The sequence below is a fragment of the Artemia sp. Qi Xiang Cuo genome, chromosome 2 (genome assembly GCF_049724085.1).
Source record: "Artemia sp. Qi Xiang Cuo chromosome 2, ASM4972408v1, whole genome shotgun sequence".
NCBI classification, from domain to species: domain Eukaryota; kingdom Metazoa; phylum Arthropoda; class Branchiopoda; order Anostraca; family Artemiidae; genus Artemia; species Artemia sp. Qi Xiang Cuo.
The window spans coordinates 7939658-8074844 of NC_142795.1; the positions used below are offsets into that span (position 1 = coordinate 7939658).

At 36.1% G+C, this 135187-nt stretch overlaps 1 protein-coding gene and 1 pseudogene across 1 annotated transcript; one reads left to right on the forward strand and one right to left on the reverse strand.

Annotated features, from left to right (window-relative positions):
* The first annotated feature begins 34701 nt into the window (after positions 1-34701).
* Positions 34702-103415, forward strand: LOC148954864 (cytochrome b5 reductase 4). Its single transcript, XM_089098964.1, has 8 exons — positions 34702-34804; positions 65156-65326; positions 72084-72184; positions 79595-79730; positions 85754-86522; positions 89858-89944; positions 93461-93616; positions 100304-103415. The coding sequence occupies exons 1-8, from the start codon at positions 34774-34776 to the stop codon at positions 100356-100358; spliced, it is 1506 nt and encodes a 501-aa protein (XP_088955090.1). The 5' UTR covers positions 34702-34773; the 3' UTR covers positions 100359-103415.
* A 5794-nt stretch (positions 103416-109209) lies between these two features.
* LOC148954865 (phosphatidate cytidylyltransferase, photoreceptor-specific pseudogene) lies at positions 109210-110384 on the reverse strand (annotated as a pseudogene).
* Positions 110385-135187: the final 24803 nt, after the last annotated feature.

The following is a 135187-nucleotide window of genomic DNA, read 5'->3' on the forward strand; positions in this document are numbered from 1 at the left end:
AACACATCCAATCAAAAATTTGAGATAGCTATGTTGTTCAGCGTAGTTGATTTCCAGATAGAAAATATGTTTTTGAGGAGGACACTCGCCCACAACCCTCGGGGCAAGGGTTTTAGGTTATCCCCTGGGGGCAAATAAGGTTTATATAGAAGGTGTTGTCGTAGAAACTTCAAAAGGGGTTCTTTGGATTAGATATACAAAGAGCTATTGCTCTTTTTAACAGTCGAAAGTGATTGGAGGGTAACTAGCCCCCCTCTCCACGCCCATCATTCCCCCGAACACAACCAAACAAAAATGTGAGATAGCCATTTTGTTCAGCGTTGTTGATTTCCAGATTGACAATATGTTTTTGAGGAGGATGCTCCCCCACAACCCTCAGGGCAAGGGTTTTAAGTTATGCCATGGAGACATATAAGGTTTTTATAGTTGGTGTTGTCGTAGAAACTTCAAAACAGGCTCAGTCGATTGAAAATTCAAAAGGCCAGTGCTCTTTTTAATAGTCGAAAGTGACTGGAGCGCACCTAGCCTCCCCCCACGCCCATCATTCTAAACACATCCAATCTAAATTTTGAGATATCCATTTTGTTCAGCGTAGGCTAGTTGATTTCCAGATAGAAAAATATGTTTTTGAGGAGGACACTCCCCCACAACCCTCGGGGTAAGGGTTTTAAGTTATGCCCTAGGGGCATATAAGGTATTTATAGAAGGCGTTGTCGTAGAAACTTCAAACAGGCTCAATCGATAGGAAATTCAAAGCGCTAGTGCCCTTTTTAATAGTCGAAAGTGATTGGAGGGCAACTAGCCCCCCCACACGCCCATCATTCCCCCAAACATATCCGATCAAAATTTTGAGATAGCCATTTTGTTCAGCGTAGTTGATTACCAGATAGAAATATGTTTTTGAGGAGGACACTCCTCCACAACCCTCGGGGTAAGGGTTTTAAGTTATTGCCTAGGGGCATATTAGGTATTCATAGAAGGAGTTGTCGTAGAAACTTCAAACTCTATCGATTGGAAATTCAAAGCGATAGTGCCGTTTTTAATAGTTAAAGGTGATTGGAGGGCAACTAGCCCCCCCACACGCCCATCATTCCCCCAAAAGTATCCGATCAAAATTTTGAGATAGCCATTTTGTTCAGCGTAGTTGATTACCAGATAGAAATATATTTTTGAGGAGGACACTCCTCCACAACCCTCGGGGTTAGGGTTTTAAGTTATGCCCTGGGGGCATATAAGGTTTTTATAGAAGGTGTTGTCGTAGAAACTTCAAAACAGGCTCTTTCGATTGGAAATTCAAAGGCCTAGTGCCCTTTTTAACAGTCGAAAGTGATTGGAGGGCAACTAGCCTCCCCCCCCCCACGCCCATCAGTCCCCCAAGCTCATTCAATTAAAATTTTGAGATAGCCATTTTGTTCAGCGTAGTTGATTTCCATATAGAGAATATGTTTTCGAGGAGGACACTCCCCCACAACCCTCAGGGCAAGGGTTTTAAGTTATGCCCTGGGGGCATAGGAGGTTTTTATAGAAGCCATGGTCGTAGAAACTTCAAAAAGGCTCATTCGATTAGAAATTCAAAGTTCTAGTGCTCTTTTTAATAGTCGAAAATGATTGGAGGGCAACTAGCCCCCCCCCCAAGCCCATCATTCCCCCAAACACATCCAATCAAAATTTTGAGATAGCCTTTTTGTTCAGCGCTGTAGATTTCCAGATAGAAAATATGTTTTTGAGGAGGACACTCCCCCACAACCCTCAGGGCAAGGGTTTTAAGTTATGCCCTGAGGACATATAAGGTTTTTATAGAAGGTGTTGTCGTAGAAACTTCAAAACAGGCTCATTCGATTGGAAATTCAAAGGGCTAGTGCCCTTTTTAATAGTCGAAAATAATTGGAGGACAACTAGGCCCCCCCCACGCCGATCATTCCCCCAAACACATCCAATCAAAATTTTGAGATAGCCATTTTGTTCAGCGGTGTTGATTACCAGATAGAAATATATTTTTGAGGAGGAAAATCCCCCACAAACCTCAAGGCAAGGGTTTTAAGTTATGCCCTGGGGGCATATAAGGTTTTTATAGAAGGTGTTGTCGTTGAAACTTCAAAACAGGATCTTTGGATTGGAAATTCAAAGGGCTAGTGCCCTTTTTAATAGTCGAAAGTGATTGGAGGACAACTAGCCCCCCCCCACGCCCATCATTCCCCCAAACCCATCCAATTAAAATTTTGAGATAACCATTTTGTTCACCGTAGGCTAATTGATTTCCAGATAGAAAATATGTTTTTGAGGAGGACACGCCCCAACAACCCTCAGGGCAAGGGTTTTAAGTTATGACCTTGGGGCATATAAGGTTTTTAAAGAAGGCGTTGTCGTAGAAACTTCAAAACAGGCTCATTCGATTGGAAATTCAAAGGGCTAGTGCCCTTTTTTATAGTCGAAAGTGATTGGAACTGTGATCGAAAGTGATTGGTGCCTCAACAAAGTTAAAAAAAAAATGGGAGAAGTATCCAGGCTACTTCTGGTAGGGCAGGCACTCTTGGGATGTGACACGACCTCACGAGTTTTCGGACATGGAAAGCAAGCTGTGCTACCTCTTTTGAAGAAGAGCGAAGTGTTCAGAAAAAAAACGAAGTGTTTCTGGATGAATCATCGTCTAAAGCTGAAATTGTGAAAGCGGGTGAATATCTTCTCCTCAGCTTGTATAAAGCACGACCAAACGAAGATCTCACTAAGCTGCGACATCGAATTTTCTTGGAAAAAGTTTCTTCGTCAAATACTACGGCGTTTGTTAAGCCTGAAAGGCTTCCGCCAACCGAATTTGCAGCTTCATTCCACTCCCAGTGAGTGCGCCTCCAGGTATCGATACCTTTTTAATAGTCCTTTAATGACCTTTTTAATAGTCGAAAGTGATTGGAGGGCAACTAGCCCCCCACGCCCATCATTCCCCCAAACACATCCAATCAAAATTTTGAGCTAACCAGTTCGTTAAGCGTAGTTGATTTCCCGATAGAAAATATGTTTTTGAGGAGGACACTCCCTCAAAACCCTCAGGGCAAAGGTTTTAAGTTATGCTCTGGGGGTATATAAGGTTTTTATAGAAGGTGTTGTCGCAGAAACTGCAAAAGCGGCTCATTTGATTGGAAATTCAAATAGCTAGTGCCCTTTTTAATAGTCAAAAGTGATGGGAGGGCAACCAGCCCCCCCCCGGGGCCCATATTCCCCCAAACACATCCAATAAAAATTTTGAGATACCCATTTTGTTCAGCGTAGTTGATTTCCAAATAGAAAATCGGTTTGTGAGGAGGACACTCCCCCAAAACCCTCAAGGTGAGGGTTATAAGTTATGCCCTGGGGGCATATAAGGTTTTTAATGAAATCTTTGTCGTAGAAACTGGAAAAAGGGCTCATTTGGTTTGAAATTTGTGTGTTGTTGTTGTTGTTTAGACCAGGGCACTTCGTAACGAAGGAGTTGTTGGGGGAACTTCAAAAGGGGCTCATTCGATTGAAAATAGAAAAAGCTGATGCCCTTTTTAATAGTCAAAAGTGATTGAAGGGCAACTAATCCCCCTTTCACTCCCACCCTCCCACGCCCACCCTCCCATTTGCCCATTATATTTGAAAACTAAACGTTGCCTTAAGATTAATCAAAATGCACTGTGATATTGCTAATTCCAAATAAGGCATCTCAACAGTATCCCAAGAACGACTCAGGGTATTATATTCAAACTTTCGGGGCTACTTCTGCTCTTGAAATTTAACCCAATCAAAATAGCGTAAGTGTATCCAAGCTATCAAAGAAAGTAAACAGATTTTTTGGCGGATGGTATCATGTTTTCCATTTCAGGTCAACTAGAGGAGGTATGAAACTAAGTTAAACAGTACTATTTGTGTCCAGATATTTAAAATGGTGTATGTTCTTAAAAATTGCTGAAAATTTTTCTTCAGCATACAAATAGCAGGCCTAACTATAAAGTCTTTAAAACGAAAAGATTTAAAGTGTTATTTTCTTTTTCCCTGAAAAGACTATGTCAATAAAAACGAACAGAAATTAATTAAAAAGCTTTTTCCACAAAATAAGTTTTTCAAAGAAAAGTAAAGAACTCCATTAAACAAAAAATGAGCAAAAATAAAATCAAATAATCTACCAAGCGTGAAAATACCACAAATCGGCATCGATAAATAAATGAAACCCAAAACGAACGGAAATTACAATAAATAACCGAGTCAAACTCAAAACAAGCAGAAATTAACATAAGTTGGGCGCAAGACCCCTATACCTTCCCAAGGTCTGAATAAAATTTGCACTTTACTGAAAAAATACAAATGAATGTGCATTGTCAGTTTAATATACATATACTGATATTTAGTAATCAAAATGTTAATAATATTTGATTTATAAAATCTATAAAAGTAAAAACATTTATATTTTTTCAGTAAAGTGCCAATTTTGTTCTGGCCTTGGGAAGGCATAGGGGTTTTGCGCCCAACTTATGTTAATTTCTGCTCGTTTTGCGTTTGACTCGGTTAATTATTGTAATTTCTGTTCGTCTTGGGTTTCATTTATTAACCGATGCTGATTTGTGTTAGTTTCACGCTTGGTAGATTATTTGATTTTATTTTTGCTCATTTTTTGTTTAATGGAATTCTTTACTTTTATTTGAAAAACTTATTTTGTGGAAAAAGTTTTTTAAATTAATCTTAATTAGGTTTTAATCAGGCTTAGTGTAGAAAAGAAACTCTCATTACTGGCCGTTGTAATAGACAGAGTAATAAAGATTTGTATAGTTTTCAAAATTTCGGAATACGCTATTGACATTGCTTTCAGACAATCTCGAAGTTCAAAGAAATCTTTTGGCGTATTAGCTAATAAGTGTACATCTTCTCACAAGATCCATTTGCGAGACCAACAGAGTTGTGTCAATGTAAGCTTCTTTGTATTGCACTGCTATACTAGCTAGTCGGCTAGTATTGGTATAGTGCGGGGAGAATTTACAAAGCGACTTTTAAATGTGGAGCACAATCTGTCTGTCACAAGAAAATGATCCCTTATGAAGGCATTTTTAGTTGATTCTTTCACTTCAGCAAAGATTGCTTTTTCCCAAGTTGACATGGTTACAAAATTACATAAGCAGGAATTTACTTGCTTTGCACGCTTTTGTATTTTACATAAAGAACCAGAACTTTGAGAAATTTGCAAAAAGTTTTCAGTGAGACTGCACTCACAAGCAAATTATTTTGCTTTATGAAAGGTTTCATCGAAACAATCGTCAGCTCACATGTCTATAATTTTATCTCGCGTAGGCTACCTACAATAAGACTAGTAGCTACTAGAGAAAACTAGGTCTAACTCCTGCAGCTGCTCAGACAGAGTTCGTGGCGCAAATTTTTTTCCGCTGTGTGGAGTGTAACTATAATTTCAAGTGTCTGACGCATGGTTGCGAGTCCTTGGGCCTGAGCTGCAGATTCCCCGTCACTAGATATTTTGGTAATTGATAAAATGGCCTAAATTCAGTGGTATCTATTCAGTACTTTGTTCACCGATCAATTCCTGTATGTCCATCTTGTAGTAGATGATTTGTCCAGCTGAAGACCAGTTATGCCTGTGGCCTTCTGAACTTTAACAAACAGTTGGAAGGTTGTACTACTATTCGCAATTAAACAGTGCTGCTCTTGAAGAGAAAAAGAAGCCATTCATCTCAAGCTCTGAATACAATCACCCAACACAAGGTTGAGTCTATGAGGAAGGCAGTTAATGTAAATTGCATGCGCTGCAATTCATATAATACGGGCTTGCCCACCTGAAAATTGATCGGTCATGACACTGCCCTGATATTTTAAAGAAAAATATAAAAAAACAACAAATTTTCACCTCCCTCTGGATATTGAACAGTAAATTCCCCTCCACCCACCATAGATTTTTTGAAATGAAACGAATTGATAGGTCTGAGTTTTTCTTTTAATGTTCAGATTGTTCTTGTATAGCTCTTATTTGTTAAACTTGTCATTTTTTCTCACTTTTTTTTTATAAATTGCTTCCAACTAAGCCCCGCCCCCGCTGATAAAGCCTTTTGTTTGTGAAGTATAAATATTTGGTCTTTGATTGTTTTCTTTTTTCATATTCTCGTTTTAATATGATCTTTGGTGTGTGAGATTAAGTATCGTTCTTCAAAATTTTTATCGATTCGTTAAACTGTCCTTATATATACTATCTTTATATAGTAAACCTGAAATGTAAAAAAAATTACTGGTCGGAAATTCCCACTTTGATTTTTTGAAAAATCTAGAAGCTACATTTCAAGACAATTCCAGAAACAAAATTCATAAAACAATCATTTTGAATCAAATCAAATCTTCAAATTTAACATGTTGACTGTAGGCAAAGAAGAAACAGCAAAAGGAAATTGTACAATCCCATACGGCCTGGCTTCTATTAATAATTAATTAAAAAAAACTTTTTGCAAAAAATAAGTTTTTCAAAAAAGCAAAGAACTCTATTAAACCAAAAATGAACAAAAATAGAATCAAACAATCTACCAAGCATACAACTATCACAAATCAGTATCAATAAATAAATGAAACCCAAAAGAAACAGAAATTAAAATAATTAGCAGAGTCAAAGTCAAAACAAGTAGAAATTAATATGAGTAGGATCTAAACCCCCTTTAGTTTCTAAAACCAGAATATAATTTGTACTTTACTGAAAAAATTCAAATGAATTTACGAAAAAAAATGTTTATTGTCAGTTTAATATATATATGCTCATATTTATTCCTTAAAATGTTTATTAATTTTTGATTTCTTAAAGTTATATAAATGAAAAAATTTAAAAGATTTTTTCAGTAAAGTAAAAATTATACTCTGGCTTTTAGAAAGCATAGGGATTTAGAACCCGACTCATATTAATTTCTGCTTGTTTTAAGTTTGACTCTTTTATTTATTTTAATTTATTTAAATTTTAATTTTATTTAATTGTTTTGGGTTTCGTTTATTTATTGATACTGATTTTTGGTATTTGTATGCTTGGTAGATTATTTGATTCTATTTTTGTTAATTTTGGCTTAATGGAGTTCTTTACTTTTTTTGAAAAACTTATTTTGTGGGGAAAGTGTTTTAATTAATTTATGTTTGTTTTATATTGACAGTCTTTTTCAGGGAAAAAGAGTGAGCCTCTTTTAAAGTTAAACGACCATCTTTTCCACCAGAACCTTAAATATCCCCTGGACATAAATTTCAACCCTTTCCCCTAATCTCTGGGGTTTGTTTTAATCCCAAAAGCTTTTTTATATGATATTTAAACTATTTTGAATAGAATGGCTATCTCAAAAATTCTATTTGATGTTTTAGGGACAATACGCCGTGTAGTAGTGTGTGTGGGGGGGGGGGGTAGCTGCCCTCTAATCACTTTGACTCATAGAAAGAGTACTAGAGCGTCTGAATACCGATCCAATGAGCACCCTCCGAAGTTTACATGACCATGCTTTCTATAAAAACCTTATATGCCCACAGGGCATAACTTAAAACCATTACCCTGAGGGCTGTGGGGGGGGGGGCTCATCCTCAAAGACCTAAATTCCAGAAATTTCAACTACGTTGAACTAAACCTATCTCAAAAGTTTGATTCGATGTGTCTGGGGAAATGGTTGGCGTGAGAGGGGGCTTAGTTGCCCTCCAATCCCTTTCGACGAAAGGACGCTAGCCCTTTTAATTTCCAGTTGAAATAGTCCTTTTTGAAGTTACTATGACAACACTATCTATGATAACCTTACATGTCACCAGGGCATAACTTACAACCCTTGCCCTGAGGGGTGTGGGGGATTGATCATCCTCATAGAAATCGTTTCCAGAACTTTCAACTGCATTGAACAAATGACTATCTAAAACTTTTGATAGGATGTGTTTGGTGGAATGGCTGGCGTGAGACGGGGGTTACTTATTCTCGAGTCACTTCGACTATTAAAAAGGGCACTAGCCCTTTCAATTTTCAATCAAACGAGCCCTTTTTGAAGTTTCCACGACAATACTTTCTATAAGAACCTTATATGCCCCCATTTCATAACTTACAACAGTTGCCCTGAGGGCTCTGAAGGGGTTATCATCCTCAATGGCCTAATTTTGCAGGACTTTTAACTACGTTGAACAAAATGGATATTTCACAATTTTTATTGCATGTTTGGGGAAATAGTGGGCGTGAGAGGGGGGTTAACTTACAGCCCTTATCCTGATGGTTGTGGGAGGGGGTTGTCATCCTCAAAGACCTAATGTACAGAACTTTCAACAACGTTGAACATACTGTGTATCTCAAAATTTTGATTGGATATGTTTTGGGAAATGGTGGGCATGAAAGGGGGGTTAGTTGCCCTCCAATCACATTCGACTATTACAAAGGGCATTCTCAGCCCTTTGAATTTCCATTCAAATGAGCCCTTTTTGAAGTTTCTACGAAATCACCTTCCATAAAATCTTATATGCCCCCAGGGAATAACTTACAACCTTTGCTCTGAGGGCTATGGGGGGAGTGTGCTGCTCAAAGACATAATTTCCAGATCTTTCAACTACTTTTAACAAAATGGCTATCTCAAAATTTTGATTGGATATGTTTGGAGAAATTGTGGGCGTGGAAAGGGTGTTAGTTGCCTCCCAATCACTTTCGGATATTAAAAAGGGCACAAACCCTTCCGATTTCCAATCCAATGAGCCCTTTTTGAAGGGTCTACGACAACTCCTTCGATACAAAGAGCCCTGTTCTAAAAGAAACAAACCAAAAAATAAATAAAGAATGCATTGTGCCAACATCGTTCTTTACTTAGGCAGCGCTATTGCGCTGCTTATAATAATACGTCTATGGCTACTAGGAACGCAAAAAGTCTGCCGTTGTACAAAATAGTGTTTTATTTATCAAGTCCAGAAACAGAGAAGAACTGAATAACATACGACTCAAAAAAGAGTCAGAAAAGATTCATAAACGGTCCTAAAGTAATATAGAGTACATAATACGTATATATGGAGGGGATCACTGCTCCATAGTAATTATAATTTATAATTTTATTACGGATCCTGGGTCAATTACTTTATTGCAATGAAAGTTGGTCACCGTGGCTGTAACAACAATGCAATAAAAATATGTTGTGATATATGAAAAAGGAATATTAAATAAATGTGTTTGGGAATGAAGCCCATAATTAATTGTGTTGAAGTACAGCTATAATAGAAACGTTTTGTTTTAATTGAGAACACTTTTTTACGCAATTTATTTTCACAATTCAATTCAAATCGACAGAAATTGTGACAATTGATCTGGGCCCCTCTTAAAATTAGGGTGTTTACTATTGCTACTATCTCTCCTACTTCCACCACTACTAATTTGATACTAGTATTATTAAGGCTGAGACTATGGAAATGGAAATCTGAGAAAACTTTGAAGGGAAACTTGGACTACATCAAAAGATACTTTATCAATATTTCCCAAAATTTTCCCCTTAGTACCCTTATTTTTAGAAGCAGCAGCATTAGTAGTAGCAGTAGAATTAATAGTAGTAGCCTTAGCTGTAGTGACAGCAGTAGTAGTGGAAGTAGTAATAAAAGTACCAGTAGTAGTAGTATGAGTAGAAGCAGTAGCAACAGGATGCAAATATTTTTTTTTTGGTTAGTTCAACATCCCCCACAACAAGCCCTGTTAATTTTAACGTCGCATACCAAACGGTTCTTACATACTAAGACGCCCTTTTTACAACCTGCCTACAGACGACATGTTGTGAAGAAGTTCACATCTAACCACCTAGTAGCAGCAGCAGTAGTAACGTATTTCCCTTACAAGGAGTTACAATAGAAGTAGTATTTGAAGTAGTATCAGTAGAAGTAAATGTAGCAGTGATGGAAGTATTAGTAGTACCGTGCACATATTGCCTTTTGGTCAGATGATTTTCCCCTTTTAGAATTCTCTGAAAGTTCAAACTTAATAACCAAATCAGTTCTTGAGATACACTATTTTGACAATGTGCATGTACAGAGCGTCCTTTGATTTAGTTCAAATTTTCCCTCATCATTGTAAATGAAGTAGTGTGGTAGCAGTATTAGTAGTGGTAGTTGTAGTAGTAGTAGTAGTAGCATGCAAATATTCCCTTTTGGAATATTTCCTTATCATTTCCTAAGAGTTCCAAACTAATAGGCCCAATTATTCTTGAGTTACGCCCTCTTGAAAGTCCTTATACACATAACGTGTTCTGATTTAGCTCGGCACTCCCCTCAACATTCTTTAAACGGTTGACCTGAATTACTTTCATATTTATGGAAAATAAAGTTCAAACATACACACTATTCTCAATAAGATATGTTGTACGTAAAGAATGAACGAATTGCCTAACTTAGAGTACTTAACCTGAGGACTGTGGGGAGCTTGACATCCCCAAGGATATTATTACACGACCTTTCAATAATGCTGAACAAAAAAGTTTTCTCTTAGAATTTTAATAGAATTTATTTTGGGGAATCATGGGCCTCTTGGGGAAAAGCTGATTGCCCTCCATTCACATTTGACTCTTAAAAAAGGCACTAGATGTTCCGACTTCCAATCAAATGAGCCCGATTCGATCCGAAGTTTATACGACCATCCTTTCCAAAACTTATAACTTATAACTCTTGCCCCTGAGCTCTGGAGGTTTGTGTCCATCCTGAAGGCATCGTTATACGTTTTTTGGACTATTGTGAATAAATGGTTATCTCACAATTTTGATCGGATGCGTTTGAGGAATGAAGGTGTCAGGGAGGGGGTGCTGGTCGCCCATCATAACTTTTGACTCAGAAAATGGAATTATAACTTGAAATTTCAAGTCAAATAAGCCTCCTTGAAAGTTCACACAACCACCCCTATCATTAAAAGCTTTTTTTTCAGTAAAGTGAAAATTATGCTCTCGTCTTAAATAGTTACAAATCTGTTGAGTTCCCAGTGTCTCAGTGTCCGAACTGTCCCGAATCAAGGGGATCCCGGTATTATTTATTAACTGAGCAAACTTAGTTTGAAGATATGAAGTAGATTTACCTGCCAGTTACTCCAAAGAAGTCAATTGCACGACATTCATCGATAAAAACCATAGCCTTGTATTTTTTTTTCTGCACAATCACTTATTTGCGGTAAAGGTGCCACATTACGCTCCATAGCCTACTAAATACTTTATCAGTAATAATTTGCCTCTGCCTTGCACCATCACATTTTTTTAGTTTTTAGTCTAAATCCATTAATAAAATTAAAATAATAAAAGATATAAAACCGGAAAGACTAACCATGACAAAAAACTAAAAAACAAAACAAAATGGCATAGCTTTGGAGGGATCTCATCTGATGGAAATTGAAAATTCTAGCATCCTTATTAAGAATCAAGTGTGTTTTGCCGGCATTATTTGAGAAACGATCAGAAATGAAATGAAAAAAAAGTTCTTTCAACTGAAAGCAAGGAGCAACATTAAAGCTTATAACAAAGAGTAATAATTCTGTATATGAGATGGTTACCCCCTCCTCAATACCTTGCTCTTTATGCTAAATTTTTACTGTTTGTCTCAAATTTCTTAAGAACGACTTCTGACATACAAGGGTCAATTAATTAGAATAAGAAGCTTTTTTGAAAATCGTGGAAAAAACTTTAGCTGAAAGGGCTAGGTATTGAGGAGGGGATCAACCCTATAATATGCGGAATAATATCTGTTCTCTTTAAGTTTTAATGTTGCCCCTTACTTTAGTTGAAAAAACTTTTTTTTCTTATTTCATGTCGCAAAGATCCCATAGCACTCGTTAACGTCGTTAAAAAAAACAAAAATTTGAATTTAAGTACATAGTCGGATAAAGATTTTTATTTTAAACTAAATCTATTGAGTATTTCTTTTCAAAATCACTCGTTCTTTGGCATTTTTTTTTCTTTGGGATCTTTGGTAAATTTTTGAAGCCTCATTATATTTAGTAGGTAGCCTTAGACTTAATGAATTTTCCATATTTAGAATTATTATGAAAAACAACTTTTTTACATACATTAATCCAAAAAAAAATTTCGAAAAAAAATTTTCAAAGAAAAGTAAGATCACAGAAGTAAGATTAAACTTAAGATCACAAGAAATAAAAATCTATGATAGCTCAAACTCAAAACGACAAGAAATTACTATTAAAGAATAAATGCAACCCAAAATTAACAGAAGTAAAATTGGAGTTTATTATTCAATTAAAGTTTGACTCGTTTTAAGATTTATTCATTCATTTAAATTAGTACCTGCTGTGTATGTTTGTTTGCTGTGATTAATTACTTAATTTCTGTTCATTTTGGGTTTCGTTTGTACTTCAATATGTAAAAATGTGGGAAAGCCATCATAACCTGAATAAATTGTAAAGATAGCAAAGTGTGACTTTTGCAGTACCGAAGTATTAGATTTCTTTGCGTAAGGATTTTGAACAATTGTACCCCTGACTCAACATGGACCATGAAATGCAAATACAAATAGCGGACTGCCGTTTCAAACTCAAGGAGTCAACGACAAGTATATTACGCGATTTGAATCACATGACTAAAAAACAGGGTTTTTTAATAGAGAAAGTGGAAACCAATCTTTGAACAAAGAAGTATCATTAGGATGACATAAAACTGGTCTCTGACCAATGACAGGAAAGAAAAAAAAAATAGATAGAACTTAAAATAGAGATTGAGGAACGGAAACGAGGTAGTCTTTGTATGGAAATCGAACAAAGAGTAAGTGTTTACTTTGTAATAACGATAAGCTACCACTGTCTGTCTGAAATTCTCCTTGGGTATAAAATTTTGAAGATAAAGGTTAAAATAAGAAAGAAAACCTCAAAAAGGCTTTCTGTCACTTGGAGATTATTTTTAATACGTATATAAGAGAAATTGATGATCTTAGGACTTATAGTTTCATTTCGTATTTTCACCTAAACAAGGCTTGAACCATCTGGACAAAACAGCATTTTTTAAGGTTAGAATAAGCCAAAGTAAATTTCTTCCCAGAAATTTAAGCTTTGAATAACTGAGAGTTTAAAGAAGGAAGGAAACCTCAACCAAGAAGAAAAGAAAGCTAGTAGCCATTTGGGCTCTCCCTTTTTTTCAGCCTAGAGTCCCTTGAGGTTTAGCTTGACTTTATAAAGACCTTATATCCAAAATTGGAAGTATCGGACAATAACATAAATTAACACACCCCCCTCCTTTTGTGCAACCCTTAGACGTTTATATGAAGAGGAACACCGTTGCCTTTTAATCTCTCTTTCATTTCGTTAACCCGTACTGCTTGTTTATACAAAAGTAACCTTAATGTTTATACAGGAAAGGTCAGGGGAAAAAGGGGAACAATATTACCAGCTTAAGAATTTCTAAACCTTTATTTCCGGATATTTTCAATTAAGTTTCCCTGCTAAAATTAAAGCTTAATAAAGGTCAAAGGAATACACAATCCTATCAAGAAATAATAAAAGAATCTCTTGGTTTAGGTTAATGAAAATTGGAATTAAAAGCAAGTACGGTTATTCTTAGCTTAGCTCAAAAATAGCTTGAACTAAAGGATTTTATAACCCAGAACTCAAGCCTTGACTAGCTGTTCAAGTGCAACCCTTTTAAGTTGAAATATTTTTTAGCTTAGGATTAACTTAATCTTTTTCTTTTCGGTATACATCGGTGGATGTGAACAAGTAGATCTTTTGACCTTAGAAGAGGTTTGGAAATAGCCAACATAGATAGAATTAGAATATTTTTCATTTTATCTTATTTTATAATAAAATCAGTTGTCACTGAATTCTGAGTACCGATTCTTATCCAACGCCTCAGTCTATATCACGCTAACAAATTTATTAGCCCTGTTAAGTAGGGGCAAGCTTCAACTGGTCGCTGCGGTACTCGGGTTCGGGACAACTGGTCGCAGCGGTACTCAAGTTCGGTGCAACTTTCGTGTAGGTGGGGGAGGATTAAGTGTATTAATAAAATTTGATAAAATTGAGTCCTCGGTTCCTCACAAGAAGGTTTGTATTCAGTTTTCCAAACCTATCCAAGACAGAAAAATTTGAAAAAGTGTCCATTAAAGGAAATTTTAACCTAATGGGGAAGCTCAGAAAGACTTTTATCTTTTATCCTCCTAAGATTCTTTTTTTCTTCTCCTTTTCTTTCTTTTTGCTACAAGTCTAGTGGCTGTATCATCTGTAGCTTGCTTAAATCCTTTTTAACGCTAGGTTTAAAGTTTAATAATCTTCAAAAGTGTAATTACAATATTAGCCTTGAGGGTTAATTTAAATCAAGATATTGAGCTAATTCTTACGCAATTTATAAACTAGCTCATTTTAGTAGTTTAAAACAATTTAAAGGTTCAAAACGTTTCTTGAATTAAGCCTTTATGCTAATAGAACAATCTTGAGCTCAAATGAAAACAAAATTAAAGAGTTAGAAATTGCGCTACAACAAGCGAAGTCTAGAATAAATGCTTAAGAAGGCCAACATGGAGATGCCAAAGTCACAAGTAGGCTTCAAAGCCAATTTGTGGAGCAAGCACCTCCCATCTCGTTACAAACATATCCAAATTAAACCAATACTTGGATTACCACCCTTAAAAAAATACAGCGTAGTTTAGAAAAACACGACAGTGCTAGGACTAATCAAGCTATTTGTTATGCAAGGGGAGAAATACAAGGATTCGCAACGAGCTTAGACATTCCTAAAAAGAAAGATATGTCAAGACCAAATAGGGATAATTATTCCAGGTATAAATTTAGTAAAAAAAATGCTTGCATAAAATGCTGGACTTGCGAGGGTCCACATAGACAATCGGAATGTGAAAAACCTCCAAATTGTATCCGCTGTGGTGAAACAGGCCACAAAGCAAAATATTGTTTAGCTCCAACACTTATACACCAACCCCAAGAAAAATTTTAAGGCAATATTGCCGAAAGTACTGCGGCCTCCGAGCAATGGTTAGGGAACCACCGGTAGGCACAGTCCCAGATTCCGTAGTTTTGTAGATATAGGTTAACCGTTAGTAGTAGATATAGTATGACCAGGAGGCTAGTGGGAACAGAAACAGGCTAGTGGGAACATAAACAGGCTAGTGGGAACAGAAAAAGGCTAGTGGGAACAGAAACAGGCTAGTGGGAACAGAAACAGGCTAGTAGGACTATGAAACAGGAGTCACTAGCACGAACAAGACTAGGACTATGAAGGTCACTAGCACGGAAAGACTAGGACTATGAAACAGGAGTCACTAGCACGGACAAGACTAGGACTATGAAGGTCACTAGTACGGAAAGACTAGGACTATGAAACAGGATTCACTAGCACGGATGATTGATAGGAGTTTCTTTCTAAATATGAATGAATATCTAATCTCGTTCAAGAGGTATTTGTCAGCCGACAAATATGTATAAAAAAAAAGAAAAAAAAAAAAAGTCATTCAATAAAGTTCATCAGAAAATTATTCTTATAGGAGACCCTATCTAGTGTTACCGGAATTATATGAAAACGTCTTTTTGTTGCACCAGTTGAAAACTTCTAAACGACGGTTAGTAAATATAAGAAAACTTAAAAAGATAAACAAGGAAGTGACAAAAAGTTCAATTCAAATAAAAAGGTTAGTAAAGAAACCAGAAACAGTAATCCTTTCTGTTCTTCAAGCAGAAAATAAAAGTTTCCTATTCATTGTCACAGATCCGGCAGACATACTTAGGACAATTTTCGAAATTGAAAATTCACTACCAATAGGTTATAGAATATCGGTTAATTATAGACGTTACGGCTTACTGGAACTTTATAAATCGACTAGCTGCAATGTGGCGACACAACAATTAAAATTGTTGGTTATTTGTGATTTTTCTATATCAAATAAACTAGATGGGTTCAGAATGTTTCGAAATGTTCAACATTCCGTTCCCAGTGTCAAACACTTCGTATTTCTTTCAAATAGAAAATGAGTTCAAATTTTTTGGGATGAGTAAAGATCAAACAAGATATTTTTTAGAAGATGACAATATAGAAAAAAGATGTAATTTAAAAAGTATACCACTATTGTGCAACCACCAATTTATTATTAGAAGCACACAAATGAACTCCTGCAGTTTAGCAAACTATATGGAAAATAATGTATTAATTAATAAAGAGTGTCAAACCAAGATTATAAAGGAAAATAAAATCTTAATCCAAAGAATTGGAAGGGAAAATATATGATCACATCTCCTTTCAAGGAAGAAATAAGAATACATTTCGAATGTAAAACAGAGAAAAAAAGTAAGTTCAAATAAATAAAAGGCAGGTCAATAGTAAAATTGCCAGAGGAATGTTCTCTTACTGCAGAAATGTTAAAGATAAACAGTATGTATAGGGGGCAAATTACAAAGGAAATGGCACCTTTAAATGTATCGATAATTAGCCTAGAAGGAAACCTCTCCATAGCCGGTATAAAAAACGAAGAGAGCGAAGAATTTGAAGATTTAATCTCTATATATTTCCAGAACAACACAAAGACGCAGATTGGCATAGCTGAGCTAAGAAAAATGCACATTTCCTTAAAGGACGAAAAAGGAAGGAAAAAGGCTAGCTATTGGACATTTTTTTTCAATACCCTTAATCTATTTCTATTTTTATTAGGACTAATCTCTATTGGAATTATATTCAAAACATTGAGAAAACTATGGTTAGACTATAGGAAACAAAAGTCTCAAGGATTTCAGGTAAATGTAGAGCAGGAGGAGATTAAACTAAATCAATTTTTAGCAATTTATAGTTTAATTAAGAAAAAATATATTTACTAAGAGTTTTAAGTGTGGGAGGTTTTAAAAATGTGGGAAAGCCATGATAACATCACTCAATTTTGAACATAGCGAAGTGTGACTTTTACAGTACCGAAGTATTAGATTTCTTTGCGTAAGGATTTTGGACAATTGTACCCTTGACTCAACAAGGACCATGAAATGCAAATACAAATAGCAGACTGCCGTTTCAAACTCAAGGGGTCAACGACAAGTATATTACGCGATTTGAATACCATGACTAAAAAACAGGGTTTTTTAATAGAGAAAGTGGAAACCAATCTTTGAACAAAGAAGTATCATTAGGATGACATCAAACTGGTCTCTGACCAATGACAGGAAAGAAGAACAAAATAGACAGAACTTAAAATATAGAGGTTGGCAAAAAATTTGAAAATTGAAAAGACGTGGGTATCAGATCAGAATTGGAAGAAAAGATTAACTGTAGGATATAAAATCTTTTGCTTCAAGTTTTCAATGTTTCTGTGAGGCAGGTGACTAGAATGACATTTCATAAGTTTTGAAGGATAAATTTTGAAAATCGATTTTATGCTCTAGAAGAAATGAACATTCAACCTGGGCCCCAAGGTGGTCATGGTGCAGGTGGAAGTGGTACAGGTCAAGGACAATCATTTTTGCAAATGACCCCACAGTTTTATGGAGCTAATAATATTGCAAGTCAGAACCAAATGATAGTTCCATGGTCCCATGACGTGCCTGTAAGCTTGTAACCAAATTCATTTAACTCAAATGCATTGTATGGTCAGCAACAAATTGTCAAGTAGGTACAAAGAGCGCCAATTCAGTTAGTGTGAAGTGGTTTTTATCCAACAAATTATAATGTGCCATGGATACAGCCCATGCCTTTAGCTAATAAGTACTCTTGTTTTAAGTGAAGAAGGAAGTTAACCCCCATTACTATCTAAGAGTGATGAATATATGAGACCTGTCAACCCTTGTGTAGTAGAAGGGTTGATACAAGAAGACCTGCAAATGCCAAACCTGGGACTGAACCCCAGCCTAGGACGTAAAAGGAGAGACATTTCTCCAAATAGCGAAATTGCCCCACAACAAGCTAAAAGGCAAAATGCAAACCTAAACAACTCAATACCATCTCAGTAAGTGTACATTAAAAATAAATCCATTGATATTCCAAAGACCGAATTATTATCTTCAATGAATGGTGCTACAGTAAGGGATGAGAATAAACAACTGCCTGATGACTACCAAATAGTGAAATCTCTGAAAGAAGTACTGAAATCTATAAAATTTGAATTTGAAGTAAACAGAGAAAAAAACAAAATGACAGTATACCTCATGGATGAAGAATCATCAAAAATTGTCCAACAAATGAACATTGTTGCAGGAGTGAATGTTACTGGAAGTGTTAAGCAGAGATTAAGCCGAGGGATCATAAAAGGAGTCCAACTAAGCATGACAGATGAAGAGATTTTAGAGTGTATGGAGTCACCTATTAAAATAAAAGAAGTTCACCGGCAAAAATGGTACAACAAAGAAACAAAAAACCTATCTGACAGTTACGCAATAATGGTGGTTTTTGAAGGTAATTGTCTTCCCCCAAGTGTGTTGTTTTGTGGAAGAAAAGAGAAGTCCAGGTGTATAACAGGAGATTATTACAGTGCCATAAGTGTCAAAAATATGGCCATAAACAGGAATTTTTGTAGAGCTCAAGCTCATACATGCCTAAGATGCTCAGGAAATCATTCATCTGATATGTGCCATCTCAAAAACACTGATAGTACCTCAAGGCCCAAATCATATATATGTGCTGATTGCAAAGGCAATCATTCTTCTACATCATTTGCTTGTCCTGTTAGAATCCAGAATAGAGAAATCCTACAAGTGGCAGAGAAAAATCACATGGGTTTTAAGAGAGTCCAAGTAACATATAGAAGCTATGCAGATGTGGCAAACAAAAAACTTACTGTGAGTACCCCTTATTTCAATCAACTTCATAATGAAATTACAATAAATATGAATCAAGAAATTGAACAGAAGGCAGCAAAATCCCTAATAATTGGATTACTTCTAAGACCAGAAATGCTTAAATTGAGTGAACTATCATTAATAGAACGTATAAGTAAATTATGTACCCTTGTGCATGAATTGCAGCTTGGACAGCTAAACAAAGATGAAATTAGAAGTGTTTGTTTAATTAATGAGACAGCAGCACAACAATATGGACCTTAAAATATTATCATGGAACTCACAATCAGTGAGGAATGAGAAGAAAGATCTTTTTATTGAATTTTGCCATAAAAATTGTATTGATGTCTTATGTCTCCAAGAAACCTGGCTAAAACCCTATATAAATATGAGTTTCCAGGGATACAATATTTTGAGGAAAGACAGAATTGAAACAGGAAAAGGCGGGGTGTTGATAGGTATTAGCACAAAATACCACTACACCGAAGTGCATATTGAATTAGGTGACAATTATGAAGAGTATGTTGAAATAGTTAGATGCAAGCTCTATTTATGAAATGATAAAATCCTAAGTGTTATAAATGTTAACAACTCGAATGGGAATAATAAAGATATTGGTGGCATTATAAATGAACTACTTGATAAAATACAAAATCCAGAACGGGTGGTTTTAGTAGGGGATTTTAATGCCCATAACAAAGTCTGGTGTAACTGTGATTTTATTAATGCTTCAGGTAAAAGCCTTGAAGATATGTTACTGGAAAATAATATATGCTTAATGACACCAAAAGGGCTTCCAACCCAAAAAAATCCTATCACAGGAGTTTGCACCACTATAGACTTGACTTTCACTAGTCCAGATCTATTGGCATAAGCAACTGTGTCAACTTTAGTAAATACATTTTTATTTAGCGACCATGCCCCAATTTTATTAAATGTTTGCGATGGCCGGTTTGAGATTTCTGACAAATTTGAGACAAACAAGATTACTAAGTTTCAAATCAAGAAGGCAGATTGGAGAAAGTTTAAAAAACTTCTTGAACAAAAAGACATTTTGGCTGTAGTAAAAAGGGAGCAACATGTTGATGAGAAAGTGATGGTTTTCCAGGACAGCATAATTGAAGCAGCAACAAAATCTGTTCCACTGAAGGCCAAATATAAGGGACAAAGGAATTCATGTATATGGTGGAACAAAGATTGTGATGCAGCTAAAAAGAAATATCTAAGAAGAAAAAATGAGTGTGAACAAGCAACAACAATATACAACTATATTGAGGTGAAAAGAGCGTATGCAGCATTTAAGAGAGCGATTTCACAAGCCAAGAAAAAGAGCTGGGAAGAGTTTATTTAAAATTTGGATTTCCGGAAACCAGTAAGTAAGGTCTATGCTTTCATCAAACAAATGCAAAACAACGCCCCACCCAGAAAATCCAACCCCCTGTAGTGTACAATAATCAGTTACTAGTGACAGATCAAGATAAGGCGAATGCAAGTGCTAATTATCTAAATAAGACAATAGGAAATACTGATCCAAATGCTACAGAAGTGGCCAGAATGACAACTAAAGTTAAAAAAATGGCAAATCATGATTTTCAGTGCCCCTATAAACACCCACTTTCTAATGCTGAAACTGACAGCGTGATACTAACTCTTCCTATTACCTCACCAGAGGACGATATGATTCTTCTACAGTTTGTTCAAGCTTTGCCAAACCAGTTGATTATGGCATTGCTTGCCATTATTAATTTCGCTTGGACTGATGGATATTTTCCAGATGCATGGAAAAGGGGCCAAGCAATTATGATCCCAAAACCAGTATAGGACAATTCAAAACTGGAAGACCAGTGGTTCATAACTTTGCTCCCAGTTTTAGGGGAAGTATATGAAAGACTTGTTAAGTAAAGACTTAACTATGAAGTAGAAAAAAGGGGCGGCCTTAAAGATATACAACGCGGCTTCAGGAAAAACAAAAGTACCATAGAAGATTTGCTTTGCTTTAAACAGGATGTTTTATATGCTCTCCAGAATGGACTTGTAATGATTGCAGTTTTCCTTGACTTCGAGGGCGCGTTTGATAACATTGTACATAGACAAATATTGTCAGGAATAATTGAGGTTGGAATTAGAGGTAGAATGTTGCTGTTAAGTAAAAATTATCTTGAAGACTGAGTAGTTATAGTGAAAGTAGGAAATACAATATCAACAGTCCTAGTAAGAGGAAGAAATGGAGTACCTCAAGGGTTAGCCTAGGACCTGATTTTTATAATATGGGACAAAGTAATATCCCTATTAGAGAAGGGGATTGAAATGCGGGAATGTTCGCTGATGATAACACTTTGTGGGTTATGGCAAAGACATTAGAAGAGGGAATCAAAGCTATTTCAGAAGTATTAGTGCAAGTTGAAAACTGGACAACTGATATTGATCTCAAATTTTCAACACATAAAACAAAAGCCATGGTAATAACTTGGAAGACAACGAAAGTTACCCCAATATTTAGATTTTATGGCCAGCAGATTGAGTTTGTGAGTGAAGCAAAGTTCCTGAATTTAAATGTAGAACCAAATTTGAATTGAAAACCACATATTGAAATTACCAAGGCTGCTTGCTTTAAAAGGCTGAATCTTATGAAGATGTTTACAACTGTTAGATGACGAAAAAAACCAAGTTTTATGATGGAGTTTTATATAAAATATATTAGGTCTAAGATAGAATATGCTTCCGTGATTTATTCCTCAGGCAGTGACACAACCCAAGCAAAGTTGAATTCCGTACAGAATGCAGCTATACGCATTGCCTTTGCAGCTAGAAAGACTACCCCTATTGTGTTTTTAATGTCAGAGTCAGGACTTGAAAGCCTGGAAACCAGGAGAAAGGTAAATGTCCTGAAATATATAAAAAAATTGTGGAAAGCAGATAGTACAAACCCAATTAGATCAAGAATATTTAAACCAGGAAAAATTGTTGTAACAAATAAGTTTAAAAAGAGAAACCAGGAAAATATCTTTGAAATGTTTTGCCGTATCAGTGAACAGTTTGGAGTGACACTAAAAATGACAGATATGTTAAAAGTTCCAGAAATTGCATTACCTGCTCCTTGGGAGACAATTAAGCTACATTGCAATCTTAAGTTTAAAACGAATGGATACCATGATTCCAGGATAAACTTTAAATTAATGATGGCAGAGAAATACAGGGGATTCCTTGATATTTATACAGACGGATCTAAGAAAAGTAACCCAATTTCTGCAGTAGGGGCTGCCTTTGTCATTCCATTGATACAAGTGTCAAAGTCATTTAAACTGCATTCCGAGGCAACAATCTTCCAGGCTGAAGTAATAGCCATAAAGGAAGCAATTGTATTTGCCAAAGAAAATCTTAGCAACCAAAGAAACATTGTATTGTTGTCAGATTCAAAAAGTGCATTGGAGGCACTCGCCAATTTCGATCATAATAGGAAAATTTCAAGAGAAGTTGTATTGTGCTACACGGAAATAGTATCATTTATGTCAACAGCAGACTTGGGTCTTCAGTAGATCCCAGCCCATATTGAGATTTTGGGGACTGAGAGTGCCGACACAGCTGCTAAAATTTCCTGTAACACAATAAATGTATTTACTAGTGGCTCAACTCCTAGATCTGCAATACAAATAGATCAGTTAATACAATAAGTAAGAACGTATGATTTTGAGGATAGCAGAAATCAATCCGGAAATTGGTTTGTTACCCGAAAAGTAGCAAGAAAGTTTGAGAGGCATGTGTACCAAGGATTAAGTAGGAAAGAGGGAAGATTAGCATTTCGTCTTAGATCAGGCCATGCAGATACAAAATTATACAGGGCAAAGTTTTATGCAGAGTCAAGTAACTGTGAGTTTTGTGACAAAGAAGAAACTCTGGTACATCTTCTTATAGATTGTGATAAGTACACTCTTCAAAGACAGCATATCAACGCCTTTTTTCATGAAAGAAGAAAACAGTTGACTGGAAATTTGATTTTGGGAGGATTAGCAAATGATAGTGACAATATACAAATCCTAAAGCTGGTTGTACAGTTTATAACTGCCATTGGGAGAGATAGGACAATGTGATGGGAAGAATAATTATGATTAATTAATGTGACAGAGCAGATTATTGATGATTGACTAACTAAAGTGGGATCCAGATTTATTGAAAGAAGATCCAAGTGACCGAGCAGTCAAGAGGGGTCTTTAATTCGTTCATCATCATCATCATCACTCTTAAAATAGAGATTGAGGAACGGAAACAGGGTAGTCTTTGTATGGAAATCGAACGAAGAGTAAGTGTTTACTTTGTAATAGTGATAAGCTACCACTGTCGGTCTGAAATTCTCCTTGGGTATAAAAGTTTTAATATAAAGATTAAAATAAGAAAGAAAACCTCAAAAAGGCTTTCTGTCACTTGGAGATAATTTTAATACGTATATAAGAGAAATTGATGATCTTAGGACTTATAGTTTCATTTCGTATTTTCACCTAAACAAGGCTTGAACCATCTGGACAAAACAGCATTTTTTAAGGTTAGAATAAGCCAAAGTAAATTTCTTCCCAGAAATTTAAGCTTTGAATAACTGAGAGTTTAAAGAAGGAAGGAAACCTCAACCAAGAAGAAAAGAAAGCTAGTAGCCATTTGGGCTCTCCCTTTTTCAGCCTAGAGTCCCTTGAGGTTTAGCTTGACTTTATAAAGACCTTATATCCAAAATTAGAATAATCGGACAATAACATAAATTAACACCCCCCCCTTTTGTGCAACCCTCAGACGTTTATACGAAGAGGAAGACAGTTCCCTTTTTATCACTCATTCATTTCGTTAACCCGTACTGCTTGTTTATACAAAAGTAAAAATAGCTTGAACTAAAGGATTTTATAACCCAGAACTCAAGCCTTGACTAGCTGTTCAAGTTCAACCCTTTTAATTTGAAACATTTGTTAGCTTAGGATTAACTCAATCTTTTTCTTTTCGGTATGGATCGGTGGATGTGAACAAGTAGATCTTTTGACCTTAGAAGAGGTTTGGAAATAGCCAACATAGATAGAATTAGAATATTTTTCATTTTTATCTTATTTTATAATAAAATCAGCTGTCACTGAATTCTGAGTACCGATTCTTATCCAACGCCTCAGTCTATATCACGCTACCAAATTTATTAGCCCTGTTAAGTAGGGGCAACCTTACAAATAGCAAAAGATTTTTGTTTTGTTTTAAACTTGATTTGCGTATTCAATTTAAGTTTTACTTGTTTTAAAATTTATTTATTCATTTGTATTAGCTCCTGCTGTTTTTTTGCTATGATTGTTTATTTGATTTCCATTCTTTTTGGGTTTCATTTATTATTTATGTTCGTTTTGAGTTTGAGCTATTGTAGGTTATTGTTTCTTCTTATCTATGGTTTAAATTAGTCAGTGGAGGTAGGGACCTCCCAGCTGTAAGTTATGTAAGTGTTGGACTAAATCCAAACACGTTATGTGTATACGAATTGTCAATAGGGCATAACTCAGGAATGAATCAGTATATTAATTTACAGCTTTCAGAAAATCATAAGGGAGATGATCAAAAAGACAATATTTGCATGTTTCCACTACCACTACTACAACTACCACTGCTAACACCACTACTACCAAACTACTCCATTTACAGTATTGAGGGGTAAATCAAACTAAATCAAAAGACGCTATGTGCATGTACATTGCCAAAAGAGGGTAGCTTGAGAATTGATTTGGGTATTACGTTGGGTTGCTTAATCACCGCTACATTTACAACTACTACTACCAATACTACTACTTCTATTGCAACTTCTTCTGAGGCTAAGAGCACTTAGATGGAAAGTTCAAGAAGTATATGAACATATAGGTTATCAAAAGGACATATTAGCATGCAATGTCATAGCAAAGGCTAATTGTATTAAGTTGAAACTTCCAGGGCTTGATGAGAGGGATGTTCTACTGAGCAAAAGGCTATATATAAATCCTACTTCTGCTAATAGGACCACTGCTATTGCTATGAATTCTACAACTAATAATACTAATATTATACTAGTAATACAAGTAATGTTAGTACTACTAGTAATACAAGAGTAATACCAGTATCTCAAGAATTGATCTGGGTATTAAGTTGGAACTTTCAAAGAATGATTAAAGGCTTAGAATGCTTAATCACTGCTATATTTACTACTACCACTACTAATTCTATTGCAGCTTCTTGTGAGGCTAAGAGCTCTGAGATGAAAATTTCATGAAGTTATATGACCATACAGGTTATCAAAAGGACATATAAGCAAGCAATTCCATAGTAATGGCTAATTGCGTTAAGTTGAAACTTCCAGGACTTGATGAGAAGGATGTTCAACTGACCAAAAGGTGATATTTTAATACTACTTCTGCTAATAGGACTACTGCTATTGCTATTAATACTACTACTTGTAATACCAATACTACTACTCTGACTGCTATTACAACTACGCCTAATGGTATAAAGGTGACATTTTCAAGGATTTTTGAGGAGGAAGGTAAACTGAATCACAACACGCCATCTGTATGCAGGTTTTAGAAGGGTGTAACAGCAATATCTTCGGAACAGTTTGGTGTGTGAAGTTGAAACTAACAGGGCTTGTTGTTGGAGTTGTAGAACAACCCAAAAGGAAATATCTGCATCCTAATGCTACTGCTTCTGCTCAAAAATAAAGTGAATTTACTGAACAAAACGTGCATTGTCAGGTTAATATACATCTTCTGATATTTTTTCATTAAAATATTAATTACTTTTTGTTTTCTTAAAGTTATAAAAGTGATAAGATTTAAAAGAAGTTTTTTCAGTAAAGTGCAAATTACATTCTGGCCTTTAGAAACCATAGGGCTTAGAACCCTACTCAGACTAATCTCTGCTCGTTTTGAGTTTGACTTATTTTAATTTCTGTTTGTTTTGGGTCTCATTTATTTATTGATACTGATTTGTGGGAGTTGTATGCTTGGTAGATTATTTGATTCTATTTTTGTTCATTTTTGGTTTGATGGAGTTCTCTACTTTGTTTTTAAAAAACTTATTTCAGGCAAAATTTTTTTTTTTAATTAACATCTATTCGTTTTATATTGACATAGTCTTTTTCAGGGAGAAAGGCTAAGCCTCTTCTGAAGTTAAATAACCATCCCTTCCATAAAAACCTTTAATACGTCCTGGGCATGATTTACAACCCTTGCCCCTAATCTCTGGGGTTTGTTTCAATCCCAAAAGACTTGTTATATGATAATTAGACTATTTTAAATAGAATGGCTATCTCAAGATTTCTATTAGACGCATTTCAGGACAATATGACGTGAGTGTAGGGCGGAGAGGGTACCTGCCCTCTGATCACTTTGACTCTTAAAAAGAGAACTAGAGCATCTTATTACCAATCCAGCCCCCTTTGAAGTTAATATGACCACACTTTCTATAAAAAAAAAACTCTACATGTCCCCAGGGCATAGCTTAAAACCCTTGCCATGAGGGCTGGGGAGATTTGTTATCCTCAAAGACATAATTTCCAGTCCTTTCTGATATGCTTAACAAAATGGCTAAGTCAAAATTTTGACTGGAAGTGTTTGGAGACATTTGCCCTCTGATCACTTTCGACTAATAAAAAAGGCACTAGTCCTCTCAATTTCCAATCGAATGAGCCCTATTTGAAGCTTCTACGACAAAACTCTATAAAAACGTTATATGCCCCAAGGGCATAACTTACGACCCTTGTCATGAAGGCTATGGGGGGAGGTTGTCATCCTCAAAGACATAATTTTCAGAACTTTCAACTACGTTGAACAAAAATGGCCATATCAAAATGTTGATCGAATAACGTTTTGGGAAATGATGGGCCTGCGGGGGGGAATTCTCCCTATGATTACTTTCGACTAATAAAAAGGGTAATAGCCCTCTCAATTTCCGATCGAAAGAGCCCTTTTTGAAGCTTCTACGACAAAACTTTCTAAATGGCTTTATATACCCCCAGGGCATAACTGACAACCTTAGCCCTGAGGACTGTTGGGGATTGTCATACAACAAACATAATTTCCGGACCCTTCAAAAGCGATTCGCCCTCCGATCGCTTTTGACTATTAATAAGGGCACTAACCCTCTCAATTAACAGTTGAATGAGTCCTTTTTGAAGTTTCTACGACAAGACTGGCAAAGACCTAATTTCCAGAACCTTCAACTATGTTGAACAAATGTCTACCTCAAAATTTTGATTGGGTGTGTTTGGGGAATGGTAGGAGTAAGAGGGGCAATAGTTGCCCTCCAATCACTTTTGACTATTAAATAGGGCACTAGCGCTGTCAATTTCCAATCCAATGAGCCCTTTTTAAAGTTTCTACGACAACACTTTCTATAAAACCTTGTATGCCCCTAGGGCGCGACTTACAACCCTTGTTCTGAGGGCTATGGAAGGAGTGTCTACCTCAAAGACATAATTTCCAGACTTTTCAACTACGTTGAACACAATGGCTATCTTAAAATTTTTATTGGATATTTTTGGGGAAATGGCGGGCGTGGGAGAGGTGTTAGTTTTCCTCCAATCACTTTGGACCGTTAAAAAGGGCACTAGCCCTTCGAAGTTTCAAAGTTTATATTAAAACGCTCTTTAAAAACCTTATATGCCCCCAGGGCATAACTTACAACCCTTACCCTGAGGGATGTGTCTGGGGGGGGGTATCATCCTCAAAGACACAATATCCAGAACTTTCAACTACGTTGAAAAAGATGGCTATATCAAAATTTTGATTGGATTTGTTTGAGGAAATGGTGGGCGTGAGAGGGGGTTAGTTGCCCTCCAATCAGTTTCGACTAGCCTACTAAAAAGGGCACTAGTCCTTTCAATTTCCAAACCTGAACGAGCCTTTTTTGAAGTTTCTATGACAACATTTTCTTGAGAAAACCTTATATGACCCCAGGGCATAACCTACAACCTTAGCCCTGAGAGCTCTGTCCTCAAAGGCCTAATATCCAGAACTACCATCTACGTTGAACAAAATGGCTCTCTCAAAATTGTGATTGAATGTGTTTGGGGAAATGATGAGCGTGAGAGGGGGCTAGTGGCCCTCCAATCACTTTTGACTATTAAAAAGGGCACTAGCTCTTTCAGTTTCCAATCAAATGACCCCTCTTTGAAGTCTCTACGAAAACACTTTCTATAATAACCTTTCATGCCCCCCAGGGCATAGCTCACAACCCTTCATCCTCAAAATCATAATTTCCAAATCCTTCAAATGCTTAGAACAAAATTGCTATCTCAAAATTATTAAATGTGTTTGGGGAAATGGCGGGCGTAAGAGGGCGGTTAGTTGCTCTCCATTCACTTTCGACTTAAAAAGGGCACTAGCCCTTTCAATTTCCAGTCAAATGATTTATTTTTGAAGTTTCTACAACAACACTTTCTGTAAAAACCTTATATGCCCCCCAGGGTATAATTTACAACCCTTGCCCTGAGGGCTCTGAGGGGGTTATCATCCTAAAAGACCTAATTTCCAGAGGTTTTAACTACATTGAAAAAAAATGAATATTTCAAAATTTTGATTGGATTTTTTTGGAGAAATCGTGGGTGTGAGAGGGGGGTTAGTTGTGCTCCAATTACTTTCAATTATTAAAAAGGGTACTAGCCCTTTCAATTTCCAATAAAATAAGCCCTTTTTGAAGTTTTATGACAACGCTTTCTATAAAACCTTATATGCCCCCAGGGCATAACTTACAACCCTTGCCCTGAGGGGTGTGTTTGGGGGGCGGAGGTATCATTCTCAATGACATAATATCCAGAACTTTCAACTACATTGAAATAGAGGGCTATCTCAAAATCTTGATTGGATGTGTTTGAGGAAATGGTGGGCGTGAGAGGGGTTAGTTGCCCTCCAATCAGTTTCGACTAGCCTATTAAAAAGGGCACTTGTCCATTCAATTTCCAAACTGAATGAGCCTTTTTTGAAGTTTCTACGACAAAATTTTCTAAAAAAAAATCTTATATGCCCCTAGGGCATAACTTACAACCTTAGCTCTGAGGGCTCTGGGAGGAGTGTCATCCTCAAAGGCCTAATTTTTAGAACTATCATCTACGTTGAACAAAATGGCTATCTCAAAATTATGATTGGATGTGTTTAGGGAAAGGATGAGCGTAGAGGGGGCTAGTTGCCCTCCAATCACTTTTGACTATTAAAAAGGGCTCTAGCCCTTTCAACTTCCAATTGAATGAGCCCTCTTTGAAGTCTCAACGAAAATGCTTTCTATAATAACCTTACATGCCCCAAGGGTATAGCTCAACGACCTTGCCCTGAGGGGTTTGTGGGGTTTGTCACCCTCAAATTCATAATTTCCAGAACTTTCAACTACGTTGAACAAAATTGTTATCTCAAAATTATTGAATGTGTTTGGGAAAATGGCGGGCGTAAGAGGGCGGTGGTTGCACTCCATTCACTTTTCACTTAAAAAGGACACTAGCCCTTTCAATTTCCAATCAAATGAGCCCTTCTGGAAGTTTCTACGACAACACTTTCTATAATAAAATAATATACCCCCAGGGTATAAATTACAACCCTTGCCCTGAGGGCTCTGAGGGGTTTGTCATCCTAAAAGACCTAATTTCCAGAACTTTTAACTATCTTGAACAAAATTAATATTTCAAAATTTTGATTGGATGTGTTTGGGGAAAGGGTGGGCGTGAGACTGGGGTTGGTTTCTATCCAATTACTTTCCACTTTTAAAAAGGGCACTAGCCCTTTCAATTTCCAATCGAATGAGCCCTTTTTGAAGTTTTACCGACAACGCTTTCTATAAAACCTCATATGCCCCCAGGGCATAACTTAAAGCCCTTGCGCTGAGGGTTGTGGGGGGAGTATCATCTTTAAATACATAATTTCCGGACTTTTTAACTATATTGAACAAAATGTCTACTCAAAATTTTTATTGGATATTTTTGGGGAAATAGTGGGCGTGAGAGGGGTGTTAGTTTTCCTCCAATCACGTTTGACTATTAAAAAGGGCACTAACCCCTCGAAGTTTTCGAAGTTTCTATTACAACGGTCAATAAAAACTTTATATGCCCCAGGGCATAACTAACAACCCTTGCCCTGAGGGGTGTGTTTGGGGGGGGGGGATTATCATTCTCAAAGACATAATATCCAGAAATTTCAACTACGTTGAAATAGATGGCTATCTCAAAATTTTGATTCGATGTGTTTGAGGAAATGGTGGGCATGAGAAGGGGGTTAGTTGCCCACCAATCCGTTTCGACTAGCCTATTAAAAAGGGCACTAGTCCTTTCAACCAAACCTGAATGAGCCTTTTTTGAAGTTTCTAGACAATATTTTCTAAAAAAAAAACTTATATGCCCCCAGGCCATAAATTACAACCTTAGCCCTGAGGGCTCTGAGAGGAGTGTGATCCTCAAATGGCCTAATTTCCAGAACTATCAACTATGTTGATCAAAATGACCATCTCAAAATTTTTATAGGATATGTTTTGGGAAATAGTGGGCTTGAGACGGGGGTTAGTTACCCTTCAATCACTTTCGACTATTAAAAAGGACTCTATGTCTTTCAATTTCCAGTCGAATGAGCCCTCTTTGAAGTCTCTACGAAAATGCTTTCTATAATAGCCTTACATGCCCCCATGGCATAGCTCACAACCCATGCCCTGAGGGGTTTGGGGGGTTTGTCATCCTCAAATTCATAATTTCCAGAACTTTCAACTATGTTGAACAAAATTGCTATCTCAAAATATTGAATGTGTTTGGGGAAATAGCGGGCGTAAGAGGGCGGTGGGCGTGAGAGGGAGGTTAGTTGCCCTCCAGTCCGTTTCGACTAGCCTGTTAAAAAGGGTACTATCCCTTTCAATTTCTAATTGAATGAGCCTTTTTTGAATTTTCTACGACAACATTTTCTATAAGAAAACATATGCCCCCAGGGCATAACTTACATACTTAGCCCTAAGAGCTCTGGGGGGCGTGTCATCCCCGAAAACCTAATTTCCAGAGTTTTAATCTACGTTGAACAAAATGGCCATACCGAAATTTTTCTTAGATTTGTTTGGGGAAATTGTGAGTGTCAGAGGAGGGCTAGTTGCCCTCCATTCACTTTCGACTACTAAAAATATGCATTAGCCCTTTCAATTTCCAAGCGCATGGGCCCTTTTTGAAGCTTTACGACAACGATTTCTGTAAAAACCTTTTATGTCCCCAGGGCATAACTTACAACCCTTGCCCTGAGGGGTGTGGTGGGTTTTCATCCTAAAAGACCTAATTTCCAGAACTTTTAACAACGTTGAACAAAATGGCTATCTCAAAATTTTGATTGGATGTGTTTGAAGAAATGCTGGGCGAGGAAGGGGTATTAGTTTCCTTCCAATCACTTTCGAATATTAAAAAGGGCACTAGCCATTTCAATTTCCAGTCAAATTAGATGAGCCCTTCTTGATCTACGACAACGTGTTTTAGGAAAACCTTATATGTCCCCAGGGCATAACTTACAACCCTTGCCTTGAAGGCTGTGGGGGGGGGGGTCATCCTTAAAGACCTAGTTTCCAGTACTTTCAACTACGTGAAAAAAATAACTATCTCAAAAATTTTATTGGATGTGTTTGGGGAAAAGGTGGGCGTGAGAGGGGGGTTAGTTGCCCTGCAATCACTTTCGACTATTAAAAAGGGCACTAGCCCCTTGAATTTTAAATCGAATGAGCTTTTTTGAAGTTTCTACGTCAACGCCTTCTATAAAAATCTTGTATACCCCCAGGGCATATCTTACAACCCCTGCCCTGAGGGCCGTGGGGGAGTTTCCTCCTCAAAAACATAATTTATATCTGGAAATCTACTACGCTGAACAATATGGCTATCTCAAAAATTTGATTGGATGTGTTTTGGAAAATGGTGGGCGTGGAAGGGATGTTAGTTGCCTTCCAATCCCTTTCGACTATTAAAAAGGGCACTAGCCATTCCAATTTCCAATCGAATGAGTCCTTTTCCAAGTTTCTACGACAATTCCTTCGACACAAAGTGCCCTGGTAGGGAAAAAAAATAATACATTGTGTCAACATTGTTCTTTACTTAGGCAGCACGATTGCGCTGCCTATGATATTTAGGAGGATGTTTGACTAATCAAAACAAACTATGAGCATGGAGATTTTCTAAAAGATGACAAAGCTATATCGCAAGAACAGCTTACATTATAAAGTTAGACCTTTGAGGGTAATTTATCACGGATTTTGAACTAGCTAGAAGGTGCTATGTGTATACTATTAATGCTACCACTATAGTTACTACAACTCATGATGTAAAGACTATTAGGCTTTATGGTTTAGGGGAGGTTTCAATTAAATCAGAACACTATGTGCATGCAGGTTTTCAAAAGAACATATAAGCAATGTCATAGGCAGCGCCGCTCTATAATATCTAGAAATATCATTGAAACTTTTAAAGAAGCTAATTGGATTCAAAATTAAAAGTTCTATTGCCCCTTTTAAGAGTAAAAAGAGATTGGAGGCCAAGCGGTCCTGCTCCCAAGCGCATTCATTTTCCAAGCACATCTCGTCAAAATTTTGAGACAATGATTATTTTCAGCATAGTCGGAAGATCAAGCAAATATGTCTTTAGAGATATTGGGTATCTCAATCACCCACAACTATGCAATTGACCCGGTATTTTTTAAAACAAAATGTTGCTTTAAAACTAAATAAAAAACGGTTTGTGTATGGTTGTAAATAAGGCACCTCAGCAATGCCTCTAGGATGACTGGGGGTATTAAATTGAAGTTTTCGGAGCTACTACTATTACTACTTCTGCTCTTACAATTTAAATAAATCAAAATAGTGCAGGTGTATCCAGGTTGTCAAATAGAAAGATAGAATATTTTGGGAACGATATTACGTTTTATTCTTAAGTCAACTTGAGGAGGTATAAAACTAAGTTAAACAATAATATTTGTGATTTTGTGATCACTGGTTTCATTTAGTGCAAAGACAGGTATCACAAAAATATAAACACTGATTGAAGCAAATGCGATTGTTTATTGAATAACAAGAGACTAAAATGTCGGAAAAAGACTCTTGATCCTATAGATTTTTGAGTGTTGTTGCTTATATTGCCTTTTCCTTGAATTGATTTAAAAATGTCTTCCATAAAACAAGTTTTCAAAGAAAAGTAAAGACCTACGTTAAGCCAAAATGAGTAGAAATAATATCAAATAATCTTCCAAGCGCAAAACGTCCAGAAATCACTATGAATAAATAAATGAAACCCTCAACGAACATAAATTACAGCAAAAAACCAAGTCAAACTAAACACGAAAAAAATTAACATAAGCAGGGCTGAGAGCCCCCATCCCTTCTCAAGACCAAATCATAATTTGCCCTTTAGTGAAAACAAAATGCATTTTAAATGTTTTCACTTGTTTTACTTTAATAAATCAAAATTATAATAACTTCAGGGAATAAATTTCAATATATGTATATTAAACTAACGATCCACGGTCATTTGTTTTTTTTCAGTAAAGTGCAAATTATGTTCTGGTCTGAGAAGGTATGGGAGTTCCCGGCCCTACTTATTGTAATCACAGGGTCATACCATCAACTTAGTGTGTGTCATTATAGTAGATCAGCTTTAGATTTTCGTGTGCAGCAGAACACAGAAAAAGCTAAGAACTCGATCGGGGAAGAGGATAAAAACCTTAAAACAATAATGTCTTGCAAATACTACAACTACTACTACTACTACTACTAACAGGTCACTGCAACATCATGTCATCAGAGGCCAACATAGCTAAACGTACTCCTCCTCCATCCCAATTTATTCAAAGCCTCTCCCTTTAAACCCTTCCATGAAGCCCTCAGTTCCTTTAAACCTTTTTTGCGACATCCTCCCAGCCCATTCTGGGACAATCTGCTTTTTGCTTCGCACTAGATGGTTGGCCGACAAAGACGGTCTTTAGAAATATATGATCATTCATCCACAGAGCGCATCCTAGCATGGGCGTAGGCAGCATATTGTCTAGGGGGGGGGCAGATATTGTCTAGGGGGGGCAGTCGTTAGTGTGATGGAGTTTTATCAACTGCTTTTTCCAAACTATCGGCTTTTTCAGCTATATCTAATGTAAATTTGAAGGTCTAGGGGGGCAGCTGCCCCCCTCCCTACGCCCATGCATCCTAGTCATCTCAATCTTTCTTTCGTTGTAGCCCTAGAAAGCTGAATTGAACTACATTTTTCGTACGGCTTACTTTTTGAGATACAGTTAGCCAGTCGGGTACCCAAAACAATTCGTAGGCAATTTCTCTGGAAAATATCTAGCAAATCATCCTCTTCTGTTTTTCAGAGCACACACGCTTCTGGACAATATTTTATTTCTTATATTTCGATATTATATTGATCTCCATAGCTTCCAATTTTCTAATCTTGGTTCGCAAAATTGTCTTCCTATTCTTCAAAACTTATTTTCAACTGTGAAAAAACACCCTTGGCTATTCTACTTTTAATATTTCCACTGCACTCACCATCTTTGCTAATAATGATCTATAATAGGTGTTGATCTTCTTGTTACCCAATATTACCTCTTTCTTTTCACTTATTCCTAGTCTCGTTTCTCGTCTTAATATTAATTTTCACACCTATTCTTGCACTGTGAATTCGCAAAAGCTCTAAGAACTCATTTATTTTTCTAAAAGTTTCATCTAGGATGCTTAAATCATCAGAATAAGATAAATCTAGGAAAGTTTTACTTGCAAATACCTTGAAGTATTTAAATTGAACACAGTTTAGAGGCCTAATTAGGACCGATTTTGAACATTGGAAGCCGTAATTCATATTAAAGCAAGTGGATGCATTCCACTTTAAATATATCATTTTTGCTTCTTGTAATGACAAATTTTAACCAACTGTTCAGATGGTGAAAATTAATCTCTTGTGATGCGATTTCTTGGGATGGTGTATTTTGTTTCACAATAATAACAACGCTATAAAACATGACCTAATCAAAAAGTTGGCGATTATTTCAAATATTTGGAACATTGTACAGTTTGGTATAATAGGCTTGACTTTTTCCTGCAACAAGATGTTAACAATTTCAACTGCTTCTGCTACAGGTAAACTATTGAAGTGCTACGGTAAAATTTTAGACAAGCTACTCTTTGTTGTCTTGGAAAGTGGTTAGGTTAGGAAAACAAAACTTTTTGGGATGGATCTAGGCTACAGACTAAAATATGTCCTGGGAAGGTGTTTTGAAGTATCTACATTCTCCCTCTCGAGTGAACTGGCTTTCGATCACCTTTGAAAATTGCTTTATACAAGGGAAAATTTGCAAAATAGTTCTTTTGTGTAAATGAAGTAGGGTACAAAAAAGGATCTTGAGCTTCACAGCTTTTCCAATCCACATTTATGAGGTTTCAAAGATCTGAAAATAGGGTAAAAGGCCTCTTTTTGGAAAAGACTACTTTTCTTTGGTAGGCTATTCCAAAAAAAACAGAGACATTTTTTTAGGCCACTCCTATTTTACTACACCATGATGTAGCCTAATCTAAGGGTAGTAATAAGCGCCTTACCTTCTTGGTGAAATTTTTACTAATAATTTGTCATCATAAATTAAAATTGTGGTCTCTGTTTTGACTACTATAAATTTCTTCTCTTTGGCAGAGTGTGACTGTGTGTTAGGTAGGAGACCAACTGGTGTGTCTGCTGGCATTGAGTACTTAGAACCTGATTCTTCAGATGACTGTTCCCTGGTTGTGCCAGTATCCCTTCCTCTGACACTCTGACCAGCAGGCACCATTAGCCTTTTTTTCTGCATTGGCCTGCTTTGTTATTGTTTCCATCTGCCAAACCCAAGGGCTCCTCAGGACCAAACCTGATTTCTCTGAGATAAGAAACAAGACTGGGTAAAGTTCTACCAAATCATATTATTGAGTTAGGAATAAAGTGAATACACCATTTGATGCCTTTTTTTAGGCTGATTACAAATATAATAATAATTTCTATCAGAAATGAATTTCAGCCCCCCCCCCCTATATATGCCAATTTAGGGTATATATTTCTACAACCTAGCCCTGAATTGGCATATATAGGGGGGGCTTAAATTCATTTTAGATATAAATGCTTATTATATTCATAATCAGCATAAAAAAAGGCATCAAATATTTTATTCAATTTAGTCCTAAATCAATAATATGATTTGGTAGAACTTTACCCAAGACTGTCTTGAAGTTCACCACAGTTTTTGTCAGTCAAATCACCAGGTGGCAGACAAGCAAGCACTATTTCTGGCTTAAACAGACAGATCCCACACTTTTCAAAACCAGCTCTTAGGTTTGCTGGAGCATTTGCTTCAATTGACCTGAGAAGAGTGTTCAGCAGTTTTGGAAACTGAGTTTTTTCAATGGCACTTAAATTTCTTCCTGGTCCCATCTTCCACTTGTCTAGAATTTCTCTCCACTTCTGTTTGAAAGGAGCAAAAAATGCAATGTCAAGTGGCTGTAGAAGATGAGTTGCATTTGTTAACAGGAACTTGAAAAGAATGTCGTTTTCCTCACATAATCTGACTACTTCTGGGGACAGGGGGAATAAGAGATTGTCACCAATCAGTACTTTTTTCCTAGATAGCCAACAACAGTAGGGCAAAATAATCTTTTTGAAGTAATCTTCAAAAGTGACACCATCAAACCAACCAGACTTTGTTCTGTTGTACCTTGCACTAGTTGGGCTGCTGATGGTCCAGGCATCATACAAATGGATTGCCCTATAGCACACATAGGGAGGCAGCACTATACCACTTGCTGTACCTGTCATCAGTAGTGAAACACTTGCTTTTGAGGAGTTCATAATCTTTTCTGGATACTTCATGCTACATTTCACAATCACTTTTTTCTTCCCTGGCTCATCAGTCAGATTTGTCTCACCATAGTTTATGATATTTGGAGGAGGAATTCCTTCTCTGTCTTTAGTATATTCCTAAAAAAAAAAACCTAACCATAGCATGATTCACTTTTGCTCTAGCTCTTTTTATGTTTGAGGCCATTCTCTCTGACAGTTTGCCACTGTTTCTTTCTAGAAATTTTTTTGCCCACTGTATGCCAGGAATATTGTCCTTGAATCTGCCAGATGATCTCCCTTGGCAATCTAGTTGATACTTCACAAAATACCTCAAGTCAAAAGCTGTCATGGGATAGCCCTTCTGTCCACAAGTTACCAAGCTTTTCACAAGTTCTTCCTCTTGAAACTCGTCAATCTTGGGAGGTCTTCCCATCTTTAAGATTTTATGGACCCTTTTTTCTTGCACTATGATGTCTATAGAGGACACTTTTTGGGATGCCAAATTTATCACTAACTTCTCTATAAGAAGTTCTGTTGTCAACTGCGGCTAGAGCACGTTCCAGGACTTTCTTGTCCACCTGCTTTCTTCTTATGCTCATGTCCCTTGATTAAGCACTTTACAACCTGAAAAAGACAGATTTTAGTAAAAAAAAAAAAATAAAAAAAAAAATATAAACTAAACCTCTTCCTTAGAAAATTGGTTACAGTCATCCTTGACAATATAGCTATCCGTCTAGCTAGCTCTCAGCTCCGCTTAAGTCGTCCAGTTGTAGCACCAGACAACACTTCCAGACCTAAAAAATAAATCAAATTTACCCACTCTTGCTTTTTGTTTTTATTTTAAACACAAAAAATCACTAAATTTAACAAAATATGGCACAATTCTATGTAAAAATGAATAGGCTTACTGACAGTAATTTTAGTTTGGCAGTATTTTTAAAACTTCTCCATGTATCTTGGCCTAAGCAACTTTCCTGGAAAAATGTCCCTAAATTGGGTTGTGTCCCTTGTTAGGTGGTTTTACAGTAGCAATTGAAAGGGAAAAGTTATATTTAATGTTTGTGATTTGTAGAATAGCCTAGCCTAAATATCTAGCTATAAAAGTTAGCCTACATTTTTAGAATAAGATGAAAAGCAGCTTACTGTTAATATGTGAATAAAACTGAAACACTGAAAGGATATATACATGAAAATAGGATAATTAGTATTTCCAAAAAGAAGTCCATGTAGGTAGGCTAAGTCAATAAACTAATAATTTCAAGTGTTTGATCTGAAATTATTTTAATAAATATCATATACATGCATAGCTTAGATTTTTAGGTATTCATTAATATATACAATTCTTCTCTATTTCTCTTTGGTAACAAGGTATGAGGGTTTTGGTTTTACATAATTTTGCTCAATTGGATACAGGTTTTTTACCCTACATCTCTTACCTCTATAGTTAGAATCAGGGGTGTATCTCTGGCATTTTATTTGGGGGCAATAGGGGTCTTTATCTGGATAGTTAAGCAGCATAGGCTATATAAGTTTTTTCTCTGAATTGTAGAGGGGGGGGGGAGCAATTGACCCCCTTCCCCCCAACAATTTCCCAGGTTAGAATTGCATTCTGAACTAAATTTAACATTCATATGCTTTGGAAATCAACTTTACCCCCACCACTTCTAACTATAGAGGTCAGTTTCCTTCTTAGCTATCTGAATAATCTGTGAATAGGCTATAGATATTACCCCTGAAAACTAAAACTAAGGTATAATGTTGTTTCATCAAAATTCCAATAGGCATAGACCTTTCAAGTAGGAAAATTTCTGAGATATAATATTCAAAAGAGGGTTAACATAGTAGATTGGTAATATGTTCCCAGGATATGTTTTTGGCCCTAGATTTGTAACTGTTTTATTTTCCTAACCTGACCCCTTTACATGATAGCATAAAGTTTTATTTTCCTAACCTAACCCCTTTACATGATAGCAAAAAGATGTGCATCTAGAATTTTACCAAATGTTATCTTAAATTAGAAGTCCAAAAATTTCTGGATGTAATGTCTAGCCTATTTGTTTGTAATCCAAATTCCAAAAGCCTATGAGCTAGCTATGACCAGTCTCTGCAGACCAGGAAGTGAGTATAGAATAGGTAACACTTAATGGTAAACATCTTGATTAACAGAGTATTCAGACAGCTAAGAAACAAACTTGCATTGACAATCAGAATTTCATCTTGAATCCAAATATGACATCTGTTTCCATTGCAAATTCAGTATCTTCCTAACCTATGCTTTCTAACCTTACCCAAATATATAGCCCAGGGTATATATTTCCCTTGCATTTATTGATTTTCAATTTTGTCACTGTTGATTCAGTTTATGGGTAAACAAGTTTTAACAAGATTGATGTGTAGAAAGTCTTGATGTTTATTTATTTGAAATAGAAACCCAGGTCACCTAGAACAGAAAGGTAAGAATATTACATCCTTCCTCCTTTCCAAACTAGCGAGCTGGTACAAAACATAATAAACAAATTCCACTTTTAAATACTAAACACACTGCCATAATCCGTTAATGTATTTCTTTATGTGGTGGCACTAGGCTTGCTCCCTTTTTTTTTTTTTTTTTTTTTACAATTTTAAATTAACTTTTTAAAAAGGGGGGTGGTGGTATTCATTTAATTAACGGATTAACATTTAAGAGGTTAAGCCTCTGGACTGGATTCACAGCGCGACCGGTACGGGTTATGTAGGGGGTATCATGGAGTTCTGTATGGGTCACGTGACTGGTGCTTGGTACAGGTATGGGCCTGTTAAATGTTGGGCTATGAACACAAGTGAAGGGTTTCAGACAGTTTTCACCTGGTGTTCTAGGGACGGGGTAGGCATTGTTTCTGATAGACTCAGTGGTGTGGTTGGAGTATCTGTATGGGGACTCTCTTCAGTTGTGGTGGCGTCTGGGGACTGAGGTTGCTGACAGACTATCTTTATGTGGCGCCTGTTCCTTCTGTAGGTTGCTCCATCGTTTGTCTCAACTATGTAGGATCTGGGATTCACATCTGCTCTTTTGACAATGCCCGCCTGCCAGAGTTTGCCGTGGATTTGGGCCTGTACAGGTTGTCCAATTTGTAGGGGTTTCAGTTGCTTTGACTGTCGATCATAGTACTTGCTCTGGCGTGACTGTTGCTTCATTCGATTCTGTCGAAATTGCTTGTGGTGAATGGTCTTTGGTGCAAGCAATTCTTTGGTGCATGGGACTATTGATCTGAGATTTCTGCTCATTAGCAATTGTGATAGGGAGGCCAGACCATCAATTGGGGTGTTCCTGTACTCTAGCAACGCCAGCTCAAAATCATTTCCAGCAATATTGGTTTTACTCAGGATATCTTTGGCCGTGTGTACGTACCTTTTCGTCAATCCGTTTGATTGGGGGAAATGTGTTGAGGATGTGGTGTTGGATATTTCCCAATCCAATATGAATTTTTGGAAGACGTATGATGTAAATTGTGGGCTATTGTCATTAATGAGCATACAAGGAATTCCATAACGAGCAAAGTGCTTTTTCAGGTACAGAATTATTTGGTGAGCATATGTACTGCTTCCCAATCTATCGACTTCGAAAAATCGACTGTAAATAATTGACCGTAATGAGGAAGTATTCTCCGTTTTTGTAAAAGAGGTCGCAACCGATTTTTTCCCATGGTAAGGCAGGGAGGTCATGTGGCCTCAAGGGCTCTTTCTGGTTAGAGTTCTGGAGTCTGGTGCATGCATAGCAGTGTTTGATGTATTCCTCAATATCTTTTGTCATCCTTGGCCAAAAAAATGACTGAGCGAGCACGCTGTTTACTTTTTTTAATACCCAGATGCTATGCATGCATGCAGTTGAGTATATCTTTGCAAGAGATTTTGGGTATGACCAGGCAATCACTTTTTAGTATAATTTGTTCTATGACCGTTAGGTCATGCTAGATAGACCATAATGGGATGAGAGTTGCTGGGATGTTTCTTGTGGATGCTGGTCAACCACTTTTGATTGTCTTAGCCAGTTCAACCCATTGAGTGTCACCTGCTGTCTCTTGTTTGAATTTTTTAATTCTGTCATTGCTGATTGGTTGGATTGACATAACAGAATGCACATATGATTCGATCTCTTTTTGCATCTCTCCATCCTCTTCAGGGAGATGCATGCGTGACTTCCCATTTTGAATAAGGGTGGCTCCTAGGCCAAACTTCGAAGCGTCAACTTGTAGTTCGATGTTCCCTGCTTTTGGATAGAAAAATGTCAATGAGCTGCAAATGGATTCTTTGATGTTGTTCAATGCTATATCGTGTTGTGGCTCCCACTTGAGCTGTCGCTGTTTTGCCAGGCTACGTAGGGGCTGATTTAGTGATGCTAGATTGGGAATGTACCTTGCTAGGTAGTTCATCATTACCAGTATGGTCTGTAGTTCATCCTTGGTAGATGGGGGTCTCATTTCTTTCAGTGCACGGACCTTTCGTGGGACTGGGTGGATACCACCTTTTGATATTATGTGTCCAAAGTATGGTATGCTGTCGCACCCAAACACACATTTTTTTAGGTTGAATTTCACGTGCTCTGATTAGTGCACTGCGAACATTTGCGTCGTGCTCCTCTGTGGTTTCCCCAGATATAATGATGTCATCGACTATGACGGAAAAACCTTTAATGCCTTCAAATGCCTCTTCCATATGGCGTTGAAATTCATCCTGCGCTGAAATCAACCCCAACGGCATGCGTTTGAACATGTATCGGCCATATGGAGTGTTAAATGTTGTTAGTTGAGATGATTCGTTGTCAAGGAAGAGAGACCAATATCCGTGACGGGCGTCCAGCTTGGTGAAAAATTTAGCACCGGAGTGTTTTAGTATTGCTTTGTCAAATGTGGTCATTGGGGGGTGGGGTCTTTTGATGACCTTGTTCAGGTCCTGTGGGTCAATGCAGACCCAGAGGCTTTTGTCAGGCTTTTCAACCACAACTGCAGCATTTACCCAATCTGTGGGGTAAGTAACCTTTTTGATGACCCCAAGTGCCTCCATCCTGTCTAGTTCCTTCTTGAACCTGTTTTGGAGAGGTATTGGGATGCGTCTGGCTGGTACAGCCTTAGGTTCGGTTCTTTCTTTGAGCGTTATGTGACGCTCACCTTCGAGCTGTCCTATACCTTGAAATACGTCTTTGAATTTCTGGATGAATGGGTTTGGTTTTGTCACAGTAAGTATCAGCTTAATTAATTTTAGTTTCTTGCTGGTTTTGAAGCCTAGGATTGGGACGGGGGCGTCTTTCACTATGAAGAAGGGCTGTGTCTCAGTGCATCCGTTGGTATATGCGCAGTTAAGGCTGCAAACGTCAAGCGTTGGGATCTTCTGTCCTCCAAAAGTAGTAAGAATTTATAGTTTCTTATTGACTTTGGGCCTTGGTTTAAGGGTATTAAAAAATGTTTCAGGTATGATGTTGGCCTGTGCACCCGTGTCAATTTTGAAAGTGATATTGATGTGTTCGTTGATTATGAGCTTCACATATGGTTGATCATCCCCTTTGTTCATGTTTATGGTGTCAATGAAGAGCTCATCATTGCTGTCTGGTTGATGCTCGTTTGTTTGATGTCGTTGATTTATTACGTTCACCACCTTTTTGCTGCTTTTCCATACCTTTGCAAAATGGTTTGGTTTGTCACAGTTACTGTATATTTCTCCTTTTGTGGGAAGTTGAGTAATCCCCTCCACAGAAATAGCATTGTCTTACAGATGGGGTATGGTTTGATTTCTTTGCCCTCCTAACAAAATCCACTTCATGCTTTATGCATGTTTCTTGATAAGCTTAGCTGCCACATGTATCAGGCTGTGACATTGTCCTGAGCTGCACCTGGGTTTCTATATGTGTTCGCACTATAGTAATTGCTTGTGACAGAGTTAGATTGGAACCTGCTTGGAGGAGTTTCTCTTTGACTTTTGCTGAAGAGATGCCAGTCGGTCTCTTACCATTTCATCTCTCATGGCTGTTGTGGAATATGCACATTCACGAGCCAAAAGATTCAGATCAGTTATGTATTGATCCACTGGTTCACCATCTCGTTGATCACGTTTATGAAAGAGATATCTTTGAAAAACTGTATTACACTGAGGGAGGAAATATTCAATGAACTTGTCCATGTACAGTTGAACTTTGTCCTGTTCATCAGCTGTAATTGTAAAAATGTCTCGCCCTTTATCTCCAAGCCAGATCAGCAGGAAGGCGCATTGCACTTTTTCTGTCTTTCCGCTAAGGGGTCCTTTGAACATCAGTTTTGCAGAGTTGTTAAATCTTGTCCACGCCTCTTTAAGGTTATTACTTGTCTAATCCATTGCAGGGTAGGGGACGTTGGTTTCCATGTTGTTTTTTAGAGGATCTGACACCATGTAGAAAGTCTCGATGTTTATTTATTTGAAATAGAAACCCAGGTCACCTAGAACAGAAAGGTAAGAATATTACAGATGCTAACAGAGATAAATATGCCACATCTAAAATAAGAGAAAATGTGTTGTCTTTGAGGATATGTAAAGGGTTTAAAACTGAATTTGCAACAGAAACATATGTCATATTTGGATTCAGGACAAAATTCTGGTTGTGAAGGTAGCCCAAGCTTGTTTCTTAGCTATCTGAATACTCCATTAATCAAAATATTTACTCATTGGAGAGTCACAGCTCTTCTGAATGAAACAATAAAACAAAACTAGTAAGCTAGTACCTTTAGTTTCCTGATTTTATTCTATTTCTGAATATTATAATTGCTGCCATCATCCATAGCCTTCTAGTATTGTGTTATTAGTTACCATCAGACGATCTTTCACCTTCTTTTCCCTCCATCTTTCCATCTGAGATCAAAAGAAGACTTTGGAAAATACAAAAAAAACAACAAGTGTCTGTCCTTTAGATAACCTATGTCCTCTTATAAGTGCTTTCAGTAACTTTCTTTCAAAGCCCCTGTCTGTTCTTTTCAATAAGATTACTAAGTCCAGCCTATATCTGCTATTATAGAAACAGGGTTTCATAACCCCCTTAAAAAAGAAAGACAGAAAACCTAGTTATGAAGGTGTTTGCCTATATTCTTATTCCTATGTTCTCAACAATGTACAAAGGATTCCTTGTAGCCTATATTGGCTAAAAGACAAAATCCTACCTCTTACTGACCTGAGGCAATTTGGGAACCTCAGATCAACTTCTAATTACCATTCCCTTGTTTTTCTTATCAACTCAATTGGAAAAATTCTTGGAAAACCTAATTGCTTGCTAAATTTAACTTCCATTCACCTTCAAAAAGCAATTGACCTTGTTAACCACAATATACAAGAAACTTGACCTTGTTAACCACAATATAAGAAACTTGTCACTGAATTCAATATTGATTATTTCCTGGTTAAATCAGTTACCTCCTTCTTATCAAGCATATCACAGATAGTCAAATATCAGAATCATTACTCCAACCCCTTCCCCCCCCTGTCCCAAAATGGAGTACCCAGAGGTACTCTCCTAGGTCCCCTCCTTTTTTCCGTTACAATCAATAACCTTGCTAAGGTATTCCCTAACAGATGGAAATTTGTGGATAACCTAATGGTTGTTGAAACCTGCTACAGAAACTTATTAAGCAATCCTATTAGCATCCTCAATGATATTGCAGGTGATGCTGTGGATTTAGACATGAAAGTAAATCCCTTTAAATCTATGATAATACCAAAATATTTCCTTAAAACCTCACCCCTTTTTCTCAACCAGATATTTCTGTGTCCTTCTTTAAATGACTTGGGGTCACAATTTCTTCTAATTTAAAGTAGGATATCCAGATTAAAGATATTGTCCATAGAGCTGATGCATCCATTTCCCTCCTTAAGCTCTTAAATAAAGTTGGCATCCCTGTTCCATTCTTTAAAATTTTACACTGCCTTTGTCCACCTGCATCTTGAATATGATTTTCCTTTTTGGCATCCTGGCATCTCCTTTGAAGAATCAGAGAAAATTGAATCCATTCAAAAAAGAGCCCTGAGAATAATTTTCAAAGAAGCTAAGGTTCCATATTCACTCCTTCTAAAAAAAGGCCAAGCTGGAAACACTTGAGCAGGTATGTTGACAGGAGAGGTATGTTGTGCCTTTCTTTTGTAAAAAATGCAATAACAAACACAGAAAACGTTTTTCCCAAAAACTCCCCATCCAGACATAAGCTGCCATGGACTGTTTCTGAACCCATTCCTATCTTGTCCCCTATTTGTTGCTTTACCTCCAGATGTGAAAAAAAGATTCCCCTTCATTACTGATATGTTTGTTTGCTTATTTTGTTCTCTCCCCCTTTTCATATGTTCTTTTTAAAACCTCTTTTAATGTATATTTTATTACATTCTTTTTTTAGCTTATCAGTTTTTGCCTTTTTAATTTGCTGACATTTCACAGCTTAATGTTTTTCACTACTGAATGGTTTGTCATTCTGATATTGTTTGTCAGTTTTTTTGTTGTTATGCTTTTTTTATTTTTTGCTCTTTTTGGTTTTCATTTCTGCAAAATGTGAATTTGGCCCTTCAGGGCTTGTGAGAGGAATTTTTTAAAAATAGATACATTATCTTATATCCCTCTCTGGTGGTCCAGGAACTAGCCCTAGGAGGTAAAGCTTGAGCATGGTTGAGAGCCTAATATCTTGAGCCTGGTTCTTTCTACTAAAGTTTTAGGGATGAATCCTGGGTCTAAAATAGGGGGAGATACTAGTTTTCTAATACATAGACCTAGTCATCACCTGAATAATTGAATCATAGGCAGCACAATAGCACTGCCTAAGTAAAGAACAATGTTGCACAATGTATTATTTGTTTTTTACTTTTTTTCTTGGTCTTAGACCAGGGCACTTTGTATCAAAGGAGTTGTCATAGAAACTTTGAAAAGGGCTCATTTGATTAGAAATTGAACTGGCTTGTGCCCTTTTTATAGTTGAAAAGTGATTGGAAGGCAACTAACACCCCGTCCACACCCACCATTTCCCCAGACACATCCAATCAATTCTTGAGATAGCCATTTTGTTCAGTGTAGTTGATTTCCAGAGAGAAATTATGTTTTTGAGGAGGGCACTCCCTCACAGCCCTCAGGGCAAAGGTTGTAAGCTATGCCCTGGGGGCATATAAGATTTTTATAGAAAGTATTGTCATAGAAACTTCAAAAAAGGCTTGTTCAATTGGAAATTCAAAGGGCTAGTGCCCTTTAAAATAGTCGAAAGTTATTGGAGGGTGACCTAGCCCCTCTCACGCCCACATTTTCCCCAAACACATACAATTAAAACTTTGAGATAGCCATTTTATCCAACATAGTTGAAAGTGGATTCTGGTCCATGATGCTTGACAATCAATCATCTGATCTGACGACTTTCAACACCATCTATGGTCATTACAAATTCAAAACGTGTCTCTTTGGTCTCAACTCTGCTCAAGATGACTTCCAAAGGAAAGTGAAGGAGCCTTTCAAAAACCTTGATCTGGGGTTGATAATCAATGACATTGTCATATGCAGCTCTGATGAAAAAGAACATGATGAAAGACTAAAGGCAGCGCTTGATCGTGCTTGCGAGAAAAATTTGAAATTCAACCGAGATAAATGTATATTTGGCTCAGACACTATCACATACTTTGGACATCTCCTGACCTCAGAAGGAATAAAACCTGATCCTGAGAAAACTTGGGCCATTTTCAAAAGGCCACCCCCTAAAAACAACAACCAACTGCAAAAACCTTTATATGTGTTAAACTACCAGTCTAGGTACATACCAAACTTGCCGTCACTGAAGAAAACTCTGAGAGAGTTAGCACGCGCTGATCAATACAAATGGCAGCCAGCTCATGAACAGGCACTTGATAAAATAAAAATCAGCCTTGTGCAAAAACTTAGCATGCTTCAACCCAAAATCCAAAGACTGACAAGAAGGTTTAGGTGCAGTACTATCAGTTAACAAAAACATTGTCGCCTTTGGCTTACATTCACTCAGTGAAACTGAGCAGCAATATTCACAGATAGAGAAGGAACTTCTCACATTTGTATTTGGATGCAAGCATTTCCATCAGTACATATACCATCGAACTGTGACAGTGACAACAGACCAAAAGCGGTTAGAAAGCATCCTGGTCAAGCCAATGTCAAAAACGCCACCACAACTTCAACACATGATGCTATCAATCCAACCATATAGTTTGAAATTTGTATATAGACGAGGATCTGAAAAACCCAAGTTTGACGCACTGTCAAGGTTGCACACATCAGACATGGACATCAAAAGTGAACAAAAAACAGAAGTTTTTTGTCCACATAGGCTTACTTTTCAAGAACTTACCAATATCCAATAACAAGATAGAAGAAATCAGGCAAGCAACCTCGAATGGATTCAGAAAATTGAGCCAAACTATACTGGATGGATGACCCTTTTCTCGAAAACAATGTGACTCCAGCTGCTTGACCTTCTTGAACCACTGAGACAAACTAGTCATCAACCAAGGCATAATTCTGAAAGGGACTAGAGTTGTAATTCCCCCATCCATGCAGCCATAGCCAAAACCAAGCAGCATGCTAGGACTGCCATCTTCTGGCCTGGTATCATGAAAGACATCACTTCCCTCATATACAGGTGTGACGTTTGCAACGCATATTGTGACAATCAGCAACAAGAGCCACTTTTATGCTCCGAAATTCCGAAGCTGCCTTGGGGACACGTGCCCATTGATATCTTTGATTGGCAGAATCGCCACTACCTCATGACATTTGACTGCTATAGTCGATTCTTTGAGCTCAATAAACTAGAATCATTAACCTCATCAGCCATCATTACGAAATTGAAAAGCCAGTTCAGTCACCATGAAATACCAAAAAGACTCACATCTGATAACGCCCCTAATTTCTTATCATCAGAATTCAACGATTTTACCCAACTGTGGGACTTAAGTCACAAAACGAGCAGCCCAAAATACATCCAAGGTAATGGACTTGTCATAAAAGCAGTCCAAACTTAAAGAAAAACTCATATCAAAGGCCTTAGAAAACAACTCAGATCCATACTTAGCCATTCTTGAATATCAAAATGCACCAATTGATGATGGACACATTCACCTGCAGAATTGCTGATGAGTCATCAGCTCAGTTCAATACTACCAGTGATTTCTTCACAGCTTGAACCAAAAATTGTCCCTTATTTGTTGTTTGATGTTGACAAAAAAAAAAAAAACTTTCAGGAATCATACCATGACATAACAGCTAAATCAATGACTACCCTAAAGGCATGACAACTAGTGTGGGTCAAACTTAGCAACGAGAAGAAATGGGAAAAAGCATTGATAACAAAAGCCTTTGAAGATACCCCTTGCTCATACCTGTGAAAACTCAAAATGGCTCAACGTACCCAAGGAACTGATGACACATCAGTCCCCAAATGGGACTAAATGATGACCCCCTTTACCCCATAATAACCGCAACAGATGACTCTCACCATTTCTCACCAAGGCCCACCTCCGAAAGCCTATCAGTCAGAGCTGAAGGAAACATGTTACTATCTGTATCTTCACAATGGATACCTTTGGCGCTCCCACTTACAGAACATGCATTCACATTTCCCGTTGCCGAACATCCACAAAGCCCCTCTACATGGATGCCGAAGGCCAACGGACACACCACCCACTCTGTCTGAATTATTAAGCCTGTTGTTCCCTTGGATCTGTGAGGCAAAAGCTAAAAAAGAGAGGAGATGCAGAGTCTAGTGCTTGATTAATTACTTTTGTTATGTAATACTTACGTTATACCTCATTGCAGGTGCTTGGGTTTTTAAATAAACCTTAAAATGGTATGAAATTCTACAGTCTTGGTTTTCTCAAAGCTGAAATGGAGGCTGGTTGATAGAGCCCTTTTGGAGACGTCATTGAGCATTGACTGTGTCTCAGCAACAGTTGGGGCCAGAATGCCAACATTGTCAGCATAATCTAGGTCTCTGATTGAGACAGAAGGGCTTACTGCAACACCTTGTTTCTTATTGAGAACTTTCAGAATCCAGTTGACAATAGAATTGAACAAGACAGGCAAAAGGATGCAGCTTTGGCGGACATCTTCTGTGATCAGAAATAGGCCCAAAGGTTCACCATCAGCTCTGACTCTGGCTTTTGTTCCAGCATAGTATGCTTTCAGTAACCTGATTATCCTTGCAGGTACACCTTCTTTCTGCATAGCTCCCCAGATGGAATCAAAGTGTACCAAGTCAAAGGCTGTGATAAAATCTATAAATATTTGAATTGTTTTTTTGCTGATGTTTGAGTGGTGTTTGAAAATCTGCTGTAAACTAAAAATCTGATCACAGCAGACCATGCCCAGCCTGAAACCTGCTGGGTTAGATCTTGTTTGTGAATTTCACATCTCTGAATCTATTCAACAAAACAATAGTGAATAGTCTTGCACCAGTGGGAATCAAGGACATTCCTTGATAGTCTTTACATAACAGATGGTCACCCTTTTTGAATATTGGGATCTAATGGATGTTTTCCACTTGCCAGGAATATTTTGCTGTCCCAGAGATCTTCAACTAAGCTGTGCAGCTCATCCACTGCCAAGTCAGGGAGTGATTTTAGGAGCTCAGTCGAAATTTCGTCTATTCCTGGGCTTTTGTGGTTACTTTTGTGGTTACAATGCCGTGAATGGTTAGACTGTTGCTCAGGCTGTAACCATGCAGTAAACCCATACCAACAATATTTTTTCATTTTCACATGGAATTCCAATCTAGCCCATGTCCATCGCTTAGTATTCAAGCTTCTCTCGTCAGGATAGGGGGGGGGGGGGGGCCCGTCGGCGCCAATAACTTTACAAATATTGTATATTCATTGCCTCAGCTCAGTCCAGTATTCTGAGCAAATTTCCTTTTTCACTATTTTCAATGCATAGTGACCCCCTCATAGATGGTCTGTGGATTATCGTCTTTGGTTCAGGATGCAAATTTTTAATTAATTAATTGACAAAATTTGGACATTTTTTAGCATTCAGTGTTCAGATTGGAGCGTTGGGGTCTGACTATCTGGGCTTTATTTGTTAAGGCCTGAATGCTAAGTCATTGACATGGGCTAGATTGGGGCCCCATGTGACAATGAAAAAAATAGTATTGGTATGTGTGTAACCTGAATGCTAAGCGATGGACATGGGCGAGATTGGAACCCCATGTGAAAATGAAAAAAATATTGTTGGTATGTGTGTAGCGCATGCATGGTTACCACTAGAAAAACAGTCTAACCGTTTACGGCTTTAGGCATCCTTGAATATGTTCTAAGGCAAGAGAGGAAGTTAGGACAATTTTTGGAGGCGCCCACCTCACCTGCCCAAAGTCTCAGGCATGAGACCCAAAACTTGAAAAAGTGGAAATTTCCTCAGATTGCTGAACTGAGCTGAGGCAATGAATAGATACTTTTGGGAAAGTGATTGGAGACGGTGGGCATAACAAGTTCTAAATTGAAGAGGAATTTGGGACAATATTTAGGGGGCGCCAACCCGCCCAGAGTCTCAGGCAAGTGACCCAAAAATTTGAAAAACTTGTGAAAAATTGAAATTTTCTCATGGCTGAGCTTAGGCAACGAATAGATACTATTTGAAAGATAAAGATGGCTTTAAAAGATTGTTTGCCTGTTATTTCAAGCAAATTAATTGTCCTGTGTCAATTCTAAATTCTTGGTCAACCTTCTTAAGACCATAGGCGGGCGTGCCTTGTTTGCCTCTCATTACAGGCAATCTAACAGTCTTATGTCATTTTTAAATTCTTGGTCAACATGCCTGAGACTCTAGGCAGGCATGCCTTTCCAAAAACTAAGAAAAAAGTTTGTGTCCAATCAGAGAGTCATGCATAATCCCATTTAAACATTTGCCTCTCAATTACTTGGACTATCTGTCTTGGCTTTTCTCTGTCTACAATTAGCCATGTCTTGATGCAACCTATGCAACCTACTGCAAAATACTTGATAACTTCAATTCAATTTCCCTTTTTTGACATAGGACATTAATTTGCTTGAAATAACAGGCAAACAATCGTTTAAAGCCATCTTTATCTTTCAAATAGCACCTATTCGTTGCCTAAGCTCAGCCCCACATTCTGAGAAAATTTCCCTATGTCTCCCAAGGCCAGAACATAATTTGCACTTTACTGAAAAAAAATATAAATGTTTTTACTTTTATAGCTTTAATAAATCAAATTATATTAACATTTTGATTACTAAATATTAGTATATGTATATTAAACTGACAATGCACATTAATTTTTATTTTTTTTTCAGTGAAGTGCAAATTATGTTCTGGCCTTAGGAAGGCATAGGGATTTTGAGCCCTACTAATGTTAATTTCTGCTCGTTTTGAGTTTGACTCGGTTATTTATTTTAATTAATTAAAAAAAAATTTCCACAAAATAAGTTTTTCAAAGAAAAATAAAGAACTCCAATAAACCAAAAATGAGCAAAAATAAAATCAAATAATCTACCAAGCGTGAAACTATCACACATGAGCATCGATAAATAGATGAAACCCAAAACGAACAGAAATTACAATAAATAACCAAGTCAAACTCAAAACGAGCAGAAATGACTAAATATCAGTAGCCTATGTTCATATTAAACTGAAAAAGCATATTCATTTGTGTTTTTTTTTCTGTGCTGAACCAATTATGTTCTTGCCTTGTGAAGGTGCAGGGGTTTCGAGCTTTAATTATGTGAAATTCAGTTCTTTTTGTGCTGGGTTTGGTTATTTATTGCAATTCCTGTTTATTTTTGGTTTAATTTATGTATCAATGCTGATTTATGGTAGTTTCACGCTTGGTAGATCCTTTGGTTTTATTTTTGCTCATTTTTGGTTTAATGGAGTTCATTACTTTTCTTTGAAAAACTTATTTTGTGGAATATTTTTTTTAAATTAATTTCTGTTCGTTTTATATTGACATAGTTTTAAAAATCTGGACACAAATAGTAGTGTTTAATTTAATTTCATACCTCCTCTAGTTGACCTGAAATGGAAAAATTGATACCATTTATAAAAAAATCTGTTTACTTTCTTTGATAGATTGGATACGCTTATGCTAGTTTGACTTGGTTATATTTTGAGTGCAGAAGCAGCCCCGACAGTCTTAGCATAATACCCCCCATCATTCCTGGGATACTTCTGAGATGCCTTATTGGGAATTTGTGTCATCACAGAGAATTGTGATTTAATCCCATTGCAACATTATGTTTTTATAAAATATGTTGGAAAAACAGGAAGGTCGTCGTGGGAGGGGGACTAGTTGCCCTTCAATCACTTTTAATAATTAAAAAGAGCATCAGACCTTTCTATTTTCTATCTAATGAGCCCTTTTCGAAGTTCCTACGACAAATCCTTCGATACGAAGTTCGTTGGTCTAAAAAAAAACAACAAATAAAATACATTGTACCCACATCGATCTTTACTATAGAAATGTCAAGCTTTCCAAACACTTTCGACTATTAAAAAGGGCACTAGGCCTTTCAATTTCCAATCGAATCATCCCTTTTTGAGTTTCTACGACAACGTTTTCTATAAACACCTTATATGCCCCCCAGAGCATAAATTACAACCCTTACCCTAAGGGCTGTGAGGGGGGTTGTCATCCTCAAAGCCCTAATTTCCAGAACTTTCAACTACGTTGAACAAAATGGCTATCTCAAAATTTTGATTGGATTTGTCTGGAGAAATGGTGAGCGTAAGAGGGGCGTTAGTTGCTCTCCAATCAATTTCAACTATTTAAAAAGGCACTAGCCCTTTCCAATCAAATGAGCCCTTTTGAAGTTTCTACGACAACGCTTTCAATAAAAACCTTATATGCCCCAGGGCATAACTTACAACCCTTGCCCTAAGGGCTGGGGGGTGTCACCCTCAAAGACCTAATTTTCAGAACTTTCTACTACATTGAGCAAAATGGCTTTCTCAAAAATTTTATTGGATATGTTTGGGGGAGTCCTGGGCGTGAGAGGGGGGTTAGTTACCCTCCAATCACTTTCGAATATGGCACTAACCCTCTCAATTTCCAATGGAATGAGCCCCTTTTGAAGTTTTTACGACAACACTATCTATAAAAACCATATATACCCCCAGGGCATAACTTACAGCCTTTGCTGTAACACATAAGTTCCAGAACTTTCAACTAAGTTGAACAAAATGGCTATTTCTAAACTTTGATTGAATGTGTTTGGGGAAAAGGTCGGCGTGAGAGGAGGGGGGTTTATTACTCTCCATTCACTTTTGACTATTAAAAAGGGCACTAACCCTTTCAATTTCCAATCAACCCAGCCTTTTTGAAATCTCTACAACAACTTTCGATATAAACCTTACATGCCCCCAGGATAAAACAACCCTTATATTGAGGGTTCTGAAGGGGTTATCATCCTAAAAGACCTAATTTGCAAAACTTTCAACTACGTTGAACAAAATGGATATCTCAAAATATTGATTGGATGTGTTTAGGGAAATGGTGGGCGTGAGAGGGGGGTTTATGAATATTTTTAATCACTCTCAACTATTAAAAAGGGCACAATCCCTTTCAATTTCCAATTGAATGAACCCTTTTTGAAGATTCTACAACATCGCTTTCTATAAAAACTTTATATGCCCCCAGGGCATAACTTGCAACCCTTGCCCCAAGGGCTGTGAAGGGGAGGGTTTGTCATCCTTAAAGACCTAATTTTTTCAAAAACTTTCAACTACATTGAATAAAATGGCTATCTAAATTTTTGATTGGATGTGTTTGGGGAAAAGGTTGGCGTGAGAGGGGGGTTAGTTGCCCTCAAATCACTTTCGACTATTGAAAAGGCACTAGCCCTTTGAATTTTCAATCGAATGAGCCTTTTTTGAAGTTTCTACGACAACGCTTTCTGTAAAAACCGTATATGCCCCCAGGAGATAACTTACAACCCTTGCTCTGAGGGCTGTGGGGGACTGTCCTCCTCAAAAACCTAATTTATATCTTCAAATCAACTACGCTGAACAAAATGGCTATCTCAAAATTTTGATTGGATGTGTTTCGGGAAATGGTGGGTGTGGAAGGGGTGTTAGTTGCCTTCCAATCACTTTCGATTATTGATAAAGGCACAAGCCCCTCCAATTTCCAATTGAATGAGCCCTTTTCGAAGTTTATACGGTACGACAACTTCTTCAATACAAAGTACCCTTGTCTAAAGGAAAAAAAATTAATACATTTTGCCAACATTGTTCTTATATACACCCAGGGCATAACTTAAAACCTGTGCCCTGAGGGCTCTGGGGGAGTGTCCTCCTCAAAAACATAATTTCTAATTGGAAATCAACTACACTGAACAAAATGGCTACCTCAAAATTTTGATTGGATATTTTTTGGGAAATGGTGGGCGTGGAAGGGGTGTTAGTTGCCTTCCAATCACTTTCGACTATTAAAAACGGCACTAGCCATTCCAATTTCCAATCAAATGAGCCCTTTTTGAAGTTTCTACGACAACTGCTTCGATACGAAGTGCCCTGGTATGGAAAAAAATAATAATACATTGTGCCAACATCGTTCTTTACTTAGGCAGCGCAACTGCGCTGCCTTTGATGTCTATTCTTTTTGGGATTCATTTATTTATCGATGCTGATTTGTGGTAGTTTGAAGCTTGGTAGACTATTTGTTTTTCTGGTTAGACTATTTTATTTTTGCTAATTTTTGGTTTAATGTTTACTTTTCTTTGAAAAATTATTTTGTCGAAAAAGTTTTTTTAATTAATTTCTGTTCGTTTCATATATACATAGTCTTTTCAGGGAAAAAGAAAATAATTCTTAAAAACTTTTCGTTTTTTTAAAAATTTATAGTTTTGCCTGCTATTTGTATGCTGGAGAAAAATTTTCAGCAATTTTTAACAATATACACCCTTTTAAAAATCTGGACAAAATTAGTACTGTTTAATTTAGTTTGATACCTCCTCTAGTTGACCTGAAATAGAAAACGTGATACCATTCGCAAAAAAAAAAAAAATCTGCTTACTTTCTTTGATAGCTTGGATACACTTACGCTATTTTGATTTGGTTGAATTTTAAGAGCAGAAGTAGCCCCGAAAGCTTGAACATAATACCCTCAGTCGTTCGTAGGATACTGCTGAGATGCCTTATCGGGAATTAGCATTAACACAGTGTATTTTGATTTAATCTTAAGGCAACATCTAGTTTTTTAACATAATAGGCAAATGGGAGGGTGGGCGTGGGAGGGGGACTAGTTACCCTCCAATCACTTTTGACTATCAAAATGGGCATTAACCCTTTCTATTTTCAATCTAATGAGCCCTTTTAGAAGTTTTTAAGACCCATCCTTTGATACAAAGTGTCCTGGTCTAAACAAAAAAAGAAGAATAAAATAATAATACATTTTACCCACATCGATCTTCACTATAAAAAATGCCAAGCCTTCCAATCACTTTCGACTATTAAAAAGGGCACTAGCCCTTACAATTTCCAATCGAATGAGCCCTTTTTGAGTTTCTACGACAACGCTTTCTATAAACATCTTATATGCCCCAAGGGCATAAATTACAACCCTTGCCCTGAGGACTGTGAGGAGGTTGCCTTCCTCAAAAATCTAATTTCCAGAACTTTCAACTACGTTAGAGAAAATGGTTATCTAAAAATTTTTCATTGGACATGTTTGGGGAAATAGCAGGCGTGAGAGGTGTGTTAGTTGCTCTCCAATCACTTTCAACTTTTAAAAAAGGGACTAGCCCTCTCAATTTCCAATCGAATGAGCCCTTTTGAAGTTTCTACGACAATGCTTTCAATAAAAATCTTACGTGCCCCCGGGGCATAACTTACAACCCTTGCCCGGGGGGGGGGGGTTGTCATCCTCAAAGACCTAATTTCCAGATCTTTCAACTACGCTGAAGAAAATTGCTATCTCAAAATTTTGATTGGATGTATTGGGGGAAGTGATTGGCGTAAGAGAGGGATTAGTAGCCCTCCAATCACTTCCGAATATTTAAAAGGGCACTAGCCCTTTCAATTTCCATTCGAATGAGCCCTGTTTGAAGTTTCTACTACAATGCTTTCTATATAAACCTTATATTCCCCATGGCATAACTTACAACCCTTGACCTGAGGGCTGTGAGGGGGTTGTCATCCTAAAAGACATAATTCCCGCACCTTCCAACTACGTTGAACAAAATAGCTATCAAAAAATTTTGATTGGATGTGTTTGTGGAAATGGTGGGCGTGAGATGGGGGTTACTTGCCATCCAATCACTTTCGACTATTAAAAAGGGCACTATCGACTATCAAAATTTTGATTGGATGTGTTTGGGGAAATGGTGGGCGTGGAAGGGGTTTTAGCTGCCTTCCCATCACTTTAGACTATTAAAAAGGGCACTAGTCATTCCAGTTTCCAATCAAATGGTCCCTTTTCGAAGTTTCTTCGACAACTCCTTCGATGGGCGTGGGAGGGGTTTTAGTTTCGTTCCAATCACTCTTGACTATGAAAAAGGGCACTAGCCATTTCAATTTCCAATCAAATGCCCTTTTTGAAGTTTCTATGACAACACTTTCAAAAACCTTAAATGCCCCCAGGGCATAACTTATAACCCTTGCCCTGAGGGCTGTGGGGGGGTTGTCATCCTCAAAGACCTAATTTCCGGAACTGGTGGCTTCAAGTTTGGAGAACACTTTAGCACCTGTACACCTTTGGGCGATGCTTTCGAACGTTGGAATTGGATAATGCAGCCTTTTTAAGTTCTTGTTTGAATCAACCAAGTCCAAACATATCCATAAGTTCCCATTTGCTTTATCCACTATCACAACGAATTGACCTAATCTGTAGGCCTATTAACTTTCTCAATGACCTTCAACTGCTCCAGGCGATCAAGTTCAGCTTTTAGTTTATTGTCTAACGCAAATGGTAGGCGTTTTGGTGGTTCAATGGTGGGGATAGCTCCTATCTTTAATGTTAACTTACAGGGAGCCAGGGAGCTGTCCAATACCTTCAAAAACATCTGCATAACTGTCTATCACGATTTTGATTCGATCAGGGGTCTGTTCCATAGATTGGATCTCAAATATAAATTTGACAAGACCTAGGTCAACACTGGTTTATCTACTGATGATCGGGACTTTTTGAGTATTGACCACAAAGAATTTAAGTTTTTGTCCAGGTCTATCTTTGTACTGTACTTCAGCTTCACACACTCCATATACATTTAACTTTCCATTGGTAGAGCTTTTCAGGATGCAATTGGTCTTGTTTAGAATTGGACAGGGGTAAAGCCTCTCAAATTTCACCAATGGAAGTATATTTACCTCTGCTCCTGTGTCGATCTACAGCCCAATGTTATTGTTATCGGATTGATTTGTTGAATGAATTGAATCAATATAGAACTCACCTCTGGGGCTAGATGAAAAGTCTGATGCTCATCTGTGTGAATCTGGTGCTACTCTGGCGGATAACCAGAGCTTGATCCACCAATTTCCAGCTGGTAAACTTGTCATAAAATCAGTCCAAACTTCAAGAAAAACTCATATCAAAGGCACTAGAAAATAACTCAGATCCATACTTAGCCATTCTTGAATATCAAAATACACCAATTGATGATGTACAGCATTCACTTGCAGAATTAATGATGAGTCGTCATCTCCGTTCAATCCTACCAGCGATTTCATCACAACTTGAACCAAAAATTGTCTTTTATTCTTCGTTCGAAGTCAACAAACGAAAAAAAACCCAACAAAACTGTCAGAAATCATACCATGACAGAACAGCTAAATCAATGACTGCCCTAAAGGCATGACAACTAGTGTGGGTCAAACTTAGCAACGAGAAGAAATGGGAAAAAGCATTGATAACAAAAGCCTTTGTAGATACCCCTTGTTCATACCTGTGAAAACTCAAAATGGCTGAACGTACCAAAGGAACTGATGACACATCAGTCCCCAAATGGGACTAAATGATGACCCCCTTTACCCCATAATAACCACAACAGGTGAATCTCGCCTTTCCTCGCCAAGGCTTAAATCAGATTGTTTGAGTTATGCTTTTGCAAGTCTGTTGCCAGCTTATCTACCTTTCCTAGCAACCTTGCTAGGAAGTCAAATCTTCCGAAATCCACTATATCCAATTATTTGGTTTGGGACCCAGTGGCGTGACTCTGTAAGCTCAGCCAGAGTCGGCTCAGCTCTAAATGGGTACCTGGAGAAATTTGGGGAAGGTAAACAGGTAGGGTTTTCGAAAGCACAGGATTATTGGCCCCCAACCCCTCATCGAACTTCTGGCTGAAGGGCCAAGAAATGGTGATCAGCACCACCGGTAGGAACTGTAAGGTCCTATGCCGTATTCTTTACTTTACCTTTACGTAGCAACCTTGATACAAAGATATGTACTATTTAGGAAGTTAAGGAACCGGTAGGAACTGTAAAGTCCTATGCCGTATTCTTTACTTTACCTTTACGTAGCAGCCTTGATACAAAGATATGTACTATTTAGGAAGTTAAGGAAAAAGAGAAATTAGCACAAAATTCAGCATATCCCTTGTCGCTTGAGAATCAAATGAATCGACACAGTAGAACTGGTAGCAAATAATCCACAAATATCCCTACAGTTAGATCTTCTTTTGCAGTGGAATGTTAGGGATACTTTGAGCTCTATATCAAAGGCCTATCAATCTTAAATGTTCTCTTCTCTATTCTGGTCTAGATACATATGTTGCACACCAGAATTATAGCTATTCAAATGGAAATAATAAAATCAAAACAGTAGTCCATTGGGTTCCCAAATCAATGATCTTTCCAAATATTAATTAGAAAAAACTTTCCGAAAAATAAGCTGTTTCAAAGAAAAGTAAAGGCCATTTTAAACTTAAGCTCAGCAGATACAAATACCTGTTAAAATTTAAACTCAGATCAACCAGAAATTACTATTAAAGAATAAATGAAACCCAAAACTAACAGAAATTGAATAAACAATCATAGCAAAAAACATGCAACAAGTACTAATATAAATGAATAAATAAATCTCAAAACGAATGAAACTTAGATTGAATATGAAAATCAAGCTTAAAACGAAAAAAAAATATTTGGCTATTGAAGTATAAATGAAACTTAAAACAAACAGAAATTAAATAAGCAATTTATGCAAACACACATACAATAGATATTAATGTGAATGAATAAATAAATCTTGAAAACGAGTGAAACTTAAATTGAATATGCAAATCAAGTTTGAATTGAATAAAAATAACTACAAACAAGAGTTTAAGTATCGCCTCCTCTCACTGCAGAAGCCTAAATCCTACTGCGTCATTGGCACTTTACTGAAAACTATATGAGTCTTGAACAGTCTTGGAATGCATAAATAAAATCAAATTGAATATTAGATATATAATGATATTAGTTGTTGAAAGATCCATCAGTTCAAGATTTTGTTTTCACAAATTTTTATTTTCATTTTCAATGCTGTAAGAACTGGAAAAGAATAAATTTGTAATATAATTCATTTTTAGTGAAGTGCCAATGACGCAGCAGGCTTTAGGTTTTTACAGTTAAAGAAGGGGGCAGTATCCAAATTCCGTTTGTAGTGAAACTATATTTGTGTTGAACAATCTTGGAAAGAACTAATAAATTAAACTGAATATTTGATGTAAAATGATATTAATTGGTAAAAGGTCATCAGTTCAAAATTTTACAGTAATTTTAATATTTATTTTCAATATTAAGTACAAAAGAACCATTTGTAATATAATTCGTTTTCAGTAAAGCGGCAATGATGCAGTAGGTTTTAGGCTTCTGCAGGAGAGGAGGCGATACCCAAACTCTTGTTTGTAGTTATTTTTATTCGATTCAAGCTTGATTTGCATATTCAATTTAAGTTTCACTCGTTTTTAAGATTTATTTATTAATTTACATTAATATCTTTTGTATGTTTGTTGGCATTGATTGCTTATTTAATTTCTGTTCGTTTTTAAGTTTCATTTATACTTCAATAGCAAAATATTTTTTTTCGTTTTAAGCTATATTTTCATATTCAATCTAAGCATTGCTCGCTTTAAGATTTTTTGGGTTTCATTTTTAGGTTTTGGGTTTCTGTTCGTTTTGGGTTTCATTTATTCTTTAATAGTAATTTCTAGTCGTTTTGAGTTTGAATTTTAATAGGTGTTTGTATATGCTGAGCCTAAGTTTAAAATGGCCTTTAATTTTATTTGAAAAACTAATTTTTCGGAAAGTTTTTTTAAATTAATTTTTTTTGGTTTTTTATTTCAAAAAGTTTCAAGTTTTTATGGCAGGGGGGGGGGTGCTTACTGTCCGATTATTCTTGACTTTAAAAAACGGAGCTAGAAATTTCGATTAAATCGAATGAGGCTGTTTCAAAGTCTATACGATTACCTCTTTGATAAAAACATTATATATGAACAATGAACAGCTTGCATAACTTGTGGACAGCGATTGACACCACAATGAATGGATTGAAAAAATAGCTTCAATAAGGATTGTTAGGCCCTTTTATTTGCTAAGTCAAAGAGACCCGTGCTGTTTGGATTAGACCTTAATCGGATTTTGTGAGTCATAACAATTTTGTATCTATCGCAGAGTATGTATTTTAACCTTATTTTAAGTATGGCAGTTGTTTTAATTATTTTGGCATTTTCAGTTTTAGAGAATTCCTGGAAGTGGTTTTATAGCAAATCCTTATTTGGTTCTAATTAGTGTATTTTGATATGTCTTAACATCCCCTCAAATTTTCTATATACAGTTATACAGAATAGTTACAGTTATCGAACTGCAACTGAGATAGCTGGCTATATCAAAATTTGTAGTGGGTGCGTTTGGGGAAAAAAGGGCGAGGGGGGGGGGCTAGTTGTCCTTAACCCTCTTGACTCTTAAAAAGTCACCTAAAACTTTCAATTTCCAATCAAATGAGCCCTCTATGAGGTTTATACGAGCATCCCTTTCATAAGAACCATACATGCCCTTAGGGCATAACTTAGAACGCCTGGAGGGTTGTATTGATACCGGAGTTTTTCTTATCCGACCTTTGAAATATTTTTAACGAAATGTCTATCTCCAAATTTTCATCAAATGGGTTTGGAAAAAGAAGACGTGTGGGGGGGGGGGGGGGCTAGCTGCCCTCGAATCTCTTTTGACTATTCAAAGTGAGCTCGAACTTTCAATTTCCAATCAAATGAGCTCTCTCTGAAGCATCCTTTTCATAAGAACCATATATGCCCCATAACTTACAACGCCTGCCCCTGGGCCCTGGGGGGTTGTGACGGCACCTGATTTTTTTTATCTGACTTTTGAGCAATTTTTAACTTAATGGCTATCTCAAAATTTTTATTGGATGCATTTGGGGAAAAGAGGGCGTGGGCGGGGGGGGGCTGCCCTCCAATCTCTTTTGACTCTAAAAAACTGAACTAGAACTTTCAATTTCCAATCAAATGAGCTCTCTCTGAAGTTTTTACGAGCATTCCTTCAATAAGAACCATATATCCCCCCAGCAGTGGCGTATCCAGGATTTTGTTTCGGGGGGGGGGGCGTCAGTCTACCTTTTTATAGCAGTCATGTGAGCAAGAAAATTATCTATCATAGTGCAAGATTTCAGGCGGGGGGTATGGGAGGGGGTAGCTAGGTAAAGAAATGAAAAGTACACACTTGTCATGATTATTTCTAGTTGTAGACTTTTTTTGTTTGAGAATGGACGACAAAATTTCGCCAACAAAGTCAGAATTTAAAAAAAAAGTTAGAAGCAGTGAGAGTTTCTATTTTGGGCGAGTAGATGTTTTGGAACTGCCACGAAGCAGCAGAATTTAGAAAATATAAAAAAAAGAAGTGCATTATTCCTTATATTTGCCTATAGGACCCTTGTTTTAGAGAACCAAATAAATAAAAAATAACATTATATCAAAGACAATTGCCCAGAATTTGGTTTCGGAGGGGTGGGGGCCTCAGTCTACCTAATATAGCAGCCATGAAAGCAAGAAATGTATTGATATTAACATTGCTTACAGAGGATGAAGCACAATTAAAGTTTAAAAACAGAATCAACTGCACTTAGAGAAACGAGCAACGAAAGACGACCTAACCTCTCACAGTAACAGCCGCCAGTCTTTTTTGGCTACAAATCGATCAAAAACTTGGTCAGCTTTATCCTGGATATCGTGGTTCAGGGTCATTCGAGCTAGTCTGTTCAGACGCTCCTCGCCCCTTGAGCTCTGCAGATAGGTTTTTAATCGCTTAAGATAGCTAAAGCTCCTCTCAGCAGAAGCGGTAGTCACTGGTAATGTCTGAAAAATCGTCAAAAGCCTTCGAATGCATGGGAAAATTTTTGCATCGCATGACGCAAGAGTAGAAGCAACAGTTGATCGTTCCTCAGACATTCCGAGCCACTTCTGTTTCCCATAGGACTAACTCACATTCGAGCGCACGTCTACCCCCGTGAAATCCCTCGTAAACAGCAACAGCGTTCACAAATTCATTAATTTTTAATGACTTGCTGTTAGCTGGCAAAAGCCTTCCGATTTTTTGAAAGATGCCTCCTGATGGCGCAAAAATCTTTGATCAAATTCTTCAATAAGTGAAGCAAAGTAAGGTTCGAACAATGACTCGCGATAAAAAACCTTGATGGACTTTTGGTGGATAGACCTTGGAACAGTCGGAGCCACATTTAACTCTTGTGCAAGCTCGTAGGCTTTCTGAAAAATTGTTTCAAAATTATTTTGTTTTGACTGCAGTAAAGTATCAGAACATAGCTTAACATGCCGACAGCACTCAACTAAGTCTAAATCTTTGGCTTACAGCGCCTTAGAGACAGAGAGCATTATGGCACTTACAAACTCTAGCATAGCCATCGTGAAGATAAACTAAATTCGCTTGCTGCTGAAACCAACGCATTCGCTTTTGAAATAACTTCCGTATCGCACCATATGCTACCAACTATTTCCTCAAGTACGGAAATAATCGCACAATACAAAGACATAAAAACTAAAATGCAATCGTGACACTCCACCCATCTCGTTTTGCACAACTTCACAAGCTTCCTCACAGGACTATCGGGACAAACGACAGCGACGCTTCTACAAACATATTCGTTCTTTTTGGTGAGCATTATAAAAATGATATAATCTGCTGTATAGTAGCAAAGGTTGACCTAACAAGTCCTTCCTTACTAGTTTTACATAAAGCCAAATTTATGCTGTGCAACGCACAGTGGGTATAGATCACATGCGGATATTTTTTCCTAAGTTCTGCCTGTGCACCAGAATAGCAACCTGACATGTTGCTGGCCTCATCAAAACCAACCCCCACAAATTTCTCCCTTTTTAAGCCGAACGCAATGCATTGGCTGATGATTTGTTTCGCTACTGCATAGCTGGTGAGATTTCCGAAAACAGAAAACCCGAGAAACCACTCTTCAAGTAAACCACAAGTTTCATATTAGTATCTAACTACAAGAACTAACTAGAACTAATTAGGCTTGTCAGCATGTGTATCAATAACTGTACAACGAACCTGAAGAATCCTTTGATGCTATATGCTGATGACTGCAAGCTCCTAGGACTGGCCCAGAACGATCTAAATCTATCAACTATGCAAAAAGATATGGACAGACTATCTAGATGGTCATCAGATTGGTGTCTACAGTTCAATGCCTTAAAATGTAAAGTTCTACATCTTGGACGCAATAATCCAGAACTTGCATATCACATAGGAGACGCCCAGCTTGAGGCAGTCAGTGAGGAGAAGGACCTGGGGGTTATTGTTTACAATGAGCTGAAGTTTCACTGCCACACACGAGTTCAAGTTGCAAAAGCAAACCAAGCCCTTGGCCTCATAAAGCGAACATTTACCACCAGGAAGTTGGGAGTGATTACGAAACTGTACAAAGCCATGGTCGGTCCTCACCTGGAATTTGGCATGACCCTAGCCTCTCTGTACTATAAGATAGATGTGAAAGCACTTGAGTGTCCAAATAAGAGAAACTAAGCCTATCTCTGCATTTCAAAACAGATCTTATAACGGACGTTTCGCCATACTCCAACTTACTCCAATGGTATGTTAGAGAACAAGAGATGACATAATAAAAACTTCTAAGTTGTAAGGAATTGACCTACTCATTCTTATCTTTTCCCTGCCTTTCCCGAATACTTAAAGAGGACGCATCAATAAGTTACAGGCCTACTATTGCATCGTGCAAGAGCACACTCAAAAAGGGCACTAGAACGTTTAACTTACGTTTAAATGAGCCATCCCACGATATTCTAAGACTAATGGATCGGTACGATCACCCCTGAAAAAAAAAAAAAAAAAAAAAAAAAAAAAAAAAAAAGCACCAGTGATCTTCCTTCTGGCAAAAAAAAAATAATAAAAATTCCACATTTTTGCAGATAGGAGCTTGAAACTTTTATATTAGAGTGCTCTGATACGCTAAATCTGATGGTGTGATTTTATTTAAGTTCTAGGTCTTTTAGGGCTTGTTTCCCACTTTTTTCAAAAATAGGGTAAATTTCCCCAGGTACGTTACTTTCGACGGGTAAGTCTAACCTTGATGAAACTTATATATTTGATATCAGGTCAGAATTCTGATTCTTTTGATGTATCTATTCGTTTTCAAAATTCCGTCTTTTAGAGTTTTGGTTACTATCGAGCCGGGTCGCTCGTTACTTACACAGTTCGTTACGACGAACTGTTCGATAAAGAGGATTTGGACAACACATTATTTAAAAGTGATTTAAAATATAGATGAAAATAGAAGGAAACATAAAAATCTGGTTAAGAGAAACTTTCTACATAATACAGAGTAGGAATTTTATTAGGTTAGTGTTCATTTGTAGTTTTTTTGGGTCCTATTAGGGGAGGGGGGCACATTTGTCACAGTAGCAACCATTATATTCAAAAAACTGTTAATTTTGGAGTCAATTGATACTACACTTTATTTATTCTAGTTTTTCATTCAGAAGGGCCATAGGATAGAGTTTTATTGCTTGCAAAACAATCAAGGGAAATCTTTTATTCAAGTTTATTACAAGCCTGATAGTAGAAAACGTACTTAAAACAAGCCAACAGCAAGGCAGGTTTTTCTTTCAAGCCTACAATTTTTAAGATATACTTAGATCAAACTGGGTGGAATGGGAAATTTTCCCCATTGTTTTTTTATAGGTACTCTGCTATAATGGTTGTTCTTTAAAAGTAAAAATTTTAATATAAAACAGCTATGCTTTTTGTAATTAATATTTTTGAGTGAATAATTCGGTTAGTTTTAGTTTATATGTCTTTTTATGATTGATTGATAAGCATAAAAGATCTAAAGCCAAACTGGCCAGCAGAAGGAAAAAAAAAACAACTAGAATCTAGAATGAAATTAATATGAATAAAAATATATATAAAACTAAAACATACTAACTAATTTTTTTTATTGTATGCTGAAGACGAGTTGTTGTATATAGGCGAAATATTCGTTTGATTCTTCTTCTCTTTGTTTCCTTCCACTCGTCGTAGACCCATTTGTTGTTTCCAGATTGATTTCTTTGTTATTGATAAGCATCTTTGAGAACTGGGGATTTATCTGAGAAAATAGTAATGTAACTCAAGCAATTTAACTATTAAAACCAAGTAATTTAAGAATTAAATTAATTCTTTGTTACAGGAAATCCACGAAACAAAACTGCTTTAAAACCTGGCAGATCTCTAATGGACTGGGTAAGGCTAACCCAATCAGGAGTTGATTTAACTGGCTTCAAAGGGAGGAAAATTGAAGTAACTATAGAGGAATTGCAGAAGCACAGTCAAATAGATAATATTTGGATGGCCATAAAAGGTAGGTTAGTCATGTGTATTATATAAATAGCTGATAATGAGTGTGTCCTTATGGATTTGTACTTGAATTCCATCAAAGATTTTTAAAATCCTTGACATTTTTTGTAATATCTGGGCTTTGCAAGACATTATTCAATTGATATCCATTTTTACTCAGTAATTTACCAAATAAATATGTTAAAGTGATTGAGGCCAATTACAAAAACAATAATTCTGCAGTTAAGATAGTAGTTGTTTTGATTTGGAATCAGAAGTTAAGCTGGGCTGTGTGTTATCCCTGTTTAGATGGACATTGTCCTAAAAACACAACAAGGGTCATGGAAGAAAATAGTATTAAATAGCATTGAAATGAATTGAATGTCTTTGATAAATGAAAAACCTCTGGCAAGTATTTATTATGCTGTTATTATTATAATTGCCAAAGTCCTTTATGTATTGATTATATACATAGTATATAATCCTTTGTGTCGTGTGTGTCCAAAGTCCTTTGTGTTATCTCAGGTTAGATGGACATTGCCCTAAGAAACAACAAGGGCTATGGAAGAAAATTGTATTAAATAGCATTGAAATGACTTGAATGTCTTTGATAAATGAAAAACCTCTGGCAAGTATTTATTATGCTGTTATTATTATAATTGCCCAAGTCCTTTATGTATTGAATAAAAAAATAAGTTTTTTTTTTAACTGAAAGTAAGGAACGACGTTAAAACTTAAAACGAACAGAAATTATTCCGTATGTGAAAGGGGTTGCCCCCTCCTCAACGCCTCGCTCTTTACGCTAAAGTTTTTTGTTGTTTAAAAAAAAAAATAGAGTTTTAAGAAAGTTAAACTTCAGCGTAAAGAGCGAGGCATTGAGGAGGGGACAGCCCCCTTTCATATAAGGCCTAATTTATGTTCGTTTTAAGTTTTAATGTCGCTCCTTACTTTCAGTTAAAAAAAAACTTGTTTTTTTAATTTAATTTCTGAAAGTTTTTGAGTTAATGCAGGTTTTGATTTTGGTTCACCGTACATGAATAATTAAAACGAAATTTACATATTAATTTTACTTTTTTTCGGCTAAATGGCTTTCTCGAAAGTTGTTCAAATTTATTTACGATCGTTTTTATTAGTAATAAACATACATAACTTACGAATTAACTTACGTAACGAACTTCTATATTCATATATTTTTAATACGTATATTGTGGCTCGCCCTCTAGTCAATACCTCACTCTTTAAGCTAAAGTTCCAATTTTGTTCCAATTCTTTAAAAATGACCCCTTAATCACAAAGGCCGTTATATAGAATAAATAGCTCTTATGAAAGTACTAAAAAATCTTTGGCTTAAAGAGCGAGGTATTGACTAGGGGGTGAACCCAATCATACACGTAATATTTTCTGTTCGTTATATGTTTTAATGTTACTCCTTATTGTCAGTTGGAAAAACTTGTTTTTTTTTTATATTTAATTTCTGATCTTTTTTTTAAATAATGCTGTGAAATCCGGCGCCCCCTTCATAGTAATGCCCCTTTCCCCATGAAAACTTCCTTCATGGAAAGATCTTCCCAAATAACCCCCGACCCACCCCCCCCTACTACCAGAAAAAATCCCCCCTGAAAACGTCTGTATACTTCCTAATAACCAATGCTATATGTCAACAGTAGGTAAATTTCATTGATTCCAACCCTCCCCCCGGAAACATTGATCGTCTAAATAATCAGCAAGGGCATAGTTCTTATACTTTGAAACATTTTGAACAAGCTGGTTCTATAAAAATTTTGATCGATTAATTTGGGAAAAACATGTGCGTGAAAGGGGGCCTAGTTGCCCTCCATTTTTTTGGTCACTTTTAATTTCCGTTCCAATGAGCCCTCCCACGATATTCTAGGACCACTGGGTTGATACGATCACCCCTGGGAAAAAAAACAACAAAAAAACAAATAAACACGCATCCGTGATCTTTCTTCTGGCAAAAAAATCCAAAATTCCACATTTTTGTAGATAGGAGCTTGGAACCTATACAGTAGGGTCCTCTGATACGCTGAATATGATGGTGTGATTTTCATTAAGGTTCTATAACTTTTAGGGGGTCTTTCCCCCTTTTTTCGAAAAATCAGTCAAATTTTCTGAGGCGCATAACTTTTGATGGGTAGGACTAAAATTGATGACAGTTATAGATTTGAATTCAGCATTGAAATCTGATTCTTTTGATGTATCTATAACAAGGGTTATGGAAGAAAATAGTATTAAATAGCATTGAAATGAATTGAATGTCTTTGATAAATGAAAAACCTCTGGCAAGTATTTATTATGCTGTTATTATTATAATGGCAAAAGTCCTTTATCTATTGATTATATACATAGTATATAATCCTTGGTTTCGTGTGTGTCCAAAGTCCTTTGTGTTATCTCAGGTTAGATGGACATTGCCCTAAGAAACAACAAGGGCTATGGAAGAAAATTGTATTCAATAATATTGAAATGAGTTGATTGTCTTTGATAAATGAAAAACCTCTGGCAAGTATTTATTATGCTGTTATTATTATAATTGCCCAAGTCCTTTATGTATTGAATAAAAAAAACATTTTTTTTAACTGAAAGTAAGGAACGACGTTAAATAGAGTTTTTTTGTTGTTTAAAAAAAATAGAGTTGCGAGAAAGTCAAACTTTAGCGTAAAGAGCGAGGCGTTGAGGAGGGGACAGCCCCTTTCATATACGGAATAATTTCTGTTCGTTTTAAGTTTTAACGTCGTTCCTTACTTTCAGTTAAAAATACTGTTTGATTGATTATATACATAGTATATAATCCTTTGTGTCCAAACTCCTTTGTGTTATCTCAGGCTAGATGGACGTTGCCCTAAGAAACACAACAAGGGCTATGGAAGAAAATTGTATTAAATAGCATTGAAATGAATTGAATGTATTTGATAAATGGAAAACCACTGGCAAGTATTTATTATGCTGTTATTATTATAATTGCCAAAGTCCTTTATGTATTGATTATAAACATAGTATATAATCCTTTGTGTCCAGAGTCCTTTGTGTTATCTCGGGTTAGATGGACGTTGCCCTAAGAAACACAACAAGGGCTATGGAAGAAAATTGTATTAAATAGCATTGAAATGAATGTCTTTGATAAATAAAAAACCTCTGGCAAGTATTTATTATGCTGTTATTATTATAATTGCCAAAGTCCTTTAGGTATTGATTATAACTATAGTATATAATCCTTTGGGTCCAAAGTCCTTTGTGTTATCTCTGGTTAGATGGACATTGCCCTAAGAAACACAACAAGGACTATGAAAGAAAATTGTATTAAATAGCATTGAAATGAATTGAATGTCTTTGATACATGAAAAACCTCAGGTAAGTATTTATTATGCTTTTATTATTATAATTGCCAAAGTCCTATATATACATAGTATATAATCCTTTGTGTATTTTGTGTACAAAGTCCTTATTGTTATCTTAGGTTAGATGGACATTGTCCTAAGAAACACAGCAAGGGCTATGGAAGAAAATTGTATCAAATAGCATTGAAATGAATTAAATGTCTTTGATAAATGGAAAACCTCTGGCAAGTACTTATTATGCTGTTATTATTATAATTGTCAAAGTCCTTTATGTATTAATTATATACATAGTATATAATCCTTTGTGTCCTTTGTGTCGAAAGTCCTTTGTGTTATCTTAGGTTAGATGGACATTGCCCTAAGAAACACAACAAAGGCTATGGAAGAAAATTGTATTAAATAGCATTGAAATGAATTGAATGTCTTTAATAAATGAAAAACCTCTGGCAAGTATTTATTATGCTGTTATTATTAAAATTGCCAACGTCCTTTATATACATAGAATATAATCCTTTGTGTCCAAAGTCGTTTGTGTTGTCTCAGGTTAGATGGACATTGTCCTGAGAAACACAATAAGGGCTATGGAAGAAAATTGTATTCAATAGCAATGAAATGAATTGAATGTCTTTGATAAATGAAAAACCTCTGGCAAGTATTTATTATGCTGTTATTATTATGAATGCCAAAGTACTTTATGTATTGATTATATACATAGTATAAAATTCTTTGTTTCCTTTGTGTCCAAAGTCCTTTGTTTTATCTCAGTTTAGATGGACATTGTCCTAAGAAACACAACAAGGGCTATGGAAGAAAATTGTATTAAATAGCATTGAAATGAATTGAATGTCTTCCATAAATGAAAAACCTCTGGCTAGTATTTCTTGTGCTGTTATTATTATAATTGTCAAAGTCCTTTATATACACAGTATATAATTCTTTGTTTCCTTTGTGTCCAAAGTCCTTTGTTTTATCTCAGTTTAGATGGACATTGTCCTAAGAAACACAACAAGGGCTATGGAAGAAAATTGTATTAAATAGCATTGAAATGAATTGAATGTCTTCGATAAATGAAAAACCTCTGGCTAGTATTTCTTGTGCTGTTATTATTATAATTGCCAAAGTCCTTTATATACACAGTATATAATCCTTTGTGTCCTTTGTGTCCAAAGTCCTTTGTTTTATCTCAGGTTAGATGGACATTGTCCTAGGAAATACAATAAGGGCTATGGAAGAAAATTGTATTAAATAGCATTGAAATGAATTGAATGTCTTTGATAAATGAAAAACCTCTGGCAAGTATTTATTATTCTGTTATTATTATAATTTCCAAAGTCCTTTATGTATTGATTATATACATAGTATATAATCCTTTGCGACCAAAGTCCTTTGTGTTATCTCAGATGGACATTGCCCTAAGAAACACAACAAGGGCTATGGAAGAAAATTGTATTAAATAGCATTGAAATGAATTGAATGTCTTTAATAAATGAAAAACCTCTGGCAAGTATTTATTATGCTGTTATTATTATAATTGCCAACGTCCTTTATATACATAGTATATAATCCTTTGTGTCCTTTGTGTCCAAAGTCGTTTGTGTTGTCTCAGGTTAGATGGACATTGTCCTGAGAAACACAATAAGGGCTATGGAAGAAAATTGTATTCAATAGCAATGAAATGAATTGAATGTCTTTGATAAATGAAAAACCTCTGGCAAGTATTTATTATGCTGTTATTATTATGAATGCCAAAGTCCTTTATGTATTGATTATATACAGAGTATATAATTCTTTGTTTCCTTTGTGTCCAAAGTCCTTTGTTTTATCTCAGTTTAGATGGACATTGTCCTAAGAAACACAACAAGGGCTATGGAAGAAAATTGTATTAAATAGCATTGAAATGAATTGAATGTCTTTGATAAATGAAAAACCTCTGGCTAGTATTTATTGTGCTGTTATTATTGTAATTGCCAAAGTCCTTTATATAACCAGTATATAATCCTTTGTGTCCTTTGCGTCCAAAGTCCTTTGTGTTATCTCAGGTTAGATGGACATTGTCCTAAGAAACACAATAAGGGCTATGGAAGAAAGTTGTATTAAATAGCATTGAAATGAATTGAATGTTTTTGATAAATGAAAAACCTCTGCCAAGTATTTATTATTCTGTTATTATTATAGTTTCCAAAGTCCTTTATGTATTGTTTATATACATAGTATATAATCCTTTGTGTCCAAAGTCCTTTGTGTTATCTCAGATGGACATTGCCCTAAGAAACACAACAAGGGCTATGGAAGAAAATTGTATTAAATATCATTGAAATGAATTTAATGTCTTTGATAAATGAAAAACCTCTGGCTAGTATTTATTATGCTGTTATTATTATGAATGCCAAAGTCCTTTATGGATTGATTATATACATAGTATGTAATCGTTTTTGTCCTCTGCGTCCAAAATCCTTTGTGTTATCCCAGTTTAGATGGACATTGTCCTAAGAAACACAATAAGGGCTATGGAAGAAAATTGTATTCAATAGTATTGAAATGAATTGAATGTATTTGATAAATGAAAAACCTCTTGCAGTATTTATTATGCTGTTATTATTATGAATTCCAATGTCCTTTATGCATTGATTATATTCCATATTCATAATTCTGTATGCCAGAAGGTTAATTCAAGGAATTACTTTAAAGACTTAATTATTGAATTTAATCTCTTGTTGCTAACAGATTGGTGTATTTGTAGTCAACGGATGTTGAAGACTAGTTGCAGTTATTTTGGAAGTACTAGACTTATAAGCTTAAAAGAGTTTTTAAGTTTAATACACTCTTCAGTTTAACACTGAACACGTTTACAGGACAATTCCATTGCTGGACACACACTTGCTTGATCTTGCATGCATAGATATAGTAATAGAGCCAAGTTTCTTGTCAAAAGACATGAAAGGTTTCCTGTTCAGAAATCTTTTGTTGATTAATTTAAAAAAAAATTGAAAAAAATTGAAGTTATGTGTTTAGTGTATTCATAGCCTAACAGAATGTTTGTAACTCATTTAACGCTTAAGAGAAGAAGAAGAATTTTATTCTTTCTACCAAATAGACTTGCTAAAATGTCATTCACACCATCTAGAAATGAAAAAAGAAAATGCAGGAATTAAATTCGCATATTTTACATTGCTATAGTATCTGCTGAAAAATCACTACTGCATCACTAGGTTTAAAAAGTCACATTACCACAGCATTAACAGAGATACTAAATTTAGGCCTTTTGCCTATCAAAATACTGAAAAAATACCACCATTGCAGGTCAATTTGTTCAAAAGGTATTGACAAATCACTAATTTACTACTAATATATTAAGTTTTGTGCACATAAATTGCAGTATTATCGCAATAGACAGTAGATCCAAATAATTGTCTTTATTTTTTGCAGGTGTTGTCTATAATGTCACTTCTTACGTTGAATATCATCCAGGTGGAGCAGAAGAGTTACTTAGAGGAGCTGGAAAAGATGCCACAGATCTCTTCAATGAGGTAACTCTATCGTCAAGACATAATTATCATTGTTAATTTTAATTGATCTACTAATTAACCGAAGTGCCTGTCAGACAACATGCATAAAAAAATAACTGAAGTGTATACAGGTTTGTGAGAACCAGAGAAAATTTAGATTTTTTCCTTCACCCAAAACCAAACGTCCTTCTATCCCCCCTACCTAAAGAGAAAACTTTTCCTTAAAGTTCCAACTCAATCGCCAACGCATGAGATAGAACAGGGTATACTTACCCGGTTACTTGCTCATGACCTCTTAATGAAACCTAGTGACTGCATGCAATCTCTATAATGAAATATAATGTCTTGCCTTTAAGTAAAAGGCGCCTTCGACCACTTGGCAACGCTGCCTCTCATAACTATACATGTGAATCCGGGTTGCAGCAGTAGCCTGCAACCTAGTAAAAGACGATCAGTCCAATGCTAAGAAATATAAAAACCCAGAACTCCTAAAAATGAGGTTGATTGACTCCTCAACTACCCTCCTAATTCAAAAAAGAGTATTTCAAGAAACTACAGCTCCTTGCAATGAGTATCCCAATAAATTCATACACTACTTCACCTTTAGAAGAATCTTTCTTGGTTTGTAATTTCAGGTCTTTTCCAAGTAAGACATGCTTTTTCTATTCAGGAATAGAGTCGATTCATTGCTTGTCACTGAAAGAAGGATATAATGTCTTGCCTTTAAGTAAAAGAAAAAAAAACCTGATTTCTTATAAGTATCAAAAATTCCACTTACGTATCTATTCTCCGCTCCTTGGGAAAACTTCTGTTACCTGCTCTATAGGATCTATAGTAATCAGATCGTAGTTTTCACACTAGCCTATTGTATCACACATATACTGTATTATTATCATCATTTTACCCCTGTTCCAGTTACTTTTTCATGGATTTATCTCTTTTTTTTCAGTTATATTGTTAAATTGCCCCTTAAAGTTTGTCAAGGAATAGGATTTTATATTTCGTCTGTCTTCTTCTTCTGAAGATGCTGAGTTGTATCAATTCCAATCAATGTGAATGCACTTTGACTAGTTACGTATTCCTGCTTCATTTGGCCAATTTTGTCTGAGACAAACGAAGGCGCTACTTTAGGAGCTTGTTATCCAAAATCTTGTTTGTTTCATTCAGTTATCGGAATTATCGATGAAAAAGAAAATTTACACAATTTAGACCATCATTTGTAATCTTATATTTGACAATCTACTAGGCAATTAAAATGAGTGTTTGGCATTCATAATGAAAAGTTTATTTTTGATTAATTCTATGAAAATACTGATTTTCTATGAAACTATGAAACTACTGAATTCTATGAATTTATATGAAACTACTGAATTCTATGAAAATACTGATTTTCTATGAAACTACTGAATTCTATGAATTTATATGAAACTACTGAATTATATGAAAATGCTGATTTTCTATGAAACTATGAAACTACTGAATTCTATGAATTTATATGAAACTACTGAATTCTATGAATTTATATGAAACTACTGAATTCTATGAAAATACTGATTTTCTATGAAACTATGAAACTACTGAAGTCTATGAATTTATATGAAACTACTGAATTATATGAAAATGCTGATTTTCTATGAAACTATGAAACTACTGAATTCTATGAATTTATATGAAACTACTGAATTATATGAATTTATATGAAACTACTGAATTCTCTGAAAATACTGATTTTCTATGAAACTATGAAACTACTGAATTCTATGAATTTATATGAAACTACTGAATTCTATGAATTTATATGAAACTACTGAATTCTATGAAAATACTGATTTTCTATGAAACTATGAAACTACTGAATTCTATGAAAATACTATGAAAAATACTGATTTATGTCTCTAAAATTCTGAATTTATTTTATTTTGCTTTGTATAATTTTGTTTTAAGTTTAGGTAGTTAAGAGTTTATTTTTTAAGTACAATCAAAATCTGAATTTAACCATAATGTTATAATGACTATACGCTAGTGACAATACATGCATGATGACACTACAATTAGATAATTTAGCTCTGTAGTGAGATTAAACTATAACAAAAAACAAGTTTCTTTAACTGAAAGTAAGGAGCGACATTAAAACTTAAAACGAACAGAAATTATTCCTCATATGAAAGGGGCTGTCCCCTCCTCAACGCCTTGCTCTTTACGCTAAATTTTTTACTGTTTTAAGCAACAAAGTTGTGAGACAGAGTCAAACTTTAGCGTAAAGAGCGAGGCATTGAGGAGGGAACAGCCCCTTTTCTATACGGAATAATATCTGTTCGTTTTAATGTCGCTCCTTACTTTCAGTTAAAAAAACTTGTTTTTTAGTTTAATCTCTGAACGTTTTTGAATTAATGCAGGTTTGATTTTGACTCACCGTACATGAATAATTAAAACGAAATTTGCATATTAAGTTTACTTTTTTTGGCTTAATGGCTTTCTCGAAATTTTGATCTGATGTAACTTACGAATAACTTACGTAACGAACTTCTATATTTCGTATATTTTTATTACGTATATTAGGGGGATCACCCCCTAGTCAATTCCTCGCTCTTTACGCTAAAGTTCTAATTTTATTCCAATTCTTTCAGAATGATCCCTTCATCACAAAGGCCGTTAATTAGAATTAATGGCTCTGATGAAAGTACAAAAAAACTTAAGCGTAAAGAGCGAGGTATTGACTAGGGGACAAACCTAATCATATACGTAAATAATTTCTGTTCGTTTTAACTTTTGATGTTGCTCCTTACTTTCAGTTAAAAAATTGTTTTTTTTATATTTAATTTCTGATCTTTTTTTAAATAATGCTGGAAAATCCGGCGCCCCCTCTATAGCAATTTCCCTTACTCCATGGAAACTTCCCCCATGGAAATATCCTCCCACGTAACACCCGCCCCCCCCCCCAACAACCTGAAAAAATCCCCCTGAAAACTCCGGTATACTTCCCCATAACCAATACTATATGTAAACATTGGACAAAGTTCATAACTTGCGGACCTTCCCCAGGGGACTGTGGGGGATTATGTCATCCTCAAACACATAGTTATTGTATTTTTCAACCATGCTGAACAAAATGGTTATCTCAAAATTATGGTCAGGTGAGTTTGGGAAAAAATGGGCGTGGGAGGGAGCCTAGTTGCCCTCCATTTTTTTAGCCCTCCATTTTCATTTAAAAGGGCCCTAGAACTTGCCCTCCATTAATTTCCGTTCGAATGAGCCCTCCTGCGATATTTTAGAACCACTGGGTCGATAGGATCACCCCTGAAGATAGAAAAAAAAAAACAAAAAAATAAATAAATAAACACGCATCCGTGATCTTTCTTCTGGCAAAAAATACAAAATTCCACATTTTTGCACATAGGAGCTCGAAACTTCTACAGTAGGTTTCTCTGATACGCTGAATCTGTTTCACTCTTTTTTCAAAAATCAGGCAAATTTTCTCAGGCGCGTAACTTTTTATGAGTAATACTAAACTTGATGAAACCTATATATTTGAAATCAGCATAAAAAATCTGATTCTTTTGATGTATCTACTGGTATGAAAATTCCGTGTTTTAGAGTTTCGGTTACCATTGGGCCAGATCGCTTCTTACTTACAGTTCGTTACCACGAACTGTTTGACTGTCAATTAAAGAACTCAAATGTCGTGACAATAAGATTACTATTCATGACTAATTTTTGACTATCAGATTGTCATGAAATTATTGCAATTGCCGATGATAAATAACATTCTGGAAAGCAGTCTGGAAAAAGGACTTTTACCCAGGAGAGGCCAGGATAGGAACTTCAAAAGTTGATGACCTTTTTAGGAGATTCTAAGAAACTTGGTCAGCATTCTTGGCATTCCATTACATGGCATTCCAATTGTAAATGTTAATAGACACTTCTGAAACACATGCTGATCATCTCTAGTCTAGAATATAAACGCGTGAACAATGGATATATATTCTGGAATTTAGTCTCTTTTTTTAGAATTGGAGAAATTATCTCTTAGAATTCTGTTTTGTTGTAAGTAAATTACGTATAGACTAAGTCATAATCCATTTCAAAATTTTAAATTGTGTGCCTTCCAAATATTTTTATATTTTAGTTTTAGGGAAGCATATTTAGGGAAGCCTTATATATATATATATATATATATATATATATATATATATATATATATATATATATATATATATATATATATATATATATATATATATATATATATATATATATATATATATATATATATATATATATATATATATATATATATATATATATATATATATATATATATATATATATATATATATATATATATATATATATATATATATATATATATATAAATATATATAAAAATATATATATATATATATATATATATATATATATATATATATATATATATATATATATATATATATATATATATATATATATATATATATATATATATATATATTAGTAGCGGGAAATCGGCGGCTTCACTGCCGGTCCCGAGCATGGCTACACGACAGGTTTTTATATGTTGGTTGTCATTCTCGCTTGTCTTCTAATCGCGGCTGTAACTTTCAGGTAATGAGAGATCCCCTAAGTTAGAGGATTGCAAGGTGATCGTCAACAGCTTTACTAGGTCCAAATAGAATGTTTGCTATATAAAGGTGGTTCAAAATTACTTTCAGAGGTTTGTGATGAATGTGCTGCTAAATTGATTTTGTGATAAAAATTGTCCAGCTAGATTGAAGTTGAAAATATTACGATTATCGATGGTTCAATCATCGCTTACGTTGAATCAAGCTATAGCAAAACTTGAGTTCAAGTTTTGGCTTTGTTTGTGTAACTCTTTAGAGAACGAGTGACGTCCTATAAAAGGTCAAACTAAATCATTTGGAATTTGTTGAGATGGCAATGTAATTCGACCAAGCAAATAGGAACCTCCAAATGAATCACCATTGTTGACTACTCTTTCCTCGGGGAAATGGAAGACTCCATAGTGAATCCATACAACCCTGAAGGGTCCCAACGACTTTTAATTAACACTTGCGTAGTTTACTCCATCTTTATAGGTTTGTCCTGGGTTTTCTGGCACAGTTTGTTGTCAAAGATTGTGATGGCGTTTTTCTTCTAATGGAATATTTGTTGCTACTTCACTTTCAGTTTTGATTCGTCCTGATTCTCGCTGTCGCTTCTCTTCTAACAGCACAGTTATTTATTCTTCACTTTGTTTTTGACACGTTCTGATAGTCACCTCCGCGTGTCTGCTAACCGGATAACTCTTTGTTCTTCACTTTTCTTCCGACTCTTCCTGATTCTCGCTGTCGCTTATAATTCTCAATGACGCTAATCTTCTAACCGAATGTTTCTTTGCCCTCTAACCATATATTTCTTTGTTCTTCATTCTGATTTGTTTTTCACTTTCATTTCAAGAAAAGCAATCAGCGCTATCTATCACTAGTAAAATCAATTAGCTAGATATAAAAACCTAAATAAAAAGGGTTGTCTTTATTTCAGTTATGCCCTTTTTACTTCTGCTTTACATTGAGCCAAAGATTAAATGAACAAATATTTATGGGTCAAAGGGAATAGTTTGCGTACTTTCGTTCATTTTTTTCCCTGTTGACTTAGCTCGTGATAAGCAGATTAACCCAGCCGTAACTGTTTTATGATACAGATAAAGAGTTACAAACAATGGAATATGACTGCTTTTAAAAAGTTTCAAGGTTGATTGGATTGAAATGAAAAGTTTCGTAAATTGAAATTAAGCTGGTTTTGAATTTCTACGTTGTTTTGGGTATCAACGCTGTGATTGGTAGGGGGTTTCTAATTCCTTGCACGCTCACTTTTAGCGTCCCATTTTTTTTTTTTGTCCTGACCTGGTAGATTCTCGGGGGAGCATGGGAACCTCGAGGGAATTATTCTAGAAGGCTTGCCATGGTAAAATATTTTTCATGCAAAGATTTTTAATATTAAGGTTTATTTCCTTTGAAGCAAACGATTTTGTAGTAGTCTACAGTTGTAACTTGGCCAAAATGACAAGGTACTTGCGCTTCTGACACTTCCTGATTCTCGCTGTTGCTTATAATTCTCAATGCCGCTAATCTTCTAACCGAATATTTGTTTGCCCTCTAACCATATATTTCTTTGTTCTTCATTCTGATTTGTTTTTCACTTTCATTTTTGACTCGTTGCAATTCTCGCGCTGCTTATTTTTTAACTGCATATTTCTTTGTTCTTCGATTTCGGTTTTGAATGGTTGCAATTGTCGTTTTTGCAAGCATTCTAACCACATATTTCTTTGTTCTTCATTTTCGTTTATCATCACTTCAATAATTTTTTCAATGTCCTTTGCCTTAGCTGCTCGAATTGGTCTTGTAACATTTGATGGTTTTGCTAGATTGCTCATTTTCACCCATGAATTTACATTTTTCAGGTCGTTCTCTTGATCCTCTCTCATTCGGTGATCCTGTTTGTTTGTTTTGAGCAATTCTTAACTTACGTTTTTGTCCTATGGAACCGCTTAAAACTCCTTCTTAGTTCTTCAATTTCATTTTTGAGTCTTTCTGACTCTCGTTGTTACATGTCTTGTAATCTCATATTTATTTATTCTTTGCTTTCGCTTTTGAATCTTTCTTTCGCTGCCGCTAATCTTTTAAACGCATATTTCTTTACCCTTCACTTTTGTTTTCGCTCGTTTTAATTGTCGTTTTTGCAAGTATTCTAACCGCAAATTTCTTTGCTCTTCATTTTCGTCTATCATAACATCAGATATTATTTCAGTGCCCTTTGCACTAGCTGCATGGATTGGTCTTGTCACATTTGATGATCTATGAGGTTCATTTTCACCCATTGTGAATTTGCACTTTACAGGTCGTCTTCTTCATATTGTCTTATTTGATGGTCCAGTTTGTTCATTTTGAGGAATTTTTAATTTACATTTTGTCCCCTAGATTTTGTGTAACTGCTCAAAACGCCTTCTGTAAGTAGACTCATTACACTTGTTATTTTATACTTAGCTTGTCTATCTTGTACTTTTGAATGCATTGTATATTCTAAAAATGACGAGAAAGTTCATGGGGTGGAATTGGTGTAGTTTATGCTCTCGAAGTTTGCTCATAAATATGACGTCACTCATATGAATTTTTTTTCCAAAATTAAGGCTCTTAATGAATTTCTCAAACTCGTAAACTATCTAGATTTTTTTTTAGGCCAGAAAATCCCGAGGTGCCAATTTTCCAAAAACAATATGAAATCGTTTTTGAGAAAAAAAATTATACATGCATACATACATGAATATAAAATGATTGCTCATTTAAAGAAATAAGATATGATCTTACTTTTATCGACTATAGAATCATCCATATTCTGATGACTGTTTTGTAATTGCTAATTTTTTCTCCTTCTTAGGTACATAGATGGGTTAACATTGAATCCATGCTTTCAAAATGTGTTGTTGGAAAGCTGATGCCATCCTTCATTAAACCAGTATTACCTTCAGTAATGAATTTGAAGAAAGGTGCTGTGAAACAAATTTCAAAACCAGGTTTGTATGAATTACAGTATCTTTTAAAGTTTTTTTCTTAGTAGTATACTCTTTACCATATTCTGGGCCACTGAGAGCCATAAATTGACTTGGGGTACCCTTATAAAGGGAAATTTACGGGTCCAAGGACGATTGAAAGAAAAAGAAGAAGAACAAATAAGCATATAACTCGACTGTATCTCAACAAACCGTCCTCAGTGTTGGAAAATGAAAAAAAAATATCAAAAATAATTAAAATGAAAGCATATTATAAATAAAAATAAAACAATATGTACAATTACTACTCCAAGTAAAAATCTATGTAGGAGGATGATTCTATGCAATTTGGCTATCTAGGCAAAAACCCGAAGTAACAAACGTATATCAACCAGCCGCTCCTATCATAACAAAAAGAGAGAGGACTCCTTGTTGTTATACAGGCGAAATATTCGCTTGTTTGTTCTTCTATTTGTTCCTAATTGCTTTTGACCTGTTTCTTTCAAGATTCGCTTCTTTAGTTTTATCATGTTAGTTTTAGTTTAGTAGGGAGGAATTAAAATGGGTAATATCGGTAAGAGGAAATTTTATAGCATTTGGAGACAGGAGAAAATATTTAGGGAAGATTAGGTCGGAGGCTGGTCCCTATTTTTGTCCGATGTGTGGGGACGAAAATGATGATTTAATTAATTTTGATGTTTACTCGTATGTAAGAAGTTAAGAGGTTTGAGAGAGAAAATTTTTCCGGGGTGGGTCAAAAGGGAGGAATGTGTGGGTAATATATTAGGAGATAGAAATTTTCTGGGGATAAAAATTTGGGAAGGTTTATTGGACTAGGCATGGAGTATAGAGACCATTTTTTTAGACTTATTTCTTACTTTGTTTTGTTTATAATAAGGATTAGAACCTGGCGCCGCGCCAATGAGGGAAGACCGGCGGCGGCGGGGCCAAAACGGCGTGCCGCTGCCGCGCCGTCGGTAAGATGTCGGCGGCGCGCCGCCAGCGCGATTAATTTTGACCGCAGACTTTAATGTTTTCATCAATCTTTCTCAAATCACAGCTTAAATTTACAACAGATTCGAGCCTATTCGAGAGTTCAAAACTTCACAAGTCGCTGGATGGAAACTGGTATTCTTTGTTATTCATCAGGAGAAGTAGAAATCTGGTAGAAACGAAATGGCTGTGGCGTTTCAGAACCCTTGCATAGTACGAGTAGTTGAAGTATCTATTAGCTATGTATTCTTAACATAAACAATTATCAACATTAGTAGTTTTTTTCATCGAGCATTACTACATACAAAACTTCAAATACCGTATCACAAAAATTCGTCAGTTATCTGGGTAAAACCTTTGAATATATCTTTGAACTTAGAAGCTTAATTTTTTCATAATGCCCTTTGCCTATATCTGTTTTATCACCTTTAAAACAGTTGAAATGGGCGACTTTGATATTGATTGTTTTTTTTTGCTCTTTTGGATTCCTAAAAAGCCTTAAAGTATTAAAAACTGGTTTTTAATAACAATTTTAAAAAAATGCATTTAAATTTTTTTTGTGGCTTCTTTATATAATATATGTCATGTAGGCTAAGGCTGAACTGCTGCTTTTTTATTGATTTTGGCTGCTCTTTTGGATATTATTCATTTTTTCTTTTGGGGATTCGTTCCAAATTATAAACTCATAAATACCTAATATCAGTCAAATTATAAACTGCATCTAAAAGGAGTATTTTTATCAAATTGAAAAATACATGATGAACGCTTCACATGAGAACACTTCAAGTACAATGAAACAAAAACACTTAATGGTTTATTCGGTATGAAGAAAAATGAAGTGCCAGCTATTTTCTTAGGTAAAAAATGAAAAGCTCATCCATTCTAAATGTAATTAAGTGAAATAATATGCAGACTGAAGTAGCTCCAGGAAGATGTTGAGATTTTCTTCCTAGTTCGTCCCTTTTAATCCAAGCAAAATGTAATAGGACACTTAGTATCAGTTCTTGAGTTTAAGCTTTGATTTCCAAATGCTCACAAAAATTACCAAATTTAAGAAAGTCGCAACAATAAGTCACCTTTGGTCAAGATGCTCAAAGACTCCTCTTTGATCCTCAAAGCTTCGCTGTGGTCATATCCCTGGAAATCTCCAAAGAGTTTCTTCTTGAAATAGCTTTCAAGCGTAGTTAGGGGTATTTAGCCTTTTTTGCTTTTCTTCAAAGCTTTGAAAAAAGTGTTATAATATTCCAAATGTTACATTTGTTATATTCGTGCATGTTTTTGGTAATCATTTGTGGGGTGATCGAATTTTTGAAACCACTGTAGATACGTAAGACCGTTGCAAGATCTAGTACCCTGAGGTCATAAGACTGTCAAAGACTCCTCCTTGAACCTTACAAATTGAAAGCTTTTATTATGACCTGGCCTTTTAATGTAACTTGGGCACTGGACCAAGGGCGCCATTGTTACTCGAGCGCAATGTTAGGTGGGGATGTCAATATCGCTTTCGTCACACCAATTCGTTTTAGTGTGAATCTGCCTGGTACTTATGAATGAATGTTTTCAAAGTTAACCCGTTTCATCAATAAGAAAAAAAGGGGTGGACGCTTATGTCCCTTTCCCTTTGGACGATAAAAATATACAAGTGCTGTATCAAAAATAACTCACGAAAATCTTGTTAATTTTTGTCAACTTTTCAACTTTTTGGCATCCCCGCTTTTAATACAAAACAATCAAGGTACTATCACTTAAATATAATAACTCCCTATGCCCCCCCCCTCTGGATACCATCTTGATAGGATACTGTCTCTGCTTTAAATAAAAAAAATAATAAACTTATTGACATCCCTGCTTTCCAAAAAAAAAAAATCGAGGTATTATTATTTAAATATGATAGCTCACTACCCCCCCACCCCCTCTGGATACCACCTTGATAGGATGCCGTCTCTGCTTTAAATTAAAAAAAAATAACTTTTTGGTATCTCTGCTTTCAATAAAAAAATTTTGAGATTTTATAATTTAAATGTAATACCTCCATACCCCCCCCCCCTTGGATACAACCTTGATAGGATATTGTCTCAGAATTACATTAGAAAAGCAATTCACTTAATAATTAACTAGGTCACTATATGGTTCAAAAAAACACGCAAAAAACTTTAAGCAGCTTATTGTTCCTTGAAAAAAAAAATTAAAATTACGAGTAAAGGCGTGCATAGACAACAAAAAAAATGTCAAAATTATTCAGATATACCTCAAATTATTGGAAAACTGACTCACAGATTCGCCGGGGCATTCAATAAGATTCAAATAATCTAAATAAAAGGGAGTACACACAAAAGCCAAATTAGACCAGTAGCTTATGAGAAATCGCAAAATACCCAAGACAATGAACAAGTCCCAATGGGGGGCCCTGGGTCTATCAAAATATTTCAATGGTTTCCCAGGGAATTTGATATCATTTTCTATGTATCCACTTTAAATGAAAATAAATAATTATCTTTTTGGCTTCCCTGCTTTCAAAAAAAAATAATGAGGTATTATCATTTAAAAATGATAGCCAACTACCCCCCCCCCCCCTATAGGCAATAACTTGCAATTTATTTATGAATCATATTTTTAGGGTAACTTCCGTTTCAATCTTTAATTCCCCAACCTTGTACATAGCTTAGTCTATAGCTGAATTTTGTCTCAATATAAGGGTTGTTTTTTTTTGGGGGGGGGGGGGAAATGTTTCAGAAAGAAGATTGTATTTTCTATCAGGAGTTCAACAATCGAGTATTAAACATTAAGAAAATCTTATCTAAAAACAGCAAAAAAAAAATTCTGCAAACTTACAATTCAGCTGTAGAAACAATCTGTCGGCTGTCAGTTTCAAAATCCAACTGAAGGCTGAAGCTGTATAGTAGTGAATACGTTCTATAATTCTATTCAACTTGAAAATAAAATTCTTGACTACGAATGATCTAAGAAATAGCGATTGGGAAACTGCATTCGAAATGATTTAAACTCATTTCATAAACACGATACTTTTTTTGTCAACATATGAAGAACTGTGTATATTGCAATATTTGCAATTGCATATTGTATTTGTCTGGTTTTTATGCAAAGTAACAAAAGAGACGAAAATTAACGAACAAGAGAGTAGTGAAGAATTATGGTATGCAAAGTAATATTTGGCAGGGAAAGTCACTGGTGATAAATCGCTAGGGGTGGCACCGTGATTGCGTGATTTTCGGGGAATTAAATTTTTCTTTCGGGGAAATACCCGAAAATTCGGTATTGCAGTGCAAGCCCCGCTTTATTTTTAATCAGGAAAATCGAAATACTAAACCACATGAGAAGGAAAAGCGCCGACTTTGCGGTTGACGCAAAATTAATTTAAAGTCGACCGAACGCTGCGTCTGCTGGCAGCGGCGCGCCTGTGGCGTCCCCGCGGCGCTGCGACACTTCGGCAGTGGTTGACCGGGCCTCTCGTCGGTGGCGTTCTGTCGATCTGCCGGCGCGGCGCCGGGGTCTAATAAGGATGTTTTCATTTATTATTTTTGAAGTGTATTGTGTATTAACCATGGCCCAGTGCAAACCACGTAACCAGTGCAAATGAATATCACAGTCATAGCAGCAACTTTGGGTATTCTAAGCATAGAGCTGCACGCAATGTCTCCCCAAACATATCTTGCATTTGAATTTTTTGGTTGTATACCATAATGTAAATATTCCAAAAGTTTGTGTGCTGGTACTTGTAATTTTGAATTTTCTCTTGAATAGAAAAGAACAATCATGAAAAATATTAAAACAAAAAAGATTTGGTAATAAATTAAAAAAAAATAACTTGTAACGACAATTTCTGCATACAAAAAAAAGAAAAGAAGACTGAATAAGAATGAAAATGTTGCTCGTCCACTTTTGAAGAATCGAACCCTGGAATTTTGCCCAAAGGGTCTTTTTGTCGTGAACCATATAATATGCAACTAATATAGAATCAAGCACGTTTGTCTGCTTATTCATGCTAAATAAGTGGCAAGCTCAGAGCTGGCCGCAGTTTACACAAAAGTAAGAATTTTCTTCTTCTTCTTCTTCTTCTTCACAACACTGGCTGAAACGAAAAACACTAAAAGTAAGCATCTAGTTTACATTAGCACAGGTATTCACGTAACCTTGTATTAAAGTCAATAAAGGCTAATTTTCCCTTCGATTGTGGGGATAATGTCTTTGTCAAATGTTACTAGTTGTAGACAATTATGTTTTTTTATGTATAAGCTGTGTTCAAATTCCACGAGGAGTATAAGTTTTATTTGAGTGTTGACTCGCCAGGTGCAAGGCACAGGGTGTTTTTTTCACAGTTATAAAATGTTTGGAAGAATAGGAAGATAAGTCTGCAAACCAAGATTAGAATATTAGAAGCTACAGTGAGGACAGTAGTCAAATATTGCTCTGAAGCACGGACGCTCCGAAAAGCGGATGAAGATTTGCTGGATGTTTTCCAGAAAAATTGCTTAAGGATAGTTTTGGGTACCTGGGTGACTGACCGTATTTCAAACAATAGGCTATACGAAAAATGTGGTTCAATATCGCTCTCTAGCGCTACAATGAAAGAAAGGAGGGCACGTTGTGTGGATGAAGGATGACAGATTGCCGAAGATTGTCCTTTTCGGCCAACCGTCTAGGGCTAAACGGAAAGCAGGACGTCCACGTCTGGGGTGGTAGGACGCCATAAAGAAAGATTCAAAGGAAATGGAAACTTCGTGGGAGGGTGTAAAAAGGGAGCGTGTGTAGCTGTGTTGGCCTCAGGCGGCTTGGTGCTGCGGTGAGTTGTTAGTAGTAGTAGTAGTAGTATTACAATCATGGTGAGAAAAAACGGGTTTTGATGAACTGCAGTTCTCGCTGACTTTTATACCATGCCTTATGTGTATATCTGTATATATTCTCTCTGTACCTGTTCTTCTCTTACTTCCCCTTTTTTCTACCACTTCTTTTGGGTATTCTTTTTCTCAATTTATTTTCTATTTGGGTGTGTATGAACGTTTTTGATTTCAAATGACGCAAGATGTTTTTGACAGGAAATGGAGTGCAAGTGCCACGTCCTGCTGCAAAACCACTGCCAACCTTTGATTGGTTCCAGACGTCTGACATTGTTAGTCTTTGTGTATACACTAGAACATTGAACATCCAACCGTTTGATGTTGCCTTTGATCTTACTCCAATAACTTTCACTGGGTACATAAACACCTCTACAGGTGTGTTTAAAATAAATTTGAGCTTTTCTGATAAAGTTGTTCCAGAGTGTATTCCAAAAATACTTGTTAGAACTGGAAAAGTTGAGTTTGTTATTCCCAAATGTAAGAAACAACTTTGGTCAAGCTATGGTAAAGCTGATATACATCACTGCCAAATTTTGGATAATCAAGTATGGATTAAGTCAAAATTAATACACCGAGAAAAGTTGAACCACAACACTTGGAGGTTATCATTACAGCTTGATGATAGTTTTAAATTTAACGTCCCTGTCGGTGGTCACGTCTCTCTAAAAATAGACGAAAAAATATCAGCAAAATATACACCAGTAATATCATCAATTTTCGAGTCAGAATCTGTCCCAGATATGGGCAATAAACTTCATTTTATCATAAAAGTGTATCCAAAGGGGAAATTTACCTCTCGACTGAAAGATATTGAAGTAGATCAAGCGGTGATGGTTAGTCTGCCAGAGTCACCATTTAATATTCGAAAAATAGAAGGATTCCAGAAACTGGTCTGTCTTGCTGCTGGAACTGGCATTACTCCAATGATTCGACTTGTAAGGGAAGCATTAGAAAGGGATAGCTTTAAGTAAGTGATTTTTTCCAGTATTTCCAAATAAAGATATAGGAATTTATTTTTCTTGCTCTGAATTCCGATTGTAATATATGGTTATGTCCTTTTTTGGTATAAAACTTGGTTCAATCCAATATTTTGCCCACTTTTTCTAGGTAGTGACCACCACTTGATCATTACTGCTTACTTTCAATCCTCCTTTTGCTCTTTTTTCATAGATTTATGGCCACTTTTTCTAGGTAGTGACCACCACTTGATCATTACTGCTTACTTTCAATCCTCATTTTGCTCTTTTTTCATAGATTTATGGCCACTTTTTCTAGGTAGTGACCACCACTTGATCATTACTGCTTACTTTCAATCCTCCTTTTGCTCTTTTTTCATAGATTTATGGCCACTTTTTCTAGGTAGTGACCACCACTTGATCATTACTGCTTACTTTCAATCCTCATTTTGCTCTTTTTTCATAGATTTATGGCCACTTTTTCTAGGTAGTGACCACCACTTGATCATTACTGCTTACTTTCAATCCTCCTTTTGCTCTTTTTTCATAGATTTATTGCAAAAGAACAACAAAGTTAAAGGATTAACAAAGCTGATTAACAAAACTCTGAGTTTCAACTTCCATCCGTTTTTCTTCTCAATCTTAAAAAGAAAAAAAATCTGCTTAGTAAAAAAAAAAAAAAAAAAAAAAAAAAAAAAAAAAATATACTAACATTTTTTTTAAAGTCCTCTTGGGAAGCGCCATGGCCCTTGTTTGGGTACACGTGTCGAGAAACAAGCCAGCCAACCATGCTACGGTATTCCTGGCAAGCGACATGTTTTTGATGATGGTGGTCCAGCCGAAAAATCAACAAGTCATATTACTATGAAATTCTTCAACAGTCATAAATAGTTATAGCCGGAATTGACTATTGGCTGTTGAAATGTAAAATTAGCCAAACAAGAAGCTATTCAGGCTGTCATGGTTTATCAGATCAGTAAATTCGGTATAGACATGCTAAGATCTTCTGAGATTTCCTGACAACTCTACTTTTTCTATTCTGGAGAAGATGGTAACTACAGACTCCTTGGTATTGGCTTCATAATGAACCAGAGAACCAGCAACCCACTTCTGAAATGGGATACATTTTCCCCTAGATTTGCCAGAATTGGACTAAAGTTGCAAAGAAATCAGGCATTCTGTTCGTCTGAACCATGGCGAAATGTGAAAAGGCACAGTTTTGTGGTGTACAGAAAGCACCAAGTACACACAGCAACTGCAAGATTTACCAAATTCTCAAAAAAATCGACAGGCAAGACAATAAAAGTGTTCAAAGCAGTCAAATACAGATAATGTAGCCTCTAGCTGTCTCAAGAAACACTTACTCAGATAGAAGGACTGCTGTCCAATATTCCTCATCCCTTTCCATGAGAGTCCCTTTGCCTTAGTGCTCCAAAATATTCCTAGTGATTCTAAGCGGGACGTTTTGTCTAGATTCGAACCATCAGCGAGCCAATTATAGGTACTCATGAGAAAGAAAACTCAACTTTATCTAAAAAAAAGAAGAAAAGCAATCAGCGCTATCTATCACTAGTAAAATCAATGAGCTAGATATGAAAACCTCTTAAAAAGGATTGTCTTTATTTCAGTTATGCCCTTTTTACTTCTGCTTTACATTGAGCCCAAGATTAAATGAACAAATATTTATGGGTCAAAGGGAATAGTTTGCGTACTTTTGTTCATTTTTTTTTCCTGTTGACTTAGCTCGTGATAAGCAGATTAACCCAGCCATAACTGTTTTATGATACAGATAAGAGTTAAAAACAATGGAATCTGACTGCTTTAAAAAGTTTCAAGGTTGATTGGATTGAAATGAAAAGTTTTGTAAATTGAACTTAAGCTTGTTTTGAATTTTTAAGTTGTTTTTGGTATCGACGCAGTGATTGGTACGGGGTTTCTAATTCCTTACACGCTCACTTTAATCAATCATAGTTTTGTTTATAATTAGCGTCCTGTTTTTTTTTTTTTGTCCTGACCTGGTAGATTCTCCTGGGAGCAAGGGGATCTCCAGGGAATTATTCCAGAAGGCTCGCCATGTTAAAATATTTTTATGCAAAGATTTTCAATATTAAGATTTATTTCCTTTGAAACAAGGGATTTTGTAGTAGTCTACAGTTGTAACTTGGCCAAAAGGACAAGGTACTTACACACGGGATTTATTTGTTTCAGATATAACCATTCACCAAGCCAGAATTATGATGTTACTTAGACTCCTTCTTAGAGAATGATCTAAATTTTCTTGAAAAATAAGGAAATTTTCCCTTTTTCAACGATTTTCAACACCCTTTTCAATCTAAAAAAAATTTGAAAAGCACGTTTCAAAATTGATGATGTTTTTGTTGGTTTTTAATCTTGGTTAGTAATAAACACCATCACAAACAGCAACACATTTTCAGGCTTCGAGCAGTTGTAGCGTGAACTAACTTGGTTCTATGAAAAATATGGTATTTAACTTACGCCCGCCATTTACCCGTGCAGCCATTTAAACGTTTGCCTCTCAATTACTTGGACTATATACCTACATGGGGGTTTACCTGCTCACGCATTGCCATGGTTTTCTGTGTTATCGGGTTTCTTTTCAGGTAATACATCTATGACTTGTTGTCACTAAAAGGTGGATATACGCTTCCAACGAATAGTGTGCAACAAAAACTCGCTCCAAAACTTCGGAAAAGAGAGTTCAAGTCACCTTGAAAGAAACCGTCTAAAACATTAAATATAATAGTGAGCACGAAGGATGTTGAGAAGCAAAGTTTCAAAATACTAACACAGTGGATAAAGAGGCACAAAACACAACATGCTTTTGTGAGCAAAGTGGCTCATTTTGGAAATGTTTCAGGTGAACCCCTTGGTTTCAGGCACGACGACATGTTTATCCAATGTCTATATGATCTGATGTTTATCTGTTTATCTGATGAAAATTGATGATGTTTTTGTTGGTTTTTAATCTTGGTTAGCAACAAACACCATCACAAACAGTAACACATTTTTAGGCTTTTGAGCAGTTGTGAACTAACTTGGTTCTATGAAAAATATGGTATTTTGAACTGGGACAGTTTAAGTGACATCTTTTGATTTTACTGCCTTCATTATCTGATTATAAAAGCCATATAATCCGTCACCAGTTTTGCTTGGAATGTGTTCTAGCTTTGTTTGGTAGTAGTATTCATTGACAGTGTTGTATTGTACATTTTTGATTATGCTTACTACACTTTTTTGTAAATATTATCCACATTTTGGCTGAAAACTTCTGTGTCATTTTGAAAGTAAATTGGGTTTCAAAAAGTCTTATGAGTTTGATTTCTAGGGAAGTTAAGATAATTTTCTGGAACCGTACCGAAGCCGATATGCTATTAAATGAAGAGTTCACTCTGCTGGCAACGCAGGACCCCAGGTAAGTTTATCCTTTAGCATTTACATGAAATTGTGTTCAAGTATACCTTCTACAGGAGTGGAAATAAGTTACGGCTCATAGATCAAGTGGTTGAATCCCACTTAATGTATATTATGAATGAGAAGCTTAGTTGAACCTCAAGTTGAACTGAGACCAGATTGAAAATTATTTCTTAGACGACAATGCCTTTCCATTTAAAATTGAAACGAATATCTGTTAATAAGGCGGTAAAATTCTTTATGAGAGTGAAATATATATATATATAAAAAAACAACAAAAAAACAAATAAAAACACAATTTTAATAACAAAAGTCCGAATATTTCGGCTTCATATCTAGAAGCTTTTATCAAGGGGAAAAAATATATATATTATAAAACTAGCTAAAACAAATCTTAAAAAAAATAAAGAAAACACTTTTTTATACAAAAGAAATGCATTTTTGACGAAAATTACCCGAAAAAGTATTTTTTTTAAAATGTAGGGATGGGTCCAAAAAAATCTGTGTGGGAGTGTAGCACCGCTTCCATTCTTAAATCATGATTATCCTTTTAATATTATTTTGTTCTTGTCTTGCGTTGGGGCTACGAAAAAACAATCACACTCTTCAAAGCTATTAGGTTTTTAGGTCCCTCTGTTGCTATAAAACTAGTAAATATTTGCAAAATGAAAAGGAAGAAAATGACAAAATTAGTTTGAATTGGTTAGAAAAAAACATCCAAAATTAGAAAAAAAAATGCGCATCATTACATTTTCACTTAATATTTCTACATAAATACTCGCATTTCTTATATTAGACTAAGCTCATCCAAACAAAAGACCTTGAGAACAGCCACTAACAATAAAAAAGACATTTTTCTACTGTATTAAAGATCATAAAGATTGACAGTGTGTTGATACCATTTTATCATGAACGTCGCTACAAACAAAAACTCATGAGATGATCGCTTGAAGTAAGATGGCGCTTACTGTATATATTGTGGTAACGTAGCTGCTTATTTTCACAGAATACAATTCTCGTGTTAAAAACACTGAGAAAAAAGGATATATGAATTATTATTTTTCACCTATCCAGGAAAACAGTATACGTGCCATCATTTTTTCAAGCTAAACACAAAAATATCTTTTTGTGTCTCCAAATGGATAGTATAAATTAAACTGAATTTTTCAACAAAGATTATTCAAAGGATACACTTACGGCAAACACAAGTGTCTCTGGCATCTAAAGGAATCAGTGAGATCTGGTGACGTAGGCAACGACAAGTTGGACGCTACTATACGTAAAATTTTGACACGACAGAGCCAGTGTAGTTTCCAACTTACTCCTAATATTTTCTACTGTTTTGCATAATCATTAGTAATGATAGTTTCAACCCTTTGGGGAAGACGGATTGGAAAATCTTTCCTAACGACAAAGGGGAAGGGGGTCAAAGGGAGAATAAATTGCGTTTTATTGTCATTATTTTTCAATTCCTTCAGGCGTCGGTCTGATCTTTGAGTGGGAGGAGGGGGGGGGGGGTTATTCTGTTGAATGCAAAGATTGTCCATCATAGAATAGAACTCAGCTTCTTACTACCACAAACATTGTAGTTGCCACCGAAAGCAATTATGTTACAATTAAGATTATTGTTACCCCCGTAATTGCCACTAAGACTGGAAATTTACTCACCCTTTTTTCTATAGAACTGGAAAATATTCCTCTTATGTTTGTTTATGACGAACAATATTTATAAGTGTGTTTGCCGTGAAAAAATTTTTGGCGGTCTCAGAGTCTTGACCAAATTGCTAATAGCCTAATAGCACAGAATGCCTGCGAGTACGGAATTTTATTTGAAAAATAACTAATTACTGGGTTTTTCTGATTATTAAATTACTCTAACAACAATATGTCCTCCGATAGTTTATGAGCGGCAAATACAAATTAATGAATATCAGAAACTACCTGACCATTCCTGTTTCACTTGGACTTTAATAACCGAAGACAATATAACCTTCCTCCTTTTTTGCGTATCAAGAATCAATTTTAATCGCTGCAGTATCTGAATCTTTTTTTTTAGTTTCGATCGTAAAAATTCGTTTGTAACCCAGCATATTCTGGTTATACATAATTTATTTCCGTTGAAATTCGTTTAGAAGTCTTGCTACTTGAAAAACCTAATTTTACAAGTAAGATATTATTAACCACCTCATACCCACCCCTTAATAAGCTTTATTTAACAGGTAACCAAGCATACTAGGTCATGCCGTAAGTTTATGCATGCCAATGTGCAACTGTTTTAATGTTTAGAATAGGTTGAAAAAAAAGCACATTTTTTTCAATTTTTATTTTAATGACAATCTCCAAATCCGTTTGTATCGATCATAAAAATCTGTTTGTAACCCAGCATATTCTAGTTATACATCATTTATTTCCTTTGAAATTCGTTTAGAAGTCTTGCTACTTGAAAAACCTAATTTTACGAGTAAGACCACTTCATACCCACCCCTTAATAGCTTTATTTAACACATAACCAAGCATACTATGTCATACCGTAAGTTTATGCATGCCAATGTGCAACTGTTTTAATGTTCAGAATAGGCAATTATTTTTATTTTGATGACAATCTCTGTTGATAATTATTTCTTGAAAGATTGTAATGACTCTGAAGAAATTTTTACAAAATAGCACCCATAACATTCCTCGAAACAAATTCAAGGATCCTCCCAATGGACAGATTAATAAAATGAAAATATTAGCATTAGATACCAGTTGTGGATCCACTTTTTAAGTATCATATTCGTATATTTTTACATTGCACACACATTTTTTCAACCCCTCCCCCATAAGTGCAATCCAAAGTGACACCATTATATTTCTTATTTTACGCTATATTTAAAAATTATTTCCTCTTCTGAAAATGTTTCCTGCCGCTGAGTTGGATCTAGGGGGTTGGAGGGATAAAGTGCCCCAGACAGAACGCCAGGTGAGCGGCAAAACAAGTTAGAGATAAAAGTTGTAATAAAAACTTCCTTCAAAAAAGAAATAATTTAAAATATGAAAGTATCTGATTTCCTATACATGACTACGTGAGTAATTTGTCAAGCAAAATTACACGTTTTTAGAAGCTTCTGGCCTCTCCCTCCTGTTTCCTATTGTCTCCCTCCCTCTCTCGTCAAAATTAAATTTTCGTTACCAAAATTAATTTTTCAATCAGAGACCCGCTTTTATTTGTAACCATAAGTACATGCAACCATTGGAGGAAAATGGGCATTAGATCGTTTAGGCTTGGGGTTTAGCTGTTTTAACGAAAATGCATGGTTAGACCCAAATAATTAATTTTGTTACATTTCGGCATTTTTGACAGACATGCTCCTTAGGAGATCTTCAATGGGAGTACGCCTTTCCCTTTTGTGTGCAGTATGTTAATGAGGTCTGTGACAGAAATCCTTGAGTTAGAATTTGAAAAGTCAAAAAATAATTTTCTTTTAAATTGTCATTGTTACATTAAATTCGCCATTTTAAATCTTTTTCTCTCTAGGTTTCACGTAACCCATGTTTTAACGAGTCCTTCAGAAGAATGGAGAGGATCTGCTGGCCGTGTGAACAAAAAGCAAATTGAGGAATTTCTTGGAACAACAGATCAATCTTTTACCTGCATTTGTGGTCCCACTGATTTCACAACCTCCTGTATTAAGTATGTTTTTTTTTATAGCCAAATCCTTAGGTATGTAATAAAAAAGTCAAAATTTGGGGGGTACAAGTATTAAGTTGGCTTAAGGGGGGGGGGGGGGTTAAAAATTTAAAGAAATTGTTGTTGTTTTTTGTCAGGAAAGCGTCATATTAAACTTCGCGCATTAAATATTTTTCTTTATAAATAATAAGAAGAATAAAATAAATTATTGAGCGACAAACATACATCATAAATAAAGAGAAAATTTGAAGGCATCCAGTATAATCAAAGCACATCAAATGCCTAAAGAAGATATGTGCTGGGTTTCGCATAAAAGATATAGATCAATTTGGATGTCATATTTTTTTGTGTTTTCTTGCATATGTTTGATTTTATAGGTTATTGTTAATCCGTCTTATTTCAAATAAAAAGGCACATATTAAATAGAAAAGATCTGAGGTTGCCAGCCAACTGAGAAGTTATTTAAGAGGCTTGATATTGATCTAATACAACTTCTACTGCTAAAAACTCATAGTAGCGCCTTGTCGCCCGAGAAAAACACCTCTCGGCTATATTAACCCTAAGGACTGCTACTCCCTAAGGGAGAAAACTCTGCAACAAGAATATTTAGACCTTAATATTCGGTGTTTTCAGGCAGAGCTTTGTCCAATTACCAAAAGGTACACTAATGAGCTGTGCTTTTTAGGCTTAGACGTTAATACAGTAGATAATTGCCTTTACTTCTTAATAGAACAGTTGTGCCTCACTTAGGAATGGCTTGCAATTACGTGCAAAGTAAAATTTGTCCTGTAAATGACTTCATTAATGTTAAATGCCCCTGTAAAAAAAAGAAAAAAGAATAAGATAAATAGAATTAGTTTTTCGATCACTTTTCTTTTTCTGTTTTTACGATCAAAAAGTCTTTTTTATTAATGTAATAACAATGTTTATTACATTGTAAAAACATTTATGTATTAAATGTTTTTTCATAGTGTAATAACAAAACTGAGAAAATCGAATGTTTATAATAGAAATATAATATATATTTCTATATATTATATTATAGAAATAACACACATTAAAACTGACAAAATTCGTTTGTCAATGCCATGATCAACAAAAAATAGTTATCATAGACAGCGCAATAGCGCTGCCTAAGTAAAGAACGATATTGGCCTCAATGTATTATTTATTTATTTTTTCTTGGTTTTAGACCAGGGCACTTCTTATCGAAAGAGTTGTCGTAGAAACTTCGAAAGGGGCTCATTCGATTGGAAATTTGAGTGGCTAGTACCCTTTTTAATAGTTGAAGGTTATGGGAGGGCAACTAGCCCCCCCCCCCCACGCCAATCATTCCCTCAAGCACATCCAATCAAAATTTTGAGATAGCCATTTTTTTCAGCGTAGTTGATTTCCAGACAGAAAATATGTTTTTAAGGAGGTCACTCCTCCACAACCCTCAGGGCAAAAGTTTAAAGTTATGCCCTGGGGACATATAATAAATATATTGGCACAATGTATTATTTTTTTTTCTTTATACCAGGGCACCTCGTATCGAAGAAGTTGTCGTGGAAACTTCGGAAAGAGCTCATTCAATTGGAAATTGGAGTGACTTGTGCCCTTTTTAATAGTCGAAAGTGATTGGAAGGCAACTAAAACCCCTTCCACGGTTGTAACCGGTTGTAATGTGGCTGTAACTCGGTTGTAATACCCCTTCCAGGGTTGTAAGCTATGCCCTGGGGGAATATAAGGTTTTTTATAGGACGCATTGTCGTAAAAACTTCGAAACGGGATCAGTCGATTGAAAATTGTAATGGCTAGTGCCCTTTTTTATAGTCTAAAGTGATTGGAAGATAACTATCACCCCTTCCAAGCCCACCATTTCCCTAATCATATCCAATTAAAATTTTGAGATAGCCTTTCTGTTCCATGCAGTTTAAAGTTCAGGAAATTATACCTTTGAGCAGGACGCTCCCCCCCCCACAGTCTTCAGGGCAAGGGTTATAAGCTATGCCCTGGGGGCATATAAGTTTTATTGAAATCTTTGTCGTAGAAACTTGAAAAAGGGCTCATTCGATTGGAAATATAGGTCTAGTGCCCTTTTTAATAGTTGAAAGTGATTTGAGGGCATCTAAACCGCCTATCACGCCCACCTTTTCCCCAAACACATCCAATCAAAATTTTTAAATTGCTATTTTATTCAGCGTAGTGGATTTCCACATATAAATTATTTTTTTGAGGAGGACACTCCCCCACAGCCCTCAGGGCAAGGGTTCTAAGTTTTGCCCCGGGGGCATATAAGGTTTTTTATAGAAAGTGTTGTCGCAGAAACTTCAAAAAAGGCTCATTCGATTGGAAATTACAAGGACTAGTGCCCTTTTTAATATTCGAAAGTGATTGGAGGGCAACTAACCCACCTCTCACGCCCACCTTTTCAAAATTTTAAGATAGACATTTTACTCAACGTAGTTGAAAGTTCTGGAAAGTAGGTCTTTGAGGGTGACACCCCGGGCATATAAGGTTTTTATAGAACGCCCATCATTTCCCCAAAAACATCCAATCAAAATTTTGAGATAGCCATTTTGTTCCACGCAGTTTAAAGTTCAGGAAATTATACATTTGATTAGAACACTCCCCCCACAGTCTTCAGGGCAAGAGTTATAAGTTATGCCCCTGGGGCATAAAAGTTTTTATTGAAATCTTTGTCCTAAAAACTTGAAAAAGGGCTCATTCGATTGGAAATTCAAAGGGCTAGTGCCCTTTTTGTGCCCTTTTTAATAGTCTCGAAAGTGATTTGACGGCAACTAACCCCCCTCTCCCGCCCACCTTTTGCCCAAACACATCCAATCAAAATTTTTAGATAGCCGTTTTATTAAACGTAGTTGAAAGTTTTGGAAATGAGGTCTTTGAGGATGACAACCCCTCCAATCCCACAGCCCTCAGGGCTGGGGTCGTAAGTTATGCCCTGGGGGCATGTAAGTTTTTTTTTATAGAAACTGTTGTCGTAGAAACTTTAAAAAGAACTCATTCAATTGGAAATTGAAACGGCTAGTGCCCTTTTTAGTAGTCGAAAGTGATTGAAGGGCAACTAACCCCCTCCACGCCCACCATCTTCCCAAACACATCGAATCAAAGTTTTGAGATAGTGAGTTTGTTCTACGTAGTAGAAAGTTCTGGAAATCAAGTCTTTGAGGATGATAACCCCCTCAGAGCCCTCAGTTCAAGGGTTGTTAGTTATGCCCTGGGGGCATATAAGGTTAATATAGAAAGTTGTTGTAGAAATTTCAAAAAGGAATCATTTGATTGGAAATTGAAATTGCCCTTTTTAATAGTCTAAAGTGAGTAGAGAGTAATTAACCCCGCTCTCACACACACCATTTCCCCAAGCACATTCAATCAAAGTTTAGAGATAGCCATTTTTTTCAATGTAGTTGAAATTTCTGGAAATTATATAATTAAGGATGACAAAACTCCCAGAGCTCCCAGGACAAAGGTCGTAAGTTATGCCCTGGGGGCATATAAGGTTTTTATAGATAGAGTTGGCGTAAAAACTTCAAAAGCTGCTCATTCAATTAAAAATTGAGAGGCCTTGCACTCTTTTAAATAATAGAAAGTGATTGGAGGTTACATAACCCCCCTCTTACGCCCACCATTCTTGCAAACGCCTTCAGGAAAATATTTCAAAGAACGATTTTGTTCAACGTAGCAGAAAGTCTGGAAATTAGGTCTTTGAGGGTGCAACCCACCCCCCCCAGCCCTCAGGGCAAGGGTTGTAAATTAGGCCCTGGGGGCATGCAAGGTTTTTATTGAACTCACTGTCATAAAAAATTCAGAAAGGGATCATTTAGTTGGAAACTGAAATGGCTAATGTTATTTCTAATAGTCCATTGTAATTTGAAGGCAACTAACCCCCCTTCCACGCCTACTATATCCAATCAAAATTTTGAGACAGCCATTTTATTGAACGTAGTTGAAAGTTTTGGAACTTAGGTCTTTGAGGATGACAACCCCTCCACCCCCCCAGCCTTCAGGGCAAGGGTCGTAAGTTATGCCCTGGGGGCATATAAGGTTTTTATAGAAAGTGATGTTGTACAAACTTCAAAAAAGGGCTCATTCAATTGGAAACTGAAAGAGCTAGTGCTCTTTTAATAGTCGAATGTGATTGAAGGACAACTAACCCCTCTCTCACGGCCACCATTTCCCCAAACACATCCAATCAAAATTTTGAGATATCCATTTTGTTCAACGTAGTCGAAAGTTCTGGAAATTGAGTCTTTTAGGATGATAAACCCATCAGAGCCCTTAGTGCAAGGGTTGTAAGTTATGCCCTTGGGGCATATAAGGTTTATATAGAAAGTTGTTGTAGAAATTTCAAAAAGGACTCATTTGATTGGAAATTGAAATTGCCCTTTTTATAAAGTGAGTGGAGAGAAATTAACCCCCCTCTCACGCCCACCATTTCCCCAAACACATTCAATCAAAGTTTAGAGATAGCCATTTTGTTCAACGTAGTTGAAAGCTCTGGAAATTATGTATTTAAGCATGACAAACCCCCCAGAATCCCCAGGGCAAAGGTTGTAAGTTATGCCCTGGGGGCATATAAGGTTTTTATAGATAGATTTGTGGTAAAAACTTCAAAAGGGGCTCATTCAATTGGAAATTGAGAGGGCTAGTGCCCTTTTTAATAGTCGACAGTGATTAGAGGGCAACTAACCCCCTCTCTCGTCCACCACTCCCCTATACATATTCAATCAAAATTTTCAGATAGCCATTTTGTTCAACGTTGCAGAAAGTTCTGGAAATTAGGTCTTTGAGGATGACACCCCCCACCCACAGGGCAAGGGTTTTAAGTTAGGCCCTGGGGGAATATAAGGTTCTTATAGAAAATGTTCTCATAAAATCTTAAAAAGGGCTGATTTGTTTGAAAATTAAAAGGGCTAGTGCCTTTTATGTTAGTTGAAAGGGATTGGAGAGTGACTAACGCCCCTCTCACGCCCACCATTTTCCCAGACACATCCAATCAACATTTTGTTTAACGAAGTTGAAAGTTCTGGAAATTAGGTCCTAGAGGATGACAACCACCCTCATTAGGGCAAGGGTTGTAGTTTATGCCCTGAGGACATATAAGTTGTTTATTGAAAGCGTTGTCGTAGAAACTTAAAAAGGGCTCATTCGATTGAAAATAGAAAGGGTTGATGCCCTTTTTAAATGTCGAAAGTGATTGGAGGGAAACTAATCCCCCTTCCACGCCCACCCTCCCATTTGCCATTATGTTTAAAAAATAAATGTTGTCTTAAGATTAAATCAAAATGCACCGTGTTGATGCTAATTTCCAATAAGGCATCTCAGCAGTATCCCAAGAATGACTGAGGGTATTATGTTCAAACTTTCGGGGCTACTTCTGCTCCTAAAACTTAACCAAATCAAAATAGCGTAAGTTTATCCAAGCTATCAAAGAAAGTAAACAGATTTTTTTGCGAATGGTATCAAGTTTTCCATTTCAGGTCAACTAGAGGAGGTATAAAACTAAATTAAATACTACTATTTGTGTCCAGATTTTTAAAAGGGTGTATGTTGTTAAAATTGCTGAAAATTTTTCTCCAGCATACAAATAGCAGGCCAAACTATAAAGTCTTAAAAAAAAAAGATTTAAAGTATTATTTTCTTTTCCACTGAAAAGAAAATGTCAATACAGAACGAACAGAAATTAATTAAAAAAAACTTTTTCCACAATATAATTTTTCAAAAGAAAAGTAAAGAACTCCATTAAACAAAAATGAGCAAAAATAAAAGCAAATAATCTACCAAACGTGAAAATACCACAAATCAGCATCGATAAATAAATGAAACCCAAAACAAACAGAAATTACAATAAATAACCGAGTCAAACTCAAAACGAGCAGAAATTAACATAAGTTGGGCTCAAAACTCCTACTCCTTCCCATGGCCAGAACATAATTTGTGCGAAAAAAATACAAATGTACAAATGCAAATGTATTTTTTTTTAGTAACTTTACTGAAAAAAATACAAATTAATGTGCATTGTCAGTTTAATAAACATATACTGATATTTAGTAATCAAAATATTAATATTATTTGATTTATTAAAGTTATAATAGTAAAAACATTTATATTTTTTTCAGTAAAGTGGGTCCTTAGTTCAACGTCTCTTTAGACTTGGTGTTCTCGCTAAAATTGTCCAGGCTTCAAATTTCTATATATTTTTTCTCGGAGAGGCTTTTTCGTACAGATCTTTGGAACAGGGGACCTGAGGTGCCACACTGTTCGTAGGTACCACAGTTTATATAATTATCCAGTATGATCTTTCCCTATCTCACCCATTATAAAAACCCGGACCAAGGTGCGAGTGCTCCAGAGAACGTTTTTGCAGATAGAAACATAGGCGGCATCAGATCTTTTCACGGGTAGACAAGTCAGACTGTGATCGAATCGGAAACAAGTGGAAACCCGCTATTACGAATAATGCACTTTGTTGGAAACAATCGGAAACAGACTAACCCGCTAATGCAGAAAGAAGTGGGAGGAGCTTTTTGTTCGCACCGAGAACGAAGACCAGAAATGATCTGCGATACGCTTACTGGATAATTATATGAACTGTGGTAGGTACATACAACATTTTTGGAAAACATAACGTATTTACTGTAGTTTTTTACGGTTTTCTGTGATCCATCTATTATTTCATATTTTTAGGTATCTGTCGGAGCTACATTACCCGGAATCATCAGTCTACGCATTCTTGGGTTAATGCTTCTTCATTGTTAAAACTGGCAGAGGCGATCAGTAAAATCACAGAAAAAGCATGAATACTTCTACGGAAGATACGTGCAAGAAATTTTGACTGAATATGTCCTTCAGCAAGAGCCATTAAACCAGTTATTTATGTAAATAGATAAATACATTATCTGTCATTATCATTATCTTAGATAGTGATTATGTAAATAGATAAATACAGTTCACAAGATTAATTTTGATCTCTAAAAGACCGAAAGCGATGACAGGGATAATTTTTATTTTATCCAGCCAATATAATCCATGTTTTAATTCATATGTTTTTGATACAGTCTGAACATTTAACAGAAAACATTCCTCATTATGGGAGCGACACTTTACCTAGATGTGTCGTTTTTTTTAATTTATTTTAAATATTTTATCAAGGTATGCTCATGAGTATCTTAACTCTCGTGATAATCATTTTGACCAAAAGACTATTGACAAATAAAGTTAAAAAAAAATCTATTTTAAATTATGTTATTTATTTATTTTATTTGTCAGTGTTCATTGATGTGCTGCCAGTGCTAACCGTGAGGAATAGAACAGACGAAGTGTATTGAAGTTATGGCTTATGAATAAGAACAGTATAAAAAGTGTATTTTTATCAATATGTATTGATAGAAATAGATGTTTTTGTATGTTGGGGGGGGGGTGTAAAAGGACTTTTTGTGGATTCAGTTCCAGAAAATTACGTTTTAAGGCACTTAAATGATCTGGCTGCTTAGTGACATCAGATTTTTGCCCTGCTGGATGTCTCTCGTTTGTCTTTGGCTACTAGGCTTTGGCAGTGTGTCGTATTTTTGAGATAACAAGAACTTTTCTGATGGTGATGCTAAGAGGTATGGACACTGCAGCCAAACTTGCCCAAAAGGTGCTCTTCTTCTCTTCTTCATCCCTTTAGTGCAGTTTTTGCAAACGAATCTGCCAACGCGTTTCTGATGGTGATGCTAAGAGGTATGGACACTGCAGCCAAACTTGCCCAAAAGGTGCTCTTCTTCTCTTCTTCATCCCTTTAGTGCAGTCTTTGCAAACGAATCTGCCAACGCGTATGTTGTTAATCCTTATTCTGGGTTGGTGTTGAGAGCGTCGTCAGCCCACTCCACGTGTGGGGCGGTCAGTGGCGAGAGGTGGGAACTTACCAATCAGCTGATCATTTTCAGCGTCTTTGTTACGTACCGAGATTGTGGCTTCGGTAAATTGTGATAGATCCAGTGACATTGGGGAAGTGTAAAATTGATAAACTAATGCACAATTTCTAACAGACTGGTCAAAATATTCGTAGATTTGGAGGTGTCCCTATTCGTGATAAGTGTTTTCTCTACAATATTGGATTAACGATGATGTTAGACTCGTTTGTAAACGGTCTGGGCTAGGTCACCCGTAGCTTAAATATTTGTCCTAGGATATTTTTAAATAATGTATTATATACCTTTGTTGTCTTTTTTAATCCCCCCCCTCCCAACAAAAATAATAACTAATTTCTTTCTGGATCATAGAAGACATGTTTTGTGTTTCGGCTTCGATTCAGAAACAGGCAAATAAAAAAAAGAAAGAAAAAAAGTGGTGTCTAGACAGTTTGCCACAAAATTATTTTGCCTTCGGTTTTGTCTCATATCAACTAAAGTGTCACCGTTTTTTTTTGTGCATGAATAAAGTGCCATTGTTTTTTATCTGTCATCGGACAAAGTGTTATTACTCTTTTCTGTCGCAGCAAAAATTGTCATGTGTTTGTTTTCTGTCATTGCGCAGTGTCAATGTCCTTTTTAGTCACTGCAAAAGTACTATTATTGTTTCCTGTCATCGCAGAAAGTACCATTGTTTGTTTGTTTCGTTTTTTTTTGTCATTTTAAGAAGTGTCATCGCTTTTTTCCGACATCGAACAAAGTGCCTCTTTTTTTCTGTTGTCGCAAAAAGTTTCATCATTTTTTCTTCTTTATATAATCAACGGGAAACATCTGATAATAAAAAAAGAAAAAGGACACTGTTTAATGACTAAAAAATTATGACATTTTTTGAAAGACAGAAGAAAAAAACCTGGCAAAGACAGAAGCAATGGTTTTGTGGCGAAACGCTATAGAGCCGAAAAAAAGAAATTATGTGCTCGTGTTCTTCATATGCAATTCTAAAAAACTACAAAGCTAAATTCCATGTTGCTTTTATTCCTGTATGGGTAGGAATCTATCTCATTGATTTTCCTTTCTATCCTATTAATTGCGGCGTTGGATTTGCCATTCATTGATCGCAAAATGTGCAATCGCCTAGTTCGACGGAGTGGTCGAACTAGCATAAACTAAAGCTTAAATGGGAATAACTTCTTTTCACCCCAAGTGCAACCTTGTGGTGCAACCTTGGCTTATTTATGTTTATAATTTAATCGTGGTCTTCAGTGCAAGTGATGTTTATCAGTCAATCTAGTTTTTGAATAACTGGCAATTCACTGAAGCCACCTATCGTATCTAATATATCTACATTTTGTTTGTAATCTCAAATTTTTTTAGCTTATTTTGTTTCGAATTTAAGTTGGCTTATGCTGTTGGCGTCAGCGTAAATGACGGGTATTAGTCAACCCATTTCCGAATAACCGGTATTTCATTAAAGCCATTTATCGTATCTAATATATCTACATTTTGTTTGTAATCTTAAATCCTCTCTAAGGGTGGTGTGGTTGTCTATAAGCAATCTGATTGGTTGACTCTTTGAAGATCCTTCTAAGCCTAAAAATTTTATTTTGAGAAATATTGTGTTCTATTAAGGTTACTTTAGATCGTAGTTTCTCAGCCTTTTATTGATCTGGCAACCCCCCCCTCCCATGATAGGTTAAAATACAGTCAGTCACCTTTTAACCCGCTTTATAATAGTTAATGACTTGAGACTAATTATCTGTTCTATGAGGAGAGCCTGGGTGATATATTAGTTAATGGTTGAAGTGTGCTTTTTCGTTTTTTCAGATTTAATTTTATATTTGTGTACCAAATTTAATTGAAATCTGTTAGTCACTCAATAAATTATTCTTTTGTACTTAAGTGTTTATTCTCTTATGACCGAAAGGAAGCCCTTTTCTGTATGACTGCAACCCCCCCCCCCCCTGTCTCTAGATAAGGTATGTTTTTTTATGTTTAGTGTTTAGAATTCTTAGTTTTAATGGTGCGGTATTGAAAATTTGGAAACTCTATAAATTTGAAATACACATTTTACGCTAAGCTCGACTGTAGATTTTTTAAAACTCTTTCCTATTTTATCTATTTTTTACTATTATAATAAAAGTCCGTTCTAAAAGTTTGACTGTCTCAGAGTTTCGCTTCGTCCCTATCTAGTTGCAATAATGGTTGCCGTGGTAGCTGCAACCTAATAAGGAACGAATCACGGCCATAGTAACCAAAAACAAACAAAAAATGAGTTTAAAAATATTGGTAAGTTGGTAAAAAGTCAGAATGGCAAAAATTGCCATTTCGAGCTGATTCAATTAAAACTAGCTGATTCAAATTGCCATTTGAATTTAAAACTAGCTGATTCAAATTGCCACTTCTAGCTGATTCAAAAATTAGAATGGCAAAAAATTGCCATTTCTAGCTTTCCTTCTAATAATTCTTGAAAAAATTTTCTGATAAGCAGTTGATGCTTCATAGGGTTAAAAAAAAAAATAAATAAAAATAGGTATTCCATAGGTTCTGTAGGTATTTTTTTCGAATTTGTTAAATTCTCTTGTTTTTATACAGCGTCTTTGCGTCACATCTTTTAAAGGAAAGTCTTGCTCTCGTGGTCAAGAGTGGATCCTGGACTTTTTTAGTGGGGGGGGGGGGCGCAAAATAGGTTGATCCGATAAACCTGCGTTACGAGCAAGTTTAATTAACACAAACTTGCGTTAATTAAGTAAATTACACTACGTTAGGGGAGGGGGCTCCCTCGCCCCCTGGGTCTGCCACTGCTCGTGGTTCAGCCAGATGTTAATTTAAGAGGCAAAAGGTTTCAAGATATTAGACATGACCTTCTTCATAAGGCAGGAGCTCAATAAACATCAAACGCTGATTAGAGACACCGTCTGTGGTTTTCAATGTTCTTAGAAAGAGAGCTGAATCGGAAGAGTTGAAAAACGTGTGCTTGGGGAACTGGGAGCTGGGCACCCAGCTCCTCAAGAAAACATGCATTTTATGTTTACAGTGGGGACTGGGTATATTTTTGGTTTTTAAATATTAGTTATCTAGGCTAAAATATCAGCAATTATATGCTACTGCAATTGCTCTTCAATGCTCTGTGTTTTTCTTATGAATTCATCTGACTTACGTAAAACTCCAACTTTATTTAATCAATGCAAACACACTCTTCGTAAAATTCATCGCAAAACTCAAACCCTTAAAATTATACCTAGCAATGCTCATCCAACGGGAAATTCAACTTAGCAAAACTCAAACGAAGCTGAATTCCAGGCAAGGATAATTTGACATTGCAGAACTGACCTGTAAAACTCAACCAGTAAAACTCAGTTCAAATAAAATGATAAACAACTCACTCCTCCAAAACTTGACTTTAGTAAATTTTTCGATGTTACGAGAATTATGGAATTACTTTGAATTTTCTTCTATGGTTATCTATTTGCTGGGTTGAGTTCTTACTGGGCTGAATTTTCCGTTGTTTGAGTTTGACTTCTGTGGACTTTTGCTTGGTCCGATTCTGTGTGGGTTGAACTATTGTTGAGTTTATGTTTAACCATATTTTGTTGCAATGAATAACGTTAATGGCGTCATCATTGTTGGATATTTTCTATTTTAATGTTGTTAGCGTGGGTGCTTTATATGTTTGTTCATATCTCTAGAAAACTTTCTGATATTGGCTGGGGCGTCGTTGGGGGGTGACAAGGGGAGGCAGTTGCCCCTCTCCCCAATAATGTGGAGAAAAAATATTAACATCCCATGCCCTTTGACTATCCAGATATGGACCCCTGTTGCCCCCCTCCCCCAATAAAAATGCTGGAGATTTGCCCCTCGATATTGGTTAGAAATATAATAAATAATATTTGTATAAGCAAACTATTTTTTTTATATGGGGTAAGGCTACTTATTTTTGTTTAGTAATGTCATTTATAGACAATGTTTCAGGCAGTGATGTTACTGGTATATAATAATAATAATAATTTATTTTTGCCCTCTATCGTTACATTAAAAATGCACTAGAGGAGTACAAACAAAGAGAGAAAAAAAAGAGAAAAGAAACGAAAATAGTTAACGAATGCAGTACCAACATGTCTAACGTGAAAAAAAAAAGATAAACAAGTGGAAACTTAAATCAACTGTGGGAACTTAAATCAACACTAAAATACTGGACGTAACGATCTACCCATTCATATATGGTAAAACAGAAATTCTAATAAAATCCTATATCGGTCATCAAGTGGCAAATAAATCGTATGCCTCACAGAGTAAATCCTATGGCTTATAAAATATACATTAAAAAACAACGAGATGAGACATTAGAGGCTTTTTTCTATTGATCACTAGTAATGTCATATTGACGTTGACAACTCAGCAATCTTGGGGCTTACTTCTCCTTACTATATACATACATACACACATATACATACATGCATATACATATATACATACACATACATACATACATACACATACATACATATATACCCACACTTACACATTTGTGTCGTTTTAGTTTCAGCTGAGACAGCATGAAAGACCTTTCAATCAAGGTGTGCCTACATGGGTGCCTTTAGTAGAGAACGATGAGGTCTCATTGACTTCTTTTTTTTCTCTGGTTGAACGATGACTTCTTCTTGTATAGAAGGGGTGGTCATGGACACTTTGGAAAGGGGTCATTCAATGGGAAATTTGAAGTTCTAGTGTTCATTTTAAGAGTCGAAAATGATTGGATTAAATGAAGATTTGAAATTTTACATATTTCTTTGGTATCTACACACTGTAAAAACAACTCAGTGTGTGACGTCACTCATATGACGTCACACTGAATGTCGTTGTTCTGTACTAGGTTCCAAATATGAAAAATATCAAGTAAACACCCAAAATACACTCTCAAGTATACACTCATGAGATCATCCTTAGACAAGGTTGCTGGATGAGGGCATCAAGCTTGCTTATCAATGAACATGAATTGTATGTTAAAATCTTTTGCCTATCTGTTTGCCTTCCATTGCAGAGGACTTTAGATATCAATACACCCTCCTCCCCCCTCCCTGGATCCGCCACTGGTGAAGCTTCAAGACAAAATTATCATAAACCGTACAGAAGAGAGAAACGAGGATAATAACAACCAGTGAAAAAAACGCAGATTACAATGCAAATATTTCGGTCCTCCGCTTGGCCGTACGCTTGGCTGTCCTCACTGCAGAATAACAAAATAACAGCGATAAAAATCCAAAGAATAACATAAAAACAAACCTAAAACAAACACTAAAATAAGACCATCTCATAGCAACGGTGAAAGGGTAACTGAATAAAAATACGTAAATTATTTACGAGAAGCTTTTAGATATTCTATTGAGATTTTTAAAAGAAATATTGAAATTTCAACTCTTTTAGGAAATATCTGTTACATAAATCATTAATTTTTGATCAAATCAAACAGTTCATGGTAACAAATTGTAAGTAAGGAGCGACCCGGCTCAATTGCAACCGAAATTCTTACAAAGGATTTGAAACCAACAGATACATCAAAAGAATTGGAATTTTATGTTGATTTTAAATGTATAAGTATCATTAAGCTTAGTCTTACCTGTCAAAAGTTACGAGCCTGAGAAAATTTACCTTATTTTCGAAAAGAGGAGGAACACCCCCTAAAAGTCATAGAATCTTAATGAAAATTAGACCAGCAGATTCAGCGTATCAGAGAACCTACTGTAGAGGTTTCAAGCTCCGATCTGGAAAAATGTGGAATTTTGTTTTTTTTTGCCAGAAGAAACATAACGGATGCGCGTTTATTTGTTTTTTCCCCGGGGATGATTGTATCGACCCAATGGTCCTAGAATATCGCGAGAGGGCTCATTCTAACGGAAATTAAAAGTTCTTATGCCCTTTTAAGTTAAAAAACTTAACCAAAACAAAAAAACTGGAGGGCAACTAGGCCCCCTCCGACGCTCATTTTTTTCCCAAAGTCACCGGATAAAAATTAGGAGATAGCCATTTTGTTCAACATAGTCGAAAAATCTAATAACTATGTCTTTGAAGATGACTTTATTTCCCACAGTCCCTGAGGGAAGGGCTGCAAGTTATGAACTTTGCTCATTGTTTACATATAGTATTGGTTATTGGGAAGTATACAGATGTTTTCAGTGGGGATTTTTCTGGTGAAAATCTTTCTATTGTTCTTCGTGCTTTTGTCGATTTTTCTGGTGGAGGGGGGTTCAGGGGGAAGGGTTTTTGTCGGGGGTTATGCGGGAGGATCTTTCCATGAAGGAAGTTTTCATGGGGGAAGGGACATTGCTATGACGGGGACGCCGGATTTCCCAGTACTATTTAAAAAAAGATCAGAAATTAAATTAAAAAACAAAGTTTTACAACTAAAAGTAAGCAGCAACATCAAAAGTTAACACGAACAGAAAATATTACGTATATAATTGGGTTCACCCCCTAGTTAATACTTCGCTCTTTAAGCCAAAGATTTTTTAGTACTTTCATAAGAGCTATTTATTCTAGATTAACAGTTTTTGTGATTAAACGGTCATTTTTAAGGAATTGGAACAAAGATCGAACCTTAGCTTAAAGAGCAAGGTATTGACTAGGAGACGAACCCCGTAATATACGTATTAAAAATATATAAATATAGAAGTTCGTTACGTAAGATAATTCGTAAGTTACGTATATTTATTACTAATGAAAACGTTCGTAAATAAAATTAAACAAGTTTCGAGAAAGCCATTGAACCAAATAAAAGTAAAATGAATATGCAAATAAATCAAAACCTACATTAATTCAAAAACGTTCAAAAATTAAATAAAAAAACAAGTTTTTTTTAACTGAAAGTAAGGAACGACGTTAAAACTTAAAACGAACAGAAATTATTCCGTATATGAAAAGGGCTTTCCCCTCCGCAATACCTCGCTCTTTACGCTAAAGTTTTTTATTGTTTTAAAAATAAAGTTGTGTGACAGGTTCAAACTTTAACGTAGAGAGCGAGGTATTGAGGAGGGAAGAGCCCCTTTCATATACGGAATAATTTCTGTTCGTTTTAAGTTTAACGTCGTCCTTACTTTCAGTTAAAAAAAACTTGTTTTTTTTATTTAATAGCGTAAAGAGCGAGGTATTGACGAGGGGGTGAACCCCCTCATATACGTAATAATTTATGCTCGCTTTAGGTTTTATTGTTGCTCCTTACTTTCAGTTGAAAAAAACTGTTTTTTTATTTAATTAAAAAGGGACCAATGCTTACTAGTTTTGCTGAATTTTCAATGAAAGAAATTTATTGCAAGAAACCATCAATTGGATGTTGGATCCAGACACTAGAGGTTTGGAACAGATGTCAAGACACAAGAGGTTGTGTCAACAGACACAGGAGGTTGTGTCAACAGATACAGGAGGTTGCGTCAACAGACGCAGGAGGTTGTGTCAACAGACACATGAGGTTGTGTCAACAGACACAGGAGGTTGTGTCAACGGACACAGGAGGTTGTGTCTTCAGACACAAGAGGATTGGTACTTCAGACAGGAAGCATGAAACAGACCAGTACTTCAGCCAACCCAGATTAACATGGCTTAAGAAACTGTGATGGGCCTATTACGTAAATTCAACAAAAGAATTATGGGTATATCTTTGGATTCAATTTGTTGTTTCACAAATGACCTTCATATTGTAATGATTTTTTTTTAAACTTTGTAGACAATTAGTTGATACTCCCTAGGAATTTTGAGAAGCTGAGAAAGCAAACGTTGAGGGAAGGAAGTTTGCGTGAAGTTTATAATATAAACCTTGACAAATGTGACCACTAAGTATTTGCAGTCAAAACGATTCATGATCCCACCATGACCAGGAATAGTATCACCAAAGTCTTTGATTTTAAACGCTCTTTTTAAACCACTCGAAAAAAACCCACCGAAAGGTCCAATAATACTGCGAAAAAGAGCAACGACTAAAGAGTGTAATACAAATGGGTAGGTCCATATCGCTGTGTTGAATGTTAGTATTTCCATAATTTGGCTGATAACTGTAGGCAGAACATAATCATTTAGATGAAATAGTTACGAACGTTCATGAGCCTTAGAAAGTATTCCTATATTTTTGTCGAACTCAACTGGAGGAACAAAATAATCATACCTACATAAAAAATGTTAGATCAAGCAACTGAGAATTATGGTTAAAAAGCCACCACCAATATAGCCTTCCCAGGTTTTCTTAGGTGAAAGTTCGATCAAGGGTGTTCTTCCAAGAAAAAATCCAACTAAATAAGCACATATACGTATCATTTATAATGATTATGGATACAGGTACAATAAACCAGATCACCCCTTCAAAAATATTCTGAATAAGGAAGGTGCTTTGGAGAATAACAATTAGAAGAGCAAGATGCGTCAAGGTGAGCATTGAACATAGTATCAAATAAAACCTCTTCTCCAAGGAGAGGACTAACCAATCATGTAGAGAACAAAACAGCTGAAGTGATGGTACTTTAAAACGTCGCTTAACAGTTCAGGACCATTGGCAGAAATAGCAAAGTAATCGACAAAATTTTCTCCATGAAAGAAAAAATTCAATACAATGTAAAAATACCAAGAAAGGGTTCCAAACCAAAATCTTTTGGGGATGTGATTTGCATCATTTCCAATCTTTATTATTTCAGCAAAACATTTAATTTGAACACATAAAGTATGTAAGTGCAACAAGGCCTAAATAGACTATACAACCGGAGAAGAAAAACAATGGTGAACATTGTACGAATCACAAAATCCTGCCAAACTTCTGTTACTGCTTACAGACATACTTGAATAAACTTTGGTACCTTGTTTGTCCCACTTGGGACTGCGCTGGAGAGTTTAGTCTTCATTTGTTTTTATTAGGAGCTATTGGCAAAACCGGATCAGAGACTATATCCTTGCAACGTTGGTTATGAACCTGATTCTTCGTATTTGAAGGTGACTCGCCATTACTGTTTAAAATAGTCATCTCTATATTTGGCAGTGTACACTGTGAATTTAACATGCTTAAATAAGTCATGTCTTAAGTCTTTTTGTTATTTGCGTAAAATAGCTTGGACCTTAGTATAATTTTAAAACTGTAATTAAAAGCATTTTTAGTTCGGTGACAATTTTATGCAGTTAGGGGCTAGGGACCAGATAAAGGGAAATGACAATTTATCATGAATTGTTTAAACACAAAATTCCGTGATTGCACTAGCACTGCCAATAGAATTACTAGGGCCTATGGCGTCTGCAAATAAGCGTTTTATAATTTTTTTTTGTCATCTTAGAAAAATGGTTCAAAATCTTAGCATGTAATCTTAATAATGCAATTCAGAGAATTATGAGGTGGAGGAAAATGTCCAAACCGATGCAGCTAGTCTCCTTTTGGTTGCCTTTCAGCCAGGAAGTGCAATGGGGGCTGGGGACCAGCCATCCTGTGCTCTAGCACACCCTTCCTGCTTACCTTCCCCAGATTTATCCATGTACCCATTTAGAGCTGGTTCGACTCTGGCTGACCTTACAGAGACACGCCAGACCCTACTATCTCTAGGTTAGGTTCCAGAGAAATAGAATAAACGTTTTTTGGGAATTGTCAATGCTCAAACTTTCGCAGTCGTATTGGTGCTACAGACGGATATACTTGACAGAGGATTGATACTTTGTATGCACCACTTAGGACTTAGTCACCCCTTTACTTAGTTTAGAAGTAGCGTGAAAAACTCTCTCAAAGACTTCTATTCTTTAAAGGTCCTGAATAAGTTATACAAGCAAAGAAGAAAAATATTGGCAATGTGAAGAGTCTGTGAATCACAAAATTTTGCAATGGAACTGGCACTGCTGACACAAACTTGAAGTAATTTCGGTACTTCGTTTGGTCCACTTGGGACTGTGTTAAAGATTTTAGACACTACTTTTCTTGGATAAGAAGTTGTAGGCAAAGCTGGGTCGGAAAATAGTTCTGAATCTTTGTATTTTTTTAAAACAACAATTAGAACAATTTTGGGTTGGGTAGAAAGTTTATGTAGCAACGGTCTAGGGACTAAGCAAATTATAACCAGTTTATAACATGAAACAGACTAAGCAAATTATAGCATGCACTTTTATTATAACCTCAAAACTGTAATTAAGAAATTCAGTTAGGTGCTTATTTTCTACCATTACTCAGTGTCACTTCTAGGGTTGTTGGTACCCGTGGAAAAATTAATTACTGCGCCAGCTATCTAAGACCAGGTCTTCTATACAACGTGGCCAGGAGAAAAAAAAATCATGGGAGATACATCACTTTTAATCCTACTGCGGCGACTCTGATTATGCAGTTAACTTTATGAATATTTCATAATTATTTTATGTGTCTCGACAAAGTATATTTGCAAAAAAAACTGAGTCATAATTCCAAATCCAATATTTGTTTTTTTATGAGTTTTTATCGGCATCGGTGCCGAAATTTATTCAGCTTAGAGTTACGGACCCAGCGAATGAAGTTTGATGTTTGTCGAGAAAAGTTAACCGTGCTAAGAAATAATTTATGTCGTCATTTCTTCCACGGTAGAGGTAGGGGCATAGCCTTTATTGACTTTGTAGTTGCCTTTGATTCTCTCATCAGAGAGGAGCTATGGAAAATTATGGCTGAAGACGGTGCGCCACAGGAGCTCATTGAGATACTCCGAAGTGCATTTAAGGACACTGAGACTTGCGTCCGTGTTTCCGGCAATGACACTCCTAAGTTTCCAGTGGAGTTTGGGGTAAAGCAGGGATGCCCTCTTTCGCCTATATTATTCAATTACGCGATAGACTGGATCATGAATAATGCAATGAGAAACCACAGTGGAATAGTCTTTGGACAAATAGCTGGTTTCCTCCAGTCCCTGACAGATCTGGACTTCGAAGACGACTTTGCTGAGCTGGAAACTACCGCCGACAGTTTACAAGGCGTGATCAACGTTACCTCTGAGGTCTCAAAGCGCATTGGACTGGCCATCAGTGGCGCAAAGACTAAAGTATTGGCTCTCAACCAACCTGCTCCTTGCCAGATTACCCTCGACGGTGAGCCAATAAAAAACGTCGTGGAATTCAAGCATCTTGGCTCTACCATAACACAAGATGGCGGAGCTGAAAGGGATATCTCTGCCATCGTAGCAAAAGCCTGGGGAGTTTTTACTAGTCTGAAAAAAGCACCATGGAACAGACGGGTGATCTCAACCGAAACAAAAGTCAGGATCTATGTTGCAACTGTTCGAACAGTACTACTGTATGCTTGCAAGACATGGCTGATCAAGGTTGAAGATGCGAGAACTTTGGACGTGTTCGACCAACGCTGCCTTCGTTACATCCTCCGCATCAAGAGATGGGACAGGATTTCCAATAGTGAAGTAATGAGTCGCTCTTGCCAATCAGAAGAGCTATCGCTTACCATTAAAAGACGTTGCCTGAAGCTCCTCGGCCACACATTACGCCTTCCCGAATGCACGATATGTCGAGACGTCTTTGTGTGCAAGCCAGCCCCCTCCTGGAAAGGTAAACCAAGAGGACAAAAGAAGAACCTGTGGCAAAAATTCAATGAGAACCTGGAACAGTGGGAAGGATTCAGGAGACACGGTCAGACATGGGACAAAGACTGGCTGAAGATCGCCGGAGAAGCTGCAGCCAGAAGGTTCAAATGGCATAGCTCCAGCATTTTTATTTGGGGGGGGGGCAAGAAGGGTCCATATCCGGATAGTCAAGGGGCATTGGCTACTATAATATTTTTTCCAAATTGTTAGGGGCAACTACCACCTCCCCCCAGAAAAAGACGTCCCTGGGAAGAGGATTAGTTAGTATCAGGTGGTAACCTGAAACAAAAATTTGTTATTCTACTGGTGCTCCTATGCTACTCTCCAATAAAAAGACGGTATTTCACAAAATAATTTGAAAATAATTAGCAAAAAAGTCTTTTCAAAGAAAATTAAAGAGCAAAATCAAAACCTAAAGTGATTAGATATAAATCTATTTAAACGAGTCAAGCTTAAATAACCAGAAATTATTATGGATGAATAAACGAAACCTAAAGGGATGGAAAATTAAACAAGTAATCAAATCGAACTTAAAAGAGATAAAACAGGTTGCAAGTAACGGTGGGTTTACCACCCCCTTCAACATCATGAAGGACTAGAATATCATTTGCATATTACTAGTAACGTTTCATATTTCAAACACAAGGGTTTTCAGAAACAAAAAAGAAGATTTAATGTTATTCAAGATCCACGAATAACAGCTACTACAAATAAGAGTTTGGCTATAGCCCTCTTAAACTCCATAAGAGGTCAGTGTTATATGCGCTTTAGTGAAGACGATAAGTTTTTCGAATATTGTGTTTTCTATTTGTCAAAACATCGAAAAAAAAAAAAAAAAAAATCACATTTCTCGCAATGCCGGTCAAAGTTACTAAAAGTGGAACAAGGGTGGTGTATTTGATTTTGGGAGTCCAGTGGTATGTCATATTAGGGAGGGGGGAAGGGGGCAGATGCCTCAAAGAATGTTTTTAAAGCCAAGACACCTTAATTCTCATTCAGCCTCTGGATAAATATAAAGTGAGTTCTAGGCAATTGAGCGGGAGGGGGGAGGATTAAAAATTGATATCGAATCCCTGTTGATTTATGATTAAAAAAAACCTTTTTCCACAAAATAAGTTTTTCAAAGAAAAGTAAAAAACTCCATTAAACCAAAAATGAGCTAAAATAAAATCAAATAATCTACCAAGCGTGAATCTACCACAAATCAGCATCGATAAATAAATGAAACCCAAAACGAACAGAAATTACAATAAATAACCGAGTCAAACTCAAAGCGAGCAGAAATTTATATAAGTTGGGCTCAAAACCTTTCTGCCTTCCCCAGGCCAGAACATAATTTGCACTTTACTTAAAAAAAATATAAATGTTTTTCCTTTTATAACTTTAAAAAAATCAAATAATATTAACATTTTGATTACTAAATATCAGTACATGTATATTAAACTGACAATGCACATTCATTTGTATTTTTCTCAAATGGATATTATTAATCCATCATATAAGAACCATTATATGCATCCAGGGCATAACTTACGACCCTTGCCCTGAGGGCTTTGGGACTGGAGGGGTTGTCATCCTTTAAGATCTAATTCCCAAAACATTCAACTACGTTGAATAAAATGGCTATTTAAAATTTTGATTGGATGTGTTTGGGGAAAAGGTGGGCGTGAGAGAGGGGTTAGTTGCCGTCAAAGTTTGTACGACAAAGATTTCAATAAAAAATTATATGCCCCAAGGACATAACTTATAACCCTTGCCCTGAAGACTGTGGGGGGAGTGTCCTGGTCAAAGGTATAATTTCTTAAACTTTAAACTGCGTGGAACAAAAAGCTATCTCAAAATTTTGATTGGATTTGTTTGGGGAAATGGTGGGCGTGGAAGAGGTGTTAGTTGCCTTCCAATCACTTTCAACTATTAAAAAGGGGACTAGCCATTTCAATATCCAATCGAATGAGCCCTTTTTGAAGTTTCTACGACAAAGCATTCTATAAGACCTTATATACAACCAGGGCATAACTTACAACCCTTGCCCTGAGGGCTGTGGGGGGGGGGGTTGTCATCCTCAAAGACCTAATTTCCAAAACTTAAAACTACGTTGAACAAAAGGGCTATCTTAAAATTTTGATGGGATGTGTTTGGGGAAAAGGTGGGCGTGAGAGGGGGGTTAGTTGCCTTTCAATCACTTTCGACTATTAGAAGGGCACTAGCCCTTTCAATTTCCAGTTAAATAAACCCTTTTTGAAGTTTCTACAACATAGCTTTCTTTGAAAACCTTATATACCCCCAGGACATAACTTACAAGCCATGCCCTGAGGGCTGTGGGGGTGGAGTGGTTGTCATCCTTTAAGATCTAATTCCCAAAACATTCAACTACGTTGAATAAAATGGCTATTTAAAATTTTGATTGGATGTGTTTGGGGAAAAGGTGGGCGTGAGAGAGGGGTTAGTTGCCGTCAAATCACTTTCGACTATTAAAAAGGGCACTAGCCCTTTGAATTTCCAATCGAATGAGTCCTTTTACAAGTTTCTTCGACAAAGATTACAATAAAAATTATATTCCCCCAGGGCATAGCTTATAACCTTTGCCCTGAAGACTGTGGGGGGAGTGTTCTAATTAAAGGCATAATTTCTGGAACTTTAAACTGCGTGGAACTAAATGTCTATCTAAAAATTTTATGGTTGTTGTGGAAGAGGTGTTAGTTGCCTTCCAATCACTTTCGACTATTAAAAAGGGAACTAGCCATTTCAATTTCCAATCGAATGAGCCCTTTTTGAAGTTTCTACGACAACGCGTTCTATAAAAACCTTATTTGCCCCAGGGGCATAACTTACAACCCTTGTCCTGAGGGCTGTGGGGGGGGGGGGTGGTCATCCTCAAAGACCACATTTTCAGAACTTTCAACTACGTTGAACAAAATGGCCAACCTAAAATTTTGATTGGATGTGTTTGAGGAAAAGGCGGGCGTGAGAGGGGGGTTAGTTGCACTCAAATCACTTTCGACTATTAAAAAGGGCACTAGCCCTTTGAATTTCCAATCGAATGAGCTTTTTTTGAAGTTTCTACGACAACGCTTTCTATAAAAACCCGATATGCCCCCAGGGCATAACTTACAACCCTTGCCCTTAGGGCTGTGGGGGAGTGTCCTCCTCAAAAACGTAATTTCAATCTGGAAATCAACTACGCTGAACAAAATGGTTATCTCAAAATTTTGATTGGATGTTTTTGGGGAAGAGGTGGGCGTGAGAGGGGGGTTAGTTGCCCTCAAATCACTTTTGACTATTAAAAAGTGAGCCCTTTTTCAAGTTTCTACGACAAAGATTTCAATAAAAACTTATATGCCCCCAGGGCATAACTTATAACCCTTGGCCAGGAGAATCTGGGGGGGGTGTCCTGCTCAAAGGTATAATTTCTTGAACTTTAAACTGCGTGGAACAAAAAGGCTATCTCAAAATTTTGATTGGATTTGTTTGGGGAAATGGAGGGCGTGGAAGGGGTGTTAGTTGCCTTCCAATCACTTTCAACTATTAAAAAGGCCACTAGCCATTTCAATGTCCAATCGAATGAACCCTTTTTGAAGTTTCTACGACAAAGCATTCTATAAAAACCTTATATGCCCCCAGGGCATAACTTACAACCCTTGCCCTGAGGGCTGTGGGGGTTGTCATCCTCAAAGACCTAATTTCCAAAACTTAAAACTACGTTGAAAAACTTAAAACTTCTATAAGAACCTTATATGCCCCAGGGCATAACTTAAAACCCTTGCCCCGAGGGTTATGGGGGAGTGTCCTCCTTAAAAACATATTTTCTATCTGGAAATCAACTAAGCTGAACAAAATGGCTATCTCAAAATTTTGATTGGGTGTGTTCGGGGGAATGATGGGCGTGAGGGGGGGCTAGTTTCCCTCCAATCACTTTCGACTATTAAAAAGGGCACTAGCCTCTCATATTTCCAATCGAATTAGCCTTTTTTGAAGCTTCTACGACAACTCCTTCAATACGAAGTGCCCGGGCATGGAGGAAAAAAAACAACAACATTGTGTCCACATCGTTCTTTACTTAGGCAGCGCTATCGCGCTGCCTATGATAAGATCGAGTGACAGCCTTGTCCAGACTCGGGGAGCCTGTCCCAGATTACATTAAAAGCTTTTAGAGGGTAGACAGCAGACTACACTGATGGAATATGGAAAATTTCAAACTCTTTGGGAGTGTGGCGGCCTCGTCCAAACTCGGGGATCGTGTTCAAGATTATTTTAAAAGCTATCAGAGGGTAGAAATCAGACTGCACTGATGGACATTGAAGAATTTGCAAGTTGTTGGGAGTGTGACAGCCTCGTCTAGATTCAGGAAATGTGTTCCAGATTATGGTAAAAGCTAGCAGGGGGTAGGAATCAGTCAGCCCTGATAGAATATGAAGGATGCTCAAGTTGTTGAGGGTGTGACGACCTTGTTCAGACTCAGGGAGCGTGTTTCAGATTATGTTAAAAGCAATCAGAGGTTAGAAATAAGACTGTACTGCTGGAATCTGAAGAATTTGCAAGTTGTTTGAAGGGTGGCGGCCTCGTCCAAATTCGGTGATAGTGTTCCAGATTAATTTAAAAGCTATCAGAAGGAAGAAATCAGACTGCACTGATAGAATATGAAGAACTTGTAAGTTTGTTGGGGTGTGTTGGCCTCGTCCAAGCTCGGGGATCGTGTTCTAGATTATTTTAAAAGGTATCATAAGGTAGAAATCAGATTGCACTGATGGAATATGAAGAATTTCCAAGTTGTTGGGAGTGTGGCGGCCTCGTCAAAGTGCGGGTATCGTGTTCTAGATTATTTTAAAAGTTATAGAGGATAGAAATCACCCTCTACTGACTGATGGAATATGAAGAAGTTGCAAGTAATTGGGAGTGTGGCAGGCTCATCCAAAATCGGGGATCGTGTTCCAGATTATTTTAAAAGCTATCAGAGGGAAGAAATAAGACTGCACTGATGGAATATGAAGAATTTGCAAGTTGTTGGGAAAGTGGCGACCTCGTCCAAGCGGGGGGATCGGGTTCCAGATTATTTTAAAAGCTATAGAGAGTAGAAATCACCCTTTACAGACTGATGGAATATGAAGAATTTGCAAGTAATTGGGAGTGTGGCTTCCTTATCCAAACTCTGGAATCGTGTTCCAGATTATTTTTAAAGCTATCAAAGGGTAGAAATAAGACTGCACTGGTGGAATAAATAAGATTTACAAGTTGTTGGAGTGTGATGGCCTCGTCTAGATTCAGGAAGTGTATTCCAGATTATGTTAAAAGCTATCAGGGGGTAGGAATCAGTCTGCACTGATAGAATATGAAGAATTTGCATGTTGTTGGGGCTGTGACGGCCTCGTCGAGACTCAGGGAGTGTGCTTCAGATTATGTTAAAAGAAATCACAGGGTAGAAATCAAAGTGCACTAATGGAATATGAAGAATTTGAAAGTTGTTGTCAGTGTGGTGGCCTCGTCAAAACTTGGGAATCGTGTTCAAGATTATTTTAAAAGCTATCAGAGGGTAGAAATCAGACTGTACTGATGGAACTTGAAGAATTTGCAAGTTGTTGGGAGCGTGGTGGCCTCATCTAAACTCGAGGATCGTGTTCCAAATTATTTTAAAAGCTAGGAGAAGGTAGAAATCAGACTGCATTGATGGAATATGAAGTATTTACAAGTTGTTGGGGGTGTGACGGCCTCGTCTAGATTCAGGAAGCGTGTTCCAGATTATGTTAAAACCTATCAGGGGGTAGGAAACAGTCAGCACTGATGGAGTATGAAGAATTTGCAAGTTTTTAAGTTTTGTAAGAATTGTTTTGTAAGTTTGTAAGAATTTGTAAGTTTGTCGGAGTGTGGCGGCCTTCGCCAAACTCGGGGATCGTGTTCCAGATTATTTCAAAAGCTATCAGAGGATAGAAATCACCCTCTACCGACTGATGGAATATGAAGAATTTGCAAGTTGCTGGGAGTGTGGCAGCCTCATCCAAACTCGGGAATCGTGTTCCAGATTATTTAAAAGCTATTAGAGGGTAGAAATAAGACTCTACTGATGGAATATGAAGAATTTGCAAGTTGTTGGGAGTGTGGTGGCCTCGTCCAAACTCAGGGATCGTGTTCGGGATTATTTTAAAAGCTACCAGAGGGTAGAAATCAGACTGCACTGATGAAATAAGAAGAATTTGTAAGTAGTTGGGAGTGTGGGGACCTCATTCAAACTCGGGGATCATCTACCAGATTATTTTAAAAGCTATCAGAGGGTAGAAATCAGAGTGCACTGATGGAATATGAAGAATTTGCAAGATGTTAGGGTTGTGACAGTCTCGTCCAGACTCGGGGATCGTGTTCCAGATTATTTTAAAAGCTACTAGAGAGAAGAAATCAAACTAAACAGATGGAATATTAAGGATTTACAAGTTGCTGGGAGCGTGACGGCCTCGTCTAGATTCAGGAAGCGTTTTCCAGATTATGTTAAAAGCTATCGGGGGTTATTGATCAGTCTGCACTGATGGAACATGAATAATTTGCAAGTTTTTGGGTTTGTGACGACCTCTTCCAGACTCAGGGAGCGTGTTCAGATTATGCTAACAACAATCACAGGGTAGAAATCAGACTGCACTGATGGAATATGAAGGATTTACAAGTTATTAGGAGTGTGACGGCCTCATCTAGATTCAGGAAGTGGGTTCCAGATTATGTTGAAAGCTATCGGGGAGTTGAAATTAGTCGGCACTGATGGGATATTAAGAGTTTGCAAGTTGTTGGGGCTGTGACGGCCTTGTCCAGATTCAGGAAGCGGGTTCCAGATTATGTTAATAACAATCACAGGGTAGAAATCAGACTGCACTGATGGAATATGAAGGATTTACAAGTTGTTGGGAGTGTGACGGCCTCGTCTAGATTCAGGAAGCGTGTTTCAGATTATATTAAAAGCTATCAGGGGGGGAGAATCAGTCGGCACTGATAGTATATTAAGAGTTTGCAAGTTGTGGGGGGTGTGACAGCCTCGTCTAGATTTAGGAATTGGGTTCCAGATTATGTTAAAAGTTATCAAGGGGTACGAATCAGTCGGCATGGATGGGACATGAAGAGTTTGCAAGTTGTTTGGGGTGTGGCGGCCTCGTCCAAATTAGGGTATTGTGTTCCAGATTATTTTTAAAAGCTAACCTAGGGTAGAAATCAGATTGCACTGATGGAATATGAAGAATTTGCAAGTTGTTTGAAGGGTGGTGGCCTCGTCCAAACTCAGGGATCGTGTTCCAATTTATTGTAAGAGCTATCAGAGGTTAGAAATCAGACTGCACTGATAGAATATGAAGAACTTGTAAGTTTTCTGGAGTGTGGCGGCCCCGTCCAAACTCGGGGATCATGTTCCAGATCATTTTAAAAGCTATCATAGGGTAGAAATCAGATCGCACTGATGGAATATGAAGAATTTGCAAGTTGTTGGGATCTCGATGGCCTCGTCTAGATTCAGGAAGTGTATTCCAGATTATGTTAAAGGCTATCAGGAGTTAGGAATTAGTCTGCACTGATAGAATATGAAGAATTTGCAAGTTGTTGGCGGTGTGACAGCCTCATCCAGACTCATGGAGCGTGTTTCAGATTATGTTAATAACAATCACATGGTAGAAATCAGACTGCACTGATGGAATATGAAGGATTTACAAGTTGTTGCGAGTGTGACGGCCTCATCTAGATTCAGGAAGCGGGTTCCAGATTATGTTAAAAGCTATTGGGGGGGGGGGGGTAGGAATCAGTCAGCACTGATGGGATATTAAGAGTTTGCAAGTTGTGGGGGTTGTGACGGCCTCGTCTAGATTCAGAAAGTGGGTTCCGGATTATTTTACCAGCTATCAGAGGGTATATAACAGACTGAACTGATGGAATATGAAGAATTTGCAAGTTTTTGGGGGTGTGACGGCCTCGTCCAGACTCAGAGAGCGTGTTACACATTATATTATGTTAAAAGCAATGACATGGTAGAAATCAGACTGCACTGATGGAATATGAAGAAATTACAAGTTTTTGGGAGCGTGACGGCCTCGTCTAGATTTAGGAAGCATGTTCCAGATTATTTTAAAACCTATCAGGGGGTAGGAATCAGTCTGCACTGATAGAATATGAAGAAGTTACAAGCTGTTGGGGGTGTGACGGCCACGTCCAGACTCGGGGAGCGTGTTTCAGATTATGTTAAAAGCAATGACATGGTAGAAATCAGACTGCACTGATGGAATATGAAGAATTTACAAGTTTTTGGGAGTGTGATGGCCTTGTCTAGATTCAGGAAGCATGTTCCAGATTATGTTAAAAGCTGTCAGGGGGTAGGAATCAGTCTACACTGATAGAATATGAAGAATTTGTAAGCCATTAGGGGTGTGACGGCCTCGTCCAGACTCAGGGAGTGTGTTTCAGATTATTTTAAAAGCAATGATAGGGTAGAAATAGGAATGCACTGACGGAATACGAAGAATTCGCTAGTTTTTGGGAGTGTCCAAGTTCGAAAAACTTCAGTAAAACTTGCGACCCTTTGAAAACCTTGACCATTGAAATTTCTGGCTATTTCAACTTCAGAGATAAGGTCCAAGATTTTGATTTGATTTGATTTTAGACAAGAATGTCCGGTAAATTTATGGGTGGCCTTATAATTTAGCTAGGATGAAAATGAAAACATAAGTTGATGCCTTTTTTATGCTCTTCGTAATTTAATAATCCCTTCTGGGGCTAATTGCATCTTGAGCCCTTAAAGGGGTCCCGAAGGTATTTATATGAATTATGAAAGAGCATAAAAAGAGCATCAAATGACGTTTTCACTTTCATCCTAGCCAGATTATAGGGTCTCCTAGAAATTTACCAAATGTTCAAGATAAGGTCTGACATAATGTAGAGAAGAAGAAGGACTTATACAAGAGGCTGTAGTTCTGTTGATTTCAGCAAAATAGGAATATAAACGTATCTTGAACTTTTATCTCACCCTCTACGATCTAGAAGGAGGAGGAAGAGAGGCCTGGTAAGATAATTCAGTACTTGCCATGTTTTACTATTGGGTTTACAGCATTAAGAAAATTCTCTATAGTAAAATGATGATTTAACCATTCAGCAGAAGTGAATATTAAACTCTTCCATAAGCTTTGAAAAGTTGTTATCGAAAAGCACGTGAAGATGGAAGATCAAAGGTTCTACTTTTGTATCGTCTTTAGGAATTTGCATTTAAAATCCTTTCTTTTTAATTTTTTCCAACCCCTTTCAGGAACAACATAGTTCCCGTTTGACTCCTGAGGGGTGGCCAAAAAGCCACCCTGATGGGAGGCCCTTGGCCACCTGGCCCCTGGCCACAAATCCTTTCTTTTGAGTTTTTCCAACCTTTCTCAAGAACAACCTACTTTCCGTTTGGCCCCTGATGGGTGGCCAAAAAGCACAATATTTGCTGATCTAAAGTCCCTCATCCATTAAAAGTGACCTACAACAAATAAAAAATAAACGCACACCAAATATACAGATGACACAAACAAACCAAAAGGTATAGTAGGCGCACAGACAAAGAACATAAAAAGGATCGCAAATTATTTCTTTTTTGTGGATGTTTACTACTTCAAAGTATTTTTATATTCTAAACGTTAAAATTATACAAAAAAATATCGCATTTAATATTGATTTTTTTTTATTGTTTTGCTCTCTTAGATATTAGCCTCGAGCATTATTATTAGCCTCGAGCGGGACTAAAAGCCAGAACACTCCAGTCGTCCCTCCTATCCAAAATGTCAATCTATTTTATTTGTCTTAACTATTTTATCTGTATCTATTTTTATTTTTATGATGATATAAATAGCACTTAATTCCTTCATAATCAACAATTATTCTCCCGCATGCATCACATAGCTGGGATTCAATAATGACCTTAAAACCTTGGGTGTGCCCCTACATCGTTTCCACCCTCTAGTATAAAGTTCTAGCTTCAGGATGCAAGTATTGGAGAATATTTCTAGCGTGAAAATGTGGATCGATAGTTCTAAAAAAAATTGGTTTAGGCTACCATTTTTTTTTAAATTTACCTGCTAGCCCTTTGAAGCAACTTTTGAGGGATTTAATTTTTTGAACAAAATTGTATCGAATTCTGAAACTATGAAGCGCAGAAAATACTTGTATAAAGAAATGCATTCTGGCCATACAGCCTTTCGGGGGGGGGGGGGCAGGTGAGTATTTAATGTTTAGTTTTTTTGCTAATAAATATTACATTATCCTGTCATTGTGTTCCAGCATTCACGAAAAATCATAGGCAGTGCAATCGCGCTGCCTAAGTAAATAACGATGTTGGCACAATGTATTATTTTTTTTTTCATACCAGGGCGCTTCGTATCGAAGGAGTTGTCGTAGAAACTTAGAAAAGGGCTCATTCAATTGGAAATTGGAGTGACTAGTATTCATTTTAATAGTCGAAAGTGATTGGAGGGAAACAAGCCCCCCCACCCCCATCATTCCTCCAAACACATCCAATCAAAATTTTGAGATAGCCATTTTATTCAGCGGAGTTGATTTCCAGATAGAAAATATATTTTTGAGGAGGACAAACCCCCAAAACCCTCTGGGCAAGGCATAGCTGGGATGAAAATCCCCCCCAGCGCGCAGGGCTTAAAATTTTGATTGGATGTGTTTGGGAAAATGGTGGCCATGAGAGGGGCGTTAGTCGCTATCCAATCACTTTCAACTATCAAAAAGGCACTAGCCCTTTCAATTTCCAATTGAATTATCCTTTTGAAGTTTCTACGACAACGCTTTAAATAAAAACTTTTTTTGCCCCCAGGGCATAACTTACAACCCTTGACCTGAGGGATGTGGGGGGGGAGGGGTTGTCATCCTTAAAGACCTAATTTCTAAAACTTTCAACTACGTTGAATAAAATGGCTATCTAAAAATTTTGATTGGATGTGTTTGGGGAAAAGATGGGCGTGAGAGGGGGGTTAGTTGACCTATAACTCACTTTCGACTTTTAAAAAGGGCACTAGCCCTTTGAATTTCAAATCAAACGAGCCCTTTTTCAAGTTTCTACGACAAAGATTTCAATATAAACCTTATATGCCCCCAGGGTATAACTTATAGCCCTTGCCCTGAAGACTGTGGGGGGAGTTTCCTGCTCAAAGGTATGATTTCCTGAACTTTAAACTGCGTGGAAAAAAATGGTTATCTAAAAATATTTATTGGATGGGTTTGGGGAAATGGTGGGCGTAGAAGGGGTGTTAGTTGCCTTCCAATCACTTTCGACTATTAAAAAGGGCACTAGCCATTTCAATATCCAATCGAATAAGCCCTTTTTGAAGTTTCTACGACAACGCATTCTATAAAATTCTTATACGCCCCCAGGGCAAAACTTACAACCCTTGCCCTAAGCATATAAGTTTTTTATAGAACGCGTTGTCGTAGAAACTTCAAAAAAGGCTCATTCGATTGGAAATTCAAAGGGCTAGTGCCCTTTTTAATAATAAAAAGTGATTTGAAGGCAACTAACCTGTCAAATGGCTTCACTTTTTCGACAGAATGTTGTTCACGCCCACCTTTTCCCCAAACACATCCAATCAAAGTTTTTAGATAGCCATTTTATTCAACGTAGTTGAAAGTTTTAGAAATTAGGTCTTTAAGTATGACAACCCCTCTCTTCCACAGCCCTCAGTGCAAGGGTTGTAAGTTATGCCCTGGGGGCATATAAGGTTTTTATTGAAAACGTTGTCGTTTTGAAAACTTCAAAAAGGCTCACTGAATTAGAAATTGAAAGGGCTAGTGCCTTTTTTAATAGCTGAAAGTGGTTGGAGAACGACTAATGCCCCTCTCACGTCCACCATTTTCCCAAACACATCCAATCAAAATTTTGAGATATCAATTTTGTTCAACGTAGTTGAAAGTTCTAGAAATTAGGTCTTTTAGGATGATAACCCCCCTCCAAGCCCTCAGTGCAAGGGTTGTAAGTTATGCCTTGGCGGCATATAAGGTTTATATAGAAAGATGTTGCAGAAATTTCAAAAAGGCTCATTTGATTGGAAATTGAAAATACCCTTTTTAATAGTCGAAAATGAGAGAAGGGTAACTAACCCCCTCTCATGCCCAGCTTTACCCCAAGAATATTCAATCAAACTTTATAGATAGCCATTTTGTTCAACGTAGTTGAAAGTTCTGGAAGTTATTTATTTAAGGATGACAAACCCCCTAGAGCCCCCAGGGCAAAGGTTGTAAGTTATGACTCGGTTATTTATTGTAATAAATAAATAATATGTAATAAATAATGTAAAATTTATAGATAGCCATTTTGTTCAACGTAGTTGAAAGTTCTGGAAATTATGTATTTAAGAATGACAAACCCCCCACAGCACAGGGCAAAGGTTTTAAGTTATGCCCTGGTTGCATATCAGGTTCTTATAGATAGAGTTGTCATAGAAACTTCAAAAGGGTCTCATTCAATTGGAAATTGAGAGGGCTAGTGCCCTTTTTAACAGTCGAAAGTGATTGGAGGATGACTAACCCCCCTCTCACGCCCACCAATCTCCCAAACATATCTAATCAAAATTTTCAGAAAGCCATTTTGTTCAACGTAGTAGAAAATTGTGGAAATTAGGTCTTTGAGGATGACAAACCCTCTCAGCCCTCAGATCAAGGGTTGTTAGTTATGCCCTGGGGCATATAAGGTTTTTATAGATAGAGTTGTCGTAAAAACTTCACAAGGGGCTCATTCAATTGGAAATTGAGAGGGCTAGTGCCCTATTTAATAGTCGAAAGCGATTGGAGGGTAACTAACCCCCTCTCACGCCCACCATTCCCCCAAACACATCCAATCAAAATTTTCAGATAGCCATTCTGTTCAACGTAGTAGAAAGTTCTGGAAATTAGGTCTTTGAGGATGACAAGCCCTCTCAGCCCTCAGGTCAAGGGTTGTTTGTTATGCCCTGGGGGCATATAAGGTTTTTATTGAAAGCGTTGTCGTAGAAACTTCAAAAGGGCTCATTTGATTGGACATAGAAAGGGCTAATGCCTTTTTTAATTGTTGAAAGAAATTGGAGGGTAACTAATCCCCCCCATGACCACCCTCCTATTTTCCCATTATGTTTAAAAACTAAATGTTGTCTTAAGATTAAATCAAAATACACTGTGTTAATGCTGATTCCCAATAAGGCATCTCAGCAGTATCCCAAGTGCGACAGAGGGTGTTATGCTCAAACTTTTAGGGCTACTTCTGCTCTTAATATTTAACCAAATCAAATTAGCGTAAGAATATCTAAGATACCAAAGAAAGTAAACAGATTTTTTTGCGAATGGTGTCAAGTTTTCCATTTCAGGTCATCTAGAGGAGGTATGAAACTAAATTAAACACTACTATTTGTGTCCAGATTTTTAAAAGGGTGTATGTTGTTAAAAATTGATGAAAATTTTTCTCCAGCATACAAATAGCAGGCCAAACTATAAAGTTAAAAAAAACGAAAAGATTTGAAGCATTATTTTCTTTTTCCCTCAAAAGATTATGTCCATATAAAACGAACAGAAATTAATTTTAAAAAAATTACACAGAATAAACTTTTGAAAGAAAAGTAAAGAGCTCCATTAAACAAAAAATGAGCAAAAATAAAATAAAATAATCTACCAAGCGTGAAACTACCACAAATCAGCATCGATAAATAAATGAAACTCAAAACGAACAGAAATTACAATAAACAACCGAGTCAAACTCAAAACGAGCAGAAATTAAAATAAGTTGGGCTCAAAACCCCTATGCCTTCCCAAGGCCATGACATAATTTGCACTTTACTGAAAAAAACACAAATGAATGCACATTGTCAGTTTAGTATACATATACTGATATTTAGTAATCAAAATGTTAATATTATTTGATTTATTAAAGTTATAAAAGTAAAAAGATTTATATTTTTTCAGTAAAGTGCAAATTATCTTCTGGCCTTGGGAAGGCATAAGGGTTTTAATCCCAACTTATGCTAATTTCTGCTCGTTTTGAGTTTAACTCGGTTATTTATTGTAATTTCTGTTCATTTTGGGTTTCATTTATTTATCGATGCTGATTTGTGGTAGTTTCACGCTTGGTAGATTATTTGATTTTATTTTTGCTCATTTTTTATTTAACGGAGTCCTTTTTTTAACTTATTTTGTGAATTTTTTTTTTTAATTTATAAAATAAAATACACATGTTAAAACTGGTACGAAATAATGTAGAAGAAAGATTCAAAATAGAAGAATGACCAAAAATCAAATATCCTTTCACCAAATCTTTTTTGTCAAATATAAGTTTACAATATATATGAAGTATTTCAGGAAAAAAAAATTGTCGTCAGCTTAGAATTTGCTTTTCCCAAAATAAAATAGGACATAAAAATAGTCATTAAGCTACTACATAATCCCATTAATTATGATCCGAAGTGATCCTCTTTGAAAAGTCAGGCTCTCCATCATCTTATATTTTCTAGCTTCAATTCAGTTGTTCAAAAGTAGAATAGGAGGAATTCCAATATAAATTCCACTGAAGATGAAACTCGTGCTGGGCTTCGATAAAATGGAACTGCGGAAGACAATATATTACAGCGAATTGAGTCAGTCTTGCAAAACAAGATCAAATGTGGGATAAATTAAACCACATAATTGACGGAAAATGCAGGAGGTCTTTATAAAATTATCATTATAAAACATTGTAAATTATCTCCAGCATTTTTAAAGCAAATTTGTAAATAGTACCAAATTTTAATGTTTAATGATTAACATCTGCTCATTTAGGGCCATTTCCTATAATCCCTAAACACCTCTGAGACTTATAAAACTTGCAGGCCTCAGCAACATAAAATTTTTGTTTATTTTTATAGAGTTTCAGAAAAGTATACTTTCTTCATTATAAAACGATAATTTTGTCATCATTCGATAGCCATTATTTAGCTTTCGATTTTTTACAATATTAATTAAAAAAAACTTTCCGAAAAATAAGTTTTTCAAAGAAAAGTTAAGGCCATTTTAAACTTAAGCTCAGGAGATATGAATACCTGTTAAAATTCAAACTCATAACGACAAGAAATCAAACAGTTCGTGGTAACGAACTGTAAGTAAGGAGCGACCCGGCTCAATGGTAACCGAAACTCTAAAAACCGGAATTTTGGTACCAATAGATACATCAAAAGAATCAGATTTTAATTTTGATTTCAAATATATAAGTTTCATCAAGTTTAATCGTACCCATAAAAAGTTACGTGCCTGAGAAAATTTGACAGATTTTAGAAAAAAGGGGGAAAGACCCTCTAAAAGCTATAGAACCTTAATGAAATTCACACCATCATATTCAGCGTATCCTAGAACCATACAGTAGAGGTTTCAAGCTCCTATCGACAAAAACGTGAAATTTTGCCTTTTTTGCCAGAAGAAAGATCACGGGTGCGTGTTTTTTTGTTTGTTTGTTTGTTTTATTTTATTTTTTTCCCAGGGGTAATCGTATTGACCCAGTGGTCCTAGAATATCGTAGGGGGACTCATTGGAACGGAACTTAAAAGTTCTAGTTCCATTTTTAAGTGACCAAAAAAACGGAGGACAACTAGGCCCCCTCCCACGCTCATTTTTTTCTCAAAGTCACCCAATTAAAATTTCGAGATACCAATTTTGTTCAGCATAGTCAAAAATCTAATAAATATGTCTTTTACGATGACTTAATCCCCCACAGTTCCCAGGGGAAGGGCTGCAAGTTAGGAACTTTGCCCATTGCTTGCATATTGTATTGGTTATTGGGAAGTATACAGAAATTTTCAGGAAGCATTTTTTTTGGTGGAGGGGGGGGGGGGGGGCTTGAAGAGGAGGTTACTCGGGAGAATATTTCCGTTGAGGATGTTTCTTTGGGGTAAGGGAAATTTCTATGAAGGGGGCGCCGAATTTCCAAGCATTATTTAAAAAACGATCAGAAATTAAATAAAAAAAACAAGTTGTTTCAACTGAAAGTAAGAAGCAACATTAGAACTTAAAACGAACAGAAATTATTACGTATATGAGGCTCTCCCCCAAGTCAATACCTCGCTCTTTACGCTACAGTTTTTTTTAGTGCTTTCAAAAAAGCTATCTATTCTAATTAAACGGCCTTTGTGATTCAGGGGTGTGTGAATTAAATATTTTTTTAACTTTTAACGTAAAGAGCGTGGTATTGACTAAGGGGAGAACCCCATCATATACGTAATAACATAAACGTAATAAAAAAAACAATAAAAAAAAACAAGCGATACGGCTCAATAGTAAGCGAAACTTTTAAAAACGGAACTTTGATGTCAATAAATGTATCAAAAGAATGGGCTTATAATGCTGATTCTAAATATACAAATTTTGTTAAGTTTAGTATTACTCATCAAAGGCTACGAGCCTGAGAAAACTTACCTGGTTTTTTAAAGAGGGGGGAAACATCCCCTAAAAGGCAAAAAATTTTAATGAAAATCACTGTCAGATTCAGCGTATCAGAAAACCCTATAACATAGGTTTCAAGCTCATATCTGCAAAAATCTGCAACTTTGTATTTTTTTCCAGAAGAAAAATATACGACTATAGAAGTTCGTTACGTAAGTTAATTTGTAAATTACGTCAGAACCAAATTTAGAGACAGCCATTTAGCAAAAGAAAAGTACAATTTTTATGCAAATTTTGTTTACTTATTCAATGACGGCGAGCCAAAATAAAAGCTGCATTAACTAAAAAACGATCAGAAATTAAATAAAAAAATAAGTTTTTTTAACTGAAAGTAAGGAGCGACATTAAAACTTAAAACGAACAGAAATTATTCCGTATATGAAAGGGGGTGTCCCCTCCTCAACGCCTCGCTCTTTACGCCACAGTTTGACTCTGTCACACAACTTTATTTTTTAAAACAATAAAAAAGTTTAGCGTAAAGAGCGAGGTGTTGAGGAGGGGACAGCCCGTTTCATATACGGAATAATTTCTGTTCGTTTTAAGTTTTAATGTCGCTCCTTACTTTCAGTTTAAAAAACTTGTTTTTTTTTATTTATTACTATTAAAGAATAAATGAAACCCAAAACGAACAGAAATTAAACAAACAATTATAGGAAAAAAATACAACAAGTAATAATATAAATGAATAAATAGATCTTAAAGCGAGTAATGCTTAGCTTTAATATGAAAATCAAGCTTAAAACGAAAATAAATAGTTTGATATTAAAGCATAAATGAAACTTAAAACGAACAGAAATTAAATAAACAATCAATGCGAAAAAACATACAATATATATTAATGCAAATGAATAAATAAATCTTAAAGCAAGTAAAACTTAAATTGAAAATGCAAATCAAGTTTGAATCGAATAAAAATAACTACAAACAAGAGCTTGGGTATCGCCTCACTGCAGAAGCCTAAAACCTACTGCGTCATTGGTGCATTACTGAAAACTATATGAGTCTTGAACAGTCTTGGAAAGTATAAACAAAATAGAATTGAATATTAGATATATAATTATATTAATTGTTGAAAGATCCATCAGTTCAGGATTTTTTTCACTGTAATTTTTATTTTCATTTTCAATGCTGTAAGAATTGGAAAAGAATAAATTTGTAATATACGAATAATTCGTTTTCAGTGAAGCACCATTGACGCAGAAGGCTTTAGGTTTTTACAGTTAAAGAAGGGGGCAGTAACCAAATTTTGTTTGTAGTGAAACTACATTTGTCTTGACTAATCTTGAAAAGAACTAATAAATTAAACTGAATATTTGATGTATGTTGATATTAATTGCTGAAAGCTCATCAGTTCAAAATGTTACTGTAATTTTAATATTTATTTTCAATATTAAGTACAAAAAAAAACATTTGTAATATAATTCGTTTTCAGTAAAGCGCCAATGACGCAGTAGGTTTTAGGCTTCTGCAGTGAGGCGATACCCAAACTCTTGTTTGTAGTTATTTTTCTTCGATTCAAACTTGATTTGCATATTCAATTTAAGTTTCACTCGTTTTAAGATTTATTTATTTATTCATTTACATTAATATATATTGTATGTTTGTTCGCATTGATTGTTTGTTTAATTTCTGTTCGTTTGAAGTTTCGTTTATACTTTAATAGCAAACTATTGTTTTTCGTTTTAAGCTTGATTTTCAAATTCAATCTAAGCGTTACTCGCTTTGAGATCTATTTATTCATTTATATTATTACTTGTTGTATGTTTTTGCTATAATTGTTTATTAAATTTCTGTTCGTTTTGGGTTTAATTTATTCTTTAATAGTAATTTATGGTCGTTTTGAGTTTGAATTTTAACAGGTATTAATATCTGCTGAGCTTAAGTTTAAAATGGCCTTTACTTTTCTTAGAAATACTTATTTTTGGAAAGCTTTTTTAATTAATTTTTGTTCATTTTTGATTGCAAAAAGTTTCAAGTTTTTATTGCATGGGGGGGGGGGTTGCTTACTGTCCGATTATTCTTGACTTTAAAAAACGGATCTAGAACTTTCAATTTAAATCGAATGAGGCTTTTTTCAAAGTCTATATGATTAACTCTTTGATAAGAACCTTATATATGAACAATAGACAGCTTGCATAACTTGTGGACAGGGATTGGCAACAATGAATGGATTGAAAAAATAGCTCCAATAAGGGTGTTTTGACCATTTCACTTGCTGACACAAAGGGATCATGACTGTTTGGAATTGACCTTAATAGGATTTTGTGTGCCAAAGCAATTTTGCATCTATCACAGAATATGTATTTTAACCTTATAATTATAATTATAATAGATTTACTATGTGTTCTTCCCATACAAAACTTTACCTTATTAAAGTTTTTGGGGTGGGGGCGGTGTAGTTGGCAGAAGGAAGAAAACTTTAGCATAGAAAGTAGGAGAGGGGGAGGGGGAGATTGGAGACTCATCCAATACGGGGCGGAACTTCACTTATCTCCTCCGTCCCCGATTTAGGAGATCAGACAGACTTATTGGGCTGTAGAATGTTGGACCGTTTGAGTTTGTGGAAGACGTTAAAATACTCAAAAATACTTTATATTTTCAAGTATTGCAGGATTGATTTCATAGATTGTGGAATGGTGAGCCCTCTGGCCCATCATTTGGGTGAACCTCAACTCATAATATGCAATTTTTATTAATTGTTCCGTGTTAAGTGCATATATTATTCTATGTATGTTATTTTGAGTTATACTTTTATCGCATTGCGTTCATTTTTAAGGCTTGAGATAAAAACTGAAACCTTAGCGGAGACAGTGGTGGGAGGAAGTCTCCCACCTCACATGCATAATTGAGCAGCCACAGAGAAAGTAATTCAAATTAAATTGACTTTTCTTGAGTAAACCTACTGTGAGCAAATTGATCTGTGTTCACCTTTGGTGCCAAACTAATTAGCATTGAAATAGACTGATATTAGTGGATTATATAGAATATTTTGGATATATATTATTGAATCTTTGGAGCATTATTTCAACTAAATTTTTCATTAAGGTTCTTAACTTAGATAAAGATAAGTTGCTTTTACTTTTGTCCTCTCCTTATTAAGAAATGTCCGCATTCAAAGAGTTTCATATCGCATGATCTAACTTCAAAAATTATCCTTATAGGCCAGTAAAAATAGTGAAAGTGACCATGAACACTAAGGGAAAGCCGTCACATTTAGTTTTTCTCTATGGGACGCACGGTGAGTACAGACTGACTGAAGTCAATTTGTCACAATATAATCAAAGTATTAACCGAACTTCCACAAAACATACTGCAGGTGTAAAGGCTGCATTTGAGGAATTGAAAATTCGCCCGATATTTAAAAATCCCTTTCCAAGACATATAATGGATTAACAATTAAGGAATCTAATACAGGAGAATATGCTTCGTTGATTGATAAAATAACTTCTAAGGAACTTCCGCCAGTCATCCCACGACATTATTTGTCAAATATATGACGCGATTACTCTTGACTATCAACCAAAATTTGAAAAAAATTAACAATCACTGAAAACTCTTCGCAACCAAATTATAAATCAAGAAGAGAAAATCATGAAAATTGAGAAGAAACTAGATTCATTTGAATAAGAAGTGTTGCTTAATTCGCTAATTTTGCATGGTGTTAAGCAGCATTCCGGATCTGACCTCCAATCAACAATCCTGCAAGTTTTCGTAACCAAAATGAACCTGACTGAAATAAATGTTGCCCATTTTACGAATGTCTACAGATTCAAAATATCTCCTGCTTTAACCGATGTCACCCTAAATGACAAAGTCCCTCCTGTTTTAGTTAAATTTGTGAATAGTGATATAGCAAAGAAAGTCTTCAAAGCAAAAGCCAGGTTAGCTTCAAGTGGAATTTTCCTATCGGAAGCATTGACAAAGAGGCGACGTGAGATCCTATATGCCGCTAAGGACAAATTTGGACATAGAAATGTTTGGACTGATCGTGGGCAAATTTTGGCAAGGCCAAACGCTGAAAGTGTCACTAGAAAAATTCATACTCTATCCGACTGTTTTTAAAAATATGTTTTTTGTGTGTTTTTTTTTAGATATTTTTTTTTAGATAGTATCTTGCCATTCATATATTCAGCGTATTTTATTTATCTTTTACCTATTTTTTTTTATTTGTGCGTATCTGTCTAATGATTTACTTTCGTTCCAATTAACTTCAATGAAATTTATGGATTTGAATAATTATTCTTTTTTGTTACATGCCTGTTCTCTCACGTCATTGCGTCAGTTTGGGATTTTAATCCTTTGTTATCTTGAAAATGATTTTACTTGTATTGGTCTCATGGGTACATTAATGCAGTGGAGCTTTAGCGTTATACATTTTTTATTTTTTTTTATTTCAGGAACTGAGTAGTATGATTAATGATTTAAGGAAGTCACTAAATTTATCTGAAATTATTATTAATAATTTGTTCAATAATATAAAATGTATATGTATCTTACTTATTGGTATGATTATTGTGATTTTATTTATTTGTTTATTTTTATTTTTGTTTTTATTTATAGCCTCTTGGTTATTTTTTTTATTTATTTTATTTTGTGTGTGTTGCGGCGCAGGTTTGATACAAAGTCTCCTTAAGTTTTATGAATTTTTCTAACTCAGGCTCTGGGGATTTTTACTCCCTTGATGGGCGTTTACTTCAATTAAAAAGAAACCTCTTGGATGTTTTAAGTATTATTAATAATTCCATTGCTCAAATTAAAAGAAATTCCCTAAATACTTCCCAATCAATTAATAGTAAGTATGTTTCTGATTTAAAGTGGGCTACTAGACGAGATGATCATTTTTCAACTCAATACTCAGGGTCTATGCTCATCGATTGATCAGTTGAGGCAGATAGTTATTGATGGGCGACCCGATGTTATCGGATTATGTGAGACTTTTCTTAATTCTAGCAATGAAATGCTTTTAGATATACCCGGTTACAAAATGGAGCGACTAAATCGCAGAAGGATGGCAAAGGGTGGACTAGTAATGTATATTTCTGATATTTTTCCCTATACTGTTCGAAGCCATATGTCAAGGAATGACGAAGGGGTTTTTGAATCCCAGTTTATTGAAATTAATTTAAAAAATAAGGTTTTGATAATTGGTAATGTTTATAGATCTCCCAGTGGATCCATCCCTTCTTTTATTCAGGTCCTTGATGAGGTTTTGGATTTAATAGGCAGACATCCATGTGAAGTTGTAAAAATAGGATACTTTAACTTAGATCTAATTGACATAACTTCCTCTACTACGGTGAATTTTCTCTCAGATATGTTCACTGCTGGGGTTCTACCAACAACCTGTATTCCAACATATATAACTGATCCACCATCGTCTTTAATTGATAACATCTTTTCGTCTCTTAATTCGGTTTGGAATTATGTTGTAGTGAGTGATATTTCAGACCATTTTCCTGTATTTTCCAGTTTTATCCTTGAAAAAACATTGAATAGGGACACTCCAGCATCTGCTTCAGCTTCTTTTAGGTTTGGTTTGAAGGAATTGATCCGCCTTAGATCCCATTTAGCTGAGAAGACATGGAATAGTTTTGGTGACGATAATGATTTTTATTCTAAGTTTGATGCCTTTTATGAGTCAGTAAAGGAGTCTATTTTTGACGTATGTGCTTTGTCCTCCTCTACTTCAAGGTCAAAAAGAT

Excerpts from the sequence above, each read along its gene's own strand:
- LOC148954864 (XM_089098964.1), top strand. The coding sequence starts at position 34,774 with ATGTTAACAATTTCAACTGCTTCTGCTACAG. Across the intron at positions 79,731-85,753 it reads GAAACAAATTTCAAAACCAG|GAAATGGAGTGCAAGTGCCA; the intron begins GTTTGTATGAAT and ends TGTTTTTGACAG. Across the intron at positions 89,945-93,460 it reads CTGGCAACGCAGGACCCCAG|GTTTCACGTAACCCATGTTT; the intron begins GTAAGTTTATCC and ends TTTTCTCTCTAG.